Source organism: Phaenicophaeus curvirostris, chromosome 5 (genome assembly GCF_032191515.1).
Source record: "Phaenicophaeus curvirostris isolate KB17595 chromosome 5, BPBGC_Pcur_1.0, whole genome shotgun sequence".
In the NCBI taxonomy this organism is placed as follows: Eukaryota; Metazoa; Chordata; class Aves; order Cuculiformes; family Cuculidae; genus Phaenicophaeus; species Phaenicophaeus curvirostris.
The window spans coordinates 58,402,361-58,509,477 of NC_091396.1; the positions used below are offsets into that span (position 1 = coordinate 58,402,361).

The window sequence follows — 107,117 nt, forward strand, 5'->3', positions numbered from 1 at the left end:
CAGCACCTGGCCGGCCATTTCGGGAGGCGGCTTGTGCTGTCAGAATGTGACCAGCCTTGAAGAACCAGCTCCACTGCTGGGTTTGCTTGGCCCAACAAGCAGCTCCCGGGTGGGGGGAAGACCCTGGAACCAGCCACACAGGATGTGGGGGCACCTTTACTTCTGAGCCCCAGGGCAAGGGCAGCCGCAGTCTCCTGGCCAGGCAGTGCCACCACTGTGAGGAGGTTGTCAGTTCTCAGCCCTCCTTCCTTCCTAAGCTCAGGCCGTCCTGGGAAGCAGGGGTACAAAAGGGCTAGCGTGTACATGCGGGTTTTGTTTTGCAGCCATGGGGTGTATTGCCAAGTGCATCATTTCCCTCCAGCTGAGGAAGCAGCTGGCTCTTCTGCAGGACCCCTCCAGGCTTGTAGAATGTGTAATGCCTGCAGGGATGACCTGTGTTTGTAAAATACAGCAATACATGTGTATGCAGCTTGGGATCATAGAATCATAGAATCACTGCATTGGAAAGGACCCACTGGATCATCGAGTCCAACCATTCCTATCAAACACTAAACCATGTCCCTCAGCACCTCATCCACCCGTCCCTTAAACACCTCCAGGGAAGGTGAATCAACCACCTCCCTGGGCAGCCTCTGCCAGTGCCCAATGACCCTTTCCGTGAAATGTTTTTTCCTAATGTCCAGCCTGATATTAGGGAGCTTGATTTGCGGTCAAGCCCTGGTGGAGCTTGAGGCCATTACCCCTTGTCCTGTCCCCTGTCACTTGGGAGAAGAGGCCAGCTCCCTCCTCTCCACAACCTCCTTTCAGGTAGTTGTAGAGAGCAATGAGGTCTCCCCTCAGCCTCCTCTTCTCCAGGCTAAACAACCCCAGCTCTCTCAGCCGTTCCTCATAAGGCCTGTTCTCCAGCCCCTTCACCAGATTCCTTGCTCTCCTCTGGACTCGCTCCAGAGCCTCAACATCCTTCTTGTGGTGAGGGGCCCAGAACTGAACACAGGATTCGAGGTGCAAATGGCATCCAAGCATGGGGGAGATGTTTGAATTTTTTTAGCTAGAAGAAAAGGGTCTTCTCACCCTTGAGAGATGGCTCTTGGTCTCTTCGCCAGCTCTTAGCATCACAGGGGAAAGGTGCTGCCCAGGGTGTCCCAGCCTGGGCCAGAGCACCCTTGGAGGAAGCATCACCAGGAATTTATCCCATCCACTAAGTAATTTGTGCAGCCTCCAAGCTTAATCCTAAACCCCTCTTCCATGCAGAGAAAAACCCATTGAGGTAAGAGGGACCTGTGTTGGGGGCTGGTCCTTGGTTCCCTGTGATGGCATCATGATGGACACTGCTAAGCAAAGTCCAGCTCTGAGCTGTGCCCCTCGTTTTGCCAGCCCCACAAGTTGCCATTTCTGGCTGCTGGCAAGTCAGTCCTGGCTGTGCTCGTTGCCTCCACATCAGCCATGCTAGTTGCCTCCACATCAGCCGTGCTCTGCTGCTCTGCAGAAAGCCTCCACCATCTGGGGGAGCCTGGAAGGTAATGGTTACAGACAGCGTTCTCCCGCCACACCGGGACGGAACCAAGACTTCCTGAAAGGTTTGTTTATGCAGAAATTATCCAATTCATAAAGAGATCTGCCACTTTCTCCCCTACACCAGCAATGCCCTGTCCTGCTCCCATACCCCTGGATGACCTGTTCCCCTCCACCAACACAATTCAACCCCAGCAGGGGCAGGACTTGGGCTTTCTGCTTCCTGGGAGAGCTGGAATCATCATGCAAATAGTTAAATTCCTTCTGGTGAAGAAGTGTGACCACCCCAGCAAGAGCTGTTCAGACATTTTGCATCTCCTTAGCCCACCAGTTCCACATCAGGCTCCTGGTGGGAGCTGGCAAACATGGGCATGGAGCTTGGCTTAAGGTCCTGGTGGTCTGGGTCCATCCTGGAGCCAGGACATGATGAAAGTTAGCTGAACCTGAAACACAAAACATCTTGGCTTTCACAAATAAGTGTTTGCTGGTGGAAGCTGGTCTGCCGACTGCACTGTGAGACTTGGAGGCTGATGCAGAAATTGGAAGATTCATTCAGTTCATAGTTAAAGCAATAAGAAATTTACCCCATCAGTTGGAAACTCTTCTGATCCTTGCTACGCTCTCTTAAACCACATCTCTGAGCGTGCTATGCTCCCCAGCTGGCACCTGCGTTCATATCACATCCCTCTTTGCCGGTGTGGAGGACCGACCACAAGTCAAGCGAAGCCCAGACAGACCCTGCTGAGATCCTGAGGTGGGTCCTCTACAAGGGTTTTCAGGTGAGTATTGTCAGCCAGGAGATGGGTGTACAGCCCCGCTGTTGCTGTGTCCCAGTAGCCCAGTCACTCATGCAGACTGGATAGCAGCAATCCAAGGAAAGGCTCATGGTACGAGCACAGAGAAGAGCATAGAGGGAAAAGTGGGATTACGCAGGCTCAGCTGACAGAGAAGAAAGCAAAGTCCTAGGTCAAAAGCAGAGGGCAGTGGGCTTAGAGGTAAAGTCAGTCTGTTTATGGATATTTGGGATTCAGATCCAAAACACCACCGTGAAGACCATCCTGGAGGAGCTTTCATCACACACCATGGGAGGCATGAGGGCTGCCCTGGTTCTCTGACTGCCCAGGGCCTCCTAGATCTGGAGAAGGTCTTAGCAGAGGGGTAGTATGTATAGAAAGGGGAAAAAGGAACAGCAATATTTGCTTTCTTCTGTCCCGCTCCTCCCAGGCAGTCACATTCGTCAGGGCTCCTGACAGCCTTTTCAGCTCAAGCGCACTCCAAAATTGTATGCCAGGGTTATATAAGACTCTGGTACCTTTGGTGACTCACACATCTTGTCCTTACATGTCGATCTCCACAACCTTTGTGTAACCTCACTGGGAAAGCACGCAGCAACCGGCACTGAGAACGGGGAGCTGCAGCGGGGCTGGGGAGCCACAGCCCTGGGGTTCTGCAGGCTCTCCCCTCCAGAGGAAAGCCAAACCCACACAGGGACAACTCCATCCCTCTGGCATGGGGCGGGAAGGAGTTCTGCCACAGGGTTTGTCCTGCACCCTGGAGGGACTGCTGGACAAACGAAAAACGTGAGATTCATCAAACTAGAAAATTTGTGGTTGGCCTCCAAACCTGTAGCTTTCCCTGTTGTTTGCTGGTAGTGAAAGGTCTACTACAGCTTGTAATGAAAGGGCTCGTTGGTCGGAGGGCAGGAGAGGGCTACGTTCTTCACCTAGTTAGGAAAATTTCCCACAGTGAAGGAGCTCGAGTTTTCTCTTGTTTAAGCAGGGAAACATCTGGATGGACTTTGCTGCTGGCAGTGGAGATACTGGCTGTCTCCCTGACTCAAAAGGAGGATCAGACCTTTGAGGAGCTCCAGGGCAGGCAGGGCAAGAGGCAGGTGCTGTGCAGCAGCAAGGGGTGCAGATACCCACGGGCAGCAGCATTGAGAGCGTGGGTGATATTCCCAGTGGTGGGGAGGAGACAGAGCAGCCCAAGGATTTCAGGATGGATAAACCCCCAGGGACAAATGGTACGTGGCCTTGTCTCAGTGTGAGAGGCTGTGAGGAGAAGCACGTGCGGCTGTGTACTGAGGAGGGAGTCTCCACCATGCTCCTCGCAGCCAGGTCCGGTCTGCCACATTTCGTCATCTACTGGGACAGCATCCTCCATGGCACAGATCATGCCAGGGGCCGGCAGAGCAGAGGGGGCCTTGCATGGGCCTCACCTTCCCTCCTTATTCACAGTCTGTAGCTGCTGGAAGGATGCAAGCCTCACCTGGGCAGCTGCACCTCAGCATTTTGTGTTGCTGTGGTTTGATTTCTCATCCTGCCTATATTCTGTGTTCTAATGCCTGTGCCATGAATCGAGCTCATACATCCTACCCCCCCACCCCAGAGCAGTAGAGTTGCTGTAAGTATGGGTATGTTGGAAGAATCATAGAATCACCAGATTGGAAAAGACCCACAGGATCATCGAGTCCAACCATTCCTGTCAAACACTAAACCATGTCTCTCAGTGCCTTGTCCACCCGTCCCTTAAACACCTCCAGGGAATAAGACTGAGCATTGGCAAGTCAGCAGCAAGTGTCATTAGAACTCACAATGCCAAGGGGGTTTGGACCTCATCCTGCCTTGGACTTAGGTCTCTCAAAGAAACCAGAAGCATAGAATAGCATGCTGGGGGTTTGGGTGCTGCCTTATGACTCCAGGGCCAGCTCATCAGTTGGCACAAGTCAGGGTAGGTGCACTGAAGGCAGCCCAGATGAGCAGATATTTTCCTGACATCTTGCCAGTCCTTGATTTCTGTCCAGGAATGCACACCTAGCCCAGCCTACCTTCCAGTGCAGAAGTGCTGGGTTTGAATCACACAAAGGCTTTGCAGCCTGGCTCATTAGCTGAACTGAAAAATAAAGTTAATGAAACTCTTCTTGTTCAGCCCAGGATCTGGTTCTCACTGTTTAGTAGCTCTGCAATAGAGTGATAACATATTGAGGCTGACTCTTGGCTTCATGACTCCACTTTTAGACTGGTGCAAAAATCACAGTAACACAGGCATCAGACTCATTATTTATGATACAGTTATAAATTATACAATTTTGCCCCCTCAGTCCATCGCTAGAAATCACCACTTCCCACATGCAGCATATGCAATGCTTTATTTTTAAAGAATAATTTCCATCTTTCTAAAGAGTAAAGGCAGAGCAAAAAGATGAATTAATGTGAACTATTATTAAGTCATGAAATGCTTACAAGCCCACAAAACCATGCAAGCCTTCAGTTTCCCCAGGAAAGAGGGTGACTGAAATGAATTTCAGAATCAGAACCTTGCCTGGTGAAAGGAAAAGACACTGACTTCAGCAGAAGTGCCTGTTCCCAACTGCAGGTCTGGCTCCCAGAAATGGCTCACCATGAAGCCCAGCACTGGTGATGTTCAGAGATCCTCATGAGAAGCAAGCCAGGTTGTGTTCTAATGACTACATTCACATGATCCCCAGGAATTAAGTCTGCAGGAACATGCCCTGGTTTTGCCAGCCATCCTTGTGGGCTGCTTGGGCATAGGATGTCTCCACCGACGGGCAGCACTGCCTGCTGTCAAGGCAGCCCAGTATTTCTTGTGGCAAAACCTCTGTTCAGTCACTTATATTACTTACATTTTGCTAGGCTGTATCCACCCAGGCTGGTCTTGGACATACTGGCCGGCTGCCGCGCAGGGAGGTCTTGGTCAAGGTAGTTTAACAAGGGTGAGTCTGGGGGATAACATGTTTTTTTCTTGACCTTTTGGAAAAGCTCTAGGATGAAGAGGTAAAGAGAAGAGAAGTGGGTGTCCTGGGGATAGAGAGGGAAAGTCTGAATTGGAGGGGGGTGGGTGAGGAGAGGGAATTGGGGTAAGGAGCTGGGAGAGAGAAGGAGCTGGACTTCAGAGGACATGAGACAGGAGGAGGAGTCCCTTCTCCCCATTACGACATGTCCCCCACAATTCCTGGGATGAACAAAATATTTCTCCTCCATCATCAGCTGAAACCTTCTAGTCCTACATCTCACGTTGGTTGACACATTGTGGATGGCAGCCTTCTCTTGTGACAAATGCTTTGTTAGCTCTCATCATACTTCTGCCTGGTAGCTTAAGTGCTCAGGCTCTGCTCTGTTGTTGGCCTTGTCATCAAGCTGGTCCTGCTGGAGATCTCCAGTTTGCTTCCTGCGATTCAGGAGTGCCCACATAGAGGTAAGCACGCATGCAAGCAACTTTTGGAAAGCTCAGGTTATGCAGCCAGGTGCTCCAGAGTTTGGAGGCACTGAATGAAATGCCTCTGCATGCTTCTTATTTCATTCTTTCCTCAAAGCTCCCCACCCAGGCTCATCTCCAAGTACAAAATGGACAGCTGCAAAAATGCTGCTCAGAGAGATACCTGAAGCAATCCTGTGCAAGACCTAAAGCAGTTTAGCTGCTGAGCTGAAGGGAAATTAGCCCACTCTTTCGCACTGATGCATTTATATTGTTCCTGGTAAAGGTACCCACCCTAACCCAGCAAACCACACAGTATGGCCTTCAGCATATCCTGCTGAACAGCTCTGAGATTTTCTTTTCTCTATGTTGGCCAGCGTGTCAGTCTCACGCTGCCTTTGCAGCTGATTGCCTGACCCCTCCTTGGACACCAGCATCTGAGAGTTTTGCAGTCCCTGTTGAACTTGGTGTTGCAGGCTTCAGCCCCTGGGGAGACACCTCCACCCCCAGTTCCGCAGCTTTGCCTTCTCAGCCAGCACAGCAAAGGGGATTCCTCTCCCACACGTGGCTCTGTGCCCCCAGAGCGGGTCCTGTACACAGAGCAGGTCTGGAAAAGCAGCGTGCAGTCCTGTAATTAAAGCCTGGATCCGTATGTGCAAGTAAAGAGAGGCCACATGCTGGCTGATTTACTTTGTAGTTTGAATAGCATTTCTTTAATGTAGGTGGGCTGCTTCTTTGGTTGTTTTTTTTTTTTCCTGCGTGAACGCAAGAAACATAAATAGGACTTCATCTTTTATGCATTTCCTTGTGCCTTCCACACCCAGAGCTCCTCTCCATCATTTGACATCATTCCTTGTTTTGAAAGACACACTTACTAGAAAAAGATATAAGGGTGTTTTCATTGCAGTACATCATATTCACATACATAAAATATTAAATAGCTGAACCCAGAAACAATGCAGTACTTTAGAAAACAGTATTAGTATTTTCCCTAGGTGTTACAGAATGTGATAAATCATCCTCTGTTATACATTACAGCCTCCACGGATTCCCAAGGGGAGCGTGTATCACACTTATAGATACTGGGAGAGTCTGTTAGGAAGGGAGCAGAAGGTGGTTTCCTGTAATTTGTATGCATACACAGAGGGGTATAAATTTGTGTGTGTGTGTAGAGATGCTTACAGAGCATTTGTCAGCACTGCTGAGTTGTGGTGGCTGCGTCTGCCCAACACTGCTATCTGCTGAGGACGGAGTGCATTTCCCCAGCCCTCCCCCAGTCCATACTGGGTCTTCCCAGAGAAGCCCTGAGAGAGATCCTGAAGTCCAAGGGCACAATGCCCTGAAGGGAGATATGGGACAGGACAGTGGATGGCAAAGACAGAGCAAACATAGCTATGTTGAAACAACATGTTTTCCTCTAACAGGCAGTCCCATTGAAGGAGCTTTTTAATGCCCTCCGAGCATCCCTGATCAACTCATCGCAGCCAGACTTCAGCCTCAGGTGAGCCCAGCCTTGGTGTCAGATGGCTGCAGGTGATGCTTCAGACCTTCAGCAGTGTCCCCTGGGGACAAGTGCCTGAGCAGGCTGTCTGCCTCATACAAGGAGGCAGAATGACTTTCCTTCTCTTAAAGGGCATCCTAGACGCTCATCCTTGCAATAACCAGCTGCAATATTCACAGAAGCCAGGTAGTATTATGAAACAAGAATTCAGCCACCAAGGATTGTGGCTAGTGCGTGACCTACCATGGCCTCTCAGTTTGCTCCTCCTTGTGAGAGGAGTGGATTTACTCAAAAGGAAAAGTCTCCCAGGGTTAGTGCCTGCATGTTTTTCCAGCAGCTATCTCTTTCCCCATCCTTCAGATCCATATGCTCTTCCAGTCTATCAGACCTTCCTTCATACCTTGCATACGTGTTCCCCTCCTCTTCTGCCCCCAAAAGCTTCCTGCAGCCCACTCAGCCCTGGCCTCCTGACACTGTCCTTACCTTCACATGACAAGGAAGCACAAAATAGCCTGGCTCCCATTTCCCTTCTTTCTGGGGCTGAAACCGTTTCACCTGCTAATGGAGACACACAAAAGTGCTTCCAGCAGGAGTAAGCATTTACTAAGAATCTGCAAAGTCCTCTCCATTCTGCTGGCATCCAGAGGGAGGAATCTTTCCTTTGCTCAACAAGTCTTAAAGAAGGTTTATGATAAAAATTTACTTGTAGCTCTTTTTCATGGGTGTTTTTGTTCTCTTCCTTTTTTCCATCTTGCTAATAAAAAAAAAGGGTAAACGTAAAAGGTTCTAAGGCATTCAAAGTCATGCATCCACATTTCTCTCCAATATTATCTTGCTTTTCTAAATCAGCTTGAAACCCCTATAATTACTGTGAAAGTTTTAAAACAAATTTAAAAGGCTGACTCCCAATGTTCAGGTGGCTCAAGCTTCAGCAGCCACAAAAGAAAGTAAAAACAGAACCAGCAGCAAATACGAAAAAGCCTTTATGGAAAGAAAATGTTAATGGGAGAAACATTGAAGTTGTTAATATCAATGCCATATTCACCATCTTCTACAAATGGGGGAGGGGATATTACTGATGGCAATGACATGAAGTATTTATTAGCCCAATGGGATCTGATGTTTGCAAGCAAGACTTCTGTTTCCAGACAAGCAAAGAGGCGAGGGGGAAGGTAGGTGCCAAACTGGGCATTCAGTGAGGGCAGGGGAAGGGTGCAGAGTCCCTGAAAGCAGCACTCGTCAGACAAGAGGGCTCCTGGGGATCCCTGCCTGCCCTGCTCCCAGCAGCTCGCCGCTGCGGGTGCTTTGATGCTATTTTTATGAATGGTGAAAGGAGACGTGGGTCCAACAAGTCCCAGGAGAAGTACCAGACTAAAAAAAGGGAGGTCAAAAGGGAAGAAAAGCATTGAATGGTAATTAATGTAACACAGTTGTAGGTAGATGTTTGTCTGTAAATTATGTGATGCTGTATAACACATGAAAAGAAAATCAATGCAAGCTATTCAAAGGGAAACTCCATGATACAAGGAGAAATCTCTTCAACGGTATGCCACAGTCTGAATTTTCCCCATGGAGAATACCTGCAGCATGGATGGGCTTCACTTGCAAAAGGAAATATTTGTGCGTACAGTGCAGGGCACTTCAAGTCATACAGAGCTATGTGATTCATATAGATCGCAGACTTAATCCAAAAATGCTTAGTGTCATCAGTGAAATAAAAAAGCTGAGCTGTGACTAGCGCTCCTGGCCAGGGAGAAGCAGCTGGTGCCCTGACTATTCTGGGTTGAACATGTCCCGTTCCTCTAAAACCTGAGCTGAGAGCATGTCTTCCCCACGAGGACCGCCTGCCGGGCTCGCTGCAGGGGCAGCCAGGGGCAAACTGGCTCTCAGCAGCAGATACCTAATCAGATAAATACAGACGCAGATGAGTACAGGACTTGAATTTATTATTTGTGTGTGTTTGAAATAATGATAGTCCTAATTCCTGATTTTTATGTTGATTACATTAAAACATGTCTTCTAACTCATTTTGTTCTTATAAGCATCTTGAAAACTGTCCTGTGCTTAAATGATGAACATCCTCTTTCTCTTCAAAAGTGGTTCTTGTGTGATGTGAGTTCTAATCAGGATTGGGGCAACAGCATTAATGTGATATTTTTCAAATTCAGTTTGAAGCTGTTGACCATTTAGCAGATATTTTCAAATCAGCAGCTCATCTTTTCATACGAAACAAGCCCAAATACATTCAAATACATTATGTATTTGTCATCTCCTTGATGTTCTGGAACAAAAAAAAGCAAACAAAAAGAAAGTGATGATGTTACATCTACAGGAATAGTAGAGAGTATGGGACTGTTTCTTCATGTTCTGAGTTGTTAAAGGAGCATGGATGGTACAAAGTGGTTTAGCACTAGAAGAGCAAAGGTGATGTGAAGCACTATGCTGGGGACCATACACAAAACCCGACTGTGCTGTGCATCCCTCCAGTAGGTCTTCAATAAATCCTTTTTTTAAAATCATCTGTGCATTTAGCCACAGTACTAGGCTGTGATAAAGAAACTCAATATAAGCACGGAAATGAGACATTTTTTCCCTTGCTTTTGTAAAGGTTGTTCATGATTGTAGAGTTAATTCATTGTTCAGAACTCCCTTGTTTCAGCAGAATATGTAATGCATCTGGCTTTGACAGGGTGATTATCAAGGATGTCGTCTCCAATGTGTAAGCACAGCACTACAGCTGTGTGTGATCTCCAGTAACTTTCTGGGCAGTGGGGAAGCTCCAAAGGAAAGCAAACACTGGAAAAGTTTTTTGAAGTTAGAGAGAAAGATAGAAATATTTATAGGCCTGCCTCCTGACACAAGTACTAGCAGTATAATGGAATGACTCATATAGATCTAGATTAACACAGAATTAAGGGAGGGAAATACAATTAATGCCAATCAACAGGAGTTTATGGGAAGAGACCCTTTCAAACTGACTTGTTATCTTTCACTGACGAGATTGCAAGATTGAGTGATACATGTGACAAAGCTGACGTAAAACACCAGGTTTTCTTTAAGGCCTTTGACTTGTTGTAGCAGGACACGTTGATTGAGAAAACGAACACTACAAAACCAACGTGACACATATAAAATGATTGTCTAACTAATCATCCCTTAAACAACACTGTGGTGTTCCTGGAAGGGTTCTTAGGGGACTGTAGGCAGTAGGCACCGCTCCTTGGGTGCCACCCTGTGATGTTTGGCTCAGTGTACCCCTTCAACCATTTATCCAGCCCTCAGTCCTTGCACCTCTTCCCTTTGCTCACTGGCAGACCCCTGTAATACCTCTGGCTTTTCTCCAAGCTGGTTATTTTTCTTCTAGCCCTTTCCTGCCCTGGGACAATTTTAACAGCAGGAAAACACAATATGGTCCTGTGAACCTAAACAATTGGTTCTTCGTCTGCAACAAGATACTTTATCAAGGACTGTAAAAATCAGAGAGGATTACTGGTGAGCTTCACAGATGACACCAAGACAGAGAAAAGAGGTAGAAATTAAAGGATGTGTCACTGGTACAGAGAAAATGAATTTGCAAAAATGCTTCCAGGTGAACAATATGCATTTGGGTACAACCAAAGTTAAAAAGCATACCTGTAGGAATAATAAAGCATAGTTTCAAGAAAGAAAGTATGCCTGTGGAGGGGAAGGGTCAGAGATACTGAAAAGGGCATGTGAGTCACAGCTGATCCTGAGTTTCCAGAGTTCAGAGTTTCTGTATCTCAGAAGGCTAAATGGGTTCTTCAGCTGTGGTATCAGCAAAGTAAGTTCTATCATGTCTGTATTTGGGTTTTGTGTTATTACAGTTGGAACACCATATTCACATTTGGTATTTGCAGCACACATGGATTGATAACAGGGAGACAAATCAGAGAAAACCTGCACACCACACTTACAGACTGGAATAGGATGCCTTTTGGTCACAGACCCCAGGATTGTCATCTCCCTGGCCTGTTAAAGATAACAGCTGCAGGAGGAGCTGAGCTCTTGTTAGGGGGTAAAATTTTGATCACCCACTAGATAAACATAGCAGAGATTCAGGAGCTGGAAGCTGTTATTAGACATATCAAGAGCAGAAGCAAAGGTTTCTTACCACACAGGGGTAGAATCACATGGACCGTTTTCCAGTACAAGGATTCCTTGCCTCTGGCAACATTTCAATGAAGATTCAGTTTGGTTTTTCTGAAAGATATGATTTAAATCAAACACAAGTTTCTTCAGGGAAATCCACACAGAGGGTCTTCAGGGTTCTGCCAGTGCTTTGGAGATGGCATGAGCAAGAAGATGGACCTTCACCTGAGGTGCCTTCAGAGACCACTGGGGCTCAACCTGAGCTCAGATCTGAATGCACATAAACTAGGATGGACTTAAAACTGGTCTGAGTGTACATGGAGCTGCCTGTGTAGGCACACTTGGAGGTTTCTGGAGAACAAAGGATTCTTCTCAAAGAAAAGCAGGGAAGGGTATTACAAAAAAAGATAGCGGCCGAGAGGCTCCGCTGATGGCTGAAAATGCAAATGGTTATTACAGGTGGGAGCTGCAGATTGGATGCCAGATGCTTTAAGGTTGGAGGCCAAGAAATAAACTCTCTCTGATAATTCCTTAACAAGTCTCTCCAAGCAAAACCCAGCTCCTGGGCCTTATTGTGGGCCCTAAGAAATTCAGCCAAGCTGTGCATTTTCCATTAGCCTGATGATAATTTTATGTGTTCCTTTTTGAACAAGTGTGGGCTACACCATTTTTAGACAGCCTGTGCCCAAAAAGCCCTGGAATTTACCTCATTGCTACAAAACAATTACTTCCCACTAATGCTCAGGCACACCAGTTATTAATTTGTGCTTGAAAATACTATGTGTGCTAGAATTATCTTTTCTTTTTTGATCATTGAGAATGGAGTCTTTGATTCAGTATCAGCCACACAGGAAATGGCGTAGGAGGAACAGTAACATGCCTGAGTCAGATGGCAAAGCATCCGAAAGGATTTTTGTTTAAGATGCAGCTCTGTTGGCGTCACGTGCTGGTAGGAAGGGAAGTGGCTTGTTACAAAACACCTATTTTAGCTTCAAACATACGGAGGCAAATTTGGAGCTAGCATCACCACCAAGCAGCTACTCGTCTTTTGCATTTCCTTTGTGACCCATGAGGCATCAGGTTTATGGAAATCTAAGGAGGTATTTTCAATTCTCTCTCTTTTCTAAACACTGACCTTGTGCCAACCCATAAGAGCAATGCTCTCACCCATCTCTCTGGAGCGGTGTGACCCTGTCCCAGAGCTTATGATCCGTATAAACATTCATGTCAAATGGTGTAAGAAATAGCGCAATTCAGGCTCTCAAGAGTGATCCCGTCACGAACATTCATGTCTCATGCACCATGCCATATGGCTCTGTAGGCAAAGCACAGCATGCTTGGCCTTACAGGTAAGGAATTCAATGAGGCGTGCAGTCCAGGAACCACCATTTGCTGCTGTTTTCTCACAGTCACAGCCCAGTGCCTGAATGTCTCCCATACTTGAGGAACACAGAGCAATCACACTGCCACAGCCACTCTGCTGCCCCCAGGGACTTGCTCTTCTCCTGTACGGAAAAGTGAGTTCAAAGCTTAAATGGGCACTGAACAAAGGAAGGAGTCAACACATACAAAATCTTATCCCACTTTTCAGATCTCATTCCCTGCTGGACATGAAGTTAGGGAGGAAAGATCTTTTCTCTTTCCATTGTTCTGTCTTCTGTCAAAAACACATTTCACCTCGGCCTTGCAGCAAGTTGTGCTTGGGCGTCATTGTAATTGAGCATGGGCTATTGATTCAGGCTGCAGACAGTAATCAGTCCCTTCCTATCAACAGCTTTGTCATTGCCATTTTCAAAATCACACACTTCCTCCTACTATAAAACACTATTAAGACTATGTATTCTTTGGAAGTTAAAATTCTAACAACAAATACAAATCATGATTTCAAACACAATTAATGATTTCAGTCTTAAAGGCAACACTGATGATGAAACAGCCCTGGAAATCCTCCACTGCATGGGATTATCTTAGAATTTCTACAAGTGAAAAAAACAAGGCATCAGAAAAAGAACAAATAATGCTGCTTACCTCCACAGGGATATAAGTCATTTTAAACTTATTTGTAAAGGCTAAAGAAACACAAAAAAGTTGCATCAGGGCTAACAATTATCAGTATAAACCGATACTACTTTTGTGTAAACTAAAATGATTTAATATTCGGGCAGATTCCCATCTGGTGTGTGCTATCGTACCTGCAGTGCACAATGAGGCAGCTATAACAATTACATTAGCTGATTCTCTATTTGCCCCTACCAACTGATGTCTTTCAGTTCCCAGCCTTTAAACTGAAGAAACAGAAATCCCTCAGTCAGTTCTGCATTTTCAATCCTTCTTCCAGAATTAAGACTCCAAACCAGTGCATTTAAATACATTAAAATCGATCCTTACGTTTCGTCCAGCAATTGTAATCAATTCCATCATTTTTTGCTCTGATCTCAAAAGCTGTTAGAGTCTACTCGGGATGTGCGGTGCAGCATTAAGAGATTCTTAGCATGACTCCAGAAGAAAAAAAAAAAATCTAAATCCTTCACCACAATGATGTTGTTTTGTGTCATAGTGTTTTCTTTTGTTTTGTGCATGTGGTGATAGCCAAAAGCGTGACATAAAAAAGGCACCTTAATGAGCAGATCTGCTTCCTGTGTGTCTTTGAGTCATATTCTCCAACTCTACTGGCAAAAACAAGTTTTTATAACTGCTAGCACTGTGGCCAGTACAGCTTAAAGTTGCAGCCTAATTGGAAAACATACAAACATTGTCACCTAAGTCTCACTTATGAGATCACTGCCACTATCACTAGCAACAGCAGAACAACCAGAAAGCACAATTTGATTATCAGACTGCTTTCTGAGTTTTCAGAGCTTTAGATATAGGAAAAAAATCACCTTCTGCTTTGTGAATGCAGCCTAAGCAGTAACTGATAATATGCAGAATATTTATAGACAACAAAGAAATAGGAAACCCACGCAATCAGTTTTTTGAGTATGGTCCAATCTCTAAGAAGAAAATGAGTACACTTTGAAACGAACTCATCTGTTTAAATGGAAGAAACAGAATAGAGCAACAACTAAATGTAAAAGAAAGTAGCTGCTATGCAGTTTGTCACTCCTTGTGCAAGTTTTGCTCCAGGGAAAAAACAGCACTAATCAATGTTGCCGTTTATTGGCAATAAACCAGCAAAATCAGCTGCTGTTATTTTTGTGTTCTCAATAATTTTTTTTAAACGTTTTTATTTCAAAATCACTTTGCCAATCAAAAACACAACTCTGAAAGACACAAACCTTCCCCACCCCAGCCCCTTTTAGTTTGGACTAAGGGTATTAAATGCGGCCCTTATTGAGAGCAATAGCAGATCTCCTGTTCCATCAACAAGCCTAGGACATTCGCATAACTGCCCAACATTGTATAGTTCAGACTTCCTCTGGGTGACTATTGCTCCTATGGAATGGCAACATGAGTACCTATAGCGCAATGCTTAGCTTACTTAAGCACCTTTTCGTGCCTGTGTGTGGAACTTCCATGGATTTCAGTTTTGCCAAGGCTTGGGACAGGCAAACCCAGAGGTGCAGACAGTCACACTCTGCAGATCGCTGCTCAGCTTCGCCTGCAGTTCAGCCTTCTCGTGCTAGCTGGAATGAGGTACAAGAGTGGACAAGAGCGGGGTGAGAGTATTGGTCTTTTTAACAACTCAAGTAAACCTCTGTCTATTTTTCACACTTTGTCTGATTCTGTCCTAAGTCAATTACCATTCTTTACAAACATATTGTAAAGAACACGTTCTACTGGCAACTGAGAAGAAAAAGATGAAGCAGCAGCCCTGTGGCAAAAGCAGAGAATCATAAGATCTGAAAACTTTTACTAGCTTTGCTTCAGACTTCATGACTGACCTTGGCAAACAAGATAGAGACAACACCCAGTCCCTTCTCCATGCAAAGGGTTCTGCTGGCTACCCAGAGAGATGAGCCTTGCTATAAGTACATGCCATCTGAGCATATACACACACAGATGTATATGTACACACATATATACAGATCATTGGCACAAGAGGCAAATATTCAAATCAAAAAATTCCCATCATTGACACAGAGCAAGGCATTAGCTTAACTTCAGAGCAAGGAAGGAAGATAAGGTGTCATGCAACTCTACTGGGTTTCTCCTTCGGCAGGTCAGGGGTTGTGGAGCATTTTGTAGTCCTGACGATGGAGTAACAGACAAGCAACTAACTAATTTATTGGGTAGCATTTAAAGCTATCTTTCCTCATTCATATTTTTAAAGGCGAGTAAAGCATTACCTGCATGGTAGGATGGATTTCAGAGCTAAGCTGGTAAATATTTATAAAAGACATAAAGTTTTTCAGATAAATTATGCTTTAGAAAGACAAAATGTTATCACTAGGCTGCCAGATCCCCAGAGATGCCAAGATTCTATAAATCCCAGATCTATCTTTTTACATTTCCTCTCTAAAAAACAGTAATAGACATGTTTCTAAACAGCTTTCTCATTTTTAATTCATAAAATTTTGGCTCATGACTACACCAAAATCTTCCTTGTACACTTTAAAATGACTGTGCAGAGTAACTACTGGATATACGATGCATGTTTCAATAGACTAGGCTTCCAGCTTTCTCCACCAAATGAACCCAGCATCGTGTTGGTATGAAAATGCAGTCCTGTAACATTGTATGGGCTCGGACTGCACGGGGGGACCCTGCCAACAAAGCCTCAGAGCCTCCCTGCCTGCCAGCAACCTTCTTCACCACACACCACCTTGGCCAAGTCCAAGAAATGCAATCCCATGCTTTGGCAGAAGAAGACCTGAAGACCAGGTCCACTCTGCTCTCGTGAGATGTTTTACAGAGTACTGTGTCCAGTTCTGGAGTCCTCAGTGCAGGAAGGACATGGACCTGTTAGAGCGAGTCCAGAAGAGGCCACAAAGATGATCTGAGGGCTGGAGCACCTCCCTTATGAGGACAGGCTGAGAGAGGTGTGCTTGTTCAGCCTGGAGAAGAGAAGGCTCTGGGGAGACCTTAGAGCAGCTTCCAGAACTGAAAGGTGGCTGCGGGAAAGCTGGGGAGAGGCTCTTTATCAGGGAGTGCAGGGATAGGACAAGGGGGAATGACTTTAACCTGAAAGAGAGAAAATTTAGATCAGATATTAGGAGAAAGAGTTTTCCTGTGGGGGTGGTGAGGCACTGGCACAGGTTGCCCAGGGAAGCTGTGGCTGCCCCATCCCTTGGAGGTGTTCAAGGCCGGGTTGGATGAGTCATTGGGCAACCTTTGGGCAACGGTGGGACATGTCCCTGCCCATGGCAGAGGGGTGGAACTGGATGGCCTTTAGGGTCCCTTCCGACCCAACCCAACCCACTCTACCACCGAACTGTGAGCGGGCGGCAGGGTCTGTCTCCCCTCTCTGGCTGAGGACTGGCTGCCCAAGGAGGCGGCCCTGACATTTCCTCCTCCCCTTACGGCCGGAGGGCCTCGCATTTCGGAAAGACTTGGGGAATGAAGGGTGGCTGGGAGGGAATGGGGGGGAATCAAAGACGAGGGGCAGCACTCCCGTTGCTTGTTGCTTCTGGGAAGGAAGGACAAGGACAGGCAGCGCTGCCACTGCCCCCGAGCGCTGTTAGGGGAGCACTGTTTACACCTTGAATGCTGTGCTCAGTTCTGGGCCCCTCACCACAAGAAGGATGTTGAGGCTCTGGAGCGAGTCCAGAGAAGAGCAACAAAGTGGCTGGAGAACAAGTCTTACAAGGAGCAGCTGAGAGAGCTGGGCTTGTTTAGCCTGGAGGAGGCTGAGGGGAGACCTCATTGCTCTCTCCAACTACCTGAAAGGAGGTTGTGGAGAGGAGGGCCTCTTCTGGCCCCTTCTGGCCTCTTCTCCCAAGTGACAGGGGACAGGACAAGAGGGAATGACCTCAAGCTCCGCCAGGGGAGGTTCAGGCTGGACATCAGAAATTAATTTTTCGCAGAAAGGGTCACTGGGCACTGGCAGAGGCTGCCCAGGGAGGTGGTGCAGTCGCCATCCCTGGAGGTGTTTAAAAGATGGGTGGATGAGGCGCTGACGGACATGGTTTAGTGTTTGATAGGAATGGTTGGACTGAATAACCCCCCGGGTCTTTCCCACCGAGACGGGTCTCTGACTCCGGGAGGGGACCGACCCCCGGCCGCTCCCCCGCGCGGCCCCGCCCCGGGCGGCAGAGGGCGGCGGCGCGGGGCGGGCACTTCCGGTGTCGGCGGGCGCCGGGCCCCGCGCGGAGGAAGCGGGGCGGCCATCTTGGCGCGGCCGGGAGGGGCGGGGGGCAGGCGGGCACGCGCGCTCCCACCCGCCTGCTCCGCGAGCTCCGGCGCCCTCGGAGCGGCGCGCGCTGCCGCCTCCGCCCCGGGAGGGTCCCCGCTCGGCCGCCTCCGCTCCGCGCCGACCGCGGCGCCTCTGCTCCCCCCTCCTCACATCCCCCCCCCCCTCCCCCTTTCTCCTCCCCCGGCCCGGCTCTAGGATGATCCCTTCGGGGTCGGGGCGGGCGAGGCGGCTCCGCTCCGCGCGGGGGATCTGAGCGGGGCCGGGGGCACGGGCAGCGACCCCCGCCGGCCGCCCCGGCCTTCATGGTGGCTCCGCGCGAGCGGCGCCGCCCAGCAGAGCCGGGGGCACGTCTGTCCGCCTGTCTGTCTGTCTGTCTGCGCGGCGCGGCCGCCCCGCGGAGGCGAAAATGTCCACTCGGACCCCATTGCCCACGGTGAACGAGCGCGACACCGAGAACGTGAGTACCGAGAGAGCCGGGGGGCGCCGCCCGCGGGGGCTGCACCGCCCCCGCCTCCCCCACGGCGCTGCCCGGCCGCCTCCCCTGAATTCTGTTTGAATCGTCCCGTGCTCCCCCTCCCAAGGCGTCTCATCTGTTCCGATACCCTTTGGGGGCCTCCCCCCAGCCGTTGTCCCCCTCTCTAGCGCTGTAAATTGCCACTCCTACTGCTCCCAAATAATTACCCATCCGTTTTTAATTTAATTACGTTGTAACCCCCCTCCCAGCATGGTTCATCTTTCCTTAATTCTATTTTATCCCCGCCTAGCACGGCTCGCCCGTTCTAGTAGCCTTTTGGGGCCTTCCCCCAACCCCTGTCACCGTCTCCAGCGCTGCAAGTTACTGCCTGTGCCTCTCCCAAATTATTACCCATCCGTTTTTTCTTTAATTACGTTGTAGACCCTCCCCCAGCATGGTTCATCTATTCTAATGCCGTTTGGGGGCATCCCCCCAAGCAGTGTCCCCCTCTTCAGCGCTGTCAATTACCACCCGTGCTGCTCCCAAATTGTTACCCATCCATCTTCCCTTAATCCTGTTTTAGTGTGTGTCCCCAGCATGGCTCTCTTCTTCTAGTAGCCTTTTGGGGCCTCCCCACAACCCCTGTCACTGTCCCCAGCACTGCAAGTTACTGCCTCTCCCAGATTATTACTAATCCATTTTCCCTTAATTATGTTTTAGTACCCCCCCCAGCACGGCTCATCATTTCTAACACTATTTGGGAGCATCACCCCCAACCCCTATCTCCCTCTCCAGTGCTGTAAATTACCACCTGTGCTGCTCCCAAAGTATTACCCATCCATCTTCTCTAAATTATGTTTTAGTCCCCCCACGGTGTGGCTCGCCTGTTCTAGTAGCCTTTTGGGGCATCTCCCCCAACCCCCTGTCCCTCCCTCCAATGTTTTATTTCAGGCTCGGGTGGGTGATGGTGGTAACAAGGAAGACAACGGGTGGGGAGAAGGATCTGAGGGATTGCTGTCTCCTCCTCGTAGGAAAACTTACTGTGAAAAGCAGGGGAATAAAGCTCTGGTAAACAGATGGGAATCATTGGGCTTCGGCAGGGGTGGGCTAGGTGACCTAGATAATAGGCCTCTTCCCTGCTTAATTTGCAAGGTTCGCGATGGTAGTGACGCTGTTGGACCAGTCACCTGTTCATACGACATTAAAAGGGTTTCTTTATTGGAATTATCTTCCAGGCAAGAGAGCCTGTTCCTTCTTTCCTGATCTCCCCATCTTGTTTTCTTTCTTCCTTGTTAAAGGCAGAGTTTAGGAATTGACAGTGTATTTACAAGATTGAGTCAAACACCATATTAACAATTGTACAGGTTGTATTCTAGGGGAGGAGAGAAAAAAAGGAGTAGCCCAACCACATGAGCAGATAGCCACAAACGAAGCTCCATAGAAGACTCCCTTTCTGCAGATAGGAACTGCGTTTCTTTCAAGTTAAAGCTTACTTGATCCCGATGTATCCTGTGTAACCATTTTTCTGTATAGGCTTTGACATGTCCCCAAAAGATAAACAGAAGGGAGTTGTCACTCACTGTAGTCTGAAATGAGTTGATCAGCAAACTTTGTATTCAGCTTTCTGTAAAGGCTATCTGATATTCTTCAGAAGACAAATGCTAAGCTTGACAGAGGAAGCCTTTTTTTTGGGTTTTTTTTGGCTGCTTGTGTTTTGGACTGGTCTGAAAAGTGGAAACTTTGGTTAAAAATTAGGAAAAACTGTTGGATTGTTCCAGACCATAAATAGTCCAAGAAAAGTGATGGTAGCCCCATTGTTTAAAACAAGACCAGACAAAGCGCTAGAAAACATGCTGCATGGAACAATTACTGCATTACTAGGGATTTAGATTTTATTGACATAATAGGCACTTCTGACTTCTGTGATCTTTATTTGTTTTAGCACTAGATGCAACCTGCAGGCTAACGGCTGTGTTGAGCAAAAAGCCAACTAAGCATATTTGGTTGTAAAATCTCAATGAGCTTCCTGCCTTGTGGAAGAAAATAATTAAAATATTATGCGGCCCTTCCTATGCCATGGGGAGAATTGAAGTTGTAACATACGCTACAGAACACTGTACAAAGTTTATTTGGTTAATTGTTTTAGACTGCAAGCAAACCTCACTTTTTCAAGCTCCATGTATGCGTGGAGGCCACGCAGTAAATCATCTTAGAAAGTGTTTGGTTCAGGTTATCTAACTGTAATTAATTCAGACTGTATGTTGGATAACTCAGTGGTGGAAGGACTTTGTATGTGCTCAAGGAAATATGTTATTTACAAGCTGTATGTTCTAGCGCTTGAAATTAGATTTTTACGTGTTTTCCACTTAAGGCACCTTGTTCTCACTTCAAAATATTGGTCTAACACTTCTCTTTAGTAATTTTCATAGTTTAACATATGGGGATTGTCTTGCTTGCAGATGAATTGCCTTAGGTTAGATTAAGGCATATCTTTCAACTCCTGCAATCTGGGCTGGTAACCACAGAAATACCTGTAGGTTGTGATATTGACAGGGAGTGATTAATCTGAGTAATCACCAAATCCACTGAACCATCTCCCCTTACTACAATACCATATTCCTCAAGAAGCTGTCTCTGATATTATGGCCATCAGCTATGTAGAAATTCACTAAAATGCATTCTTTTCAGCCTTGTTTAAAACTAAATTGAAATCTGACATTTAGTCTGTCGGAATGACCCCTACAGCTGCGAGTGCCAAGTCTCTTTTCCTTCTTTTAATGCCAAATGCGATGATTTTGATACTCGCCTAACTGTTCTTCCACCCTTAAGCTGCATGTGTTCTGCTGGCACGATCGATGAGCCCTTGATTCTCTTTCACATAAGTCTAATTTGTTGAAATATATAGGACTCCTTGAAGCGTACGTGGGAAGAGGCTTATTCAAAGAGCCTTTGAGCCATGGTCATGGTCCCCATAATGTCTTCTCTCTGCTTGGAAGGTTAGCACTGCTGACAAAGGCTTGGCTGGTGTTGAATCTGGTTGAAGCATGCTCATCATAGCTTGCCCATGCCTATACTTGCAGTTTTGAAAATGAAGTTAGCATCCAGAATGACTATGAGCGTAAATTATCCTCATGTATGCTTGCAGTTAACCATGTTCAGGGGTTGGCAACTCCTGTTGAATAGACAAGGTCTAATTGTCAGTGCTTGGTTTTTTTTCTTTAAGGCATTATGTACCATTTCTTATTGAGACTCTTCATGCCTGTGCTGCTGGAGTGGAAATACTGTCGCTGGGAGTCTCCCCAAAAGCTGCTCGCAGCTATCAAGCCTTTAGTGCCTTTGAGATTAAAGAATTTGGCTCCGAGTCACCTGGTTTTGAGAGGAAAGGCATCCCAGATGATCTGTGATCATAGGAACTTCACACTTGGACAGTTGGAAGCTGGCTGTTGGCCTGCAATGAGCTGGCTTCTTGCTGCAAAGGTAGAGCGGCTCCTCGCTGGCCGTGGCTTGTGCAATAATGGCTGCCAGCTGCTCAGGGGACAGAAGTGAATGAGATCATTTCAGTCTTCTCCAGAATTATATCCCGCATGTGGGTGAAAAAGCAACAGAGGCAGCAGAGACCTCCTTCACCCGAAACTGAGAGACAAGGTAGACACAGACAAAGGACCTGTAGGTGACAGAAGGATGACTAAACTTGTTTTACTGGTGATGAGGAGGAAGGGAGAGAAGATGGAGGAGGAAGGAGTTTGGAAACACAGTGGGAAAGGAAGGTAGATGATGGAAAACAAAAGATAAGAGGCAGCACAGAGGAATGTGCATATGGCAGGGTGGAGGACAACCAGTTACAAAGAAACAGCAGAAGAAACAAGATTGTGGAGAGTAGAACAGACATTCATTAAAAAAAAAAGTCCCGAGCAGTGGCAAGTTGATGGAGAACTGTAAATAGAAATGCGGAAATACAGGTGGTGTGGAAGTTAGTAGATTTATTTTTTCATAAGAGCACAAAATAGAAAAGAAAAATATTAGACAAGCGAGTCTAATTTGAACCTCTGCATCTGTTGCAGAGCTGTGTTTCTGGGGGAAAAAGGGGAAACTGTTTTGAATGTGTTGGTGTTGCAATCCGAGTTAAAATTTCTGTAATTTGAAGAAAAGCAAGACTAAAATGTACTTTTATCTCCATGGCTGTGCATAATGTGAAAAATTTACTATTGAGAAAATGCCAGTGTGATGGCAACTGTTCTTGTAGAAGCCTATACAAAAGGATTCTGTGCAGCGAAAGTATCTCTCTTTTTTTTTTTTTGATTTATTTTAAAAAGGCTTGGTTGGGTTCAAAAATTTACTTCTAAGATACTGTGGAGGCTATTGTGGTACCTCTTGATTTATTGGCAATTAGCTATGAAATGCATTAGAGCATTTGCAGACAATATGCAAGCTTGCATTATTCAATGTATTATTTATCAGTCTTCTCCTATTACAAATAGATCTGTAACCGGAATGCTTTCTTCCGTAGCATGAAATCCTGGCCTTTTTAAAAGAAGGTGAGCAGGCAAGCATGCCTGTGACCGAGAGTTCTGGTAGATTTTTCTTGTACAGGGACCATCTATGTTATTCTGTATTTTTCACTGGTTGTCATAAATGTTCTGGCTTGAATTAATTAGGTGAAGGTGGCAAAATAACTAGAAATAAAATATGTTTCAGGAATTCATCTGGGATATATTTTTTTAAATTCCAAGTTTTCATGGAGCAGGAAAATGCTTTTTGTGCATTTCTTACTGCCTGACAGGTCTAGTACTGTGTTTATACTCAAAAAATATGTGGTCGGGTTGGTGGCATTGCAAGTCATCGACTGTTAGTGTTTTGCCATTTTGAAGCGAGAGGTTTCATCCTTCAGCTCTGCTGAGCAGCCTGTGCCGTGTTGTTTCGTCGTGTGGTTTCACCATTGGCGTGAAGAGACAGAAGGCTGCTGGGATATCTGCCTCGGCTGCTGCTCCCTGCCTGTGGTTTGTGCCAGCACTTGTTACGGGGTTGTGCGACCAGTCTGCTCAGCTCGCTGATCTGGCTGAAGCCAATCCTTAAGAAGAGTGAGGTTATCCCAGTTCTCTGTGGCTGCAAATGCTGACACAAGTGAGAGGATGGGAATGTCCAGTTCAGGTGGGGAAGTCTTCTTACTGTTTTTGGTTTGGTTTGATTTAAGGCAGTCCTAGCGCACCACTCTAGGGCTAGGATGACATGAGTTGTGCCACAACTGCAGAGATATATAACTGCAGTGGTGCACCTTTTACACATTGTGGTGTTCTGCTCCTGGAAATGAGCTTCCCTTTTTTTTTTTTTTTTTAAGTTACAGCAAAACTAAGCTACAAGGCCTTACTCCAGAAGCTGTTGGCAAGTCAGACTTAGTTCTTGTATTTTATTAACACCTCTGAATGTGACTGAAATTGTGTCCGTAGAGGTAGCAGTCTGAAAAACAGAAGACGACTACAGAAATTATTGTAAGAAAATAAGCAAGAGGAAGTATGGAGCTTTGTACATTGAACTGCATAGACTTCTTCCACAGCTTTCACACCCACTTACCTAATATCCTTACCTGCTTGATTCTTCGTTTTAATTCTAGTCAAAAGGCATATTCATATTGATGTAAGCAGACAATTCCTGTTGACTACACGTCTCCGGTGACTCAAGTCGAAGGAATTCTGAGAGTGGAGGCATTTAGTCTCTCCAGATCTCCATTTCATATGATACATAAGTAACGTGTCTGCAACTTCCTCCTCAGTTAAGTAATGCAGGCTCATGAATATCAGCCAGATCAAAAATGGAGGTCACTTTTTTTTTTTTGGCTGGTGGCTTATCAGGGTTGTCTCTGCTTATTGTGGAGATCATCTGCCACTGAAAATCTTTAGAACATATCATGACTGATGCTTGCTGCTCTTAAAACGTAATCCTGAAAGGTACTGTGTACATACATGGTAACAGTCCAGTCAGTCTCCTGGACGAAACCCTTGGGTTAAAAAGAATTCTTGGCCCGTAAAGCAGTAACTTGTTGACTCCATGTGTGTGTCTTGTTGTGTAAACAAAAATTAGCTTTCAAATAAAATTTGTTCCTGGAGGGTTAGAGCCTAAATAAAGTTTTCTATCTACAAGCTCAATATGGTCTTTGAAAATGGTCTGTGAGGGGTTTTTTGGTTTAGCGTGTAATTACTGACAGTGATGATTCTGGAAACAACTTAGTTGGCAGTATTGTTGATGAAGAATAGAATATGGTTGGCTCTTAAGCTATTATTCCCCAGGCCGATGTCAATAAATATCCATTTTAATCAGCAGTAAAGAAACTTTGGCTTGAAAGATATGATGAATGTCAGATCTTGATAATGTGAAGCAACAAAACAGCTTTTAGAAGGCTTTTCTGACCAGCACCAGACTTATCTTTTTGATTATATAAGCAGGATTTTTTCACTGTTGTGTTATTCAGTGCTAATCATGGAATTACAGCTTCACTCTTTCATATGCAGTATAGTGATGAACTAAATGATGTCAAATGCATCAGCAGAGGCTGTAGAGGTTATACATGGGCACAACACCCGAGCCAGACCATGTATGCCCATGAAGGTGAGCGTCCTTCCTTCACTGAAGGCTGCTAGTACTTTGCTGTCGGTGCATTCCCACTCTGATTTTTGGGGCAATAGTGCAGAACTTTACCACTCCGCTCTTTCCACTGGTGTTCCACGGTCAGGATTGTAGGTGTGGAGGTGCTGATTGCGAGCCTTTGGGTAGCTAAACTCCCTCCAAGGTGAGAGTCTCCTCTATTATCAGTCCATACCGTCTGCCTCCATCAGGCTGCCCAGTGCTGGAAGTTGCAATGCTGTCCTCAGTTTGAGCTATAGCTGCCTTGTCCTGGCTGTTACTCCTGTTGTTTCCATTATTTCCCCCTCCCTGCTGACATTAGGGAGAATTAGTCATGTGCGTCAGGAGGTATAGCCTGTGTATGCTAAAGGCTGTATTTATTCTTCAGATTCTCCTGTTAAACTGGTTGTTTGACAAATATGACCTAATTAAACTAGCCACTTGTTTTCATGAGATGTCATACCAGTAAAATGAATACTATGGTACAGTGAAAATTGCACAGCGAATTCTTCACCTTTTAAGGATAGAAGCATCCAAATTAGTGTTTTCTCTCTTTTACCAGCTACAATGTGTTTTTAGAAGGTCTATTTGTCTCTCTTGCCGAGTTCTCGCCCTCTCAGTTGTTCCACTCCATCAAAGTATCCGTAATGGTAGGGCTGTAGGACACTTGACTGAATAAATCTGCCTTCATGGATTGATAACTTTAGTGCCATGTTGGGTAGCATTTTACTTTGTAGGGCAGTGTTTAAAACTTCATGAGATGGAAGCCATGCTGTTCACCTTTAAGATTGATTGTGTAGCAAGCAAGTAATAACTGCCTTTTAATTATATGTGCTGGAACCAAACAATTGGTTATGCAAACATCAGTACAGCCATACTGGGTCTGACAGAATCTGCCTTGCTCTGTATCCTGATTTGTGCCTGGGTCAGTGGTAGGAGGGAAGTAAAATCAGGACAAGTACCTTTACCTGGTGTCTTATTTTATAGTATAGGAAAATAATGTAATATTTTATAATATATGATGACTTAGGGATTTCAGAGCATTAACTGGTATGTAGACAATTGTGGTTGAGTGTTTGCTGTGACACCTCTTGGTGGTTGCCAAAAATGTAAGTCTGTGTTTTGACTTTCCAGTAGAATTCCTTCGTCAGCAGTCGCAGGATGCCTTGCTGTGCTATTTCATGGGTATATATGCACAATAAGACACTACCTCTGTGAATATCCTTAGGGCTAGCTTTTTATTCTCTTACAGTTAGTACTCCTCAGCAGTCTGCGTGTTCTTGAAGATGCTAATAAGAAATTGGAAATAAAATACAAGACATTGTTAAAAAGGACTGCAGTGAAATTTCCATTTGCATGCTTACTTTAAAATATTGTTATGTTTTAAAAAGCTATGATGTGTTTACTGATAAGTTTTTCTATAAATAAGTGTGCTGATGGGGAGCGTGCAGCCAGAAATTACCATGTGTTTATGTTTCATATGCACAAGTTAGGGTAATGAAGCAATCTAGTGCCTCAAATGTTCATTACATCCTGGAATGTTTAGATTACTAACATTGTGATTACAATTTTTTCTTATTATAATTTAAAAAAGCTGAATTGAATGAGACTGTCATGATTGCTGGTCTGACAGCTTTCCAAGAAATTCTATAATATCATTTAGTAACGTTCCATACAAAGATAAGGTGACAGCTAAAGTAGTGAACGTTCCTAGAGAATTTTGTGAGGTTACATTTTATTAGTTCGTTTGACTGTTAAGAAGGTAGTTTTCACTATTGTATAAAATAAGTCCTTTAAAAAACGGTGATACTATCCGTCCTCCCTGTTTTAGAAAGAAAGCTTCCTACTTTAAATAAACATGGATTTTTGTGGGTCTTGGGCATTATAATTTCTTAATGTTTTTCGGCTTTTCTAATGGCTATCAGATTCTGTCTCTTCCAGGTGTTTCTCAGCTGTTGGCACCTTCTTAAGCAGTATGAGAACTTTGATACTAGTCATCCTCTGCCCTGTGTGTTTCTGATGCTCTGAATGTTGATATATCTCTGACTGTACAGGCACTGGATAAAGCTAACATCTACCAAAAAGATTTCAGTTATCAGCACCTTCATACTTCATCTGCTTTTTACTTTTTTTTCTTTTCTTTTTCTTTCTCTTCATGCTAATCATTATCTGGCTATGAAAGGATGTCGGCTCATCATTGGGGGAAGGCTATTGCGAAAAGGTGGGTTTTGCGTTGTATTTCAAATATAGCTGGTCTTGGGCTTAGTCCCTCCCTCCCAGTAAGGTCTACAGGGTTTTATTTTAACAGAGGTTGTCTCGTTGGCATTAAATCGAATGGTTTTTTAGGCAACCATCCTACTATGTGCAAAAAAACCCAGAACAAACTAACACAACCTTTAAAGTACTTGAAAGATTTTTAAATGGAACCTAATTCATGACAGGATATGGGAGAAAGTGCTTTTTTGTCACGAGTGGATTTCAGGAGGCTTTTCTTTTAAAAGAGATGGTGACTGACTAGCCTGAAGCTTTACAAAGTACCTAGTCTCCTTGCTTCAGTTCCCCATCTGCAGTATAATGGTCTTTCTTTGCATGAAGACAGGTATTTGGGGAATCCCTCAGCCATGGTGAGTGTCACGAATGAGTATTACCCTTACACAGAACGTGTGTCCAGGAGATACAGCTCACCTACACAGCATATGGTAACTTACTACAAATAAACACACACTTGGACCGCCTTTCTTATTGAAGCCATAAATGTGGACCTGGGAAAGAAGCCTGGAATGGAACAGAGTCTTTGGGGATCTGGAGGTGAGGGAGGCAAAAGTCTGCAGACTTCATGGTCTGCTTGGAAAAAGACAAATCACCTGGATCTTAATTTAGAGCAGAGAATTCTGTTGCTGTTTCTCTGGGCTGAGACTGGAGCTGCTAATCTGTGGTGATGGTTTTGTTGCATCAAAGTAGCTGCTGAGGAAATTACCCTGGGAAGTAGCTGAGTATAGCCAGATTATATACAGGGCGATGCCTGACTTGAAATTTCCCTGGACCATCTATGTTTTTACCTTTTGCCTACACCATTTGGCTTCCCATCCACCTGTCATGGCTTCCTGAAAATTATTTGGGCGAGAGAAACACTTTGACTGAGTTTTGAGTTCAGGTCTTTTAGTATTATATGCTGCCAAGCCCTCTTCTTCCTTCATTACCATACGCAAAAGAAAATCCATGTTGAAACTGGGAAGCTGTTTTCTGCAGTTTTTAGAAAGCTTGTATTCTGTTCAATATAATAATCTTGTATTTGACAGAGGAAGGACTTGCTGATAGATACACTTATATGAAGTGAAATGAAGTCTGCATTAGATGTGCTTGGAAATGGAGAGATTTCTACAGAGCAAAACACTGCTATGAGCAAGTCAGTTGGGATGAACTGCGCTGCTTAGGAACACACAGCTTGGTATTCAAAAACCACAGCTGAGAAAGGTCCTATTCTTGAAAAGAAGTAATTTGAGTTAGGATGGAAATGTAAACTTCTATAAAAGGAGATTGTGTTTAATTTATCAACACTGGTCCAAATAAATTCACAGCTGTTAATTCCTCCCTTTAAGTGCAAAGCTAGAAAGCATGAAAAAAATGATAAGACACAAGAAGTCATTCCTCAACAGAGGGCAGTGAAGCTTTCAGGTTATATGAACTAGAGTGGTTTACTATGTGGAATAGAATTTGATAGTGAAACAGAATAATTCTTTTACCAAATATTGTTTATGTACAGTAATATGTAAGTAAAATCAGTTTTGATTAACCAGTACTGAGGTTCTCTGGTTTGGGAATACATGTACCTCCTGCCCACATCCTGACTGCCTTATAAGCTGGTGCAGGTGTAGCGCAGTTTATTACTTCAAGCATAAGACAGCACAGATGAAGGTTTTCAGAGTCAGCTGTGCAGTTCAAAAGCAGCATACTTGTTGACTCTGTCTGCTGGAGAGCCTGAGGTGATAAGCCCTGTTTGCAGGCAGGCTGGCTCTTGCTGAAGGCAGCTTGTATCCGTATGCCCCGTGCCCAGCTCTGGAGTGCTGTAGTCTACATAGTTTCAATATACTGCTTTTTCTGAGATAGGTTATCAGCTCAGTGTAGTGCAATGTAAGTAGTACAGCTGTATTCCTGAGATGCTGTACTTGAAGTAAAACCTCCTCTAGTACATCCAAGAGATATCCTTGTGGCCCTGTACAGAACATCCTTGATCCTGATTGCTGGGGGTAGCATTGTGGGAGGATGTTAGCATCTTGCATCAGCAAACGTTGCTTTTTTTCTAGCTGGTCTGAATAACTTGACACTCAAAGGTACCAAAGGAGCTGACAGAGAAGTTCTCTGCATTGTGTGCTGCAAGGTTTGTTAGAAGTCAAAATCTAGGGAAGTATGAAGGATTGGTACTGCTGTGTCAGTATGTGTAGGGGTGAATAAGATGGCCTGAACGACCAGCACCAGCCTGGCAGTAAGGACATACGAAATAGTGAAATTGTTGATACAGGATTTCACGGACTGTAGTGGTTCCTTCAGCTGGGTGACTGGCCTTGTCCTTCTTCTTCTGCAGAATTATTGATTGATAAGCACTTAGCCAGTTGTGAGTCTCAAGATATTATTGAGAACAATGAGTTGTTATGAAGCATTGAATTTTTACTGGATCTTATGGGTGTGCTGCTTGTTCCTGTGGCATTTATTAGTGCTTTAGAAGAAATGTATACTACTGCTCCTGAAATGAGGATAAAGATTGCTAGAATATTAAGTAGAGAAGGATGGTCCAGTCATTGGGAACATGTAATAACCTGCATGTAAGGATATTTCATTCCGGCTAGATGTGAGATCATGCATGTTGGGAACCAGGAATGTCATTGTGTGTCATATATAGTCATTCTTAAAAAGAGCTGGGGTCACTGCTGGGTGATTAGGTAGAGATGGCCTTCTGCCTAGGAGGGCTACTTCTATCCATGTAAAATCAGTAGAGTGTTGAACAGAAGGTGCAATCTCTCTGTTTAGTCCTGCTGCACTTGCAGTTCTAGCACGAGTCCACGTAGATGATGTTGGAAAAATAGGAGAGGGTTCTGAAGACTTAAACGAAATGTTTTCTTGTCTTCAGTTTTTCTTACAGCAGCCTATTTAGGGAGCTCAATATGTATTCAGCTTGTTAAAGCAAAGGGGTAGTGTGATCATAGTAATTAGAAAACTATATGGGAAGTACAGATCTAGTAACAATGCAGTAGCCAGGCAGTCAGGAGAAGCTAAAACCAGGTTGATATCAAAACACATGCCCCACAGGGAGGGGCAGGTGTGGTGTTTAAATAGTAACTATTGAAACAATTTTTCCAAGACTTAGGGTAGACTTCTCTCAGTAGTATTTCTTAAATGAAATGAATGTCTTTTTAAAAATAATTTGATCACAGCTGTTGTACTCAAATTAACAAACCAAGAAATTTAAGATGCCAACGTATATGGTCACAAGATTACATCAGATTATTAAACAGAGCGTGAAACTTGCCAAGTGTCAGGCAAGCATGGATTTGTTCATTTGTGCTTGCACCCTGGTTGTTTGCTGTTGAGTTATAATCTTGCGTCTTTATGCTACATGTAGGATTTCTGGGATGGCTGTAAATATAGCCTGTCACCTTCTCTGTAGCTGAATATTTGTTCCACATTTGTAGACTACTGAGCATTTCTAACTAATACTTGAACTTGTGAAATTGGCATATAGACCTCAACCAGGAGTTGAGAACAAAGAGACGTGAGAGGACCTGCTCTTTCATAAGCAGGCTCTCTATCAGGAAATTAAAAAATACTGTTAGCTTAACCTTATGATCTAATGAATAAGATCTATTGCAGGTATGAGATATACTAATCCATTTTTACAACTATTAGCTGTTCAGGGAGACTGAGTGGAAGGAACACAACAGGCTGCAGATGGTATTTCAGATCTCTGTAACTAGTGCTCAGCCTATTAATATTCAAGTTTTTTATACATTAAGATTTCTTCCCTTGTTCTCTAGGCCATCCTGCGTATTTTCAGTCATGAGGTTTTGTACAAGCAGGTATCTGGTCCTACTAACAAAACCCCCTCATTTCATCACTAGTATTAAACTGTCCAATAAGGGTGAACATTTTAGTGTGTGCTTTTAGAAAAGCTTTGTTCATGTCTCCTTTCTCAAGGCTTTCCTGCTCTAATTAGGCACAGTAATGCAAATAGGAAATAATATAAAACACTTCTGTGTTCCATAACTGATTTGGCAGCCGACATAAGTTTCTTAAAAATGCTCAATGGTTGCTGCTATTCAGGTGATGTTCTGGTTGGTCTTTACCAGGTCAATGAAATGGGTGTTTTATGAACTGGGAACTTGTTTATTGTCCCCATCAGAGCAAAGTTCTGCATGAATCTGAAGTTTGAGTTGGATACTTCGAAGGTTTCTTCAAGGAGTTGCTAATGTTTCTGAACCTTAAATGCCTCTGATCACTGATGTGTTTTGTCTTTATTTCTCAGCCTTATCTGTGTATGTTTTTATTGCAGCACACGTCCCATGGAGACGGACGGCAGGAAGTTTCCTCTCGAACTGGGCGCTCTGGAGCTCGCTGCAGGAATTCTATAGCTTCCTGCACAGATGAGCAGCCGCATATTGGAAATTACAGACTCCTTAAAACGATTGGAAAGGGGAATTTTGCAAAAGTAAAGCTGGCAAGGCACATCCTAACTGGCAGAGAGGTAAAGTGGCATGGGTGTAAACAGTTGTGAATTGCAGTAGGTGTGAAGGTTGTCTTAGAATAGCATCATCTAAGTCTGTGAACATTTAGCACATTTTACTAGAGCTATTGCCACTGATGTAGGAAAAAAGTAGAAATGGAAAACTGTATTTTTTTGTAGTAATTGCAAAACAATTCATCTTGAAAATGATCTCTTAAATCTCTTTTTTTGACAAGTCCCTGTCCAGCTGTACTCAAGTTGGCACCTGGAATTCTCTGTTGAATCCTCTATTCCCCAAACCAGGCTCATATAGAGCAATTAAATAAGCTTACTGAAAAGGCTGCCTCTTGGGCACAGTGCAGGGCTGTACTGGAAGGGGAAGTCAGGAATGAGAACTAATACCTTCTTGATTCTGATCTGAGTAGCTCAAATGCAGTATTTTCTTGCCAAAGCATTGTATCTCTCAGGAGTTCTGCTATTGTCTGTAGTGCTGGGCAGCCTTGGGAAGACATACCATTTTTTCCAGAGCCAGTTTGTGTGTCTGTTGCTCAGCGTTGTCTGGTGTAGACCAAGCTTTCGCTTGGTATCTATTCATAGTGTCATAACTCGGCTCCATAACTTATTTCTGCATGCCATTGCAATGTAATTAGTAACTTGCACTTAATCATGGTTCTGATTTGGTGGGCTGTAGTACTGTTTGCTCGTTACAAGATGTTTCTTGGTGCTGTGTTATTAATAGTAGCTCTACAAACTGAAAGGGGGGGGAAACACCTTGTTGACCTTTTCTTGCCAAACTTGTCTAATGAAGCCAATGTCTGCTGAATACTGGCGAGGACTTTAAAGAAATATCTGTGGCTGACTGCAGCACTTTAAGGGACTTTCTTATTTTTCTAAGCTAGAGTTCAGTAGCACTAGGTGGGACAGAGAGCACATCATTTTGCAAGAGTTGATAGGAGGGATTTTTGGTTTGTTTTTTTTTTTAAGCTGACAGTTTCAGCAGTTGTCTTCTGGTGTTAAAGTTGGTACTTATTTGTAGGCAAAGTTTTGTTTAACTGCTTTCCACTTGAGTTCCCTCATTTTTTCACTGATACCGAGCACAGGAAATGCAAGTGCGTGGGTAGTGTGTCTTTGCTATTATTATAGGTGCAGGAGTTGGAAATAGGTATTGTGTGTCACACACTGCTTTTGCAAAAATTGAAGTTCATTTTCTTTTACTGGGACATAACTGTGTGTTGACCTCTGGCTCGTTATTTTTGTTTGAAATTCCAGCAAATAAAGTGACAGTGTAAAGTCTGTGGCCAAATTCAGAAATATCTAAGTACAGAGCTTCTTTAACTCTCATGGAATAGATGTTGTTCAGTCAATTTGGAGCTTAAATACTTTTCAGCGTGTGGCCATTGGTCCTGGTTACCTAGAGTGAATGGCATTCCCTTGAGGGGAACAATTAAGCTAGTTTTAGAAGAACATCTTGAAGATATTTTAAACTACTTCTTTCTGAGAGAGATGAGTAAAAGTTTCTCTTCTTGCTAGGTGAACTATACAGCATTGATAATTGCATATTTTAAATGTGTATCACGACAATTGTTCACAGTATTCTGGATAACAGTATCCCCAGTGTCATTAATGTACGCTTGCTCTTACAGAAATATTTATCTGATCAATCTTTAGATTGTGCTAACCTTTTTCATGACTGCCACATTGATGTGCTTTGGTTGTGATCAAGAACACTTTGTACTTTGAATCTGTCTTTCTGTGCTAACTCATCTCCAAGGTTGTTTATATCAGTTTTCTGTTGTATTTGATGGTGCCTCTTAACTCCTTCAACAGACTTAGTCATTACAGTTTGATTTTCTGTGCCAAGGCCACTGGTACACATATTAAACAGAATTGGTCCTGAATCTTGTCCTTGAAAAACTTACTCATTTATTTCCAACCTGCTATCTCTGTAGCCATTTTTTTTTAAATTAAATAAGCTCTGTGTGCATTTCAGCTTATCTAGTTCAGTAATTTCCATGCATCCTTCTAAATGAGGTTTTACAATAGCCCAGATAGTCATATCTCATGTGTTTCCATTGGGCACAATTATCTGTAGGAAAATATGTTACATTTAACCATTCTGTAGGTTTCCTTATTTTTTCCCTGCAAGTTTCAAGCTCAAGCTCAAGAATTTTGTTGTAAATGGCTCTGCTAGAAAAAAAATATATAATAATTTCTAAGCCTGTGTTGCTATTTTGTTCTTTATAGATTTTAGGAATCTCTGCTACAAGAAATATTTTTTTTTTCTTATTGTATCCTTGCTGTATTTGAACCCTACTTATCCTCCTGTTATCCATGAGGCTATTCTTAACGTCCTTTTAAGTGTCCAGTTCAGTTTCATTTTATGGCAATTCCTTCTTTGTATCCCTGCACTGATTAAATTCTTAGTCATGCAGCAGATTGGCACTTTTTTGTCACTTCTTGGGAGAAGAGGATGTTTGTTCAGGCGTTCTTCTTGCATAGTTACCCATCTGCTTGCATCTGGAGTCCTTCCCTGTGAATTTTCTTGTTGCTTGAGATACAGCTTTCGTGTTTCCGACTGGAGTAAGTTCCAGGACTCTTTTGTTTTCGTCTTCAGTGTGTCTGCAGGATGTATGACGAGTGCCCAGCCTCAAATTACGTAGAAGGAGAAATGTCTAGCCCTTCAGGGGTTTATCAGAACATCAGCCAAACTTGAGGGGGGGAATGGATTGTGCTGCCGGGGGCTGCATGGCATTCTGGTCACTGTAGAGGTGTGGAGGGTTATCTTCACTGCACTGGAGCTGGTGTTTGGAAACACACTCCATTGAGATCCTCTGTCTAGAAGAATATTATTTGTAGTCCGTCTGCCCTTTCAGAACAAAGAACCTTCATTGTAAATCTGCTTTTGTTAGTTCTTTCACTGTAAGCCATGAATTTTCTGTTGTAATTTATGAAAGGTTATTTCCTCTTACAAGTTTTCCATACTTGCCAAAGTTAATCTAAAAGATGAAATACCTTTTGCTGTTACCAAGGTGGCTGGAATCGCAGCCAAAAATATACAGATCCTTCTGTTCATTGACAGCATGTGTTCAGTTAGTAGCCAGGAAGTTGAAGTTTCCTAGTGAGACAGGATTCTTTTGGGATCCAAGTCTGACTCCAAGGAATCTATTGTCATCATCTGTCTGTTCTTCTCTTGGAAAAAGTGAAATTTAAGAGGGAGAAAACATTCTGAATGGTAACAGTTTAGCCAATTAGCTCTGTGTCTTAACTTCTGATTGCTTTAACTCCCTCATTCAAGTCATGTAGGAGGAATTTTTTAAGTCATTTTATTGTAGATGGTGAAAGCAAAGTTAATTTTAATTCTGCTAACAATCTTGCACAGAATATCATGGCTGATGCAGTGGTGACAGTGCAGATGGACTTGTATTCTTCCAACGCTGGCCATAGCACACAATGCTTGAAACAGTTCCAGATTCACGTTGTGTAAAGAGAGCGAAGCTTCTGCTTTGGAAGGAAATTTGATGTATTATTAGCTGTGCTTAGTAAAATGGAGGCTTTTCTTTCTCAGGTGTGTCAGAACTATTCCTGGGGGCAGGGCTCCCTTTTTCAGGTGCAAGGCACCTGAAGTTGTTCCCTGTACAGATGATGGGTTCAAGCTCTGAAAGTCAGTGTTAACACATTGTACTCTGTGTTCATGTGGATAGGAATTCTCTAAATACATCCTGCTTTTAAAGCTATAATTAGTACACTGAACAGGCCTGTGAGTCTGCCTTTCAGAATACTGAGGTGTGTACCTTTCCTGTATCTCCAGGGCTGAATTTGTTTACCAGTGTCAGAGACCTCTCTGTTCATCTGGTACCAGTGTTTAGTGTGGGAGGTGAACAGTGTTGCAGAAACCCAATACCTTAAGACTTCATGAGATGAAACAAGTTTTAAGTCTTTCAAAGATTGACCAGAATGGTACGGGTCAGAACACAAATACAACTTCTGAGTGGAAGGCATTTGCCGAGCAAACAGCCATCTTCTGCAGCATGGCTGGTCTTGCGACACCAGGTGACTGTTGCATAACATCATCTGCCGTTGACAAAGGCGATGGTCACTCCACCCTGGGGTTATAAGGGACTGCAGGAATTGAATAACTTTGAACTATTGTCACAAAGGTAACAATAGGAATAAAGGTAGAGGTAAAAATCTTTCTTGGTTTCATACACAACTGCTACTATAAAAATACCTGTTGCTTACTGTCTTTATCTCGTTTGGTTTTTTCTAAGTGATTTCTCAAGGTTCTGTAATGGAATTTTGCCTCAGGAAGTAGCAATCTTTGATTTCAGCAGCATGCCTTAGAAGAAAATAATACCCAAAGCAGAAGTATTCTTAGATGGCTTCTTGGTAACATCTCATTGTATCTTACATCTTGAAGGGCTCAAAATAAATCTTGAATCTCCGTTTCAGAAAACACCATATCCATCATATAATTCTGTGACGCACCCAAATGTTAAATACTGTGTTCCCCTCTCACCTTCTCCATCATGATGATCCATCCATTTGTTTTTGCACTTGAATGTAGGGATATAAATTTGCCTCGATATAAGATATTCTTTATTCCATATGTTACCAACTCCAAGTTAATGAGATGACAAATATAGTACAAAGCAATGCAGGGAAATGGGAGCTGTGGCATGGGAAGGAGCAGCATCTGTTGTTTGAGCCAAAAATTCAAGGGGAATTGTACTTTGCTTTGTACCAGTGAGGTATTAGAATCAGCTGAGTTGCAGCATCTTGCCTCTTTGAGAAGCACCAGCTCCTTGGCTTCTATAGAGTTCCTTCTGGTATGCTTAGTCTCTAATTTAGAAAGGAAAAATACCAATTGGCATGTAATTCTAGAAAGATTCCCATTTTCTGTTTTAACTCATCCTTTATCCAAATTGCATTGCACTGAGGCTCTTGCCTATTCATTGCCTCAAATATTCAGGTTCTGACTGGTTACCATGGTACCAAATTTATCTTTTGATTATTTTGTGCAATTTTTATTCTGTTCTTTTATATTCCTGTGTAGTATTTACTGAAAAGGTGAGAACCGGTAAAGGAATGAACTTGCCCAAATTGTTGTGTTACTGCTATAGCCAATGGGTTTTTGTTGATCTACAAATGCTACTTCTTTTCATATCCATTAGGGAAGGAATGGATAAAAGTATTGAGAAAATTTCTAAAGGTGAACTTAGTTCTTGCAAAATCTGTGTGGAATTACTTTCATTTTACTCTGAAATCTCCAATTTTAGAAGCTTCTTCATGAACTGCCAGTGCCCAGTCAGTACTGTCTAATCTGTTGTGTAGTTATACTGTGTCAGTATTATCTGTAGGCACACTGCTCTCTTATCAGGGCACTGTCTGGTTTGGAGCTTCTGCTGCAGTAAGTGTCATGGTCTTAATGTCAAGCAAAAGACTTAAGTGAATTTCTTCTCAATATGGTTAAAATACTAGGGTTTTTTTCCAACCACCTGTTTCAATTGTTGCAGTATAAGTAAATTATACTTCAGCCATTAATTCCAAATGTTTTTAGTATAATTACAAGTACATAAATACCTGAAGAAACCTGAGTGGCTTTTGTGTAATTTTCATGTTTTCCATTTGTGTTACTGGATTTGATCATGTTGCAATAGCACTGCATAGCTCGTTTGGAAAATACTGATTATGAACTCTTCCTTTAGGTTGCCATAAAAATAATTGACAAAACGCAGCTGAACCCAACTAGTCTACAAAAGGTAGGTTTTTGCATTTAATCTTTCAACTGTATCACGACTTGTTTTGTTTCACTGCCTCTTTCCCTTAACCCTGAATGCCTGTGCTGGAGAATCTGAAGCATTGCATACCTTGCACACATCTGACTACTGTATTTGATAACTAGCTTTGTATCACATGTTTGTGACAACCCTGCAGTTGTTGATGATAAACTTGTACAGAGCTGTAAACTGAGAAAATAGTGGTGTTAGCCACTTTGCCTCCCAAGCATAGCAAACTCTGTAGAGAGGACGTTGTGGTTTGGTGTCATGTCCCCATGTTTCCTTCATGCTGGTCGCTGTGTTAAACTTACCAATACAAAGCTTGTGTTCTGTCCTGTTAAACTTGAACATGCTGCTTCTGGACTGAAGGCCAAGCAGTATCTGTGCCTTTCACATAATTTGCAGCAGAAAAGAGTGCCGCAGTTTTGCAGAACAAATTGGAGCATGGCTATTCTCGTTTCTTCCCTCTAGCCTCCGATGTTTAATGTGCTGTTAGAGTTGTATCGCCTTATCTATTTTAGTAGGTAGTGATAAATCCCACTCTTTATTCAAGCAAACCAGTCTACTTTGGAGTGCCTGCAGGAAGTACATTTAAATGTCACTTTTACCTAGGACTTTTCTAACTCTGTCCTTTTAAGTGCTGCAGTCAAAGGCTTGTTATTTGCTTTTGAGTACTTTGATAAAAAAGGCTCCTTGCAATATTTCTGTTTGAACAAGAGCATACCCTCGACGTACCTGCAAACAAAATGGAATAGCATAACCAGAGTAAACTGGAGAATATTTGGATTTTACACAAATACTAAAAAGATTGAGTGGCTATATGTTTTTATCAAAACTAGTGGTGCAAAAGTAAATTGGAAAAACGCACAAGTTCTTACATTGTAGAGTTTAGTTGAGAGACAAAGAATAACTTATACCTCTGAGCAGGTAGCAGCTTCCAGACAACTCCATAGGCTGGCTAAAAGTAGATTGCATGGTTCCAGTTTTCTCAGAATTTTTTTTTTCCTTGAGGTTGCTGGTAATTTCTGGGTAAGCAGGGAGGAACTTAAATATAAATTAAGTAATATGATGGATTAGATAAAGTTGGTTTGTGTGGCAGATCCGTTCAGCTTTGAATACCTGAAAGAACTGTTAAATGCTTGAAGCACTTGGAAGAGAAACAAAAGCTGTGTAATGCGAGGGGAGGGGTCAGGAGATGGGAAAAACAGTGGCGGAAAATTGGAGAGGCTGTGTTATCAGACAAAAATGTAAAATCTTAATCCGTTCAGTGTTGTTATCTTGAGTTTGGACTGTAATGCTAGCTCGAGCTCAAATCAAAGTAGAAAGCAAACCTTTTTCAAGTCACAGGTGTTCAGTTGGCAAGGCTACAGTCTGGAAGTGGGCTTGCTGGCCCTTTGGTTCCTGGCTTGCAGCCTGCGCAGTGCCCACTTGCATCTTTGTCTCCCTTGTGTTTTCATTTTTATTTACAATTTATAAAATTAGATTTTAATGTGTGATTTGTAAATTGGTCTTGTCTGCCACTCGGTTTCTGAAATGGGAGTCTGGAAGAGTAGTGCAAAATAGTGGGTAGGAATTGGCTCAGATGTGGTGAGTGTGATTGCTAATGTACTCTCCTCTAAGCTCATTTGTTACATGAGCACAATAAAAATGTTGCCAGGTATGTCAGTGTTTTCAACTAAAAAATTGCAAGTAATTGTCTTAAAATTAAATGCCTGCTTGTCATAGTAAACAGAGTGAATGCACAGCACATTACTTATCAGTTTTGCTTGATCAAGCCTTTTTGTGCAAGCCCTTGCCCCTTTTTCCCCAGTGCTGTCAGCAGTGCCATAGCCTCTGTGCATTTGAAGCCGACTGCACACACAGCCCCTAGATGCAGGGGGAGCTGAGATGGAAGTGCTTCTGATCTTGCACTTCTGGAGAGAGCGATAAAGTATTTGAGGTATGGTGGGGAGGGAAGGCCAGAGCTGAGAAGAGGGTGTGGTGTGCAGCGTCTCAGCTGCAGTGTAGCTGCATACCCCAGCCATCCTGAGGTGGGGAAACAAATGGTGATTAAGGCTGCCAGTTCTGATTTCTTTGTATTACATCTTCCAGCCAGCTGCCAGAAAGAAGTTAACCTTGTTAAGGACTTACTTTGCGTTCTGGAGCAGTAATTCTCGGGATGCCTACACGCTGAGCTCCGGGTGGCTGCAGTCCTGGCAGCTCAGTGTTCAGCAGTGCAGCTCTTCAGAAGAGTCAGGTTTCCTCTGCTGCTGGGAAAGGCGGTGGTAGCCACACGCACCTACTCTTAACTGTTTTTTAGTACCTGATCACTCCTCTGCTGCTCTTGCTTAGTGAAGAGGAAACTGTAACCAGTACTTCCCTGCTTTGAAAGAAATGGGAATTCTTAGAGCTTTTTTTCCCATGCTGGTGGTGTTAGTCGTATTACTGTTCTCCACAAATCTGCTTATGTACTCAGTCCCAGTGAATGCTGGTCTCACTGGGAAAAAGTGCTGATGGTACAGTAGTGCACTTCCTCATCCCTTAAAAAATAGTTCGGTTGTTATTTTGGTTTGTTGTTTTTGTTTGTTTGTTTTTAATTAACAGTGCCATTGTATGCAAGGTTTTTGTATCAAGCCTATATAATATCACTAAATCAGTTCTCATTTTCATTTTTTAGAACTTGGCTCCTCAGCCAAATATTTTTATTCATTCTGTGCAGATGTTTTGACAGTAGTTTGGGCCATTTTTTTGTTAAAGATTTTGAATTCTTAAACATCAATTGTCACATGGACCATGTCCTTTCTAAAATGGTCAAATGGGTACTCTTAAGGACTGCAAGAAAGGGATGACAATTTAAAATGCCAGGCTTTTCTGTTAGTAACAAATACTTTTTCTGGTTTTCAGTTGTGGTTTGTTTGAGGCAAACTTGCGTTGGGTAAAGGCTTCCTGCTTGAGGCTCCTAGTAATATATAGGGCATATTTCAGTGAGCAGTGACCACAAGAAGCCTAATAAACAGGTGAAGCATAAACTAGCTTGGAAAAGCCCTCCTTTTACAAGGAAGGAGGTCAGGGTTATATGGGGGCTCTGCATCTGACTTGCTTTTTGGCAAAGTTTTTTTCAGTGTTTTTCAAATAGCTCTCACAGTAGCTAATGCAGGAGCCCTCCTAATCTGTCTTGCGGTGTGTTCAAAGAGTGTTGGCTTAGAAGATGGGTCCTTCTTTCTCCCCACTCACTCCTGTGTTGTTTGGTATGCGTCAGCATAATAAAGTTCAAGTAAAATTGATTCAAGTTTATTATTCAGTGTGTTTGCGCTTCCATTGATGGTTTGTTGGGGTTCATTTACTCAGTTTGTTGGCTACCAGCATTAATTAAATGTAAATCTTTCCTCGTATCTAACATGGCTTTCAGTCAAAGGATCAGACCGCAACAAAGCTGAAAGCCATTTGTTTGGCAGACTGAGGATGTTTGTCTTACTGTGTGATGATAATTACTGCCTCATTTGCTAGAAGTTGATGCACGTAATATGTTGGGGGAATGAAACATGGGAAGCCCATTTTCAGCATACTGTGTGAAAGTTGTACAATATTTTGCATAGTCTATTTCTGATCGAGGAATACAATAATATATGATAGAATGCCAAGTACTTGCACGTATCCCTGTGGAAGTTGCTATCTGTGTCAAAATGCCACACACAACATTTAAACTGACTAGGGGACCACAATCTGAAGTGCTTTTATCTAACTGAAATTATAATAAAGAATTTGGTGATGGTTGTATCGTATTCTCAAGTATTTTTATTTTTTAATTTCCTCTGATTCAAAAATAGTCTTTTTTTTTTTAAAGAAGCTTGTTTCTAGTCACCCACTTCGGCAAATGGCTCATATGTAGAAGCTACTTTTTTACATGCTTCATTTGGGTTAGTAATGCAGAGTAGTCGTCTTGTGGACCAGTGTTATATTTAGAGCAGCCCAAAATGTGTTGTGAGCCTGACTTTGTCACATGAGACCATCAACGTGTGCAGGGTACAATGAAGGAAGTAACTGTCTCCAGCCAAGCCAGCATACTTTATAAAAAAATGAGTATATATTAATTTACATGATACTCATTTTTACTGCTTTATTTTGTATTGCCCTTTGTTAGCTGTTCTTGTTTGGTGGCACCAATTGTAACTGTCTAAGTTCCCATAATCAATTGCATGAATGTATCTTTTTTATTTTTCTTTTTAGGTGGGTGAGGTGATGATAAATAGGCTAACGGCTGCGTAACAGCCAAGGTCTTCATCTGTGCAGCAGTGGTGCTGCCTGTGGTGAGAGTTTGACCCAGTGGGCTTTATCTGAGCGTCAGGGGTGAAATACGCCAGTAATCAGTTGAGATTGAATTAAGCAAACTCTTCAAAACTCCAAAAGCTGACAAGAGGCTTTCAGTTATATAAGCTGTGATTAAAAGTATTAATGTAGTATTAAGAATATATTATGCAGCAGTTCAGCTGAACTGAATGAAAAATAAGAAAAAAATTGCCATAGATTCAACTGCTTTTAAATTTCTGGCAATCAGAGGTGATCAAGTAGCCTACCTTGTCTAATTATGTCATTTCTGGAGCTTTTTAATATATAGTTTTAAAAAAGGCAGTTTACTTACTTCTCTGGGGGAAAAAGAAAACATATATGCAGAGTTTTCGAAACTGTTTTGCATGGCCAAAAATTTACTTGATCAGTCAATCCTGATTGCTTTTAAGCAGCTTGTCCTCTAGTGCAGTGTGAGGCATAGGCCTGGATAACGATAATAAGGTCATTAAAAGGATTTGGAAAACTGGTTTTACTCTATATTCTGGCAGTGTCCTGTGCACAGCAGTGGCTGTAGCAGGGGATAGAAGGTCTGTTGGGCGGTGCAGTGAGGATTGCTCCCTAAATCCTAGTCTTTAGAAGCATCAGAAAGCAGAGATTGGTTAGAATTACTGGTCTCCAAGTTGTGATTTTTTTCCTATTTATTTATTTATTTATTTATTTAACACCCCCCATCATTGTCTTTCGCTGAAAGACACGAAGGCAGGAGGATTTTGTTTTGTTGACTCTTTGGTTGTTTCCTCTTTCACTTTTTTTTTTTGTGCTTTTATTAAGTACGTCTAGATTTTTGAGTTGTTAGTAATATATGTAGACATATTAAATGCCTTTATATGAAAGGCTTAAGAATGTCAGCCCTCTGGAGTCTTGGGCTGGCATGGGGGAACCTGCCAAGAGAGAACAGCAATGCACTGGACTGCCGTATAGCATACTGCCTGAAAAGATGATTTGTTGGATTTTCCATATACAATAGTATTTGTACTTCAAGATATGTATTTTTGTTAATAATTTTTTTATCTTGGGTCTTTTCTGGGGGAAGAAGTGGGATTGCTTTTTATTAATCTGGTGCTAACCAACTTCATTAAAAACAATGTTTTATAATATAGTAAAACCACCTGTGGCATTTTTAGTATTAACACTTACAGGTTTATGTGGCTCTTATAATTGTCTTTTGCAGAAGAGATTTTTCAGTGGTGGAAATAATTAACAGCTGATCAGTGAGAGACTTTGCTTTTTGTGGTTTGTTAAATATTATTCCCATATTGTCATTGAGTTGCAGGAGGACAGAGTTTGCTCTGTGATACGCAAAGCTGAACTCTTTAATAATTAGTCAAGCAAAGCTCTCTTCACATGGGTATTGGTGGGCGGGGGAACGAGGTCCTAACAATCAGTATGTGGTCTCTGGATGCAGCACTGTGCATCGAACATGATGTCGCAGCTTGAAATGGGTAGTTGTACTCCTCACCACCCATCCCACCAAAGTAGATGTCTTTCTGTTTAATTTATTCCTGGACCTTGTGCATCAGTCTGGGTTAACACCAGTGCTTGCATAAGGGCAAGCAGTGCAATCCTGCTTCCTAGGAAGGTGGATGGTAAAGAGAGTGGGAGCAGGCTGGTCCCTTTGAGACTGTACCCCTCAAGTAATGGTGTTTCTTCTGTCTGCTGGGGATTGTTTGGTCAGGAGAACACCATTTGTATTCTACTCGATTAATTCTGGCAAGTACACTCGCTACGTTGTGAGCCAAGCAGGTTTGAAGGCTGGATGTCTGGCAGTTAGAGTTGGAGCTGCAGTGATGAACTCGGGACTAGTTGCTACTACATGTTAGTCACCTTGCAGGAACACTTCTGAAGGGCCAAGAGGGAGCCTTGCCTCCTCATCTCCCCTTAATACTTGCTCCTTGCTGATGTGGTAGGATAACACACTGTTGGTGCAGTATAAGTAGCTGGTTTTTCACCTGTAAGTTCCTGTTGTAGCACAGTAATTACTTGGCTTAAATGAAGTACTGAAGAGTGAAGAGTTCATACTGGTAACAGTGCAGTGATGTTCAACAGGTGCTCTGGTGGGGGTTCCTGAAACTTTGGAAAGAGTGTTTTCTGTGAAGGGATGAAAAATAGTGTGAGATGTACTGGCCATCAAGAAGCTGCATGAGTGCATAATGGTCTTCTGGCCCCAAAAATCTGCAAGTCACGGAGCTAAGGAGCACTTCATGGGTGTGTTAATGTTTTTGAGAACTGATTTGTTTGGACAGAGGTGCTAAAAGAAGCAGGCACTTAACTTTTCCCTCCAACAAGTGCTTATTTCATTAACTTAATTGAAATGCTAGTATTAATATTTACCCTTTGTATTTCAATATGTATATAAAAATTCTCAGGCTTCAGTAAAAATAGACATTACTTATTTCATTAACTTATTTCATGTTTTATGTTTATTTCAGCTCTTTAGAGAAGTAAGAATAATGAAGATCTTAAATCATCCAAATATAGGTACCTTGTTTCTTTCAGCTAATTTCCAACTCTGGAGAAATATTAGGTTTTTTTCAATGTTAAAATTATTGTGGTGTGAGTTTAAAAAATGATTCTGCTCTAGGGTGTCCACTTACTGTAAACTCAAAGTAATCAATACTTTTTTAGAGCTTTGTGTTTAAAAAACACCAACCAGTTTTGGTTGCTGCACAAAACTGTTAATTGCATTTTGCTTGTTTTAAGTATAACAATTATTTTGATGGAATTCAAATTCTCATGAAAAATATGTATTACGCCAAAACTGAGAAGTGGTCAAGAAATTGTTCAGGATTGTACATTTATATGATGTAGTATCATTATGTTACTGTCAGCAAACTGTGTGATAACTCATTTGTCACCGTGTATGCTAATTTAGTGCATAAAGATGGCTGTTGCTGATGCTTAAGTCTGTGGAAGTTTTGCTTAATTAGTTGCTTTTCCCACATACCAGAAGCAAAGTATTGTTTCTTGAGAAAATATTGTTCTTTGTGAGTTGACCGAGTGTGTTAGAGTATTTACTATTTAGTAACATTAGACAGAAAAAAAATCTGCAGAGCAATAGTCTGATGTTGTCTAGGAGCAAGTAAATAGGGTGGAGTTTTTCCAGTGACAGGATTTTCTGTGGGGTTAACAATACTTCTGCAACTAGTTAACTGATTAATGAATGTCTGTCTTTTTTAGTGAAGCTCTTTGAAGTCATTGAAACTGAAAAAACTCTCTATTTAATAATGGAATATGCAAGTGGGGGTAAGTATCTCTCTCCAGTCGTGACACACACAAGCAGATTGCCAAGTGGGAGAAAGTACTTGTTTTCTTTAACGTTTGGCTTTCTTTTTCAGCAGATACTAATGTCATAGTAGTGTAAAATCTTAAGCAGAATCTTTAGTATTCTCTGGGATTTCTTTGGGAATTAATCATAACTTGTAATAATAAGTGATTACTTATAGCTTGTAAAACCAGCTTCTGAAATTATTGCAGCTTAGTAATGTTTGTTTTGTTTTCACAACTCAGATTTAATGGGAATCTTTATTCAGCCATCAATTGTTGCTGTCCATAACAAATGCCACTTTCTCAATTTATTGTATTCAGCTCCTTACCTCTGGTGTCCCGTTTGGTAAAAACATGTTCAGATGAAATATTTGTGTTTTGCTAACTGTTACGTTCAAAAGCATGAGTGCTGCAACTTCTGTTTTTTAGATGTTGATGACATTTGACATTTGTATCTTAATTATAGACCTTGTGTATCAGGAATTGTTAGGCTTAGCCTTATGCCATTTTAGGAAAAACTTTCATTCCTGATTGTGCAGCAGGAGAGGAGTATGTATTATACAATGTCAGATACTTTTACCAGAACTAGAATTGAGGTATTCAGGCTTGAGTTACTCCTTGCTGGCTAAAACCTAGCACTGACTTTGTCAGTGTGACCCTTGAGTGTCAGCAACTGGGAATCTCAAATAATTGAGCCTTTTTGTAGTTTTCAGAAGGGGATACAGAGACTTCAGAGAAAATCAGCATTGAATTCTGACTCTGATGTTAGATACATAAGGCTTAATGAATTACTATTAGTCAGGTAATGATTCTCTACCTATATGTTTTCTTCTGGCAGCTTCCTAAATACTCAGCCGAGATTTGTCTAAGCATAAACAATGTTGGTAAACTGGTGTTGAAGTATTGGCTAGGACAGGTGTTTGTGGAGGCTTCTCTGTACTGTTTGATGGTATTGGACTTAAAAGTGAAGTCCTGTTGCCATCTAGTGATTAGCTTCCAGAAGGTAGAAGGGCCAGAAGTTCTCTAAAGTAGTGAGCATCTTTCTTAAAGTAAAGGAGAGATACATACTCGATGATCCGGTGGGTCTCTTCCAACCTGGTTATTCTGTGATTCTGTGATGCTGTGCTGGCCTAATAGGCCATGAGCAGTATGCAGGCATCAATTTACCGTATTTCCTCTTTATCAAGATACTGGTCATGCATGATGCACATGAACTTTGTGGCTGTAAGATGAAAGAAACTATTGCTGCAGTTGCAACACTTTACATAAATTGGGTATAATTCTTTGTCTGCTGTCATTTTCCGTGAATTGTGAAGAAGTGTTCAGGTTTCTCTCTTCAAGGCTTTTTGAAGAAACAGCTGTGAAATACAGCTGAGAGACTTATCTAAGTTCAGTATTAAATAATGGACTATAGGGGGAAGTAAGATTATTTTCTAGAAAATCCTGACATACCCTCCGATTGCTCAGTTGTTGCTTTTCCTGCTGTAGGACTCTAGATTTTTATTTTTTTTTTTTAATTCAAATTTGGAGTTGCTTCTTTTCAAAAATGTGAAGTTACTCGGTTATTCACTTGTGAGGTAGCTGCTTACAGAATAGTGTTTTCTTGCTCAGTAGAGACTATTTAGATATTTAAGCCACATGGCTGGGTTTTAGCAAAGAAAATCTCCCATACTCTCAGAAACGTGTCAGTGTTTCATGGGCCAGTGGCTGCACCTAGTGCTCGAACCTTGTAGTCTATATTGCCACACTATAAAATTAATGAATTGATTAAAGGGAAAAAAACCCAAAACACAACACATCTTTTGTACTGATTTGGTTGTCTGCAGCCATACGACATTGGGCTGCTTCAGGAGTGCGTCTTACAGATCTGGTGGTTGTGTGAAAGATTATGTTAGTGTGTATCGCGTTGCTGATTATTGTGACCTTCCTTGTGGGTACCTACAAGCCTAGATTAAAACTAAGATTTCTGATTTCGTCTAGAACACAATTATACTTAAGCACAAATAAAAATCTAACGCTGATGTGAAAATATTCACAAGTATCAGCAGATACGCTCACATATGAAGCAGTTTTTTTAGGGCAAAAGCAACCCTTGTGAGAAAGTCTGTGAAGGGTACATGTCGTCTTTATTTACAAAACAGAAGTATGCTGTTCAGTTTGTCATAAATAATTGGAAGGAGATGGGGGTTTTTTGTCTGTATCCACTCATTCATTAAGTCTTATTATTTTCTTGTATGAGAGATGACTATGTAGTAGATTGCATAGTAGTTATGCCTTGTTCTCTTGAGTTTACCTGTAATCATAACCTTAAAGTACAACCATTTTAGTGAAACTGCTGTGGGAAACTGCTTGAGAGGAATATCTGGATTCTCAAATTGAATTCTGAAATTAACGTGTGTCATTATTGAATTGTAGGGGAAGTTTTTGACTATCTGGTTGCACATGGAAGAATGAAGGAAAAGGAGGCTAGAGCTAAATTTAGACAGGTATGTATAACATTCCTATACATCAGCTTCCCCACCCCCCTCTCTCATGTAATGAACAAAACGGCTGTCCTTTGTGTTAGACTTCCAACAGTGTTCAGTGTGTTGTGGACTTGTAGTTCTAAGTGAGAAAGACTTGGATTATAGTAGTGCTTTGAAAGGATTAGTAGTCAATTCAGTGGTGCTAGTTTCTTTAGTGCTGTGTGCCAGGGTGTCCAGGAGTGCCAGAACACACTGCTTGGTTTGGAAGTGTATTCTGTTCCAAAATGCATTTCCTCTGGGGTGTTTTCATATATCCCTGGTTCTGCTGGTCTGTAACATTTTGGAAGTTATTCAGATGTAACAGGCTACAAACAGGCCAATGTCAAAACGCAAGCAGTGCATGTAACAGGGATCTGTTCACATCCATCCACTTACATGAAAAGATGCAATTTAATAGTTGTTGTAAAAAACATGGAAAAGTAATTTCTAGGCTTGTTAGTTTAGATTTCTTTATGATGGATAAACAAGCCTTGCAAAGATGGTAGAATTTCATTCGTATGTAAAAAGCATTTACATTCTACAGTAAAGCAGTATTGAGCAGTATTTTTTATAACTAACTTAAATCCAGATCTCTGCTTTTGCAGCATCTAGCTTCATTTGCAGATCTGACTAGTCTGAGATGCTTTGTGTGCTCTTGTGAGGAAATTTGTAAATGACTGCATTATTTCCATCCCTTGTGTCACTTGGATAACCTAGATAATGTTGTGGAAAGTAATAAATATCAAAATTGTGCTCCTGCTTAAAGACACAATAGGGACAAGAGTGTTTTATTGAATGATATGTAGGGATTTTAAACTGGTGAATTGTGGCAGTGACCTGGCAGTCAGTTTCACTGGAGGGGCAGGCTCCAATAGCTTCACTTTTTAGGCTTAGCCATGCAGAAGTATTGTAGAAGAAATTTGATAAGAATATATGTGACTGCCAGGAAATTAATCAATGACTTCCACAAAATGCCTTATAAGGAGAACTTATGCTTCCCTAGTGTGACCAAAAGAAACAATTTGGGAACTAGGAAGCTGTGCCACGACTGTTTCATACAGTAAGAACAGTGTGAAAGCAATATAAGCAATAAGCGTATAAGTAGCAATGAAAGTAGAGGAAAGATAGAAATGTATTTAACCCAACATAAGGAGGAAACAAAAGCATTTCTGTGAAATCCTTGTTCCTTTTCTCTCATCTCTTTGAATCTTGTATTTATGCACTTTAATCTTCAGGGGTAAAAAAAAAAAAATCACCAAAACCCAAGCAGAACAAACCCAAAAGAGCAGCTGCACACTTCTTTGTCCTCAATTTATTTATCACAGGCTGCATGGAAAAAGATCTTGCAGTAATTTTATTGAAATTGCACATTTGTTCAACAGTCATAGAATCCCAGGTTCAAAGGGACCTCAAGGATCATCTGGTCCAACCTTTCTTGGCAAAAGCACAGTCTAGATAAGGTGGCCCAGCACCTAGTCCAGCTGAATCTTCAGTGTCCAGTGTTGGGGAATCCACCACTTCCCTGGGGAGATTATTCCAATGGCTGATGTTCTCATTGTGAAAAAATTTCCTCTTGTGTCTGTTCATAATCTTACAGGCCTATAATTTTCTAGATCCTCCTTTAAGCCCTTCTTGTAGATGGCGGGGGGGCCCTAAGCCTTCTTGCAGTCTTCTGGGACAGCCACCAGTTTCTGAGACTTCTCAAAGATTATGGAGAGTGGCCTTGATAGGTATTGGTCGTCTTTTCCATCTCTGGTACGCTTCTGTCTTGGTTTTGAGCTGACTCAGAAGCTCACGGTTAAGCTGGGGGTGGTGGGGGGCCCTCTTGCTCCACCTACTTCCCTTAGTTTTAAAAGAGATGACCTGTTTTTGTGCTTCCAGAGCATTCATGAAAAATTTGCAGTATTGCTAGCTCCTTTGTCCTTCCTGGAAGCTTCCCAACAGAATCTGCCTCAGCTGAGCTCTCAAGTGAGCTGAAGTTTTCTCTTTCAAAATCTAAACCCTTTGTCTTAATACTAACTTTCAAGGATGCTCATCAGGATCCCAGATGCCACAATACTGAGATCACTACAGCCAATGCTATCACTAACTGAGATATTACAAAGCAGATTTTCTTGGGTTGTGAGTAGCAAATCCAGCAGTGCCTCATTCTTTGGCACATCTAACATTTGTATGAGGAAGCAGTCCTGGATGCACTCCAGGAGCTTGATCGATGACATGAGCTGCTGCATTGTTTTTTTAACAAATGTCTGGGTAGTTGTATTTGCCTGTAAGAACCAGGTTCTGTTGACCCGAAGCTTGTTTAAGTGACCAACACATTGTTTTGCTGGCCCTCTCGTCTTGATTTGTAGGTCAGTAGCAGTTGCCTGCTGTAAGATTCCCCTTGGAACCGATCCCTCTGATCTTGACTTGGAGGCTTTCAGTAGGGTTTCCACAATCGCCATAGTTGACCTCTGTACATTCAAGGTTCTCCTTGACTCCTGAACTCCTCCTCCTCTTCCCTGCCTGTCTTTACAAAAAAAGCTTATAAGCCATGCGTTGCAGTCCTCCAGTCACATATATTGTCACACTATATTTCAGTTATTCCTATGATACCATAACTTTCTGACTGGGTGTGGAGCTGCAGTTCCTCCTGTTTGTTCCCCAGTCTGTGTGCATTGGTATACCGCACACTTGAGGTGGTTGATCTTCCAGTTTACATCTTTGGAGGCAACTTAAGAATACGTGTTGCTTCTGTTGGCTTGGCTTCTTCCCCAGTTGGATGCAATGGTGCAAGTGTTGCCGCTTTGGACCCTGCCCCACAAGTCCTGCCTCACCGTATTGGCTAACCTGCTGCCGAAGATTCCCTTTTAGACAGGTGGATCCCATCTCTGCCTAACAGACTGTAGTCATCAACAAATGTCCCATTGTCATAAAAGCCAAAACCCTCGTGATTGCACCATCCATTGTACATCAATTTCTTGCTACCCCCTTTCCTCTAACTGGCAAAATGGAAGAAGCGATAGCTTGGGCACTGGTACTTTTCTTTTGCACGCTCACGGCTTTGTAGTCTTCTGCCCGGGCTCCAGCTTACAGTGTCTCATTAGTGCCCGTGTGTAAAAGTGGATAGTAGTCTGTACTCTTGATAAGTTGTGACACCTTCTTGGCAACATCTCAGACCCATAAGGCAGCAAACCTCTTGTGACTCCCTGTCAGGATGGCAGATGGGCGCCTCAGTGCCCCTTAAGAGTTACTTATTACAAGCTTTTGTCGTTTCTTTTTGTGCTGTCTACTGTGCTGCTGGTATAGTTTCTCCTTACAGACCTTGCTTATGGTTGTCTATAGCTGTTAGAGCTTCATATTTGTTTTGGTTGTAATGCTGGAGGGTTGAGAGTGAAGCAGAATCCTGCTTTTCTGGGTCACCAGGGTCCAGTGTGCCTCTGTGATGTCTGCCTGAGGAACACGGTTCTTAAACCACTCCCTATCCCCATCTCAGCCCCTGTAATACTGCATAGCCTTTTAACTCTTCTGCAACTCGACCACCTGACTCAACAGTTCATCAGCCTGTGTACATCTTTTGCAACTACCTAATGTTTTGTAACAATTTAACTCCCTTTTAAGTGAAGACTTGTGGAAACAGGTCAAACATGTTTTACAGGTACACTTTGTGCTTAGTGTTATGGGATAACGTGAGTTGTATAGGATATATGTAACTTCATTTTTCAAAAACCAATGTGAAGGGAAAGAATTTAAAAGATAGTTACCTGCTAAGCTCTGTATTTGACCCATCAAGTGTTGATTTTAGGTACTTCAGATTATCAGCTTGGATTTTTCTTTCTTTTTCTACTTTGGTAGACTAAACACTGTAAAGGAAGGTATGTAGATATGGGTAGGTATGCCTCACTTGGTTCCATTGAAATATACAGAACAATGTTTTTAGGTTCTCCATACAAGTCTTGTCTTGTCACAAGCAGCTGGGCTCTGTCCTCCTTCAACAGCTGACTTTCTGGCTGCAGAGCTCAATGCATTTTAGAGGACCTTGATCTCAAAGATAAGAGGCTTTTTTGAGAGCTTCAAAAGCATGAGCGCCTGTTAAAAACAAGGAGAACACCAGTAGTAACCCAAGGAGCAGAAACTATAGCGCGAGCGTATTGCGCTTTTGTTAGAGAAAAGAGCGTGCGTACAGGGCAGAATTTGGGAAACTTTGTTCAGAACTTGGCATTCATTAGGCGTTAGGACTCTGACTGTTAAAGGAAACTAGATCTTACTGGGTTTATAAGTCATAAAACTATTCATTTCACATTGTGGTCCCAGAATAGCTTCATATCGCTCTTAGCCATTGTTGAAGAGAGAATGCTCTGTTAGACCTATTATCTGACTCAGTGCAGCTGTTCTTCGGTGAGAAAGAGACTTATGACATAATAGGGATTTACTTTTTTAATTCATTAACTGGTTTACCAGATGATAGCTCTCTTTAAACTGAAGAAACAGTTGTACCATGGCATAGAGCTCAGTTCTTACAATAGGTTGTATTACATCTTGCATTCAGATCATTTTTATTCTTTCAGTAGATGAGATTTCTTCATTGAACACTTGTGTTTTACCTGAGCAGGCACTTGCAGTCTAGCAAGCAAAGTGCAGAATTTGGTAATTCTCTTCTCTTTGCTTGTTAAAATTTAAGTTTTTTTTTTGTCCATTTTGTTAGGCATACCTAAGATTTTTACCAGGAAAAAAAGAATGTAGAAGAGAGTGATCACGTTATTACAGTCATGCTTGACGAAGAATACAGGAGAAGAGTGCAAACGCTAAAAATACAGCAATGCTTTGCATTTCTCCATTTCAAGCTCCTTTTGTGCAGCCACGTGTGAGAAATTCAGATCTAGAACGTTTTGCATTCTTAATGTCACCTTAATTTTCTTTCCCTATTAAAGGCTATCAAGTAGTTCTAGTTTGATCTTACAATTCTTTTTCCATAGAAAAATCTGCCCATCTGGAGAAGATTAATGCAAAACTGGGAATTGAAGACTTAGAACAGGGGTCCTCCCAAAATCCGTGTCTATTACTTCCTTCTCTTTACTGCAGCCAGTTAGATCTGGCCTCCTTCAGCCTTCCTGGTCTTTTCCTGCAGAAGCGATTTAGAAATTTTAATGCTGGTAGAAGTTAGGACAGCTCTTGGAAAATAAAAAAAATCCACAAAATACATCTTACTCGTATGTTCCAGTTAAGAAACTAAATACTCCATGGCAGTGTGGAAGAGACCTTGAGAGGTCATTTATCTGTCCTTTTGTCATTTTATCCTTATGAAGATTGATTTGTCTGCCTGGAGATAACTTGTTCTAATTTGTTTTGAAAAACCTGTGATTATACAGGTTTTAAAATCCCTCCCAAGAAATGTACTTCGATACCCCAGTTGTTACCTCTAGCAAAAAAGTCTGCTGTTTCTTCCCCTCCCTCCCCACCTGACAAGTATCGCCAGATTTCTCACACTCAGAGGGGTTGGAGTTGAGGGATCTGTCAATGGAAACAGTGGTGGAAGGTGAAAGACAGAGGACTCAATCCGGTGCAGCCATGTTTTGTGCTATTTTTCATTCTGCTTTGACCGCAGTTTTTTAATTATTTATGTCATACACATTGCGTTATTTCCCTTCCATTTAGATTGGACTCCCTTCTGCAGTCTCTGTGCTATCCTGTTGCAATGCAAAGTAGTTCAAAAGCATCTCCAAAGGAAACTACTGATTGATTATCTGCTAGACCTTCCGCTCTTAGGTACTCAGAGTAAAAGCAGTTTGGGAGTGAGTGGTATAGTGCTGTGTCTCTGCAGTCCCGTATAAAGCTTGAGGCGTTTGTCATGCTGTCAGCGTTGGAAGTGCCTGCAGAGCGAGCTTGTGACTGGTGCTCACGTAATGGTAGCAGAGAGGAAAAGAAGGAAAACCAAAAGGATGGTACAAGTGATGGCGTGGGAGAACTTTGGCAGTTTCAGTAACTGTAAAAAACTGAACTTAGCATCTTAAAGAGGGACCCAATACATAAAGGAACAAGCAAAATCAGAATGAAAGTGTTTGGAATGGAAATACTTCAACTTTTTGTAGACTGCTAGGTTTCTAAAGTGGCATTTTGTACTTGTGTGATTCAATAACACAGGGGCACAAAGATCATAACATCAGTACTTAAGTTTCAAACACAAAATTGACTGGTAGGTCAGTTCTTTGACCTACCAAGAACCTTACTTTCAGCTGCTTTCACCTACTCTCAAATACTGGGAGAGAGAACCATTGCTTCTTACTAGTACAGGAGAATCCTTATGCTAGGCTGGGCAGTCTGATCATGAGTTATGTTTTGTAGCAGTAATGATACTTCATCTTTCTGTGTTGCAAGTCTTGATCTTGGACAAAGAATGGAAATATATTTAAGTGTAGGTACTACAGTAAATTATTTTATGTGCTGTTTCACTTATTTTGAGAAGTCATAACCTCTGCCTCAATTCTGACCATGTATACATGGCAGTAAAATCTATTTTATCACATCTGATCATGGAACAATAAGACTTTATCGAATTTTTCCATGTGTGTACAGTTCTGCAGCAATGCTTGTGACTAAAGGAACATACTAGGACACTGTACTATGTAAATAGCTTATATAGTTTGCTGTATAAGGCAGTAAAAAATGATATTTGGAAATTAGAATGGAAGAAATTATTCAATTACAGTTGAGACAGATTTTTTTTTTGTTGAGCTTGCTACTCTTGTACAGTATACGAAATACAATACACCATATTTACTTAGCCAGCACAGACCTCTGTTAGATGCACAATTTTCTCTCACTGCTTAGGTTTTGACAAACAAGCTGTTTCCCAGTAGTTTCTCCAGTAGCTAGGCTGCTTTCTTATCCTTTTTCTCTGCGTGCTGCAGCATGAAAAATTACCTTTGGAGGGGAACTGGAAAACTTCGGTCTAGAGGGAAAGCATTTATAGCTATATACAGTATTAGAATGGAAATGCTTCAGTAACCTTTCTGAAAGTCATTGCTTCTACTGGTCTATAATTAGCCACACAGGAAAAACAAAATCCTCTTTCAAGTACAGTAGAAACCAAATAGATCAAATAAGAAATACTTAAGTTATTTAGCAGCTTTCCTCCAAATACAGCGGTCACTGTAGTATTTGGTTATGTAGCTCTGAGTGGATAAGTACAAGTCAACTTTATTAATAAATGTTGCACTTCTTGATTAAAAATCGTGTTTCTTTGAGATGTCACTTATATAATTGGGCTTGTTTTCTATCCAGATAGTATCTGCAGTGCAGTATTGCCATCAAAAGCATATTGTTCATAGAGATCTCAAGGTGAGTAGGAAAAAGTATGTGAAGTGTGTGTCAGCTTCTGTACCTGTGGGTGTGTAAAATGTAGTGTATACTAAGCTTACTGATTGGTTATTTTTCTTTTGCCTGTGTTATAGCGAGTTTTGAGGAATGTTTACAGTATAGAACGATTTCAAATGAAAGGAAGAGGATTTGTAAGACTTCTAAGTATAGAAATATAATGGCTTCTTACTCTGTGGTCAGATTGGAATCTGATGCAGGTCGGTCTTAGCTGAATGGTATTAAAAAATAAATCTACTTTGATAGAGGTATGACAAGCTTTGGTCTCAAATAGAATGCATTGCCAGTTGTGATGATTAAACTGAAGTTTGGCTTCTTTGTAGCTTGGCATGAAATGATATATCCCTTCGTTAAAATGTGCCTTTTATATTCATAGTGTTGCCGCATAACTTGTTCAACTTATGATGGCTTAGTAAGTTAAAAAAAAAACCCTCCTCACCCCCACCAAAAAAATCCCACACTTGAAATAAGTTTGAAGGCCACATGTGTTACCAAACTTTTACAAGAAGTATGCATAGTGAAACTGTATCTTGTTTTCATCTTAATAGATCAAAAACGTAAATGACAATAGCTCAGGATGCATTTCTGTGGAGAAAACAGATGCTAATAACATGGTTTTCATGTAGCTTAACAGCTTCCGTTGTCTGAAGCCATTGTACAGAGATTTATCGAATAAGGAATATGTGAGTGATAGACTAAAGCATGCTGAAAGAGCTTGCAAGGAAGGGACTCTTTAACAGATATTTCAGCTTTTTGCTTTTTAAGAATGAGTAAAAACAGACAAGAGCGTTTAAAATCGAGTATTTTAAGTTCATTTTACCATCCATTTTTTCTCTTCCAGGCTGAAAATCTATTGCTAGATGCAGATATGAACATTAAAATAGCTGACTTTGGTTTTAGCAATGAGTTTACAGTTGGAAATAAACTGGACACCTTTTGTGGCAGCCCACCATATGCTGCTCCAGAGCTCTTTCAAGGGAAAAAATATGATGGACCTGAAGTAGATGTTTGGAGTTTAGGTGTTATTCTTTATACCCTTGTGAGTGGATCTCTTCCTTTTGATGGACAGACCTTAAAGGTGAGTTCGTGTAGAACATGTTGGGCATGTTTGCCTAATGTTTTAAGTGATTTGCTGCTTACCACTTACTGTCTGTTTTTCTTCTATTTTCAAGGAGCTTAGAGAAAGAGTGCTAAGAGGAAAATATAGGATTCCTTTCTACATGTCCACAGACTGTGAAAACCTCCTCAAACGTTTCCTGGTGCTAAACCCAACAAAAAGAGGCACTCTAGAGGTAATGGCACAAATGAGGGGCATCAGAAAGCTAGACATTATGTTTTGCAACTATATTTTTGAGCTGTAACTTATTGTCATACCATTCCTGAAGAGATTATTTGGGGTGGGTTTGGGAGAGAGAGGCTTCCTCTTGAGGCAAGCATATGACTTTTTTTTAAGATTTTGTTTGCTGGGGTTACAAGGCACCACGCTCCACAGTTACTTTCAAAATGAACATGAGACTACACTGCATATGTCATATGACTTTTCCTAACGGTTTCAATCACAGAATCACTGAATCACTAGGTTGGAAAAGACCCACAGGATCATCGAGTCCGACCATTCCTGTCAATCACTAGACTATGCTCCTCAGCACCCCATCCACCCATCTCTTAAACACCTCCAGGGAAGGTGACTCAACCACCTCCCTGGGCAGCCTGTTCCAGTGCCCAGTGACCCTTCCCGTGAAATATGTTTTCCTAATGTCCAGCCTGAACCTCCCCTGGCAGCGCTTGAGGCCATTTCCTCTTGTCCTGTCACTTGGGAGAAGAGGCCAGCCCCCCTCTCTCTACAACCTCCTTTCAGGTAGTTGTAGAGAGCAATGAGGTCTCCCCTCAGCCTCCTCTTCTCCAGGCTAAACAACCCCAACTCCCTCAGCCACTCCTCATAAGGCCTGTTCTCCAGCCCCCTCACCAGCTTTGTTGCTCTTCTCTGGACTCGCTCCAGAGCCTCAACATCCTTCTTGTGGTGAGGGGCCCAGAACTGAACACAGGATTCGAGGAGCGGTCTCACCAGTGCCGAGCACAGAGGGAGAATAACCTCCCTGGACCTGCTGGTCACACTGTTTCTGATACAAGCCAAGATGCCCTTGGCCACCTGAGCACACAGTGTGGATTCCTGCATTAATGGATGATCCAAAAGGACATTTTCTAATGTTAACTGGGTATTGACTGTTAGATTATGGTGTGTTTGCCTTTTTCCTGCACTTTGTACCATCATGGAGGAGAAGGACCGTAACATGACTAGTTTCCATTGTCGAGCCTGGACCTACTGGACTTGTCAGAGTTGTCGTACTGCTCCTGGTCTGTTGTGGACTTCTAGCTTTCAGCTGTGTACTAGAATATACCTGGTTGGGAAGCAACTTGACTTGATGTGCACAGTTGATTTTCCTTACCGAAGCAAACCAAAACTGCATAGGTTCTGGAGCCTGTTCTGGAAAAGAAAAATGAGAAAAGGCCTTAGTGTTCCATAGATGGAGGCAGGGAGGAGTTCTTTTAACAACTCGTTTTCTTTGCTGCTAACTGTATTGTACTAACAAAACCCTTTCTTTTATAGCAAATTATGAAGGACAGGTGGATCAATGCAGGGCATGAGGAGGATGAACTTAAACCTTTTGTTGAACCAGAACTAGACATCTCGGACCAGAAAAGAATAGGTAATTGAGTGTTTTTCAGAATATGGTACTGTTTGCGTGATATGGGTGGGGTGTTTTTCTCTACCATTCTGTATTTGTTTGTCATTTGGAAAAAGTAACTAATCTTCTAATAGTGATATGTCATTAGGCTTGTGTTCTCACACTTAATCGTTTTGTTGGATTCTTTAGATGTTCCATTCTTTCCCTTGAACTTAAACACTCATCCAGCCTAAATAACAGAGTGTTTCTGTTACTTATAATGTGTATTTCATTTTAGATATTATGGTAGGAATGGGATATTCTCAAGAAGAAATTCAAGAATCCCTTAGTAAAATGAAGTATGATGAAATCACAGCTACATACCTACTGCTAGGAAGAAAGTCATCAGAGGTAAGTACCGTTCTTACAAATGCAAAAAGACAAAGGAATCAGGAAGTGTCCTTAGCAAAGTTAGAAGCAAAAATTAAGCCAGTAACTAGAGGCATTGTATTCCTGCACAAAAGTCTGTTATAATCAAATTATTCTAAATATCAGTGGCAACTGCCAAATGGTGCTGTGTTAGTTCTTACCCTGATCTGAGTCAGTAAACTTTTGCCTTTAGGCTTCCCAAAACCACTCTGCTTGCTCAGCAGTTAACTCCTCTGAAGGACTTTGTATGCCACTTACTGTCCTGTCTAGTCTAGGAGCTCAAGTGTGAATGTGCCAGCTGTAAATATTTTAAGAGAATCAATCAGCAGGACCGGTCAACCTAAGTAAAAGTCTTGCCTTGTATTTCCATGTGATTCTTGGAGGACTTGGCACCAGTAATCTGCTCTTTGTTCTTCTGCTGAAGGAGTTGGTGTGGCAGCTTCTACTAAATGTATCCTCTCATCCTGTTAATCTTAGAGATCTCTGAGGGGAGAGTACTGAAAGTAGAGATGTATTTTTTTTACCATTTTTTATTCTCCTCTGAGGAGCTGTGGATTCTGATGAGTTTTGCCTAAGACAGTTGCACAAGAATCTAAGAGAAGTTGGAGCCTCTAAGTAAATTTCTTGCTGTCACAAAATTTCCTGTGTACCAGTGCCATCTTCCATCTGCCTCCCGATTACTGCTCCCATAATGTGGTGTTTGTTTGATTTCTTTTGTCTGAAGTTCTTGTTTTAATATTCTTATTTGTATTGTAGTTGGATGCAAGTGATTCAAGCTCCAGCAGCAATCTTTCACTTGCCAAAGTTAGGCCAAGTAGTGATCTTAATAATAGCACTGGACAGTCTCCTCATCACAAAGTTCAGAGAAGCATATCTTCTAGCCAGAAACAGCGGCGGTACAGTGATCACGGTGAGCAATTCTCATTCTCAGTGTTGCAGAATATAGTGATTCCCAGTTACTGAATTTCTTTCCATCCCCCAAAGATAAGGAGTATGACAACAGTGTAGCTCACAGCACAGTGGTGAAATAATTTACTGAATAACTAATATTGTTTTAAATTGATTCTCCTAAAAAGCCTTCAAAATATCTTCTAGAGGAATGCTGAATACACCAACTTCATTCTCTTATTCTGCCTCGTGTTGTCCTTTGCATTCCTGACCGTGCTGGGAAAGTCTCGTTGCACAAATTGAAGAGAATGTTGCAACCCCCTTTTTTCATGTAAAGCATAGCACTCCTCCCCCATGCTCTTGTATGTCTGTTCAGCTTTTGTTTTCTTTTGACACTAGTAGGTCAGCTTGTGTCTAAAACTTGAAGAAATGTCAGTTTGCCAATATTTCTTGTTTCCTGTTCCTTGAGGGTAGTGTCACTTGGTTGTCCTGCAGGAATTAAATTTCGAAAGATCAGTGACTCAGACACACTTAGAACTCTTCTGCCTAATTAGCGTGCAGGATAATAGCTGATGAAGTTTCTTGGTAGCTTAAACATCTTCCTCCCCATACACTAACTCACAAAAGGAGTCTCTGTTTAGCTCTACTTTTAAATACCTCAAGTGCATTCAGAGGCTGCTTTCCTTGAGGAGTTTCCTGGAATGATGCTTACTCTGGTTTATGGTTGGTTTTAATATTTTTTTAAGAGATACAGATTTATAGGCATTTTTATGTGTGTGTATACACATACAATTTTTGATTAGTTATTAAAACACTAAGCACAAAGCTGATGTATCCTCTTCTGAGGAGTTGTAATTGAGATGGCAGAAAACACAATCCTGACATTCCTACAGGCATTTCCCAGTGTCCAGGCAGCTAATAAAGCAAGAGGGAGCTTGGGACTGCTGAAGGAGCTGCCTCATTCTCAGGTTTTCCTTGCACACATGGGGGTGGTGGTGGAGGAAAACAACTGCTGCTTCTGGCTTGTCCCAGGAGCACAGTCTGCTGGACGTTAGTGCTGCTAGCAGTCCAAGGTTGTGTCACCAGGTACCAGTTGGTCTCAGGAGCCAAATTTTACCAGGAATTGGCTTGGACAGCATGTGCCAGCTTTGTGCTGAAAAGTGATCCTCTCATATGAATAAGTCAGTTACTTGTTAAGTGTCTTTAAGATGTTTCGAAAGGGTTTTTCCTACCAATGCAAACCAGTGTCGGTACTCAAACACCAGAAGACTCTGTTGACATTGTAATTATTTCATGGAAATCAGATAGTGTCTTTGCCTAAAGAATTCAAATAATTGGTTGTTATTATGGCCCTCCTGTCCTTATCAAGGTCAACAGAAGACAGTCACAGATCTTTGAATTGTGATACAAGGGGAAGCCTTACTAGAGTTGACTTGACTATCAAATCTGTCAGATTTTATTACAACGTGGGGGCCTTGCTTCAGGGTGTTGTGTCTATGTGTGGTCATTGCCTCCCTCCTATCCCTCTAACCCTCAAAGGTGGGGGGAAGGGAGAAAGGTTTTAAGTGTTTTGTTTTTCACAATATTTTCTTGTCTTCTGAAACATGCGTGTTACAATAGCTTGAAGAACTACCTTTTTGCAACTCTGATTCCCAATGTTAATTATTTTGATTCTCACGTGTGAATACGTTTCCATTGTAGTGAAAAATAGCTACTGAACTTCTGAGAAGAAAAATACTTTTCCTGTTTTGTTTGCTTTTTAAGCTGGACCATCTATCCCCTCAGTAGTGGCATATCCCAAAAGAAGCCAGACTAGTACTACAGACAGTGACCTCAAAGAGGAAGGAATTCAGTCAAGAAAATCCAGCAGTAGTGCTGTTGCAGGAAGAGGAATTGCACCAGCTAGTCCAATGCTTGGAAATGCCAGCAATCCCAATAAGGCTGATATTCCTGAGCGTAAGAAAAGTTCAGCTGTACCTAGTGTAAGTAGAAACACTTACTGATCAAAACCATGAAATGTTTTTGAAGGTGAAAAAGTGTTAAACCTGTGATTTGTCAGTGATGCTGATTCTCATGCATCAAGAGTAAACGTAGGTATCTCATACTGTTGCCTCTTCCTCCCCTCTCCCCCACAGTCAGTCAGCTACTCAAGTTACCTCTTAATATTCCTGAAGTAGTTAGTAGATAGTAATAATTAGCACTGGTTGCTATAAGTGAACATACGTAATTTGGATATTAAAAAATCATTTAGAAAAAAGAAACTGAACACAGTCTGTTTCCTGAAATTCTGTATGAGTTATTTCTTGTATCACCAGCTACTCTTCGGTGGCCTTTGTACAGAAGAATGAAAGTTCTATTTTTGTTATCCTGTTTTATAGTTTCATGTGTATAAGGAGCCACTTTAATCTTTGTTCTCAAACAGCCATTCCAAGTCATAGTTATGTGTACCAATATTATCAAATTAAAAAGACACCCAAGTGATGTTTCTTTCACTAGTGCATAACTAGTGAATTCACAGCGTTGAGCCATGTGCCAAAAGAAAGAAAAACTTTTGGTTGGGATTTAGCTTGTATACTCTGTGGTGCCTCCCTCTGAGGCAACGTGGGAGATCTGTTTCTTACATAATGCCTCTTGAGTTTTCTAGCATTCAATTTCTAAAGCCTTTGGATTTTGGATTGAAAAATTTCCTTCTTTTCAGACAAAATCACTTCCCAGGCCTTTAGTCAATGCACAATGGAATGTTTCTTTTTAAACTTAACCCACAAAACTGTCATAAATAGTCATATTCTCAGCACTATTACTTACAACAAATAATAACAGAAGTTCCTAAGCTCACAGCTTCGTGACAATCTGAAACAAAAGAAGTAGAATAAGATATTTTTTACTTTCTTGGCTCTGTATGGTCGGTTGGTTCAGTGGCTGATAGTGACTTGGCTGGAAGATTTCAACCAAAGACATTCCTTGGAAAGACACATCTTCTACTGTAGCAGCTGTTATTTGTAAATTTCTCCAAGAGTTCATGATTTCAGGGGACCTTTTCCTGATTTTTGTGGTCCTCTACCATTTCCCTTGGGTTTTGATCAGTCCAGAAACAGTTCAGATTTTGTTCCTTGTTACATGACTGTTCTTAGATATAGTCTCAAAATGGACAATCAAATTAGTTTTGTCCTACATCGGACTTCACTGAGTATTGCATAGTGACTTATTCAAGAGCTTTGCATCCCAGTTTCAACACATTTTACTTCAAGTATCTTTAGTATCTTCATCTGCTATTCTACACCACTCCCAAATCTTGGGTATTTATTCTGGTAGTCTTATTTCTAATTTTGTACTGAAATAGAATTTGTGCTCATAAACACAGGATGCTTCTCTTTTCTGATTCAGCGTGCAGTTGATCCAACTGTTGTTTTTTACCAGTAGTGGTACAAGATGGTGAACATGGAGTCAGACTTGTGATGTCAATCAATTATTGTTTAAAATTGTCTCCGTTTATAGCTCTTCATGTCAGACTACAAACTCTTTTCCCAGCCACTGTTGTAGATTAGTCTTTTGCTTTCTGGCTCTTGGGGATGCAGGGAAGCACTGACTTCTTAGGCAATTCCTGGAACCGATTAGGGAGTTTTATTTCTTACAGTATCAGCGTACTTCTGGAAGAAAAAAAATGGGTATTGGAGTTACCATTTTGTCTGAAGTAGATAGAAGTTTGAGGTAGAGAGAGCTTGTGTTTTCACTGAGTCTCTAAGTCCAAAAATAAGCAATATGATGAGAAAAAACATTGAATCACCATAAAAATACTTTTTAAAAATAATTATTACTTTGACAGATACAGCGAAAGTAATAGAAGTGGTCCTTGCTGGAGACCTGTAGTTATGTGCTGCTCTTATTTAATAACAAAGCTTACAAGCATGCACTTAAAGATAAGAGTTGTATTTGTAGAGCAAATGGCTAAGTCTGGGGTTGGAGTAAGAGGCTCCAAGCTGTGCTTCTGAAGTTTACAAAGTGTTTAAACTCTTGCAAACCAAATAGTTCTGCAGACTGAACAAGTGCATGTCAAAAAACTTCAGGTTCATTGGGCAAATAACAGATCAATAACGAAAACCTACTGCAGGGGTTGCATAGTTAGAGCAACTAATAACTCCTTGTTTATTACTCATAGCTTTGAATTTTTCCTGAGTGCTTGTAACTAGGCTGCCTCAGAGCCCTTAGTATAGCTTTAAGAAAACTGAAAGAGGAGAATAGATGGTGTGTTTGGAAAATCAGTTAGGACCAAAAAACATGCTGATGCCCTTAAGTAAATAGATTGGTTCATTATTGCAAGTCAGAAGCTCATTCTTTGAACATTTTTTATCAGTCCTTGTCTTGGTATCTCTTTAATGTGAAAACAGCACGCCTAAGCAGTGAGCATAAGATGCTCTAGGAAAAGAGGAGGACTCGGTACCACAAATTCATCGTTTCTGCTGTGATTGGACCTTGTGAAGTCTCAACATGTGTTTTTGCAGTGTCAGCACCTCCTGCAGTGAAGGCAGACAATGCCATGCGGATGAACGTATGCAGCTAACCCCAGCCCTGGGGGCTGTCATTCCAACCAGGCTATTAGCCCCAGTTTCAGGCTTTGTGTGCTGTGCACTTGCGCAACTTAGACATGTCCAGAGATTAATAATCTGTACATCGGATGAAAAACAGGTCATAGCTGAAGAACTTCTTTGATGAATTACTAAAGGTTGTGTGCTAAGAAGCGTAAAGGCCCTAATACCAAGACTGTATTCTTGCTAAAACTGAAAACTGAAATCTTGAAATGCTTAAATCTCCTCTTTTGACCTCTTAAGATCTGAGCCAAACAGAAAAAAAGTGTATACTGATCCTCCTGTCCTTGCCTTCCAGAAAGGGCTAAGAAAATGCATCTTTAGAGTCCTTCATTTTCAGATGAGTACCAGTATTTGTCTACTCTCAAACCTGAAAATGCATAGTCTTCAGAGTTTGATCCAACATAGAGGTTGCTGTCTCATCCTTCTAGATGTACATTTTAACATTATGTGGTGGCTTCTAAAAGGAAGCAAATATTCAGTGTTCTGGGGGAGCGGGTGGAAAGAAGGAAACCACCCATATTGTATGTATTTTCCACCAGAAAACACTGTCAGATGTTGTAGGTGCTTCATTCTCCAGTATGTTCAGGAACACAGGACAAAATGGCATTAATATGCAATACATTTATGTTAATATAATTAATATAAAATACTTCAGTGTACAATTGGTTTGTGAGGACACCACAAAGTGCCTTGCACAGCGTGACCTCTCAAGAACATACAAACAGAACTTTGTGTTAGGAGCACGGTTTCATTGCTAGCAAGTTTAGTAGAGAGAAGGGAATTTGTACAGTGACAAATGTCAGAAGAAAGTGGAAGAGTCAGTGTTGACTTTAAAATAAATGGATTTCCAGACAAGGGATGCATAAGGAGTAGCGTACAAGGAAAGGGACCGGGGGGATGTCTGCTGATGCTTGGCATATGCCTATCCCTAAAGAATATCCACTGAGGAATATTTGGGAACCCTTGAGACAAGTAAATACATCTTTTGATTTAATTAATAGTTTCGCTAATCCAAAATACTCCTGATAGTCTTTGTATTTTTTAACACCAGGAAGTTGTGCAGTTCACTCTTCCATTCTTCTTTGTACATTCACGTAAAGATGTATAACTCAGCAGTCATTTAAACAGAGAATATGGCTTCAGTGTTAAATCTGCAGGTTGGGGTTCACATTGCTTGAGACTCCCTGTATAGAAAATGTTTTGCCTTAAGGCACTGGAGAAGCTTTTGCTGGTTATTGAGAATACTCCACTTTAATGGTTTTATTTCAGGTTTGGAAACAAAAAAAGGTTTGGCTACTTTCCTTTTGTGCTTGAACTAGTTTTCCCTTTTTTATCCTTCTTCCCGTGATTCTCTGCTATTACCATTTCTGTGAAACCTTTTCATAATGCTATTTTGAAAATCCGCTGCATTTCCCTTATCTATCATAGCAGTAATTCTTCAAAGAACTCCAAAAGGTTAGTTGAGCATGAAGTCCCCTGCCTGATTCTTAGTGGCCATCCTTACTCAACATGTGCTTATCCAGGTGCTGACCAGTCATTCCCTTAAGCTGGCCTTCTCCAAGACTTTCCCCAGCAGTGATGTTTAAAGTTTATAGCCTATTTTGTTTCCTGCTTTGCCCTGTGATCGTTTTCTTTAAAGACAATTTCTAAAGGTTTCTTCCACTTTCTAACCATCTGCAGTTTCCTGTGTTATGTTCTTGGGGTGGGGAGAAAAAATGTAAGGCTTGCTGGCTTTTCTTCCTCTACGACCTGGGGGTGCATGTTTATTTGGAGCACCATGCTTTTTCTACAGTAAATTGCATCTAACTTTTTATAATTCTGTTATCTGTGAATTACCTAGCTTCTCAGTCGTTCCTGGAAAATTGACCGCCAACTTGGGCATATCTCCACCCTCTTTCTCTGTAAAGACAGAGGCAAAGTAATTCTATTTCTTTTCTCCCCTCTAAAGTAAGGTCTGTAGTGTAAGTTCCCCTGGTTCTCTTGTCCTCAATGTATTATGCTTGCATCTAAATGTATATTTTTCAAAATGTCTTATGGAAATTCTCTGCAATTTGTCTGTTTGACTTATTCTTCCCTGTTTTAAAAACACATCTAGAATTTTATAGTATTTTAACGTTTGAAAGTTAATGTTTACCATCCCACTGAATTTTACCACATCTCTTTCTTAAGTCTTTGTTTATCCTATCTTGTTTAAGGGTATGATTTTAACTTAAAGGAAAATTCTGCAATCTACGAGTGGTAAAGTATTTAAAAAATAGGCTATAAAGACATAGGCTATCCAGATGTAGATAAATGCTATACATGCTGAAAATTTGTAATTCAGAACATTGGCAATTAAAAACTTTAAACAAATTTAATTTTGAGACATCAACATGAAACACAAGAACAACTTGTTAGAATTGCTTTTTCTGATTGTGTTATTCCTTAAAAATACTGGAAGTTGTTTGTGTGTTAACTTATTTAATTATTGTAAGTTCTATAGCTCTGTAGAACTAGCATGACTTAAAACATCCTTCAATTATCTGTAGATTAACCTCTGAAAAGCCTTTTGTGGGGAATAACAAGCTTGTGTTTTTAATTGTAGAATAATACTGCCCCCGGAGCAATGACGCGGCGCAACACATATGTTTGTAGTGAAAGAACCACTGCTGATAGGCATTCAGTGATACAAAATGGCAAGGAGAACAGGTACATGAAATGTCTTCCTGTGGTGTGTGTCCCTCATATTCACATTGACAAAAAATTATAATGCCAACTTTAAAAATCAATCATTTTCTAGTGTAAGCCTTAATGAAAGGTGAGTATAGTTCTTTGGTTATGGAGAACCTGTAAGTATGTTGGATTTTTATTTCTGTGCTCAGTTCATAAGGTCTTTGTATTTAAAATGTAAAAGGAAGGTCCTGTTTCTGATTAAATACATGTCATATTTGTACAGCTTTCATCTTAAATCAGTTGTTAATGCCTGTGGCCAAGCAACATATTCTTGCAGAAGAGACTTCTTTAATGTCAACCTACAAAGTCCATCTCTTGGGCCATTCTCTCTTTATGTTTCACTCTAAAGTGTACTTGTTTGGACTATTTGGAATACTGGGTTTTTTTCGCAAAGTCTCAGGGCGAAAGTAGTTTTTGTTTTTTTCTGAGCAAAGTTGAAACAATGATAGGCCATTGTCTTGGACTAATAATGTTCCTTACTCTTATCCTTGTAGTCTAATAACTTCCCAGTATTTACAGAGTTCATCTTGAGGAGGGAAGCACTAATATCTCTATATTCCGAATTAAAGCAGAGAACAGGCTTCCTCTTACTTTACTGAATGAAAGCCTGGCTGGAGTGTGCAATGGAATTGGAGTTAACCATTTCCCATGTTGGCACCATAGCCATATCTAGTGCCATTCTGCCCCGTGTACCAAGGACTGAGGAGAGCTGTAGAAAGTAAAAATATTGGTGAATGTAGACGTTGGATATAGAGTAATACTTGTGAAGAATACCGCCACATTTCCTGGCTGGCTCAGGTGTTTTAAGTTCTAACCAACTGTCCTTCAGAGTATTTTACTGGTATCGAAATAGTTGGCTGCTGCCAGAAGAGCACCCAAGTAGCTAATATTTTAAAAAGCTTAAGCTTGGAGGAGTGCGTGCTCTTCTGCTTTTCCCAGTTTCCTTCACACCTTCCTTATTTTATGATGTATTGTAAAGACTGGGAAGAAAGTAATTCTAGCTCATGATTAAGTTGGTGAAAGATCTTCTATTTTTTGCACAGAATTTTCCCTTTCCTTTTGGCAGTTTATAAGGAAGAGTGGCGAAGTTGTGTTGTTGAATGGGAAGTCTGTCTGTCCCTTGCTTGACCCCTGAAGCCTAGGGATAAAGAACATTGTTTTGACCCTGTCTCTTCCTCCTAGCTTTCTGCAAACTGAAAGTGATTAAGGAAAAAGTCAAGTATAAGTTTGAAGAGTGCCAAAAGTCTAGCTGGCCAGCTGGGCCTGCAGTCAACTGTCTTGTGAAATACAGCACAGCTATTTGGTACTGTCTCGTAGTGTGTCTGTCTCAGCTTTCAGTGATTAGTCCTTGTTAATGTTACCAAGTTTATTTAGATTCAAGTTCTCCATCCTTTCTTCGATTTGATATGTTAATAGGTTTGTTCCTTTCCAGATTCTGAAAAAAATAATCATTGTGTCCAAAATAGTTTTGATTTCTTGGGTTGATAACATTTTTGTTAATATTTAAACTAATATCTTTGCCGTATCTTTTCTACAATTTCTTTATTAAGTTTTTAAAATCTATTAAATGTTACTTACAAGGAGTGCTTGAGATTCAGATGTCTCCTTAATTTAGGAGTAACTTCATAGTCCTAGGCAGCTGTCCTTTCAAGTTGATGCTCAATTTTTTCCCAGCTTTGATTTTTTTGTGAAAGTACTGTCTTTCTGTTTTGGCATGGGTGGGTATTAAGCTCAAAGTTAACATTGATTAGTACTTGGCAACCTCATTAATTGTATATGATAGCTATAACTGATTATCCGTATGTAATTTGCCTTTTATTGTCAATATGGTATCCAAACCTCATTTGCTTATCCTGCAAAATTTAGCCTTATTTGGAGTATTTGAAATGTCTGAGTGTTTACATTTCCACTCTCAGGGAAAAAAAAACTTTATAGCTTTTATCGCTTGTTTATGGTTATTACTTTTGGTATTCTTTATAGAGGGCTAAGATGAGAAAAGATAATGAGAATGCATTGCTAATTGATTTAAATTGGAGACTTCTCATTGAAACGTTTAACACTGAACTGCACATTCGTTTGGCACAGTTTCAGAATTTGTCTAAAGATGTTTTGTTGCTGTAACTGGGCAAAGGCTCAATTGACCACATGAAATGCAGGGACCTTTAGCGCAGGCTACTTAAACATGGCTCTTGATGGGACTTGATCTTCAGAATGAACTTTGCCTGCCTTCAGGTGTTTCTGCAATATTGCTAATACTCTCAGCGTGGCAGAAAGTAACTAGAAACTTGTAATCATTTTATTTCTGTGAAACCAAATATGAAGTAGAACGGGGGTGCTCTGTTTTGAGCTAAAGCAGAGTTAATTTTCTAACTTTTCAGCCTTTGTTAAAATCCAGGGGTTTTTTTAAAAAAAAACTTTTTTTTAAATTTCTGTTGGTGGCAGTTAATAGGCAGGACTAACTACTATAAATTAGTTGTTACAAATCAGATTTTAGATTTTTCCACAGCCAGTAAAATCTTGGGAGACTTGCCCTGAAAGGCAAGATGCACATATTTAAAGTCCCCATTCTGTCTGTAGAGAAGGTATTAAAGTGTTGCTTGCTCTGTTTTTATCTTGTACCTTGAATTCTGAGAAGGCACTGCTTCTGAAGGCATGGAAACTTTGGAAAACGGGTAGTCAGTTAGTGGACTCGATGTTGGAGAAGGAGTCTTGATGACCCCATGCCAGACTGATCAAACCAAGGGTGTTTTAAGTCTCACATCCCTACTTTAACACATTGTGTGGCTGACACAGGCATTCTGCTGGAGATGATTCTGTTGGATTTTCCTCCAAAGCCCCTGAGCATTAATTAACGCACTTGGGTACTCATGAAACACTCTTCATAATGATAGGCAATTGCTTTAGATCATTTGTTACACGTGATTTACAACAGCATCAGATTTTTAACAAGCCTTGGCACTAACTGGTGAATGTTAGCTCACTGTTTCTGTGTTCCCAGGCTAGTAATCCAAGGAAACTGATTTCTAACAAAACTTCAGAGGAAGAGATAAGTGCTTTAGTGTGTGTTCTGGTACCTTATTGATACCTTTAGCTATGACATCTTTGGAGGCAGGTGACTAAATAAAACTTGGGTCTAATGTGTTGTAAAACTGGATTCTTTCTCTTATCATTTGCTACAAATTGAGAAGGAAGGAGCTAGAAGTACTTGAGATGCTAGTGATCAGTTGTTTGGGGATTACTTGAGTTCAGGTTATTGCTTTTGAGATGAATGTTCATTTCCTTACAGTTTCTTAATACCCTGGGGCAATGTGAAAGCTGGACTGTGTGGCAGGCTTCTTTGTAGTCGTGGTTGTAGTTGGGTCCTGCCAGATACAGCATTGTAAAGAGATGCATACATGATTGAGACAAAGTTCTCTTGATTCTGAGAAGTTAAAAACAAGTAAAATAAGTAGATCCTGCTAGCCATTTTAGCCAGCAGTTCTGATGTCTGAGCTGCGAGGTGTTTTCCACTGCTGCTGTGGGAGCTAAGCCTGTGGGTCAGCTGGTATTTGTAGCCAGTCTAGTATTCTCCTCTCCAAAGTCCAACTGATGTACTAGAATGGACTTGAATTTCTGTGTGTGTAACCATGAAGTAACTGGCAGCTTAGCAGAATGGCCAGCACTGTAGACCCTCCTTCAAAGTCTGAATGGTAATCTGGAGAACTTGAGGTTTGTGGCCAAGCAGTGCGAGATGCTTTTCAACAGTTATACCTCTTGCTTCAGAGAACACCAAGCATTATTCATTGCCCTCTACGTATACAGTTTTATTCGTAGTAGCCTTTTTGTTTGGGCCTCTTTGGACTTAACATTAAATATAATGATATTGTTTTCATTTGTGCCGGTGAAGTCCCTCAGTTATCAGATGTGGATCATGGTTTGACAGCTTGCCCAGCTTACACTGATTTCTTTTAACACAGATACATTCTGAAAATAAAGTTTGTCGCTACAGTAAGGGAGCTATCACCAGTGTTCTGGAAAGTTGGTGTTGTATTATTGTTAACAAAAATACAAGTTACATCAGTGCCTTTTGATAGTTTATTAGCGTGGAGCACTGAGTCATTCAGGTTCTGTACATTGACAAGGGTATCACCACAAGCTAATGCTAATGGTAAGAAAATGATGACTTCATAGATGTCCAGTGCTATAGTAAGGATACTTTTTAAGGGGAGTGTAGGATAGTTACTGCTATTTACAAAGAAGAGGGCTGTTTGTGTTTTTTTTATAAATCAGTTAATAGAAGGAAAAGTTTGCTTTTTTTCTATGCAGCAGTTTGTTGTTGGTCCATCATGCTCTTCTTTCTGCCTCTGCCTGAACCCAAACCCCCTCACAGCCTGACAGAAATGTTCGCTTACGCAGCTAGCCCTGCTTCAGTTTGTACTACATCCTTCTCCAGTGTTCGGCTGCGACATCAGAAGTCGATGTCCATGTCAGCCTCTGTGCACACGAAGATGATGTTGCCTCCAATAGACAATGGCGCAGATAACTTCAGGCCTATGTAAGAACCTGAAATCGTTGTGAAACTAACTTATACCCACTGCTTCTTAACTTTGTGCTGTGGATTTTTAGTCCTAGATTGTTCTAGTATATATTGCCCACAAGATGTGTGTTTCCTCATTTTTTTCAGTCTTGTTTACATTTGTCTTGTGGTGTGTCAGGCTGTCTGTGACATAATCCTGCAATTTTTTTTTCTTAGTGTTAGGAGTTTTGGACATTCCCTTTTGCCAAAGTTTATGGGAGATTTTAACTATGTATCCTGAGGGACTTCACTGCTTGGAGTGGTTAGCTTGTAGAGAATTTTGTGTAGGATCCTTTCAAATTAGCAAGATTTTCAAAGATGTATATATGGAATGTGGAGGGGGAGACTAAAGTTACCTATTGCTTCTCTTTCCTGGAAGGAAACTTTACTCATCAATTCTTTTATCAGTCTTCTCAGTGAAACACTGGATGCCTAGTTTATCTGGTCTTTTCTAGGATGCTGCTGTTGCATTTTTCTGCCTATGTGGGTTTCTGTTTCGGCAGCCTTTTAATCCTAACTTATTACAAGTTTGATTCCATACAGTGCTGTAATAATGTTGATATTTGCAATCTTGGCCTATATAAAATGTCTGCTTATGCTTTACTGTAGAGCATAGTGTTTTGTGTTTCCTGCAGAACCATAGTGCTTCTGTAAAGAAGTTCTAGCATTGTTTTTTGTTTTCTGCTCTAGCACTATTCCCGATCAAAGAACTCCTGTTGCTTCAACTCACAGCATTAGCAGTGCAACCACACCTGATCGTATTCGTTTCCCCAGAGGAACAGCTAGTCGGAGCACTTTCCATGGCCAGCTCAGAGAGCGACGTACTGCTACCTACAACGGACCGCCGGCTTCTCCCAGTCTGTCCCATGAAGCAACGCCACTTTCACAGACTCGAACAAGGGGTTCCACTAATCTGTTTAGTAAACTAACTTCAAAAATAACAAGAAGGTAAGCCTCTCAAAGTGGCAATGCAACATTTCCTTTTTAATAGGTAGTACCACACGTAGTAGTTCATTGCTTAGGTTATTTTCTCTGATTAATGGCCTAACAATTTCTACAACTTAAAATGCCCTGGCTTATGATTTTTTCATAGTTGTTTTGGTTACAGAAGCCATTTGTTTATCCCATTTGATTCAGCTGGTAAAAAAGGTGAGACAGCTTTGTCTGTGTTGTTTCTGCTGTGCTCTTCATCTTCATGTCTGAGAGGTGCAAATGCTGCAGACCTGAAAACTTTTCACCTCCGTTCAACAGGTGGTCACTCTGGCTGCATTATCTGTCAGTAAATGGCATAAACTAGGATCCCAGCCTTGATATTTAATGTAGCATTAGAAGCTCCAGTTGTGTTTCCCAGTCACTTAGGCTATTAATATTTCCAGAATAATCTTGCTGGCAAGACATTAATAGAAATATCACACGTGAAAGGGAAGGGGCAGGAGACAAAAGCTTCTTTTGGCAGTAGGACTATCACAGGTCATCTTAAGATGGCAACAATACTATGAGATCAGCCTAAGGAGGAGTCTGGTCAAACTTTTAAAAACTTACTTCTATTTTGACCTTTAGTTTATGTGCAGATTCTGGTTTTGTTGTGAAGGTGTGTTTGTCTAGTCGAGGTCTAGCTTAAGCAGTTATTGTTCCTGCACTGTTCCTGTTCTTATTCTAGTTTCAAATTCATGTGTGATTTTAAATTAGTTCCCCACAAACACTAAAATGGAAAACTACCTAGTTTTCTTTCTGTGTTTAAAAACCTGTTTGTTCACATACCACATACTTGAGACCACTTTGCTATCCTCAGCTCGTGTTTGCAGAAGTGAGGGTTTGTTTATCTTTGCCTTCAGATAATCTCCGTGCTTTTGTACATTCTTAATCATGAAATTTTTTGGACTGTATCATTCTGATCTTGGCCTGCTCAGTTTTGGTTTAGGCTTATAACACATTGGCACCAAGCCATTTACTTCCTGTGTGTTTTGATGACTATCCATGCCACCCTCTCAGCATCCTCTTCATAGTCTCCTATTCCTGAAAAATCATATTAAGCCAAACTCCAGTTTTTCACAGCTGGCTGATTTCAATTTAGAGAGTGAATTTCTTTAAAAATGTAGAAGTTGTTTCTGTGAAAAACAGAAACATGGCAGCTAAGCCGTTGGTAAATGTTTTACCCTGCTCAGCTCCCTGCCATCTAGCACTTCTCTGGTGGGTTTATTTTCCTTCTTTTTCTGTTAAGAGACGGAAGAGAAAAAAAAATTTCAAATTAATACTAAGAATTAAATTATCTGGTTTTTGTCAAGTGAAGTTTTAACCATAGACATCCTTTTGGAACATCTTTCTTTCTGTACTTGTTTGTAATATCCTTACTTAGTGTTCCAAAGGTGGACACTCAAACTGTGAACATGAAAGCTTTTCACTTGTGCTGCTGGAAGATGCCTTTTGTGTTGCGTCGGTCGTTTAGGCAGCATTACCTCCAAATTTCAACTTTTGTGATTTTCTCAGTGTTTTCAACAATGTGATTTCCTCGAAGTTTTTCTGCAGTACTTTTGACAGTAGCTTAAATTCCATCTGGACTTGATTAAATAACGTGCAGTTGTAACACCATAGGACCTCTTATGGTTGAGGCTTTGTTATAATGGGTGCTAGACAAACTAGTAAGGAGTTGGATCATCCCATCAAAGCGCACTTACGTCTCATTTGAAATTTTGAAAAAAAAAACTTAAACCATTTCATTCATTCTGTGGGGGTCAGAATCCTTTTGATTGTTAACAATTGTCTGCACCAGAACATAATTACAACTTCTACCACTACATTAGCTAAATATTTAAGGCAATTTTTGGTGCAGCATGACTGACTTTATGTTGGGAAGGAAGGAAGAAACCTAACTATGAAAATACTCGAGAACTAATTATAGTAGGGTTATTGATTTTTGCTTTCTATTTGAAATACATGAAGAAAATAAACATATTTTTATGTGGCCTTGCAGATTATGAGTTTTAAAGTGTTTTGACACCAGTACATATTTTAATTCTTAGTAACTCTGGTGGCATGTTTCCCAGAAAAATTAAGTTTGGAAGTAACAATGCTAAGATTTTTCAGACCTCAAATCATCTTCTTAATCTCAGAATGTATTGAAGTGTAATTTCATTATGCGTTTTAAATGAGATCTCTTTTTGCATGCTTCACTCTAAATGGCTTTTTTTCAATTTATTTTGTACAAAACTTTTTGTTAATTATTATTTTGGCTTAATTTCTTTTAGAAACATGTCATTCAGGTTTATCAAAAGGTAGGATTTATTTATATTTAAAAAAAAAGTGGCTCCTGCAATTAACAACAGATTTGGCTTTCTAGCCTTGGTTTTCTGAAAACTAAACTTTCCGCTGAGAACTAAATACTTTCTTTCTTGAGAAAGAAGCATAGAATAAATCTATTAACTCATGATGATACTTAAGAATCTGTGGCACCTGAATAACAAAGATGCTAAGCATGCCTTGTGAATTCTTCTTTCTTTGATAGAGTTGGTAGTACCAAAGTAATTCTGTTTTCTGTACTAATACACTTAGCATGCTTATGTTTGAAGAATGAGGTGTTTGATAACAATGATGAAAGTTTAAACAAAGCATAAGGTTACAAGTAAATAGAGGTAAGTGATGCTAAATTTACACTTTGTTTTATGATATTTTATAATGAGTTTGAAGTGTTGTCTGCAGTTGTTACAATAGAAGGCAAACTGAACACGGTTATGAATCTTAAGAGTTTTGTATGGAAGATCGAATGAAAATTCAATGGCTGTGTATTTTAAAACAGGGTGCATTTGCTGAAGTGAATTGCAGCGGAAGTGCAAATAGAGCACTTCACTTATGAACAGAAAGTATGACATCTATGCAGATTTATTAACAAATGGGAAGAGCTCAAAAGCCTGACATTTTAAGCCCAAAAAATTGAATTTAGTTTTGCAATTTGGGGATGAATCGAGGCACTATGTATCTTGTTAGTCCATCATGACTTATTAAAGTTGGTTAGACAATTTTGATATACAAGTGAATTTCCCATTAGAATTTTTGTAATGCTCAGTTGCATCATATCTTGGAGCTTCTTAAAGGGCGGTACTTTCAATTTCCAGCTACTGATCAAAAATAAGGATAGAGCACCAAAACAGATAGTTGTTTCAACTTCCAAAATGCAAGGCTAGGCACATAGCTGTAATTTGAAGTTTGTCATACCATTTCAAGGAAATATTTAGATGAAGGAGACCTGAGATATGTAAATTGCTTCTTAAATTTGGGGTTGTTAACGTACAATCTAATTATTAAATTTACTGATGAAATGACTAAATGCCATTCCACAGTAATAACAATTAGGACTCTTTCAAACTGACTCTGTTTAGAGAACTGGTGTTGGTTGGGTGTGCTGGTCTTGTCTCAGCTGACTTGAGAAAAGCAACACACGCCAAGCGTTAGCTAAGGAAAGAAACCATCCAGTGCAGCATACAGATGAAACTGAGCAGTTTTAACTCAATGTGCATCGTGAGATGGGGGTGCATACCACTTTATAAGAGGGAGCTTTCATCTCGTAGTAGTCACATTCCTTGTAAAACAAAAGATTGTGATTTGTGCGACCAGCACAATTGGATGCATATAAGTTTGTTACTCTGCTTCTCTGAAGAAAGATGAAAAATGCTCTTACAAGTACAGTTTTAACCAAGAAGATTACTGTTCAAATTTGAGACTTTTGAAAGGCAAATTTATTAAATATTTTTCTAAAATTTTCCTTTCACTTGAGGCCAGGAGTCTTAGACTGTTGTGGAAACAACTGCTGCAGCTTCTATGAATGTCTTTTGAATAAGAGATTTACAGTCTTGCACCACCTACACAGGACCAGTGTGTGCTTTTTAAATTCTGTTTTAAGCATGCGTGGTCTCCCTCCATACCTGATCTTGTATGTAGATACAAAATTAAATTGAAAATATTGGTGAGGTTGGCAGTTCTTTCTTACTTTATATGCTGTGAATCTTACCTAAACTCACCATCTTTGATACTGAAAGAGCTACTGTAACCCAGTGACATGTATATATCATGTAACATCATTGTAGGGAGCTAAACGAAGGAAGGTATTCAGTCACTCCTTTTTAAACTACTGAATTCTAATATTGTACTGGGTACACAGAGGTATAAAATATATATGTGTGTATATATATCTTGTACCATGCACTGTCCTTGCCAATCTGCACATTGTGGAAGTCTAACTTGTTTTCTGACAGAAAAATCACTTTGTTCCAAATTTTATTGCAGCATCTTTTCTCCATTTCCATAAATTGGTTCTACTTCAGCGTCTTGCACTTTTTGCTCTTTTTCTGTATCTTTTTAGACAGTTTTCTTTGTGTTTATTTGGATTTTTAACAGAATATACAAAGATGTAAAGAACAGAAAACACAGCATAACTCAGAGCAGATGCATGGAAGCATTCTTATTTTTGAAAGCCTTTCACAAACCATAAAAGAGATAGTGTGTAGGCATTGCATGAAAAATGAGAACATAACTTTTCTAGATGTTTGTTCTGTTCTCAAGTCCAAGGAGTGCCTTGGTCTATAAAATCAATTTGTATAAAAATACAAGAAAAAAAAAGTTTAGAGCATAAACCAGTAATTTGGAAGTGAAGATTGCATTAGCGCTGAGGAGGCCTCAGGGCTGTGTCTGATTTGCTCACAGAAACAGCATGGGCAGTACGGTAAGTGACTGTGCCCAAAGCACCGGTGCTGGGCTGCACAACTGGACCATAACCATGTCCTTCATGAAGGAACTGAGAATCTAGAGAGACTGGCACAGCTCTCCAGAGCTTGACACGGTGGTTCGTATTTGAAGGTGCATGTCACTGACTGCAGTTCCTGCTGCTAAATGAACAGAGCACTGATGCATGGAAAAACTGAACAAAGTAAGGATTTTCTTAGAGGCTTCCATGAAAGAGTGTTTATTATTTCAAAGTGCAGATATTTCGTGAATAATTAATTTTCTTAGATTTAGACTACAGTGGTTTAGAAACTAAACAGTTTGGCTTAATTTAAACCTAAAAAGGTTCTGGGAGCATCATTAGGGATTTTTCCTCCCACACTTTTCTGGGCAGATTCCAGTGACAGTAAGACTATTGCTGGGGACACGAGTTATGCTCCATTTTTCTACGAGCTCTAGCAAGCTGAAAAAAATAATAAATATCCATAAATACCTGCTTCTCTTAACAGAGCTGTCGTCCAGTTTATAGGAACACAGTAGACTCTTTAAAGTTCGAGTACTCCCAGTTCTTCAGTTGAGCAGCGTCTTCAAATTTGTTGCTTGCTCTGCTCAGTAAAACAAGCCTTTCCCGGATCATCTGAAAGATGTGGATTTGTTCAGTTGGTACATCTGATGGTTTCTCCCCTGTTACATACCCCCTTGTCAGCCCTACAGAGTCGTAAAGGATGAGTTCATGGACTGTATACCTTACAACTTTTTTTGCACCTTCCCCTGTATCCACCATAGATAAATAGCACAAGATCTCATGGAAATTACTACCATTGAAAACCCACTTTGAGGTGCTAGAATTAGTTGAGGACTTGTCAGTTGGGTTTTTTTTTCATTATCTTCCTTGTCCTTTTTTGCTTGTGATGACTTTTCATCGGTCAATGGCAAACATTTCCTAGCAGAGACCCCTCGTACCACATGCTGTGCGGTACCTGAGAGAGCAGGGTTCTCATCAGATGCCATTGTGACAAATGGCTCGTAGCTGAGTGACCTGCCACTTTAACTGGATTTTTATTGCATTAGCAGCGTGAATTTAGAGTGAGGAGCGAGTGCTGCCACCATGCTCCTTGTAACGCTAGCACAACCTCTGTTCCTTTGTGACAAGGACTGCGCAGAGTTATCTTACAAGCCTGTTCTCTCACTGCAACACTCAAAGGGAAAGAAAGGAGGAAATTAATCCCTGTAACACCCCACACAGCCTAGTATAAATACTGCTGCGTGTCAAAAAATAAGTTTACTCTCTTGACATTCCTATCCCTAGACACCTGTCAACCAAACTGCTTTAATAATTTACTTTATTCCGTTAAGTCATGTAGTAGCTTAGAGTAGGCTTGATAAGAGCCTTATAAAGACACCTTCCCCATGAGCAGAATTAACACTGAGGTGGTACTGCAGTAATGGCAGGGTAGAGGAACATGAATTTCCCTCTTAATTATGCTTGATGATACTGGGTTTTTTAAAAACGGTGATGATCAGCAATGCAGTGTTAAGCAATGCAGGAAGGCAGAAAGCTTAAGTGTACTCAGATGTGAAAGATGCGTCAGAGTAGAGATTAATAGGATAGAGATACATCTCAAGAAACATTGGACTTGCCTCTAAACGTTTGCTGAAGTGTATATGCATCTTGTTCTTTTGCTTTGAGGTATTTGTGTTTGATGGGAACGGTTGGACTAGATGATCCGGTGGGTCTCTTCCAACCTGGTTATTCTGTGATTCTGTGATTCTGTGATTTGGTATTGTTTAAACATCTGATGCCACAGAATTTGATGTGCGTGCAAACACACAGAGTGACCAGACTTGTCTATAAATAGGTTTTGGTTTTCAAATATATGATTTATTTTAAATATAATTATCCTAAAATTAATTAGAAGTTATTATCATTTGGGTGGTACTGTGTATGCTGTGTAATTTTAGTTTAACATCTTTAGAAGCTCAACTTGATTTAATGAGTTCTACAGTATTAGTACCTTTAAACGTACAATGTAAAAGTTAGTCCTGGGTCTTTATAAAAACTATAGTTTATAGGCTATAGGTGCTATCTTCCAAACTTCTTTTAACCTGTGAAGTTCTTTACATCTTTGTTGCTTTGTATTTTAACACACCTTTGCTATGATTGCAATATCTTTTAGCAACTACTTAGATATTGTATATTGTAGTGTAAGATTTGTCTTCTCTTTCCCACTTCCTTTTGCTTCTGCATTCTTTTCAATGAGGCTCCCAACTGAATATGAGAGGAACGGGAGATTTGAGGGCTCAAGGTGAGGGTAAAATTTTTGTTTAAAATGTTACTTAGGTGAGTTTCTCCCCGTGATTCTGTGGCATAGTGGCTTCAGGCAGCAGCTTTTGTTTCGTGTAAGGCTTTGAAACTAAACAAAGAAGCGTTTCTGTCTGCAAAACAGCTATTAAAGCTCTGACTGACTTGGTTCTAAACTTTCATCTTTCCTGTTGCCTTTTCCCTTGTGTGTTTCTTTTTCATTTTAGTCGTTATAATTTGCTGTTGTCTTGTAGCTCTGTAGGTGAGCAGTCTCTAGTGAGGATGCAAACATGCGGGATAACCACTGAAGGGTGGTAGGATATTTCTTATCTCCAAAATCACAGATCACAATGTCTTTCATGTTACAGTCTTCAAAAATCTGCATATTAAAAAAACCAAAACACTACTAGAAATTATCAAACTTGTACTGGTTCTGCCAAGTGTTTTCAAGTAGAAAAAGCTTTCTAAAAATAAGCATTGAGTAGAAGTTTGTTCCCTCTGCCCACTTACAGCCTTATTAAATAAAGCCTTGAAAGCAAGTCCTCTTCAATTTGCTTGCTGATTTTTATAACATCTGGTAAAACACGTAGCTGGGTTTGACAGCATAACTTAATGACTCTTGCAGTTTTTAGAAGCCTTTCTAATAGAAGTTAAAATTATTAAATAGATTATCTTTGAGAAATACATTTATTTATTTTTGAGCTTGCCGTCACGTTTTATTTAACTTTTTCATAATTGCCTGCCGCATGGTGATTGAAGAAAAGCTCTGTGTAACCAGAAATTCATTGCCAAGTATTTTAAAGAGCAGATTGACATAATATTGTAAATTGAACTTTGAAGCTCAATATGAGACCTTAAACTGCATGTTTCGGGGTCAGTTAGGTTATGCTTTTTCAGAAAATATTTCAGCATGACAGTCAGTATGTTTAGTTCTCTTGTCCTGAGGACAAGTAAATTTGAAGAGGTGACTGGCAGTGTGCGAATATTCATAAAGCAGATCTTTTATGGCTTTTTTCCTAAAGGTCCCTGTGTAGTTCCTTATTCTTTAGCTGCGTGACTGCTGATTTTAATTAAAGTAGAAGAAGCATTGCAAACTAGAAATTTCTGGAACGTTTATTTTCTTTGTCCTGTATAACTTTATTTATCTTTGGCAAGGGATAAGCTTTTTTTATTGTTAAAGAAAGTGTTGCAGACTTGAGAAATGCATCCTGGGTATTTTGTGCTTTCTCTCTTAAAACTGTGACAGGAATAGTAACCCTCTTACTTGTCGTCTTTGCTAACAGTGTTGAGGAGGTGTCTCACAGTGATTTCCAACTCCTTCCTGCATTTCAGCCTCAAAGGTGGTCAGCTGCATAGCTTGTAGCAGTAGAAGGTTTCATCACTTTACCTGTGTCAGTCATTGATATTAAACTTGGAGACAAAATACGTGCCCCCTGTTGAAGCTAATGCGAGTAGCCTACAACGTGATGGGACTCTAGTGATCATCTCAAACACACACCAGTGCCAGAAGGCTGGAATGAGACTGAACCAGCACAAAACTGGGTGGCATGTTGGCCATAGCACAGTAGTTAGGTGACCCTGGTCCTGCTTTCCTTCCTCCTGCTTTAAACTAACAACAATGGGACTCCAGTGGCTGGTCTTCAATGTTTTGCACAGGAGGAGGTACAGAGGAACCCCCAGGACAGGCGTATGAGTGGGCACCTCTCATGAGCTGGCACTCCCACAGCCTGGGCTGAGCACCCTTTTGTCACAAGTCACTGCTATTTGAATGTTCCAGAAACTTCTAGTGCAGAGCTGGTGTTTCAGCTGTCCACGTGGCCCAAGAATAGGGGTTTGAGCAGAACCTGCCTTAAAATCGAGTCCTAGGTGATGCATGTAGCTCTACCTCTGCAAGGCCATTTTCCTCATGCTCCTGACTCTAGTGACTTCCAGTCCTGTCACCTGTCGTATCATACCGTTGTTTCAGCCCCAACAACTAGTGCTTTACCTTGACTGTCTGTCCAGCAGCTAGGAAGGTGAGGCATTGCTCACAGTTGGAACTTCTAGATGCTGTTCTAATACCAGTAGCGTGCATTGAGTGTTTGCTTCACTAACATAAAATGTGGAGAAGGTAGCTAGCCCTGCTAACTAATAAATACCTGTCTTTCAGCCGCAATGTAGCTGTGGATCAGAAGGATGAGAACAAGGAAGCCAAGCCTCGGTCACTGCGTTTTACCTGGAGCATGAAAACCACCAGCTCCATGGATCCCAATGACATGATGAGGGAAATACGAAAGGTCCTGGATGCCAATAATTGTGACTATGAACAAAGGGAGCGTTTCTTGCTTTTCTGTGTCCATGGAGATGGGCACGCAGAAAACCTTGTACAGTGGGAGATGGAGGTGTGTAAACTGCCAAGACTGTCCCTAAATGGAGTTCGCTTTAAGCGGATATCGGGAACATCCATAGCTTTTAAAAACATTGCTTCCAAAATTGCCAATGAGTTAAAGCTGTAACAAGGAAAATAGTTACGTTGTAAATTAGTTAGCAATTTCAAGTGTTTTTGAGAATTCCAATGGAAATGTATAGAATAACATTTAGGCAATAACTTCTGCATCCTTCTGAATAGTGATATTAAAAAAAAAAAAAAGCTGCTGAGCTGGGAGGGAGAGTTGGACTTTTTTATAAGTGCACTACAGCATTAAAGTTGCCTACTATGTAAAATATTACCCCTTCTGCTTTATTTCCATTGCTCCATTTGACAACAAATTGAAACACAGAATATTTTCATTTAAATATGCCTCCTGTTTGTGTGGACGTGTGAATGTACAGTATGTGTGTATAATATATAAAGTATTATATGTAAACAATTCATTTACAACATCAAGCTGTACCAGTACCTCTTTTTGGGCTAATTTTGGTGCTAAAAATTGAAATGGCCAAGGAGGAAACACTTGAGTTAATATTTTAAAAAACTGAAGCGATAACCAGTAAATGCAGGTTTACAGTTCACTGCTGTGTTAAGAAAAAAAGTGTGTGAAGGGTTTGGATTTATGGTTGTGAACATTATTAGTCCTGTTTCCTAAGTAGATCACATGAGATTATTAAAAATTCAATTTTACTGAGTAAGTCTTGCATTATATTTTGCCCACCTATTTATTATTTAAGTCTGAATCAAATTTTAAAAATGTAGTTAATTTGTGCATTAAAATTTGGGTAAACGCTTCCATTCTTATGCTTCTGCTAAACTGCTAAAGTTGTATCTTTGTCCTTTTGGCTTATGAGCATTGATTGCAGCTAAGAACACTTTTCTGTTGTTCCACCATTCCTCTGCAGAACGAGGTGGTTTCAAAGGATGTGCTGAATGCCGACTAGTGACTTTTTCTTTCAGATCAAGTTCTCCATATTAGACTAAGTCAGACTGATACAAAGCACAAAAGGACTCTCACATAACAACCGTATTTTGATGTGAGCTGCCGTGTCTGAGTCGGTGCCATTCTAAGGTTTGCTGCACTTGGGACAATATGGTCCTTCACATTCTGGGTGCGCACACTATTGAAACCCAAAAGTGGGAATCAAATTGGCTACTGATCTCTTCTGTTGTAATGTCCAACTTGCTAAGCTACAGCCATAGGCAGTAGCAGTTAAAACTTTTCCTTGTAGCTCTCTTCCAGTGAGCTTCCACTTGGCTCTGGTTGTATTGCTTTTGATGGCTTTATGCTAGTTGTGTCCTGAGCTTCTGCTGCAGAGGGAGTCCGCTGTCACTCTTAACGTGCAGTGTGGAAGCCTGCCCTTGATGAACTCTGATGGCCAGCTAGCTTTCTGTAGGACGCAAAACTGCTCTGAGATGGTCACTGTTTTTTAACCATCACTGTGGTGAGCTGGCTTTGGATTTTGGAAACTAGAATGAAGGTTTTTTTTTCATGTGTCGTTTCCTACTGATGCTCAGTTTATTTCATCAAGGACTTATGTAGATAATACCCTGAATTATCTACCTGACTTTTTGTATTAATGTTTTATGGTTATATTTCAGTGAAGCACTTAAGCATGTACTTAACATGTGCTTTAAACTGGAGCCTAAATTTGCATTTTAAATTTGCAATGAGCTAATAGTTATTCATAGTACACAGTTCAGATTTGACCCGAGGTGAAAATGCAAAGTCCTTAATATTTTGCAAGTTAGTTCTTGTGATCTGTAGTCTGTGAAGGCAGCAGACTTCCCCCCTTTCCCTAAGCATTGATATTGATTATGCTAGTTTAAAGGGTAACCATAGTTGTTAAATGTAGTCAGTATTCCTGAATTTGCATTTTATTCTCTGTATATTCTGTATCACACCATGGCTTGAGAGCTCCAGGTGCTACCGGAGTTCAGTTGGCTTTCAGTGCTCTGCCCATGCCTGTGCTGCTCGATATGGGTTTTTCCATGAAAACTCCATTTTGTAATAGCAATAAGACATTTCAGGGCAGTCATTGTATTTTCTCAGGTGAATAGTCACCTAACCTTTCACTTCTGACGTTTTAAGCACTCCTCCAAATGTATTTTTTTCACCCGGCAGTGCACTTTGTTGTCTGAACTGAAAAAGTGTTCTGATAAATGATGTAAATCTGTATTCGATGGAAGTTCCAAAAGGTTTCATATTAAATGTTTTCTGAAATACTCTCTTCCTACTTCACCTGTTAAGTATCTAATTGTTTAAAAAAAGTGCACCGTTATCGTGCTTTAGATATTTAAAGTTTCTACTTAAGTTTTTTTTTTAAAGTGTTCTCAAAAGGTTCTTTCAGAGTAAATCTGCATTTGAGGTATTTAAAAAAAGAAGCTTACTGCGATCAGAAACAGATTTTTAGCGGTTTCCTTCCCAAATGTGTGCAAAATTACCAAGTTGCAAGAACATACCCTTGTTTCTTTGGCTCACTGCATGCTTACTGCTCCACATCTCTAGGAGTTGCCTGGAAAGGAAAACTGCTTTCTTCAGCTCATCAAACCAAAGACACACTTCTTGCCGAATATGGGCCTTGTAGTCACTCCTATTCCTTGGGGATCTGTGTCGGTTTATCAGCACTGCTGCTGATACAGCTCCGCAGAACTACAGCTGTTTTTTCTCTCTCCTTAAGAGACAAGTTTTAGAAATGCTCAAAGGTCAGTATGTGGTGAGGGTGTAGCAGCAGGCCTGGGCGTTTTGAGACACGTCTAGCAACCGAGAAGTGGTTTTATGAAGTGGCGTGACTGTAACTGCTGGTCCAAATGGTGTGTGTGGGGGGGGGGTGTTTGTAATGGGCTTGTGACCCAAAAGTTTGCATCACCAAAACCCGTGTCATCCAGTTTGGAAGAAGTCTCTTGGTTTCTGGGTCTGGCAGACAAAAATGTCATTAGAGTTTGGGCTCGGGGAGGCTGACTGCTTCAAATGAAAGGTTTTGGATATGTACATTAAGAAAGAAAGTGGACACGGAGCGGGAATAAACAACTTCAGATAAACTTTCTCATGCAAAGCTTTCCTGTACTTGGACTTTCTAAAACACTTTAGTCTATTTTACCTCTTCAGAAGGTCTCAGGTCCCCAGCCATGTTGAGAAGAAGTAGGGAGAGGTAGGTCAGAGGAAAAGCAAGTCCTTCTAGTCTCAAGTGTTTCACATGCTACTTTTATTCAGGCTACAGCATCTGGTCCCATCTGGATGTGAGTTCAAAGATGTTTAGTAGAGAGTCAGGCAAGGTTCACCTTTTTCTCGTGTGTAACAGTGGAATTTCAAGATCAAATGTAGTGAGATCCTGTATCCCAGTTTTTTTTAATCGCAGCATTTTTTTGTCAAGATAAATTAGGTTATTTCAAAAAATAATTTGAAATTACTATCAACATGCTTATCTTAAAGAAATTAAGTCAGGTTCAGAAGTCATCTTAGTCATATGGTGAGATTTTAGCAGATCTGGGCTTCAAAGATCTCCAATTCAGTTAAAACCTCAGCTGTACGTGGGCCTGTTAGGATAATGGGCAGAGGCTTTTAATCAGCCTTTCCCACAGCTGCTGTGTCATGCACTGTGTTGTGGATTGCAGTTAATTAGGACTGTAGCCAACCCAGAGAACCATTTTCTCTGTTAAGCCCTGGCCCGGAGCAGCGGTACGCTCCGGCTGCTTTGAGTTAAAGCCCACTTGGTCCTGCTGGTTTCAGGCACCTCACGGGGTGTGGACAGAGGCCACCTACAAACCAGTGGCTTTCTCTAATTCAAGGGCGGGGTGGTTGGGTGTTTCACGCTATGCATCCTCTAATCAGCTAAGACCCTGAATTTTCTTTGTAACCTGAAGAGTTAAATATTTAGAGAATCTTGGTGGTAGATGGCATTTCTACTATTTGGGAGGTTAGCAATAATGTAAAATTTTGTTTTCTAATTGACGTTGGAAATGTTGAGGAAATACTAAATACCATTTTGGAAAGCTCACCGTAGGTTAATATGTTGTTTTAAACGCATAGATTTGCAGTTTCCCTTATTTCCAACTGTCAATATAAGATAATTTTTGTAAGCCTTCACATAAAAGCCCCCTGATGCTTTCCAGTAAAGACAGGTTCATAGAATCATAGAATAACCAGGTTGAAAGAGACCCACCGGACCATCGAGTCCAACCATTCCTATCAAATTCACGTTATTATGAATCACCAGTGCTGCCAGTTAACCCCTTATAATGTATGGCTGTGAAAATTCCACCTTTGACTGAAATTTTTCTCTCTGTAGCAGTGAATAGTTTCATTGGTTTCATCACTGACTGTTACTCTGTCCGGAGAACAAGCTGTAATCCATTGGAAACATCCATAAGTTTTGGATAAAAGCTCAGCTCAGTCCCTGGAGGTGTTCAAGGCCAGGTTGGATGGGTCCTTGGGCAGCCTGGTCTAGTGGGAGGTGTCCCTGCCCATGGCAGGGGTGTTGGAATTGGATGATCTTTAAGGTCCCTTCCAACCCAAATTATTCTATGATTCTATGATTCAATTAAGATTTTTTTTCAAGTCACAATTCATACAAAAGGCCAATCAGCATCCTGTGTTACAGCTACAGTAATTGCTGAAAGCGAACTCCCAGGAACTCAAAGTAGTAGCCGTTTGTGTGTGGGCTTCTTCCTTCTGACAAAGTAAAGAGCAGGAAAAAGCTAACCATTACTCAAGTAACTAAATGATGTTGTGCTCCTGTTTCTGCTTATCTCTTTTTCCTGTGCTACCAGGTCCTGCCTCCAAGCCAAGAGGCTGGATAAAATGTGCAAAATCACAGAGGAACAGTCTCTTCGTGCAGTGCTTCTCAAGTTCAGTGTTGCATTTCAAACAAAAGAATTTGAAAGACCTTTAACTAGTCTTTTTTAGTTTTCTAAGAATATTCTAACCTTTGGTGCAGACAGTGGGCACTCATTCCAGCAGTAACTGAAAATAAGCTGTGTCGATACTGAGACTATGAATCCCATAAGTATATGTGCACAGAAGATGTATTCAAGGTGTAATTGCTAGCTGAGAGTTCACCCTCACCTACAAGTGCCATTAACACTTTGCAGTAATTGCGACTTAGCAGGTAAGATATTTGTTGCAGGAAAAAAAATGGTTTTGGTTGTTTGGGTTTTTTTTTAACGTGTGTTGAGCGTGTGGAACTGTGTGTTCTGAGACTTGGATGTAAAATTGATGCACAGTGGCCATGGTTATGGTTGCTGTGGGAACCACGGCATTGAATTCTAAGGCATAGAAATATTGCACTTCTCAGTCATCCCATTAATACCCTTAGGATGTTATTCAATAATATCCTTATGAAATTCAGGGCGTGAAAACAAAATATTCGTACAGTTCATGCTTCCTTCCACCTGCTGATCACACTGAAAGTAGTAGGTGAATAAAAATCAGATACTCAAATATCTCACTGTGAAAATAATTCTGTTAATGCATATGAGGATGCAAAGCTGGAAAGTAAAATGGTGCTGCCTTTGCAATCACACGCATTTGAATCATTTGCACATCTCAAGATAAAGCCCTGTTTGCTTGGGGATGTCTCTTACGAAGACCTCAGCTCCGCATGAGCACTGGAGTCAAATACAAGCAGTGAAGTCTTTATAAGCATAGATTTATTTCCCCTCCCAGTTTACCCAGCCAAAAGGCAGCAAGTGAAGTGCTTTCACATGTTTCCATATAGATGGAAAAAACCCGCCAGCCTGTTAGGAGCTTGGTGACACTTAAAAAGCGTGTGTTCTAATTGTCCTGTGACTGCGGTTTGAGAGTGTTTGGTCCCTTCTGCAAGGGAGGGTGAGCTGCAGTGTCTGCAGTGGCCACAGGATGTCTCTCAAATGCAGAAACGCAGTTCTGGTTGGTGTTAGTCTAGAATATTTTTAGGACAGAGCTCTAAAGATCACCCGCTGCTCCATGCAGAGCTATTTCTCGTTGGTTAATGGTATCATCCACTTGGACAACTTCTGTCTTCTTGGTAAAAGCATTAAGGAGAATAATGTGCCACAGGATACGGATGCGAGTTGTGTATTTTTCAGGCTGAAAAATACCCTAATGCTGCGTTCAACCTTCCATTATGTTTTATTGCGTTTATAGCTGAGGTGTTGTTACACGGCCTTTAGCTTTGCCATGGAACAAAACCTTTTTACACTTCTTTGTTAAGTTTTGTTAGGTCTTTTCTCCCATAAAATGACCATGTTGGGCAGCAGGCTTTTCTGCTGGGAAGGACAGAAGTAATATTGAATATTTTCTAGCTTTTTAAAGAGTAAGAATCTTTGCTTTCCTGTTTGGGTATTTAATTACTGAAGATATTTTGTAGTTCATCCTTTAATAATCAGTCTAATCAAGGCTGTCAATTGCAGTCAGCCCTTCCTAAAATAGTCCAGGATCACTTGCCATTTATATTTCAGTGTATTAAGTAATTCTCTAAAGCTTTATGTCTGGCATTTTCCATGCCTACAGTCTGTTTTAATCTTCAAACAAAACTTGTTGCTTGTGCTTCGAGTAGGCAAGAGGTGAAACTTCCTTATTTCCTCAGTATTTTTTTCAAATTACATATTTTGCTGCAGCTTTCACTTTTATTGTAGTCAAAGTTTTGCCTTTGGGGGATAAATAGCGAGTGGTGCTAACGTTTATTGCTGGAATGTTTGGATTCGGCAAGTGGAAATGGAGAAGCTGTTTATTTCAGTTGATCTCGGACTTCTCCGTTGTCTTTCTATGAAAGAGCCCTGCGGCTTGTCCTTTCCTTCCTGCAGCTCCAGGCAGCATCAACTGCTGCCGAGCCCTTTTCTGTGCCTCCCAAGGTGATGCCCTGACGTGCTGATTGTGGTGGGAATCGTGGTGAGGTACGTGCACTGTGCACGGCTACACGGTGGGAACAACAAAAGCAGAATTTTGCTGTGGGGAAGTTCTGTTCCTCATTGCCAAACTGGAAGCAGCCACCAGAGCAAATTTCAGCATCTAAAACTCATTGCTTTCTCTTTATCTCCAGAGATGAGCCTTGGCTGAACCCTTCGGGCTGGACACTTCTTCAAGCTGAAGTCCAGATTCGAGGGACAGATCCTTTTTGAGGTCTCCTGTAGTATCAGAGCTCCATGAATCTCTCCAGACCCGGTCTATAAGTGCTCTTCTGGCTGGAGAAGGAGTGCAAGCGCTCCAGGACTTCCTGAAGCATCTCAACCCAGGTCCTTGGTACAGAGAGTGGCAAATGCAAAGGGATTTCCTCAGCATTAAGTTGCCAAAGTGATTCTTCAGACCTGGAGGGCAGTTGAGCTCAAGGGCATGCAAGACCATGATGAATGGTTAAATTTAGAGCAGCCCCTAGGATGAAGGGCATGGGGAGCCTTCTCTTCTGGATGACTTCAGTTCCTAGGTGCTTTCCAGATGTCTAGTTATGGCATAAATCACCTCACCAAAATGCACACTGGATTAGGTGTGTTCTCTTAACGTGTGCAGGGCCTGCATGTGGTGGGCAATACATTCCACAACAAAATGCCCCAGCACAGACCTGTGGGGGCTCTGTACTGAGGAAATGAGAAGGACCGTCCTGTTGTGACTCTTCAGGGTACAGTCTGAAGGAGGAAAAGGGAAAATGAGCAGGAGGAAAAGGGAAAAGCTTTTCCTGGTCATGTTGCTGTAGGGAACTGTGTCTTTTTCTCACTGGTGGCCCTTTGGTTCTGCTTAAGAGAGGCACTAAGAAGAGTATTGCAAGGTGTAAAAGGTGAGATAGTGGGAGTTTCCTCAGTGGAAGAGGAGGAGCTCAGTGAGCACAACTCCAGTTAGCAATTAGTCTGGATGGATTTGTGTCTGGTCTTTGCGTCTCTCCCATTTCCCATACCACCTCGTGCTGTATTCAGTGGTGCAAACAGTTCTTGTGGTAAAGATACAGCTTGCAGAGGCTGCGTGGAAAAGCCTGTTGCTCCTCTGAGCTCTGTTTTCAGGGGACTTGCTGGGACATTTGTCTCCAATCCATCCACCGACCCTGGTTGAAGCTGCCCTGCAGGTTCAGCGGCTCCGGGCGGGAGGGTTCGAGTGAACGTGAGCACAGGCGCTCAAACACAGTGCGTGGCTGCATAAAGGCTTGTTTCTCTGGGAAACCAGCCTAAAACCATGACAGTTCACAGCAGGGACCAGATCCGCTGATCAAGCTGCAGCTCTCCTTAAAAGGTCACTTATCAGGTCAGAGCTGTGTTTGGGATGGATCCTTATGGAATAGGGATGAATTCTGCTGCGCACAAAAGGGAGCTGAGCTCTAGTCTGTGCACCTAGTAACTTGGAGAATTTAAAATAGTAAAGGCTGTCGCATCTTGGCTGTGACTATTTTACGTCTGGCTGATTCTGCTGAGGAAGCAGGGAAACGTGGAGCCACCTTTGCAAAGCAGTGAAAGCAAAGGCAGTGACAAAAGCATTCTTCAGGGATGAAAATAAAAAGGAGGGCTGAGAGCCAAGATTTATGGGGAGACATGCTGTTTGTTTAACCAGCATCCAGCATCTCTCATTAACTTACTGTTACCTCTGCCTTAACCTTTCCTTCTGTCATACAGCGACATGTGAGAACAAAGAGTGTTTCATCCATGCCTTGTTTTGTCCCTCTGATGATGCCTTTTCCCAGTTTTCTGTCTTTAAAGTGGTAGCATTCAGTATTTCACTGTAAAGCCGAGTTTCACTGCTGTAGCAGCTGAGTTTGAGGAAGGCAGGGGATAAAAACAAGTCCTAAACTTGGACTGAATCAAAGATAGACACGCTGCTAAATAGAAAGCCCAAAAACCTGGAAGTTAAACTCTAGATCAGCGTGGCATTTCCTTGAAATTTGTAGTTGTGCTACGTTCGCTGCTGTTACGTGCCTTTTTATCTTTTCTTATGGCACTTGGAAGAGTCTTGACTGGGAACATGTGGAGTGTGATGGCTTGTGGCAGTGAAATGGGGTTTTGTGATGCTAGATTCACTGGTGACAGTATAACCCTGTGGATAGGGCACTGCGGAGGTTGAAGGCCAAATTCTGACTTCTGGGTCTGATCCATCCCCTTCCCCCAAGGGCTGTGTGGGACACTGCTGGGACTCTCCTTTCTCCTACCAGCAATACTCAGCCTTTGTAGCTTATTATAAAAAAAGACTGTAAGTCTGGAGGCAGAAAATGGTGATTTCTTGCCCTTAATTAGCAAGTCTAAGCTACGCTGGCCTGCTCCAGCCAGAGCTCTGGAGAGAGATGCTTTCACACAGCTTTAACCTGCAGAAGCCCTGTGGCCTGAGAGGTGGGAGACCTTGATTCAGTTTGAAAGTGGCTTCACGCAGAATACAGGAAGATAAGTAAGGAAGGGGTTCGGCTGGTCTATCTCAGTTATGAGTTCAATACCTCTTTTCCAACAGCTCAAACCTTTCCCAAGACCTCCTCAAATTTGTGTGTACTTTTGGTATGATACCCAAGTCATTACTGAGCCCTTAGCTCTGACTGGGATGCCCTCAGCCCAGCCGGAGCACCCTGTGACCTTCTCAGGGGTCAAATTCCCCTTCTCTGTGTCTTGGAAACAGTACTGTCAGTCAGTCTTCTCAAATGAAATTATTCTAGGCCTGGAGACAGCTCTGTAGATCACATCGAGCTGAGCAGGCAAAGTCAATGCTTGCTACTGTAACTTGCCCTTTGTTTAATTACCATGTGGACAAGCATGCTGATGGACTATCTCCACATGTGGGTCATGCTCCAGCAACTTCTTGTGCCCTATTGACTGTGCTGAAGGAGAGTTTCTGGATGCCTTGCATGCTGGCCTCTTCTCCCAAGTGACAGGGGATAAGATGAGAGGGAATGGCCTCAAGGTCCACCAGGGGAGGTTTAGGCTGGACATTAGGAAATTGTTTTTCATGGAAAGGGTCATTGGGCACTGGAACAGGCTGCCCAGGGAGGTGGTTGAGTCACCTTCCCTGGAGGTGTTTAAGGGATGGATGGACGAGGTGCTGAGGGGCATGGTTTAGTGTTTGATAGGAATGGTTGGACTCCATCTGGTGGGTCTCTTCCAACCTGGCGAGTCCATGATTCTGTGCTGCTGGAGTTAAGGGCCAGACTTTTGATGGGTGTTTAGTAGAAGGCATCCCCAACCCTGACAGTGACTGCCTAAGCTGGAGTACCTGACATTCATGCTCATACCAAGCTGAAAAGAGAACTAAGCCTTGACCTCTTCTCCAAGCAGCCTGACACTCACCTGTGCTGCAGAACAAACACCCTTCAGCCTGGCTTCTGGTGCAAGGGAGAAGTGCTAAGTCACAGGCAACATGTGCAGCAAAGCCGCTCTCGGTGCAGCCTAGGAGGGTCTCCACCAGTGCTCTGGTGGCCCCATGAAGGGCTTGTGCCCATTTGGAAATCAGTGTACCCATAAAGAGGACGCGGTCACCAGCAAATCTGAGATCCCAAACCAGTTCTTCAGATGCTAGTGGCCAGTTGTCTGTTCTTGTGTGCTGTACAATTTCTATCGAGGCAGGTACCCTTCTTTACCCATGTTTCTGGGGCAGTCAGCGAAGGAAATAAGGTGTTAAGCCCAGTTGGAGCTAGAACACAGTCCTGCTCAGCCTTGATACCATTGGATACAAAAAGACCAGCCAGCAATCCCACTCAGCAGCTGCTGTGTGGAAAATCCTGGAGTGGGCTGAGATTCAGGGCAAAGGTAGTAAAATCTGTCTTTGAAGGTGATGGGATCCTTAACTAGGCCACGTCTTCAAGCAGGAGGCTGAGAAATGGAGCTGAATCCAGAAAGAGGAAAGGCTGGAGTGATGTGATCTCTGCTTCCATTCTGTTTTTAAGTAGGTGGAATAGATATAATAGATTTGAACATGGAGTAGCAACAGTTGCCTCTCTCAGCACCGTCCCCCCAGGCACGGCTGGAAGATTGGGTCACTTTTTAGAACAGTCACTTGTTCCTTCTCTCTGTCTAGTGCTTATAGCAGGGGGTCCCTCTTGTTGTACCCTCTGTTGCTCACCGCTCCTGTTCCCCTGCAGTGAGGGTCCAGCCTGGCAGGTGTGGAGGGGTGCTTGCAAGAAATAAAGTCACCCACTAACACGTCCCTCTCTAGTTGTGATTTTACACAAAACAACACCCTGATCTGCTGCCATCTCGCCCTGTGTCACAGCAGCCGGGGCTGGCTAATCACCACAAGAAGGATTTTGAGGCTCTGGAGCGAGTCCAGAAAAGAGCAACAAAGCTGGTGAAGGGGCTGGAGAACAGGCCTTATGAGGAACGGCTGAGAGAGCTGGGGTTGTTTAGCCTGGAGAAGCGGAGGCTGAGGGGAGACCTCATTGCTCTCTACAACTACCTGAAAGGAGGTTGTGGAGAGGGGGGAGCTGGGCTCTTCTCCCAAGTGACAGGGGACAGGACAAGAGGGAATGGCCTCAAGCTCCACCAGGGGAGGTTCAGGCTGAACATCAGGAAAAAAATTTTCACGGAAAGGGTCATTGGGCACTGGCAGAGGCTGCCCAGGGAGGTGGTTGAGTCACCTTCCCTGGAGGTGTTTAAAACACAGGTGGATGAGGTGCTGAGAGGCATGGTTTAGTGTTTGATAGGAATGGTTGGACTCGATGATCTGCTGGGTCTTTTCCAACCTGGTGATTCTATGATTCTAAAAAAAACCTTCTTCCTGTCTTGGCTGGATTCATTTCTCTTTTCTGGCCTAAATCCAGGCTGGGTTGGGACCAGGACACTTTCGAGCCCTGGTTTCTTGTCTAGTTGCTAAACTCACTTCTCCTTTGGCAGGCTCTTCTGCTGGCCTTCCTCCGAAGGACCTTCCTCATGGGCCGGGCTGGCCCCTGTGCGAAAGAGGAAGGGAAGGTCCTGGCCTTGCTCTCAGGGAGGGGTGCAACATGTACAAGTGTCTGTCACGAGGCAGGAAAAGTACAAGTCAGACTCTCCCAAGTCTCAAGTTAGATCTTTTTCTGGCTGCCGTGATTACTGTGGGCACTCTGATGGACAACAAAAGCTCTCCGTCACTAGACGTAAGCAGAGTAGTTTATGATTGGACTCGATGATCTGGTGGGTCTTTTCCAACCTGATGATTCTATGATTCTAAGAAGGTCACAAATTTTCTTCTCAGCAAAGTGATAATTTTTCACAGTGTAGTGGGAATTTTGCTGAAATTGTCTCTCCTGGAGAAGACAAAGGAAAGGGGTTTACAGCATCCAAGGGCACTGTCAGGAGGACCTTCAAGCTTGTATTAGTCACACAACTCTGCAAAGAATTAAGAGGAGGCACAATTCATCACCCCCATGGTTATTTGTCCTGCATGCAAGCTGCTGCTCTCCTTTTTGGAGGTCATAAATATTTGCAGTCAACTCGAGCAGGTGGTCAGCCATTCATATAATCATAGAATCACTAGGTTGGAAAAGACCCACAGGATCATCGAGTCCAACCATTCCAATCAATCACTAAACCATGTCCCTCAGCACCTCATCCACCCGTCCCTTAAACACCTCCAGGGAAGGTGACTCAACCACCTCCCTGGGCAGCCTCTGCCAGTGCCCAATGACCCTTTCTGTGAAAATTTTTTTCCTAATGTCCAGCCTAAACCTCCCCGGGTGGAGCCTGAGGCCATTCCCTCTTGTCCTGTCCTTGTCATGTCCCTGGGGAGCCTGAAAGTCTGTCAAATCCCCACCATATGGAGCTGTTCTCTGTTTGAAGTGGAACTAAGAAGGGCTGTTCATCTCATTGACAGCTCTGCTATGGACGAAGTGTGGCCGCCCATGTCAGCTGGACCCGAGATGTTCTGTGCATGTCCCAGGTCGGGAGCTGGGCAGTGTGAGCTGAAGCCTCCCTGGCTCAGGGACTCTGTCAGTCTCGCCACGACCGCTAAAGGAAACAGCAAGATGTTTTGTGAATCCCTTAGCCAGCAGCAACTCATAAAAACCTCGAGTGTTGGCTCTTGCTTAGACTGTCATATGCTTGAATTCAAGGGAAGTTTTCTCCCTTGGGAGAGGAAGAGACAAGCCGCCCTCTGGTTTGGTGCTAGATGAGAGCATCATCGCTTTCCCTCCTTGCAGTTCTTGGTCTGGCTGCTGGTGGGATGTGCCTCCTGCCACAGTCCTACTCTCTTGGGCAGCTCCTCCCCACTTGTGGGGTGCTACAGAGATGTCCCCAGAGGATCTAAGAAGGAGAGCTTGTTATTAGGAGGGACAGGTCTTTCAGCTGGGAGCAGACAGGGCTGAAGTGATGTGTTCCTGGAGCAGGAACGAGACGGAAGTCTGGAGGAACAGTAGTTATGGAAATAACAACAATGACAATCAGAATAGGTGGGATGGAGCTCAACACAAAGACAACACATCAGCTGAAGCAGGCATCTGTTTCCGTGGAAAAAGTTATCTGCTGCTGTGATGAGTAACTCTCCTTGGCACTGGGGAGCTGGGAGGAGGAGAAGACAGGAGGAATGGGGTGTCTTGGTTCATTGTCAACTAGACCTGGCTGTGCTTGAGCTAAAGGCAAAGCTCAGTGCATTGTTGTGCAAGTAGGAAAAAGCAAGGGAGCTGTTTTCCCTGTTTGCTGCTCTGGAGCAATGACAGCTACAGCTTTTATAAAGCTCTGGGTCAAGTTGAACATCAGTGGGGTGAACACAGCAGCAGAAAATCTAAAGCTCTGTATGAATCATAGAATCACCAGCTTGGAAAACACCCATTGGGTCATTGAGTCCAGCCATTCTTATCACTCATTAAACCATGTCCCTCAGCGCCTTGTCCACCTGTCCCTTAAACACCTCCAGGGAAGGTGACTCAACCACATCCCTGGGCAGCCTCTGCCAGTGACCAATGATTCTTTCTGTGAAAAATCTTTTCCTAATGTCCAGCCTGAACCTCCCCTGGTGGAACTTGAGGCCATTCCCTCTTGTCCTGTCCCCTGTCACTTGGGAGAAGAGGCCAGCTCCCTCCTCTCCACAACCTCCTTTCAGGTAGTTATAGAGAGCAATGAGGTCTCCCCTCAGCCTCCTCTTCTCTAGGCTAAACAACCCCAGCTCTTGACCCTGTTAAGCCTGGTGGACTCTGAGGTGACAGGAGGGACCGTCTGTGGTTTACAAGAGGTCAGCCCCAAACTGCAGCATCTCATGGTGGCACTGGCATTGTGGCCAGCAGATGGCTGGTCTGGAAATCCAGCTCCAAAGAGGAGTGGGGGCTCTCTGCAGCTGCCTGCTGTGGAGTCAGCCTGGGTTGGGAGCGGGATGCAGTTGGAAGTATCCAAATCCTGGGTGGTGAAGTGCTGGGCCCTGCCAGCTGGCACCATTTGGTTGCAGCTGATGATAGAATCATAGAATCACCAGGTTGGAAGAGACCCACCGAATCACTGAGTCCAACCATTCCTATCAAACACTAAACCATGTACCTCGGCATCTCGTCCACCCATGGTGGCAGTGGCAACCTTCACCACCGGGCAAGATAACTGTCCCAGAGCCCAGCTCAAATCCAGCTGGGTGCTTGGTTTCCCAGGGGTGGGTGCACTCGTGTGCTGTGACCCCGCTTGCTGCGAGCAGCGCAGTTCCCCGTGCCCAGCTCCTCTGGTCTGGCGGGTGCTGCCCTGCCCTGCCCACCCCCTGTGGTGGAGCTTGTCCTGCAAGACCTCATGGGACCAGGGCTGTGTCCTCCTCCCCTGGGTTTCCTTCTTGCCAACTGCTGAGGGACGTTCAGGCTTGGAAAGCATCACTCAGACCTGCAGGTCTTGCAAGTCCCCGCTGCAGGGAAGTCTGCCCCACAGAAGCACCACCCCAGCGGTGGGGTGAGGGCTCAGCTCTGCTGCAATCACCCCCGACTGCACTGGCATCACCCTGCCGTGGTTTGGAGCTGCATTGTTCTCAAATATACGAGCATCCCCAGACAGACGCGAGGTCCTAGTGTGGCTCTGCCAAGGATTTCTGCTAGGCTGCTGCTTCCAGCCTGCGCACACATCAGCCCAGCCAGAGATTAAACAATATCCTTTAATAGGAACAGATGGGCACCCACCTCTAGTGTGGGGAGGAAAGAGCAATCCCCATTCAGAGCTCACGTGCAGGCACCATGGGGGGACCGGGATGCCCTGATTTGGAAGTCTCTTGCTCTACCCAGCTACTCGAAGGGCGGCCGTTCTCTGTGCTTGGGCCAAGGGAGATTTGTTTTATTCAGAAGATTCTTTGCTTGCTTAGCCTGGAAGGGAAATTGAAAGATGCCAGCTTGTGCTCCCAGCCTCTGGCAAACGTGACTTTGACCTACAGCAGATACAGGACTTAAACCACCGGCTCGCCAGAGCCTCGGTGGGGCCAGGGCTGGCTGGCGCTGCCATTTAAGGGGCTCCAGCCGTGTCCCTGATTAGATAGCGCTCTCCCTCCTGGCCTTACCGCGCTGCCTTGCTCCTCAAAGGCCACCCTGGGGTCATCCCTGGGGGCATCCCCTGGGAAAGGGGCTGCTGAAACTCTTGCCAGCATAACCAGGAGCCGTGTTTAAAAATAAGCTGAGAAAACAGCCAAGCTGGAGGGGCATTGCTCCTGTTTCCATGAAAACAAGGGAACACAGCCTGCCGGGGCTGTGCCGATACACCCTGTCTTTCTGACCCCACTTCTGCCCTGCAAGGGGATTTCTCCCCAGCCCTTCCCTGCTTTTCCACTCTTTCCTTATTAAGACTCTTTCGGATGGACCCTCACTGTGGTTCTGTTCCTGCTTTCTGCAGTTCCAAGCTGCCCAGTGGTGGCAAAGCCCCATCCTGCCACCACCAGCACCCCAGTGCGTGGGGCACGAGAGATCCCACAGCCCAGGACAGCCAAAATGTGGAGGGCAAAGCACAGAACCTAAAACAAGGAGCTGGGGGCTGCAGACTAGGAGTGGGCTGTGTTTATTCCAGGGGTTTCTTGCCGCTCACTGCTTGGGTCACAGCAAGAGTCTGCAGTCAGCTGGGTTGGAGGGGGTCGACCCCTTTGGTGACCTCCCCACACAGGTGGGGGTGACTTGTGGGGGAGAACGGAGTCTCCTGGTGCAAGTGGAGCACAAAGCTCTTCACCTCCAAAAATGTGCTTTTTGCAGTCTTTTCCGTTCCCAAGAGAAATGCTGCAGGAATTTTCTATTTCTGCAGGAGAGGCGCAGGGGAGAGGAAGGGTTGAGCTCTCTCGAGACCTTTGTACTTCATTTTTACTTTTGTTGGCGGTTTGTTTTTTTTAATCTGGATGAAAGGACAGACTAAAAAGGGCATGAAAATGAAACCCAACTCATTGGGACAAAAATACTTGGTTGAAATCCTTGCCTGGGGTTATGAGCGAGTTTGTGCCTGAGAGAGACACTCAGCTAAAGGAGGATTCTGCATTTCAAACCACGATTCTCTTTTTTTCTATATTCCATCTGGAGAAGACAATGACTAACCAGGTTAACCCTCACCTCTGAAGAGGATAAACGGGAAGGCAGAGGACTATGTCCAAGAGCTGCCTCGACCACCCTCTCCCCAGCAAAGCTGCTTCCCCTGCCTCGTGAAATGGGGCTAACGATACTCTCTGAGGGCAAGTTAAAAGCCTGCATGATGCTCTGTAAATGCAACACCTCATAAGCACAAAGGACTGTTAGCACTAAGCCTCGTGTAAGCTGAGGGAACGGTCTTGTTTTCTTTTCCAAGAGAGAGTTTGGAGGTTCACTTTTGTTGCTGCCCTGGAGGTGTCTTTCTTCTGGGTTATTGTCATGTTCCCCACCTCCACCCCATGGAGGTGGCAGAGGGCTTTTCTGCCTTAGAAAGGAAATAAAATAATGACAAGCTTTCAGCCACTTCTAAAACATGCTTTAGCTGCATGCTTCATGCAGAGTGTAAGTGCCGTCACTTAAACTAAATATATATGTATTTAATTTTCTTGTCTTATTTTCCAAAGATCCCACGGTCTCCATGTGGCTCGATAATAGTCCCTCACCACAGGCTACCTTTTTCTGAGAGGCTCATTTCCACGTCCCAAAATATCTCTCGCAAAGGCTCCTTTAGAAACTGCAGCCGCTGTCCCCTGGGCGCCGGCGTGAGCCCAGGCTCGCCGCCACGGCTGCCTTGCCGCTGCCATCCACAATTACCTCTGTCTGCACTCCAGGAGTTTTCTCAGTGGGGTGGGAGGACAAGAAAGAACATGTTGAGAAATAGCAAACGGAGAAATTATGAGCCAAGTTCAAAGATTAGTGGTTGGCTTATTAGGTTTTCCCCTAAGCTCAGTATTAAGCAATGCTAAAGGACCCACACAAAAATCAGAAGGGAGGATTAATAAAGGCTTCACGGCGGATGTTTGTGTTTGAAAGTGTCATGGGACTGAGTGCTGGCAAACAAAAAACTGTTTCCCCCCTCAATGGAACCCACTGGAAGATGTTTCTTAGCATCTCAAAAGTTGTTTTACCTTTCTTCCTAGTACTATGAGTTGTTTTGTTAACTGTTCCCATGTCCTTTCAGCCTCAACTAACTCTTGGGTTTATAAATGTATTCCACTGTTTCTCTCTATGTTCTTGATATGTTCATTCAAAATCGCTTTCGGGGAATCTGATACGTGGGTTTGGTGGTTCCTGCTCAGGGCTGGCTTTAAACAGCATGTGAATAAACTGAGCTGAAAGGCCCATCCACTGGGTGTTTAAACAAACCCTCACAAGATCCTGGCTCAACAGAGGAGTTGTTCTTGGTGGAGGCTTCACTCTTGAACTAAGTCATATGAAAAATCTCAACACGGCCACGTCAATGCCAAGCAAAAGGGAACTGACCATGAGAGAGGTGCTCAGGTCCCCAGGAAAGTAGTAGCTGAAAGGGCTCATAGGCTGAATATAAAGACGTGTCATCGCTGGCTTAGGCTCTGATTATGTAAAAGTATTTGGAAAAAAATACACTGGCCATCTGCTCTCTTATCTGCTTCATGGGCACCAGCTGACCCACTGCTTGGTGTGATTTCTCATAAATACTGCTTGAGGGTTGTTCCTTGTGAGGAAAAAGAAATTGCAGCTTTTGTGTGCTTTTAAAAGTGTGTTTTGTACTACGTGCAAGGGGCTTCCAGCCAGGTGTTCAGGTGTGCGACGCCCAGGCACTAAGACCACCTGGATCAATTCAAAGGCACTTTGAGAGGAGCAGGAGGGGCTGTGTGGAGGGGTGTTCAGCCCTCAGAGACACCCTAGTCCTCCCAAGAGAGGGGAACACGTCATCTTAGTGAGCATCAGGGTCATGGCATCAGCCAGTGATGCGCAGACTCAGGTGAGTCCAGGGCTGTACCCTGAAACCTGTGCCCCTCTTGCCTGTCTGAGAACACGGCATAAAACGCCGCCAAGTATCTGCAGCCTCTGGTGGGAAAGGAGGCTGAATGCTCCAGGGGTGGCAGCAAGCACCAGGTTGATGATTCCATGCTGGGGTTGGCCCTGGGTTCATCCAAAATTTAGGTTACTATCGGGAAGTGAGACACGTGAACCAGGGCAGAGCCCCGTGCTGCCGCAGGGACCCTTCCCCTCTGATATATTTAGAAACCAGACCCCCATGCTGGGGAGTGCTGCCCCACAGCAGCAAGCAGCAGTTCCAGCGGAGATGAACCTTCTTTGTGCCCCGCTGAGGTTGTCCTCATCACCCAGTTCCAGCTCAGCAGTGACACAGGCTGTTCCCCACAGTCCAAGGCAGCTCCCAGTGGGCTGAGCTGCAAGTTCTCCATCCTGCTGACAAGTCTATTCCCAAACCACAGTGTTCATTGCAAATAAAAACCACTTTAAAAAAAAAAAAAAAAGCCAAACCCACCAAGTGATGGAAAACATGTAGCTTTGTAGCTTATGGCTCTGGGTTGGTCATGTCCCCCACTTACTGACTGTGAGGTTAGCTCAGCCTTTCACCTGGATGAGCCCTCAGCCCTGCCCCACGCCCGAGCACCCCGCAGCGTAAGTCAAATTGTGGAGATAATCACTGAGCAGTTTAGTTATTAGACAGGAGGGGTCGATGCTTAGATGTCAGGTCTGATACACAGCAGCTGCCGCATCAGTGTGCAGCTCACACAGCGCTGCAGAGAGCCGGCTCGTGCAAACCCTGCTGCCTCCCCACCAGACTGTTTTCCACGCTGATGCAATCAGGAGGTGCTTTGCTGTGAGAGGTGGTCACTGGTGGCAAGGGACACCGGCTAGGGACAGCACTTTGGGATGTCACTGCGGTGGGGATGGGAAGCCTTCCCCAGCACTTACCTCCTACTGCTGGGATGGAGCTTCAAGAGAGTCTTGTAGAGGGGAAAGATGGACCTTCTGGGATGTTGTGAGAGACAGTGCAGGCCAGGGATCAGCTTCCAGAGAACCATGGGCAGAATGGGGAGGTGTCCATAGCACCAGTAGGCACTGAGGCCAAGCACTGGGTGCAACTGGGTGCACTGCAGTGGCACACATGTTGGCTTTGTATTTCTACCTCTGTTCTCCTATGACCTCGAGGACAGCTGTAAGAAATCCTCAAGCCCCTCCTGAGGCTTTGAACTGTGGGAAATAGCTGGGCTGTTGATTCCTCATGGCCCTTTTGACTTTCTAGGTAGGAACAAGGTTTAGGGCACTGCTGGGGCCCCACCAGCCACCCATCCATGGGAGCAGAGAGCATCCCGTGCCACTCACCAGGTAGAGGAGGGGAAGCAGAACTGGCAGAGAGGTCAGAGGTACATCCCAGAGGCAGAGAGAAGGCAGGCATTTATTCCAGCTCTAGGGGAAAGACCATCCTCGAGATGTTCAACAATATTTTGCCTTCAAAAAGGAGGTTTATAAAAAAAACCAAAACACAACTACCCTTCTCTCATGGTGAGCAGCCCGGAGTGCTCTTGTCCATTGCAATCCTCTTCTTACGTGTGTTCCCACAAGTATCTCTGGAGCCATCTCTCCTGAACAAGTCCCAGCTCGGAGGCTGTTACAGCAGATATCCAGGACGATGGTATCCCAGTGCCCTTTCCTGAGGTCAGCCCTCCTGGGGAGAAGCATGATCCCACGGCCCTCCTGGTGTCCATCCCCACAGGAGACCTCTCCTCTCGCACCATCCGGACGTGCCCAGCCGCTCGCTCCCAGCGCGGCCAGCATGGGAGAGCCCCGACGGCTTCCCAGGGATCGCAGGCACACTCTGCCCTGCAGCCCAGGAATGTCATCAGTCTCAGCAGCGATTAGGGATGATTCAGGGGATTTCACCACAGCTGTGGAGGGAGACTGCCTGGTTTCTGCGGGCGGGTGCAGCCTGGCCCACGCTTACTGTAACATCAGTTTTCCCGCCCGCGATGACTTCACCACCCAGTGCCCTAAAACCATCTTGTTTTCTTCTCACTCCTGCGGTTGCCTCCAGCTTGTCCGAGGCCAGCTGGGCCAGTGAAGCATGAGAAATTCCCCCTGTTCCAATCCAGTGTACGACCTCTGTTAGCTCCCGAGGAGAGAGCTGATGCCAGCACTGGACTTGCCGTCTTTTTTTCCCTCCAGTTTCACTGTGCTTTGAACTTGTTCAGCGTGTGAACTGCAGAGAGCAGCTATACATCCCAACAAAACTGTTCTTGGAGCTGGCAGTGTGCACTCGCGGCCCAGAAGGCCAACAGTGTCCTGGGCTGCATCAAAAGCAGTGTGGCCAGCAGGTCGAGGGAGGTGATTCTGCCCCTCTATTCCTCTCTTGGGAGTCCTCATCCGGAGTACTGTGTCCAGTTCTGGAATCCTCAACGTAAGAAGGAGATGGAACTATTGGAACGAGTCCAGAGAAGGCTACAAATATGATCCGAGGGCTGGAGCACCTCCCATATGAGGACAGGCTGAGAGAGTTGGGGTTGTTCAGCCTGGAGAAGAGAAGGCTCTGAGGAGATCTTATAAAAACCTTCCAGTACCTGAAGAGGCTGCAGGAAAGCAGGAGAGGGTCTGTTCATAAAGGCTTGTGGTGATAGGATGAGGGGCAATGGGCATAAACTGGAGAGGGGCAGATTTAGACTAGACGTAAGGAGGAATTTCTTCACCATGACAGTGGTGAGGCACTGACATAGGTTGCCCAGAGAAGCTGTGGGTGCTCCATCCCTGGAGGTGTTCAAGGCCAGGCTGGATGGGGCCTTGGGCAGCCTGAGCTAGTGGGACATTCTATGGCAGGGAGAGTTGGAACTGGGAGATCTTCAAGGTCCTTTCCAACCCAAACTATTGTATAATTCTATGTGCTGCCAGACTAGGGTAAAGAACATCATAGAATGCCAGGCTGAAAGGGAACTTAAGGATCATCTGGTCCAACCTTTTGAGGTGATATATAGTTTAAATGAGATGGCCCAGCATCCTGGGTCATCAATAATGAATGTGGAAAGAGCAATCAGACTGAGTCACTGGCCAAACTTCACACACACTTGCACAAAACAGTGAGAAGCCAAAGTCTTCACAAAGATCTAGGGCTCGCCGTGTGCTTCTGTCAAATTAATCTTCAGTTCTGGTTGCATTCTGAAATTGCATCATAGAAAGTTTGGGGTTGCTCGTTCTATGTATTTCTAGCTGAAACTATTGGCATTCAATAAAAAACTCAATGTTCACGTTTTTCTGTGTATTACCTTTTCTGTCTGTTTTCCTGGGTGTTAAGTAGGGGTCATTTTGCTCATTGAAAGTTTAGATTTATGTATATGCACTCACATAAATATGTGTATACAAAAATATACATGTATGTGTATACATAAAAATATACACCGATATATATATGTATATATGTGGTTTCTTGTGGTCTTACTCACCAGCTGGAGGAGAAAAACACAAAACTTTGGTGGGTTTGGATGGAGCTCTGTTTATTTTTACCCTGTCTGGTAATGCAGATTTTCCCTGTTAATTGTTGATCCCAGTTTGAGCCCACGCTGCCGATTTAATTACGAGACCCAAACTGTGGGTATAGTAGATGCAGCTTCTCACCCGATGTGCTCGACCTGCATCGATGCAACATTTGAATGAAAAAAAAAAAATGATGGTCTTTCCACAGGTGGGAGAAACCCAGTATCTCCACACACAAACACCTCTGCAGCCCAAGCTTCACTGTTGGGTTTGCCCACGTGGTGGCCGCAGGTCGCAGCTGGTGGGGCATGGATGCTGGGAGGACAGGGCAAGTCTTTTGAGCATCAAAATGTGCCTGGGCAGGAGCTTGCATCATTTCTGTGCAAGAAAATAAACCCCAAAATGTCAAAGACTGGGGAAGAGGATCAAACGATGCAAGAGACCTGGCTCTGGTTGGCCTCTCACCTCAACATCCTAGGCTATGGGGTGTCCTCCTCCAGCACTGGTCTTGGCTCCCCCTCCACGAGGGATAAATAATCTCAGCAAAGCCCCAGGATGATGGAGAAGTGCCCTGTCCCACCAGTGGAGGGCTGGAGCAAATGGTCGCCTGGACTTCTTCTGTGTTTGTAAGTACAATTTTTCAGAAGAGGTGAAAAAGCAGACTGGCCAGAGGAGCACGATGCAGCCAAAGGGGGCTGCTGCTTCCCCAGGAAAAAGAGAAGAAAACAGGTGATGAAGAGGCTGCAATGCCATTTACATTCCCAGAAGACTGCCCTGCCCACCACGCTAGCACATTTTTTGTGAGTGGGTGAAACAAAGACAATAAATAATCAAACTCTCCTTCTCAAACTATTCCACATTGTGTAAAAATACAGCAACGCTGATCTGAGGACACGCTGGAGCCTCAACGTCCTCCCTCCCAGATGGATGCTGGAGACATAGCAATAGCACCTTCCTTTTTCTTCTTAGCCTAGTGATGGATTAATTATGCTGGGCAAAATGGAAAGCTGGAGGAAAGCATTGCCCTGGCCTCTGCTGTAGTTGAAGTTAAGTCGAGCTGAGCTGAGGCAAGCTGAGCTTAGCCATGATGAGCTGAGCTGAGCCGAGCCAAGAGAGAATCCTAGCGGCGGACGGGACTGCAGCAGCAGTGTCCTGTGCTCCAGCAGGGCTCTCACCAAGCATCTAGCAGATCAAACCACCTTGCTCCACACTTTGTTTCCATGAAAGGAGTCTCTCAGTTTGGCCACCTTGTCCCAAGACACAGGGGACTCCCAGGAGCACAGGGACCTCCTCACAAGGCAGCTTTCCTGTCCCCTTGCTTGCCTCGGGGCACTCAGACTGTGTGGGGAGCTTGACTGCTTCACTCAGGCCCGGGAGGTTCCGCTGGCGTGGCAGAGCACCCAGGGCCAACACCATAATGCTGAGCTTATCACTGTTCTCCGTGTGGCTTAATCCACAAGTGGATGGAAGTCCATGAATAATTTTCCAGTAGAGAGCACAAAACTGGAACGAGGAGCATTTATGGGCAGTCGGCTGCCAGTAAGTGTAATGTGAGAGGTAAACAGTCCCAAGCAGCTTGATTTCTCAAACAAGGACCCTATGGTCCCAGCAGGACACATGCCGAGAGAGATGGGGACGGGGCTGCTGCCAGCACAGGCATCACCTGCATGCACATCGCATGCAGGCCAGGGCTCAGCCGCTGCTCCCCGGAGGAGAACAGGAAAGTTCAGAAGAAGACAATGAAGAATAGAAAGAAATCCCCCTTGAAATGGTGTGTTTCAACCACCAAGCCAGCAGCCTAGAGGCAACACGGTCACCTGTGGGAGCAGGGCAGGTGACAGTGGTGGAAGAGGACAACGCGAGGCCTGCATGACAGTCAGTGGAGCTCAGCTGCCAGCAAGAAAAGTTCTGCTGAAACTTCTCAGGGAAGACCAGAGGTGCAACAACACATGCCTGTACGCCCTGGAGGGCTTCCCAGTCCCTATCCTCCTCCACCTGGCAGCCACATATCGTCAGCACTTTTTCGGCTGACAAGGAGCCCGTGCATTGCTCAAGGCTTGGTGAGGGGTGACGCCACCAGCGCTGGGAGTGATGCAGAGCATGAGCTCACCCGTCCAGACAGCCCTGCCAGCCGCACCAGCTCCCAAGTCCTTCCCAAAAGCTACGTGACACGTCTGGCTCCACCAGCCAGGCTGCTTGCTGCTCCTCTGTATAAAGCAGAGCAGCGACTGACAACCTCCCTCTCCTTCCTTCAGTTTAAGGCCCGACCCACGGCATTTTACCATTACCCAGCACAGTTTCAGGTGCCTGAAGCACCAGTGCATGACTGCTCTGCGTGACACAATTCATATGGCCACAGTGTCTGAGCAACCCACCGTAGCCACCCGGGGCACGATGGTGAGTAATGCTGAGAATCAACCCGAAGCCTGGAAGGCAAAGGGCTCGGGGGTTTGTTTCTCTCTTGATCACTGGGTTTTAGCGAGTCCCACCTGGGGAAGATCACCACGACCAGTGTTTTGCCATGATAGGCTTGTTCTCTGGACTATTTGCTTTGTTTGAGCTGAAACAAAAGCATGATCACGTTATACTTCACAACAGCAACAGGACGGAACATAGCAAAGGTGGTGGGTGGGTTCTTTCCAAAACCAATTAAAAAGAAATATTTTCTAGTTGGATGTAAGCAGGCTGAGAGAAACTGGGTTGTTCAGCCTGGAGTAGAGAAGGCTCCAGGGAGACCTTATAGTGGCCTTCCAGTACCTGAAAGAGGTCACAGGAAAGCCAGGGAGGGGATCTTTACCAGAGAGTGCAAGGACAGGAGGAGGGGGAATGGTTTTAAGATGAAAGAAGGGAGAGTTAGAAATTAGGAAGAAATGTTTTACTGTGAGGGCAGTGAGGTACTGGCACAGGTTACCCAGAGAAGTCATGGATGACCCATTCCTGGAGGGGTTCAAGGCCAGGCTGGATGAGGCTTTGAGCAACCTGATCCAGTTGGAAGTGCCCCAGTCTGTGGCAGGAGGGCTGGAACTTGATGATCTTTAAGGTCCCTTCCAACCCAACCCATTCTATGAAGCATAGAAGACTAGCTCACTGCTTCAATCACAATTTTTTAGCCAGCTACAGGTGCTGCCTCAGACTGCAGGGACCCAGGAGCTAAACCAAGACAGAGGGATACAGCAGCTCCCATGGTCTATGGACACAGGAGAAACAAGATGCACAGGGAGAGAGATGTTTTTATTAGTCCAGCTGATATAGCTAAAAAAAAAAAACTTTACAAGTTTTCAGGCACCTCCTTCCATTAGATAATTGCTGTGAGCATAGTAACGATGCTGTGCTGAGGAGAGGCATCACTAAATGAACACTCTCTGATTACAAGAGGCAGCACCGACTATTTGCCAAGCATCAGTGAACAGTAACAGGAAACACAGCAAGGGGCATCTAAGGAATATACAGAACCAACCGGTTGTCTCTTGCACCATTTTCCCTTCCCTGCTCTCACTAGCCTCATACAGAAAAATCCCTGTGCTGATTATCTTAAAGACAGGAACATGTCCCAGCACAGAACAAACTTCTTAAATGTGATCCCCTCTCTCCCACCTAGTTAAATTTGAATAATGTAGAAAGCTATATTTAAAAAAATATGAAACGACTCATCCAAGATGTTCACTCAGCATTTCCCTCACCAAAATGTAATTATCTTACCCCAAGCCAGCTGAAGCCATCACTTCAGCTAAGTGACAGCCTGCAATCACAGCCTTATAAATACCACAGCCTCGACAAAAGAAAGCTGCAGTTATCTCCCCCAGCCTATATAAAGCTGCGTGCTGTGAAGCTATGTATCAACCTTTCATCACGCTCCCTCGCTAAAAGCCAGGTTTTAGCAAGGAGTAGAGCTGTTGAGTAGGTGCTATCTGCTTCCTAGGTTGCATGAGCTGAAAAACCTGCTGTTGCTAAGGTTCTAATGCTCCTACCTATCAATACCTCCAGAAAAATGTTGCTCTGGTAGGTTAATAAGGTGATGCTTCCACACAGCCTGACTACATCCATTCTGGAGAACAGAGGTACTTGAGAGAACACTGAGCTCACAAGAAAAGCCTTACAAACCAGACACACTTCGGAAAAAACCCAACTACTTAACATGTTTTAATTGACTATACTGCTTGTTCTCAGGTTCACAGGCCAGCAAGTCAGCTGATGAGATCTACAGTTATCTGATAGCTTCCCATCACTGGCAGCTCACAGCCCCCACCTCTACCCCCACTGAGCTGAAACCACTTGGGGAGAAGCGTGGGCTTCATCTAAGTTTCACTTTCCTCCTTACCCCCATAAGAGCAATTAGCTGCTTAGCCCAACCCTCTGCACCTCTCTAGGTTAGATATTATCTCCCCACAAATTAGCTTAGTGTTGAGTATTATTACAGGCCAAAGCTTGACCCTAGAGCATTGCCCTGCAGCCCCACGAGGACTCATCTCAGACAGGAACCCTTCATACCCACATCTGTCTCCCCTC

The 107,117-nt window shown here is 42.8% G+C and overlaps 1 protein-coding gene across 13 annotated transcripts; it reads left to right on the forward strand.

Moving 5' to 3' along the window:
* Nucleotides 1-17,963: 17,963 nt before the first annotated feature.
* Nucleotides 17,964-83,130, forward strand: MARK3 (microtubule affinity regulating kinase 3). 13 transcript variants are annotated; one of them, XM_069858917.1, is made up of 20 exons: nt 17,967-18,090; nt 26,885-26,923; nt 31,247-31,438; nt 37,123-37,176; nt 43,950-43,998; nt 44,698-44,763; nt 47,200-47,270; nt 54,549-54,605; nt 55,483-55,719; nt 55,814-55,933; nt 57,250-57,349; nt 57,606-57,718; nt 58,493-58,646; nt 60,389-60,606; nt 65,795-65,898; nt 70,292-70,456; nt 71,168-71,425; nt 73,723-73,749; nt 78,451-78,495; nt 80,641-83,130. In XM_069858917.1, exons 1-20 carry the CDS (start codon nt 18,040-18,042, stop codon nt 80,984-80,986), a joined length of 2,466 nt encoding a protein of 821 aa, XP_069715018.1. In that variant the 5' UTR covers nt 17,967-18,039; the 3' UTR covers nt 80,987-83,130. The 13 variants fall into 13 exon arrangements, with proteins under 13 accessions (XP_069715006.1, XP_069715018.1, XP_069715010.1 ...); XM_069858909.1 differs by having other exon boundaries at nt 71,252-71,425; XM_069858907.1 differs by having other exon boundaries at nt 70,355-70,456.
* Nucleotides 83,131-107,117: the final 23,987 nt, after the last annotated feature.

Coding starts and splice junctions, on each gene's coding strand:
- MARK3 (XM_069858917.1), top strand. CDS start 18,040: ATGTCCACTCGGACCCCATTGCCCACGGTGAACGAGCGCGACACCGAG. Junction 55,934..57,249: donor CAAAAAGAGGCACTCTAGAG/GTAATGGCACAA, acceptor TTTCTTTTATAG/CAAATTATGAAGGACAGGTG. Junction 78,496..80,640: donor GGGAGATTTGAGGGCTCAAG/GTGAGGGTAAAA, acceptor CCTGTCTTTCAG/CCGCAATGTAGCTGTGGATC.